At 37.4% G+C, this 144,179-nt stretch overlaps 8 protein-coding genes across 13 annotated transcripts in view; 3 read left to right on the top strand and 5 right to left on the bottom strand.

The window, feature by feature from the left end:
• Positions 1–3,304, top strand: part of tmem51a (transmembrane protein 51a) — a 5,902-nt gene extending 2,598 nt beyond the window's left edge. For both annotated transcript variants that reach the window (XM_043246833.1, XM_043246835.1), the window contains one exon: positions 1,561–3,304. In XM_043246833.1, coding sequence (XP_043102768.1) covers positions 1,561–1,963 — 403 coding nt within the window. In that variant the 3' untranslated portion in view covers positions 1,964–3,304. The remainder of the gene's footprint in view (positions 1–1,560) is intronic.
• Positions 3,305–26,602: 23,298 nt separating this feature from the next.
• Positions 26,603–55,520, top strand: sema3b (sema domain, immunoglobulin domain (Ig), short basic domain, secreted, (semaphorin) 3B). The gene is made up of 18 exons (XM_043246799.1): positions 26,603–27,071; positions 43,362–43,654; positions 43,739–43,896; positions 45,017–45,079; positions 49,055–49,174; positions 49,246–49,339; positions 49,428–49,547; positions 49,708–49,850; positions 49,964–50,078; positions 50,175–50,244; positions 50,683–50,827; positions 51,118–51,337; positions 51,426–51,514; positions 51,773–51,814; positions 51,929–52,086; positions 52,299–52,354; positions 53,135–53,274; positions 53,461–55,520. The coding sequence occupies exons 2-18, from the start codon at positions 43,534–43,536 to the stop codon at positions 53,944–53,946; spliced, it is 2,340 nt and encodes a 779-aa protein (XP_043102734.1). The 5' UTR covers positions 26,603–27,071; positions 43,362–43,533; the 3' UTR covers positions 53,947–55,520.
• Positions 55,521–60,493: 4,973 nt separating this feature from the next.
• On the bottom strand, positions 60,494–85,081 carry sema3bl (sema domain, immunoglobulin domain (Ig), short basic domain, secreted, (semaphorin) 3bl). The gene is made up of 15 exons (XM_043246800.1): positions 84,717–85,081; positions 75,736–75,893; positions 72,347–72,409; positions 70,351–70,470; positions 68,793–68,883; positions 67,939–68,055; positions 67,471–67,619; positions 66,412–66,526; positions 66,221–66,290; positions 65,162–65,538; positions 65,007–65,080; positions 64,112–64,153; positions 63,169–63,394; positions 62,472–62,605; positions 60,494–61,772 (listed from the first exon to the last, which is right to left on the bottom strand). The coding sequence occupies exons 1-15, from the start codon at positions 84,808–84,810 to the stop codon at positions 61,305–61,307; spliced, it is 2,298 nt and encodes a 765-aa protein (XP_043102735.1). The 5' UTR covers positions 84,811–85,081; the 3' UTR covers positions 60,494–61,304.
• Positions 85,082–112,993: 27,912 nt separating this feature from the next.
• Positions 112,994–123,960, bottom strand: zgc:136971 (S9 family peptidase). Of its 3 annotated transcripts, none has more exons than XM_043246788.1 (26): positions 123,888–123,960; positions 123,204–123,375; positions 122,691–123,010; positions 122,396–122,462; positions 121,787–122,178; positions 120,022–120,154; positions 119,803–119,929; positions 119,615–119,690; positions 119,453–119,528; positions 118,999–119,138; positions 118,779–118,913; positions 118,538–118,629; positions 118,358–118,395; positions 118,089–118,210; positions 117,639–117,699; positions 117,464–117,576; positions 117,251–117,320; positions 117,066–117,151; positions 116,835–116,973; positions 116,660–116,743; positions 116,506–116,586; positions 116,329–116,417; positions 116,062–116,255; positions 115,869–115,971; positions 115,409–115,515; positions 112,994–115,039 (listed from the first exon to the last, which is right to left on the bottom strand). In XM_043246788.1, the coding sequence occupies exons 1-26, from the start codon at positions 123,915–123,917 to the stop codon at positions 114,937–114,939; spliced, it is 3,150 nt and encodes a 1,049-aa protein (XP_043102723.1). In that variant the 5' UTR covers positions 123,918–123,960; the 3' UTR covers positions 112,994–114,936. The 3 variants fall into 3 exon arrangements, 2 of the variants coding, with proteins under 2 accessions (XP_043102723.1, XP_043102724.1); XM_043246789.1 differs by having other exon boundaries at positions 117,464–117,558; XR_006251598.1 differs by lacking the exons at positions 112,994–115,039; positions 115,409–115,515; positions 115,869–115,971 and having other exon boundaries at positions 116,204–116,255; positions 116,506–116,603.
• Positions 123,961–124,169: 209 nt separating this feature from the next.
• On the bottom strand, positions 124,170–133,725 carry ifrd2 (interferon-related developmental regulator 2). 2 transcript variants are annotated; one of them, XM_043246818.1, is made up of 13 exons: positions 133,297–133,725; positions 131,975–132,034; positions 129,682–129,795; positions 129,514–129,595; positions 129,298–129,422; positions 128,576–128,733; positions 128,441–128,494; positions 128,169–128,347; positions 126,342–126,450; positions 126,134–126,268; positions 125,856–125,984; positions 125,194–125,286; positions 124,170–125,036 (listed from the first exon to the last, which is right to left on the bottom strand). In XM_043246818.1, the coding sequence occupies exons 1-13, from the start codon at positions 133,343–133,345 to the stop codon at positions 124,956–124,958; spliced, it is 1,368 nt and encodes a 455-aa protein (XP_043102753.1). In that variant the 5' UTR covers positions 133,346–133,725; the 3' UTR covers positions 124,170–124,955. The 2 variants fall into 2 exon arrangements, with proteins under 2 accessions (XP_043102753.1, XP_043102754.1); XM_043246819.1 differs by lacking the exon at positions 131,975–132,034 and having other exon boundaries at positions 133,297–133,724.
• A 470-nt stretch (positions 133,726–134,195) lies between these two features.
• On the bottom strand, positions 134,196–138,825 carry amt (aminomethyltransferase). Its single transcript, XM_043246823.1, has 9 exons — positions 138,556–138,825; positions 137,522–137,689; positions 137,302–137,382; positions 137,073–137,204; positions 136,725–136,803; positions 136,450–136,595; positions 135,509–135,689; positions 135,282–135,437; positions 134,196–135,186 (listed from the first exon to the last, which is right to left on the bottom strand). The coding sequence occupies exons 1-9, from the start codon at positions 138,664–138,666 to the stop codon at positions 135,008–135,010; spliced, it is 1,233 nt and encodes a 410-aa protein (XP_043102758.1). The 5' UTR covers positions 138,667–138,825; the 3' UTR covers positions 134,196–135,007.
• Positions 138,826–139,391: 566 nt separating this feature from the next.
• Positions 139,392–142,067, top strand: si:dkey-20d21.12 (uncharacterized protein LOC556245 homolog). The gene is made up of 4 exons (XM_043246844.1): positions 139,392–139,826; positions 140,673–140,819; positions 140,891–141,103; positions 141,481–142,067. The coding sequence occupies exons 2-4, from the start codon at positions 140,687–140,689 to the stop codon at positions 141,603–141,605; spliced, it is 471 nt and encodes a 156-aa protein (XP_043102779.1). The 5' UTR covers positions 139,392–139,826; positions 140,673–140,686; the 3' UTR covers positions 141,606–142,067.
• hyal3 (hyaluronidase 3) overlaps positions 141,479–144,179 on the bottom strand; it is a 7,230-nt gene continuing 4,529 nt past the window's right edge. For both annotated transcript variants that reach the window (XM_043246822.1, XM_043246821.1), the window contains exons 2-4: positions 143,857–144,179; positions 142,931–143,020; positions 141,479–142,737 (exon numbers count right to left, since the gene is read on the bottom strand). The exon at positions 143,857–144,179 is cut by the window's right edge and continues 609 nt beyond it. In XM_043246822.1, the coding sequence (XP_043102757.1) occupies positions 142,477–142,737; positions 142,931–143,020; positions 143,857–144,179 (674 nt within the window). In that variant the 3' untranslated portion in view covers positions 141,479–142,476. The remainder of the gene's footprint in view (positions 142,738–142,930; positions 143,021–143,856) is intronic.

Below are 144,179 nucleotides of genomic sequence, written 5' to 3'. Positions count from 1 at the left end.
CAATGACGTGTGGTCTTTTTTTTTTATTTTATTTTGTTATTGTTCTATTAATGTACGCATAGAAATGTAATTCACACATACAGGGAATTGAATATACTTCATTATTTCTTTAATTTTTTTAGAAGATACTAAATTCTAGATTCTTTTTGATTTTATTATTTTATGATGTTATATAGACTAGTTTGGAGTAGATGTCACTTGCTGCTGCGCACACATAGTGGTGGCAGAAAAACACTGGTAACAGGTGGAGGGAAAATGGATCAAATTTATGGAATTATTTTTTTTTGTAGAATACTGTCATCAAAGATGCCATTTAAAAGCTAAATGTTTTAATGAACAGACTATGAATGGAAACTTACTTTTTAAGCATAACTTTGATTTAAACAAAAGGTCTACATAATATTCACATACACAGTTCATATAGTTTCGTGCTGTAACTATAAGGCTAATGGAATACGTCCTATTAGCCTTATAGTTACAGCATGAATATTATTTAAATTTATAGCTATTAATATTTGATGGAACATTTATTTTATATCATAATTCTGTCTTTTTTAGCAAATGCAAGTTTATATCTCCTAGTTCAAACATAGTCTATATGGCGTGTTGATGCAATCCTTCTAATATCATAATGACAAAAAAACATGGAAATAATTCAATTCTTTTTTTAAACATTATTAAGTAGTTTGGCATAATCTTGTATTGCAGTATTTTAGAAAAAGGATTTAACAGAACTGCTCGGCTGCTGATTAATATTTGAAAAAACTTTTTGTTAAATCCAACCAACATGCAGGAAAAAAAGAAACGGAACACTATATCATAAAAAGGACCCCGGCAGGACCTCATGACTTTCTCTGTGTCTCATTTGTTGGCTGTATATGTCATCAAGGATGTCTCGCTTTTAAAAAAGTAACCATCATAAAGTTGTCTGTTAGTCCTCTTGAGGCCTAAATTACTGTATTTTCTTTCTGTCTTTTGAATTTAATGGCTACTTTTCTAAAATGAGGCAACCTCGATGACACATACAGGACAGCTGGCAAATAGCCTCCAGAGGACGTAGACTCTGTAATCAGAGACAGAATGCGCGTCAAGGTCAAGAAGTCTTGTGAAAATATTTTAGAATTTGGCGTGGTTGGCTCAGGTTGTAAAATACTGTGTGCTGACTCCCAAAGAATTACTAGGATTTTGTGAATTTAATAGCGTTTTAATTGTTTACATAAATATGTTAATGATGTGTACATTATTTCAAGCACAAATAAAATACTCTTACACCACGTGGCATTTTAGTAAAAAAAGTCCCTTATGCTCCTCAATGCTGCATTTATTTGATCACAACCACAGGAAAGAGTAATATTAGTACAATTTAAAATATCTGTACTCTATATTTTAAAATGTAATTTATTCCTGCTGTGGCAAAGCTTCAGTTTTCAGCATTACTACTCTAGTCTTCACGTGATACTTCAGAAATCATTCTAATATTGTGGGGTTTTTTTTGTTTTTAATTGCTGAAATGAATATGCACTGGTATGGTTCTAAATGTGCATCTATTTTTGCTTCTAGGATGGAACACTTATCCCAGAGCTACACAGTTCCCACTTACGAGGAGGTGGTAATGAGTGGCCAGTATCCCATCAGTCAGTCCTCGGTGCGACACAACAGCATCACCCAGCTGCCAGCTTATGAGGAGCTGGAGGAAGATCGGCACCCTGTGGAAGATGGATTGAGCCCAGCACGCAGACCTTCATCCCAAATCGACCCCAGCACCGGAGCGGGCGGCCGAAGAAACAGCCGGCCCGGGAGAAAACTGATTCCCCTTAAAATTAGACGCATAAAATCGGACAACCTGAGAAGGAAAAGCTTAAGCGATATCCAGCATACCAACGTGTTCACTATCGAACCCCTCACACCGCCTCCACAGTATGACGACAAGCTCCCTCCACTTCCTTCAGACGCAGAACAGTGAGGTGTGCTCTAGGTTTACACTAACACTGCAGCGTGATAGAGTGTGTTTACCTACTTTACTGCAATGAACTTCACATTACTCCTCTAGAACTGACCGGCAGCACAGAGGAGGCAGTAGTATGGAAAGGAGAGAGCCTCATTATGTCTTCCTGTGTTGGCTGAATATGTCCTTGTAAAAAAAAAAAAAAAAAAAAAATCATAAAAAAGTTGCAGCTGACTGGATTAAAACTGAACTGGATTTTTTTTTTTTAAGATGTTTACTGAACCACTGCTGGTCTTTATATAGAATGGTCTTGTTTTTGCTGTCGAACTTGAAATTCAGCATCCCAGCTGTCTAGACCTTTATTTCATGGGACATCCACTAGAATTTCAGAAGAGATGTGAAACTGTAAACTGAGTCACATCAGCACTATTGCGTTTTTTTGCACTGATATGTGTTTGTGTCGGGTGTGAGTTCATGTGATGTTTTTTTTGTACATTTTCCAAGAACTTTAGCTTTGGTTCTTTTGTTGGCTTTAACTTTCTGTGTTTGTGTGTAATATGGTTGTTCTTGGTGACCTTGTTGCCGGAGTGAGAAACTGTGAGGTCATCAGTATGTGTGTCTCCTCATGGTTTACGACACAGAGAAGTTCTTTGACCCTGCAGCTGCCTTATATCACTCTCTCACCAGCACACATCACCAAACACAGAGAATTTCTTGTCTCCCCTTTTCACTAACTTGGATACACAAACACTCAGCCTTTTCATCCCTTTATTTTTAACTTTTAATGTTGATTTGTGTGAAGAAAACTGTTTTTCTCATAGGGCAGCTGTGGCATCTCTGCTGTGAGGTTCAAGCTCCCAGTCATGTCTACACATGCGTTACTGCTCTAAACACTCCAGGTTTTTCACAATAATAACCAGCTACAGGTGTGTCTTAATGAAATCAGTATTTCTCTTTCTGGAAATTTTGCTGACGCATCTGCAGTTTAAGATGGAAACGTAAATGAAAAATGTTTCTGAATCTCATGTGCTATTTAATGATGTATGTTTCTTCTGTTTTTTCCCCCTCTATTTCGTTATGTTCTGTTTATATTGTCAGTTAGTCTGGAAGGATAAATAAAAGCAGTTTGATGTTATATATTTAATCTAATATATTGTGTCATGAGGGATGCTAATTGTACTTAAAAATAAAGTGTGTTTGTAAAACAATATTCTCTTTACCCTCCAGAGCATGTATTTCAGAAAGATCAAAAGGAATAAAAAAAAAATAGTCTTTTTAGAAATTAAATTGATCTGTAATGAATCATCATGAAGTTTGTTACCACAAAAGGAAAAAAAATAAAGATGTGACACAAGGAAATATTTTACTTTTGGTTTTAAACTCTCTAAAAAGTTACATATTTCCATCCTGACCTGATGTATTCAATTCAATCTTAACCTTCATGTAGTGGATTGTGATTCATTCAGTAACAGAGCCAATTCATTCATTCATTTGTTCACTGATCGTTCCTGTAGAATGAGTGAGCCAATGAATCGTTCACTCAACCGACTCGGTCAGTGCAACCAATCACACTCTTTCAGAGCCGCTATTGGTCGAGCTTTGTCGTCGCAAAGGAGCATGTTTAGGCGTGAGATAATTCAGTGAACACAAAAAAATCTGACTATAAAGTAAATTATGGGTTTAATAACTTAAATGCTCAATTTGGAGGAAGATTGGTGTAAATCTATTGTTCAACCATAAAACCTGCTGCAATCATTTAAGACCTCTTGAGTAAGTGAACCAAACTTTCTGAACTCCCAGGAAACTACTATGCCAAAGACATGTATTTAACAAATTGTATTTGTTTTAATGTCAGCATTACTGCATATTCAATAACAGAATAATTTAAAGTAGTAATCTGGTTTTATTATTAAATGCTGAACAAACATGCTATTAGTAGATGTGAGAATAGAAGTAATTTTCTCTCCCGCACTACTTTTCATGCAGATCTTATGATAAATGTTTAATCTCTCTAATGTTTTGATGCTGGTAGTGCAGTAAGGGAGGAGTTACTTTACTCTAGACATGAAGCAACTATTGTAGTTGTCGTGGAATAAACATTTTTCTCACGTTTTCCATATGTTTTTAAAGACAAAGATCTGTCAGTCATAAAGTCACTCAAATAAGAGCTGGTCAGTTTGAGCACATCTGGAAGCACTGACTTCTTGACCTTTGACTGGGGTAAAGACAGACTTTGTTAGGAGGAAGGAAAGCCTAGTCTTGTCAAGATTAAAGTGATAGACATGCCTGTGGGGCATGCAGAGGTCCATTCGAGTTGAATGTCATCGCCGTAAGACCTATGGAAGCCTGTTTCCACCACAAAATAAAAAAAAAGAATAAAGAAAGGTATTTGTAACTTTTTATCTCATAATTATGAGATTTTTTTCAGCAGTTCTCATTTTGCGTCTTACAATTCAGACTTGTTTTCTTAGAATTAAACTCTAAGAAGAAGAAAGAAGAAGAAGAAACTCTAAATTCTAAGAAGCACAATCGTTAAGGAAAAAAATATTTTTTATTCTGTCAGAAACTAGAGAAAAGGTAAAAGTTTATACATTATCTCTCTATTCTGCTGTTTTTACAGAGTCACACAGTATATCACACACACACACACACAATTATATATATATATATATATATATATATATATATATATATATACACACACACTGTGCAAAACCCTTTCCCCCCCTTTTTTCCATTGCAAAAGATGGGCTTCTACATGAGCCCTTTCAACCAACTCCACTCGATATTTATAACTATAATGTGACAAATGTTTTGCCAATGAGCGATATATTAATTTTAATTATTTACTTTTGCTATGCAATTATGTAATCAAAAACTTGCTGAAAAGTCCAAGAGTAAAAATGAGTGTCTGAGTGAACTGAATGAACCAGACTAAATTCAGACCTTTTCACAAATCTGTTCACCTGATCATAAAAGTAATTAATTTGCAATCATTACTTCTGATTCTAAACAGCGTATAGAAAACACACACATCATGCTTGCTAAAATAACGTCAGGGGAAAATATTCTCAGATTGGTATACGGTAATCTTCCTTGCCGAGTATTTATAATATAATAATATTTTGCTGGAGTTCATTTCCGAGTAAAAAGGATCAAGGGACACCCCTAGAGTTGCATCTAAAGGCGCTCCGTTCAAGAAAGCTCCTGTCGTCTGTAATACGTCGTTCCTCCAGTAGGTGGCAGTGTATCGACACCAGAGCGTTACACTCAAATGAGTTCCAGGTTTAATCCGTTTTCCTGTGAGAGGAACAAACAGCCGCAGCAAAACCCAGTTAAATGAAAAAAGAACGAAAATGGAACGGGGGAGGAAACGCAAGACAGTACTGCATTGTGGCATATTCAACGCTGTGGGAAGAATGTTTTGTCCTCTTTACGTACTGTGTCCCATTCTCTAGCGTTAGCTCGCTTGTTTAAGTAGGGCTGTGTGAGGTCACGCTGTGAGATATGAGCGGCTGTGGGGAATTCAGACACACTGACCAGCTCTGTGGGCAGTGGAAGACACAATCTCGCTCTCTCTGCCTTTCTCCCCTTTTTCTGTAAGTTTCAGAGGAGCATAAAGAGCTGTTGTAAGTACTTTAATGTGCTCAGCATGATTACTAGTGAGGAAAACCACACACATGCTCAGACAGTAAGTTACAGCTTTGATTTAATCTGAGGAAACACAGACAAACTGGTTTTAGAATTAAATGTTCACACATTTTATGTTTATTGCTGTATTCGTAAACAATACACTATTAATATTACATTTATTTTATATATAAATACTATTATTTCATTTTATTAATTGATAATATTATGGTAATAAATTTATTTTACTTTATATTAAAACATTAAATGTATTTATTAAAGGTAAAATGTGTTTTGGGATGGATGATACATTCCGGGACCTTTGTTGAAATGTGTAGAAAAAATGTCGCAAAAATATGTGTTTCAAATAAATGCTTACAGTTTTATTTTTTGAATCAAATCATACTGAAAAGCAAACCAAAGAAGTGATTAGAAGCACAACTCTTGTCAACATACTTTATCTTTGTTTTATCGATTTTTTCTATATTAAAAATCGTTCACTCTTAAAAATACAGGTTCTTTATTGGCATGCGTGGAAGCTTTCTATTAATTTTTTAACGAAACTAGGTTCTTTACATTTTTAAAAAGTGCTTCACACTAAGAGAAAAGATTAACGTTTCACTGTAAGATTCTTTAAGGAACCCAAAATGAATTTGAATAAACCTTTTTGGAAGCTTTTTTTTTTTTTTTTTTTTTTGCTTGCTCCATCTCAGTACATTTATATTCATATTATTATATTTATACACAGTATATTTATTGTGTGCCCTTTTGTTCATTGTAACTTTTGGAACAACTTTGCAAATAAGACTCTTCAAACATACAGTCAGCGAACTCTGTTTTGACCGTCCCAATTCAGCCTTCATTCCACTCGTCTATGAGCTGCTCGAGGTCCTCTCTCTTTGTCTCCTGAGCTTGAGAACAGAAAGACCGAACATTCACACAGGCCTGAAGAGCAGTTTAGAGGGGAGGGCAGCTTTAAAAAGCTCTTTTCAGTTTGGACAACATCCTCTGCTTTATTTTGCTCATTTTGTGTGCACTCCACTTCTCCCGTTCCCTCCATCCCATTTCATCCTTTGATTTCGTTCTGCCTTTCTTCTCTCCATCCACAGGCCCTTTTTCCTTTCTCTTTTCCACCAGGTGACGCACTGCAAACACAATGCAGCTGAAGAGGAAGAAAGACGGATGACTTTTGACTGCCGCCTCCTCTCTCGTCCTCCCTCTGTTAAAGGGCAGACATTCAGTGAGTTGCGAAGTGAACAAACTGGTGGGTGTTACTGAAGAGTGTGTGTGTGTGTGTGTGTGTGTGTGTGTGTGTGTGTGTGTGTGTGTGTGTCGGTGGAGTTAGGGATTATGCGTGTTTGACTGTAGCTCTTCTGAAAAGAGCCAGTTGAAACAGGTGCACCTGTGTTCTTTCACTGAATAATGAAAGAATGCTTGAAAGAGAAACATGAAAAACTGAGAAAAGGGAGTTTTGTGAGGGCTTGGTGTGTGAATGTTGCATGATCTGCAAGAAATTTGTCAGATTTTTTATTTTTATTTTTAAGCAGTATTGTTTTCCCAATAAAAATATATTCAGACATAATTAAAATAAGTTACATTTGCCGGGAAAATGGCTAAATATCAGTAAAAAAAAAAAAATACAAGTATACAAATAAAAATAAATCCATTTCTCATGAAAACCAAAAACGAGGATTAAGGAAACTATTTTTGTGTTGTTTGTGTCTGTGTGTCTTTATCCTGATCACCGTGTGAACCTTGTCCTGTGTCCACTTTCTTTCTCTTCTTTCTCACGCTTGCCACATTCTACCAATTTGATATGGTGTTTTTATTCCTTTTCGTATGCTCATCTCTCTGGCTCTTTCTCTCTGAGAGTATGTGTCAGAGTGTGTATTTGGCAGTAAACAAAGATATGCTTGATTGTGCCTTCGGTTACCATGCCTGCTGTGTCATTGTTCTGGTTGGCACCAACACCGGGTTTTGTTTTCATACTGTTTATGGTTTATTGACTTTTCATAGCGTGACCTCTTTTGAGTTGATGCGATTAAGTTGATAAAATTAAATTTTAAATAATAATAATATTAAACTGAAAAGTTAAATACAGTAGGCAGGGTTCACCGTGAGAACACAAGATGAAATGTTTATAACATGTACTATAATGCAATAAATGTTTGCAAATGCATTACAAATGGAAAAAAAACACACCACTTTAGGTATTCCGTAATAGGTCTACAGTGTATTGCATAATAAAATTCTATATACCTTATCCAGATTAGATTTTTAGAATCTGAATTAACTTCTTTTCAGTCAGCTGGTTAACATTTTAAACACTGCATGTGTGCTTGTCAAAATTCACCCAATTGTCACACTGAAAATTGTATATTGCGTAAACAAAAAATTGACAGACAGGCTGAATGCAAATGCAAATTAACTCTCTGACAGTAGGTGGTGCTTACAGAGCAGCAGAAATACACAAGTTACCCTGGTTACTCCTCTACACAAGGCAGAGCTGTACCACTTTCTGGTTCTGACACCAGCTTGTCAAAGAGAAGAAAAGGAGGGGTTTTCGAACAGCCTGAGTTTTGCGTTCGCACTGATGTTTGTCAGACACTTTATTTTTAATCATTTGTTTATACTTAGAGTACATTTTTTACATTTTAATCTGGATTAAAACATTCCAGCCTACAAAGGATATACAGTAATAGTTTGTAACACTTTAATCTGTTTGAAACATTTGATTACTTTAATGCATTTTAAATATTATTACTCTTTTTGTTTTATGAAAAAATAGCTTTTTCTGAAAAAAAAAGAGAACAACATTCTCATTCAGTAAGGACTTTAACATTGTTAAAAAAAAAAAAAAAAAAAAAAAAAAATATATATATATATATATATATATATATATATATATATATATATATATATATATATCTAAAACGATGTACTTATATTCTCTGTTCATCAAAGAATCCACAAAACGTATCACAATTTTCACAAAAATATCAAACCGCACAACCGATTTGAACATTAATAATAATAATTTGAGTAAGTCAGGATATTAGAATGATTTCTGAAGGATCAACAGACACTGAAGGCTGGAGTGAGGGCTCCTGATGTTTGTCATCAAGGGAATAAAGTACACATTTTAAGCTTGAGAGGAAAAAATAAAAAAGTCAACCATTTTTGTATTCTAATGCAATTATAAAAAGGGGTTACACGGCAGCATGATAAAAGTGCCGTTCAAAGACTTTGTTTTGTATAATTGGGTGTGTTGCACTATGGCAGAATCTAGTTGTAGATTTCTAGAGTTGTGTTTTGCTGGAAGGCCAAAGGTCATTTCCATGGAGATGTTAATGTGTAAGTGTGCGGTGCGGTGATGTCTGGGGCATGTGACTTTACCCCACCCACCTCAGTGACCTCAGCATTCACCTGCCAACCTGGCCAGTCGCCATAGTTACTTACAACCCATAATAAAGTGTTAGATGACTGAGAAGCAGGTGGCGGGATGGGTGGGATTTCGGTATGTCACTGACGACAGCCTAGAGTGCTGTGCGTGTTTGTTTTGAACACAGACAGATACAGGATGAATTGTGAGAGGACCTGACACACTATTTTATGTCATTTTTCCAGTGTTTTGGATGGGTAAGATTACTTCGCTGTCCCATCAGCCTGAAGAATGGCCTATGGATTATACAAAATTCACACCACACCGAGTTTGCCAGTGTTCACTACGCTTGGTATTTGTGTAGGTGGGTACAGGTATTTGGTGTGTCCACATTGTATCTGTGAGTGAAGGCACATTTGGTAATTTGCTATGCACCATCTGCCTCTGTGTCTATTTTGGCAGCTTGAATGGATGAAGCTGAACTCAAAGTAAATGGTTTGACATGATCTGTTTGGCTATATGGTCCTAGTCTGTAACCCTGTTTAGTGTGACCTAGTGTGACCCATGCAGTAAAACCCAAGAACTAAATCTCAGGGCGAATTCCAAGCGGCTTTTTTGCTCCCTTGAAAAAAACCTTTTGTAGGCACGTTTCAAATAAAAATTAATCCAACACACAGTGAGGCAATATTTAAATAAATAATAATAATGATAATAATAATAATAATAATGAGAAGAAATATTTTTCCAGAAATGAATTAAAGACACTGTCAAAATATTCCATGTGACATCAGTTCAACCGTAATTTTATGTAGCTACAAGAAAACGAGAGCTACGAGAATAAGAAAACTAAAATATGGACTTTATTCAACTTTATTTATGTACAGTATACAGTAGGATACAATCAATCAATCATTTTTATTTATATAGTGCTTTTAACAACACAGGACGTAACAAAGCACTAAACAATATAAAATAGAAGAATACAATGATAGGGATGTATAATGACGAGATTGAACAATTTGATGGTCTCTGAAATCAATTTGTCAATAATCGCTAGAAATTAAGTGTATAGGTTAGTCTTAAGGTGTGCTCCAAAAACAGCGACAAAACCCAGCGGTCTGTGCGAATCTGTGAATGATATTAAGTGGACAGTTCCAAGATGGCGGACGTGTCTACTTGCTTGGAGTAGTTGAATAGGGTGTGGCTTTACTGAGCTCAATGGCTTTGGCCCGAGCAGATATAAACAAAATGCTATTGGCATTACATTGCTATCTATCCAGGGCCAGAAAGCTCTTGGATTTAATTTGTGTTACAAAGATGAATGAAGGTCTTACAGGTTTGGAAAGACATGAGGGTGAATAATTAATGACAGGATTAAAATTTTTGTGTCAACCCTCCCTTTAAGTATTATATTAACCTATCAGATCCATTCTGTGGCCATCATCCCATCAGCTTCCAATAGTCCTCCAGTAGCGTCTATGTACAGAACTAATGGCTGTACTAGTAACTGTAATATGCATATACATGTGAAATACAGAATTTTATTTTTGTCTTGTCTCTAGTTCCAGTTTTTTTAGAAGTTGAGGAAAAAAATAAGTTTGCTGATTTTACTTTTTGCTACAGCATTCATTCTTTCTGAATGTAGCATAAGCAATTATTATCTGATTTGTACTGTTACCGAAGATCAACTTTCACTGCCACAGAAAAAGACTATAATTTAACTTCCTTGCTGCTGAGGGTTTAGTAAGGATTTTAAAACATTCTTGAACATTCTTGAACATAACTTGAACATTCACTCTTCAGAATAAAGGTCATAGAAAGTTATCTTTTTTTTTGCAGTTTTGCAGATGCCAGTAAAGTACTTTCATTTTTAAGGTGTTGAGTGCTGGAGGTTTTAAGTTTTTAAAACCATAATTTTAACACATATTAGATCAAACCCATGCAAACTTTTCCAAAACAGGAACTTCTCGGATCACTGTCAGATCAGATCAGCCATCTTCATCTGCATTCATGAGTCTGATCAGGAGCACAGATTAGAAAGGTCTTCTAGCGTTTCCTTTACTGATGCAATTTTTTCTTAGGAAGTCGCTGGGTATCAGAGTCAGCTGCTCTCTTACCTGTTTCTCCGTGTCACCATCCATCTATTCTCTGGTCCATCAATCACAGCTCCCAGTCATCCTCAGGGTATGCGTAAAAACCTATTGCAAAAAAAGGTCAGGGTTATGCAAACACACATTTTTACAAACACACACACTCACACTGTGTTCTACTTCCTGTGACATAAGTCATTATAAAATATGAATATGCAGTAGTAGTAGCATGTTTTCTGATAATATAAAAGAAAACATATAATGCCATTATATTTGTTTGCATAGTTTTCTAACACGCTGACTTGATTGTCACAGGTGTGTTTTTGTGTTAAGCCTGTGGCTCTCGTATACACACAGTGTGCAGGTCAAAACGTGTTACCTAGGCCTAGGTTGGGCATTAGGTTGCTCAAGGTTTGGTTAACCCTGAGCTAAAAGGGTTGTGAGAAAGGTAAAGGAAGCAATGTACTTTCACTCCAGAGACATACATTATTACAAACCTGAAGTATTAAAAAATAACGGACTTTGATTTCTTATGGACTATATGTTTGATTGTTGTGTTACATTTTAAATCCTTTAGACAAGCTCTTAGCACATTCTTAAAACATCCATAAATCATAACATTGGCTTTCATACATTTTTTACTTTATTATTTGCCTATGAGAAAAATGATATACCCACACTCTAAATGAGCATGTTTGTGCGAAAGTGGAAAAAAAGTTGTCCATTGAATATATCTGATGTGTAGAGTGTGTACACACACACACACATAAATACACATACTGATTTATATCTCAGTGAACTACTGCAGGTCCTCTGGGCCTAAGATACAGCCTGCACATGTCTACCTGTGAGTGTAATGCGCCACGCTGGCTCTCTCTCTCTCTCTCTCTCTCTCTCTCTCTCTCTCCCTCTCTCTCTCTCTCACTCACTCACACACACACACACACACACACACACACACACACACTCACTCACACACATTGTCCCACATACTCCGTACAGCTCAGAGGCCACTGTCTTGGACTGAAAGAAAGTCAAGACTTTGACCCACTTAAACTCATCATTTTTGTTCTCTTACTCTTTCTCCTGATTTCTCTTCCTTTCGGTCATATTGAAGTAATTATTTTTTATTTCAAAGAGACCTATTATGTAGAAAAAACCCACTCATTTTGTTTATTATTCCAATAAATCATTAAACAAGAATTGTGTGTGTTCAATCAAAAAAAATTATTCTCATGTGCACATAACAAAAAGAAGAACGTAGATTTGGAGAAAAAACGCATTATATTTGCTTTCTCTGGAGCTGACATTCACAATTCACTCATGACAACACTTTTTTGTCACTTTTTCATGTGGAAAATAAAAAATTGTCCCGCCCATTCATGACAAACTCTTCCCTTTTAGCATGGACACAGTCCTGATTAAGAAGCAGCAACCCACCGTTACTGTTTTCTTGCTGTATCTGCTGGAGTCTCCATAGAGTCCCTCCATCTGAGCCGCTGAGGAACTGTCATTAAATTTAGTTTTCGAAGAAAATGTTCTTGGAAAAAATGGATAAAGACTCCATTATGTTCATGTTTCAGGTGCTATTAGCCTGTGGTAGTTAAAATTGCATATGAAAGCAATGTATCTAATAATAAGCTAATAATCAGAAGCATGTGAATGACATGTTGAGACCAACTACTACAAATTTTTATTGCTCTGTGCTCACCATATGTGCAGTGGTAATGCAATTCACAGATGTGTATTTATTATGCAAAGTACAATCAGATGACTACTGAGAGTATCTGATATTTTCAGCGCATGAGGTTGTCCTGTTTTGTTTTTGATGGCTCTTGAAGCTCCGCCCTCTTCTGAAAAGGGGCTAGAAGCACCAGCTCATTTGCATTTAAGGGGAAAAACACAAAAAGTGTGTGTTTTGGTTACTATACTTATCTGTTGGGTATTTTGAGCTAAAATGTAAGATTTTTATTGATGAAACAGATGTTCCACACTTTTTGTTAGATTATTTGTTATTTTTTGTTGGATTATAACTGTAAGCAAAAGGGAAAAAACACAGATGTGCACAAACTGCTTTTAAGATTCTTCCAGGAAAAAAAAACATTCAAGTGAGCAGATAATGGTTAATTTTCAAGCTCCTCCTTTCTCTTTTCTTTCTGTTTGCTATTTGTGGAATCTTAGATTTGGCCTCTCTGTGACACCCAAGAGATAAAACAGTAAACACACACACACACACAGGAAATATTGTTTGCAGGATATGCAACAGGTACTGAACATAAAGCAGACACATCAGCTATTAGCAAAGCCTTCAGGTGTTCACACAACAGGTGTGAACCCTGCATACAAAGACCACCTTTAGATTCACACCCATGAGTACACTTACAAACAAATACATCAGTATACAACATAAACACATCCGCACACAGACTTTGGCATATTGCATTTGTCATCGGCATTCAAACACTGAGAGAGGGACAAGACCAAACACAGCCTACCACACACTCGCTCCACGAGCACACACTTGGATACGTGTGCTCATGGTACATGCCAAGGGTGAATCACTTGAGTTATGAGGAAACTATAATGTCAGGGTGAATTTAGAATTGGATTTAATGGGTCCTTCTGCGTTAAAGTGCTATAGAGAGAAGGAGAGATGGAAACAGAGCAACCAAAATATCACAGAAACTTGGGGGACACTTTAGGAAACATCTAGCACCCTAGCAACTTCATAACAACCACACAGAACACCTTAGCAACGTAATGGCAGGCACCACAGCATTGAATTTTGCCAAGGCACATTGTAATTACAAACATAATGTGAGTGTTAACCTACAATACGGTTGTGAAATGCAGAAATATTCTTAAGGATAATCTCTCTAGAACTGCCAGCAAAACTGCAACATTTGTCCAACAACGGCTAAACTACCAGACATTTAATACATCCTAATTCTCTAATACTGCCTGAAACAAGCCGCTTATCCCATTATGTGATATAAACCTCACTCTCTTTTTCTCATTGGATCAGCTGATGTTAACACCTCCCCTTTGCCTCAGTTATTTGGGTAACCTTCTAATATAACAATCTGACTATATTCCAGAATTTAGCGAGCTGGATCTTTTTTCTTGCATAGGTAGCATACTTATTAGACAATGTAAGTGTCATGGAACCTCAAAAGTGAATCTGCTTGCCACACAAATTTATTTCATTAGACCCACTATTGATTTCATTAGACTGCGGTGCTGCGTAAAAGTAATGGCTCTAATAAGCAAACAATGCATCACACAGACAAATATTATGCTATTTTACTATTTTATCAATACTTTACTTTTTAAACTTGCTTCTTCTGCTGCTTTGGATTTGTCAGTAATTGCTTTCTAGAATTCTTCATAAACGTGGCCTTAGGAATAGAACAAAATGAGGATGTCTTATGAGATTAAATAATCAAGAAACCTGACCTATGGAACGAACCGGCTGTTTCCTAAGTACATTCTTTTAATTACTTCATAGACTTTTTTAATTACTTCACACAAAAAAAAAAAAATTGCAACAGTGCCATACAAGAACCATTTTTGATTTCCACCAAAAAAACTTCAGTATACAACTTCAAGCCATTCTAGGTGACTTTCTTCTTCCAGACAAATACAACTGAAGTTTAATAAAAAATGTCTTGGCTCTTCCAGACCTTATAATGATAGTAAATGCCTGTTGATATTCTACAGTTCAATAGAAGTACAAATAAAGTGCATCCATCCATCATTAAGAGGTCCATGCAGCACAGAGGGTTTAATGCAGGCCTCTTGAGGTGAATCGATGCGTTTATGCAAGGAAAAATATCTATATTTAAAGCTGTACAGACCGTAATAACTGATGCACGCATGTTCACAAGAGAGTTGTTCCAACAGAAAAAGAGATGCTAATAAAGAGCCTTTCCTTTTAAGAGAATAGTATGAATGTGTGTATATAATCTGGATGCTGTTGTTGACCTAAGAATTTCAGCTGAAGCTGCAGTTCATCTAGAAGGTTTTTGCCTACTATTTAATAAACGCTATGAATTCGGATATACTGCTATTTTCATATACTGTTTTTTTCTGCCTACTGTGTAATGTTTCAGATGCAGCCCTTGTGTTATTAGCTCACAAAGATTTGGAACAGAGCAACTATCTTTCTCTTTCTCTCCACCTCCTCCTCTTTGACACCCCATTATGGTGTGATTTGCACCATCAGTTTCATTTCGCCCTTCCCAGTCTACATTCTCTCTCACAAGAGGGAGGGAAGAAGGTGTTAAAAGCCTTACAGTATACAGTGTGTACAGTAATAATGCTTGCTTGAGGTATATAAGAGAGTTTACTGTATCTTAGGCCCCTGTATATGTCTGTGTGTGAGTTGGGGATGCAGGCCCAAACAACATGGCACCCTGAGGGTGCATTCTCTCCCATCCTCTTTCTGTATTTTTCTCTCTCTTTCTTGCACTGATGCTATTGAGTCATAGATTAGGAATGGAGAGGCAGAATAATAGCGAGAGAAAATTTGTGAGTGAGGTGGAAAGGAATGAATGAACGTGAAAGTTTGAGAATGTGTTTACCCGTTAAGATTACCACTTAATTACATGTTTACAGTTGTGTCCTTTATGCCTTTGGCTGTCTGTAGTACCGCTTAAAAAAACCAAGGATTCGGAAATAAATATTCGCAAATGCGGCGACAAAACTGGAAGAGAGTAAAAGCTGACCATTATAAAAGAAAAACAAAACAAAACATATTTCTTATTATTCGTCATGCTCTGACTTGCTATTTTAGTCAAATCTTTAACAGACTCATGGAAATAGCTGTGAACCAAAGGGCACTGTTCTGTTATGTGAGACCACGTAAACACCATTCCCAGCACTTGTCCTTCAGAACAAGCCCACACCTGTCCAGGTGAACAGAGAGTGATAGAGAGAGGGGCCGAGGGTTTATGCTGATATATGTGCTAATATATTGCACATCCGCATGTGCTGCAAATGTTCTCATCAATCTTTCCTCCCCTCGGAGCGCGCATTTTATCAATCTCCTTTTCTCTCCTGAGGATGGTTTATTGGTGACATGTTTTCCTCAGCATGTTCTGTGATAAGGACATGTGGGAACAGAGGTCAGGAGTGTGTGTGACTTCTGAATGATATTTTGATATTTTGATACATGCATTGTAAAAAAAAATGTTTAGTGACTGCTATATGTTTAGCGAGGTTATTCCAAATCCGTTTCACTGACTTTAAGGTTGGAGAAACGGCTTTTTTTCCCAAATGTAGGCACTATAGATGTCACTTTAGTTAAAAAAATAAACATTTTAAAAAATATCTTTATATTTTTGGAACCACAAGAGAGGGGTTTTATTTTTGGGTGAACAGTTTCTTGACCACTTGCTGTTTTGTAAATTTAGAAATGTGTGATTTTCCTGAGCTTTATAACCTTGTTAGGGATGAAATCATAAGAAATTCTAGTTATTTAATGTTTAATGTCTTTTGAATTTGAATTAGAATTTTTTAATTCATTTCTATTTCAATTGAATTAATTTGTTCAGGAATCAGACTTCACCAGCCATGCTGTATGGATTTTGATTCACTCAAAAGAACTGCCCTGTAGTCATCACTAACTCAAGAATCAGACTTTGCACTTTGTATGTTTTATGCAAAACAATGTAGGGAATATTTTTCCAGTATTTTAGTATAGTGTTCCATTTTCTTGTATTAATCTACAAAAAATGTAACTTGTTATGAAAAGAGCAGTTTCTTGATTCCCAACCCTGCTTATACTTGCACAATGATTGATAAAACCTATCCTCTCATTTTCCTATTTTTTATTATGTGTGCCTTATTTTACTGAACATTAATCTTTTACTGTCTGTCCTCCCTATTTCATTCTCCTTATTGCTTTCTCCCTCCTTCTGTAGAGACATCTGCCAAGTTACCTTCAACCAATCTCATGCCCACTGTGCTCTGTGGTCGTGTGTGTCTGTGTTACGTGCTATGAACTAAGAATTAATCACAAACCACATTTTAATTTCCTCCTTCCCCATTGAGCAGCGCTCACACTCACACACACATACACATACACACAGGGTTAAGCACATACCCGCACACATACTCTTCCTTCCGCATAAACACAATCTCAGAGCATGCTCTCGGAGATTTAGAATGGGTCGTTGACTCGGTTCGGGGCCATGTAGCATGAAGGATATTTTCCTTCTCTTTTTCTTGGTCTTTTTCACTGTTGCTGACAGGTGTGCTGTGGCGGTGAGATCTGGGTATGCCTGAGTGTGTGTGTGTGGTGTGTCTCTTTACTAATTTGGCACATTGTACGTTTTCTGTGGTTCACCGCTCAGCCAGGTAATGGTAGACAAGAGCAAGTATAAGCAACAGAGAGTGAAAATGGAGAAAAAAACAGCCTATGAATGACAGGATTGTGAGTTTGTGTGTAGTCTGGTTCAAGTCTGGTATCAGATGCTAATACTGTGGTACTTGTGAATTATGACTAAAAGATGATCATTTTCGTGTTCGTATTTGGAAAGTAAAATAATTATTTGTTGAAGCTGTAAACCAGACCCTGAAATCTGATTGGCTGATGGATAACAGGGCCAATAAGAATGTTAGGAATTAATATTAATAAGAATTCGTATGAAACAGACATTTCATATTAATTTGTAGATGACAAGTGTTTTTCTTTCTTTTTTAGTAGCACTATGTATAGATTAATACTTTTCAGATACTTTTATAGATTAATACTTTTCTTTCCAGGGCATTATGCCTATATATTAAATAAAAAATTACATAAACAAAAACATTTATTTAGGTAATATAAATACAAATGTTTAAATAGTATGTTTCTTTTTGATTTGATTATTAACTATAACTAGATTTCCATATATATTTTGATTGTATTATATTATAATTCAGTTTAAATCGGTACATTTTATCACAATGCAATTCAATTCAAGTAATTCAGCCTTTGTTAGAGTGAATCTGAGCTATGTCAAACGAATAGTGAATCAAATGATTCTGATTCAGAGTCCAGCAGTTCAAAGGCAGGTTAAATGGACAATCCATCATTGTGAACTCCCCCAGAGTCTCTCAACACTTCTTTTCTTCTTCTCCTTTTCTTTCAGTGGCTCTTTCTCTCCAGTGACTCAGTCTGTCCCTTTGTGTTAACTCTTAGAGACACAACATGAGCGTGTGTGGCCAAGGACAGTTCAGATGGAGCTCTTTGTTTTCGTCTGTGTGGCCACTTGGTCCTTGCACACCTCATTAGCTGTAACCACCGCTGGTTGCCACAGAAAATGTGTGTCAGTGTGTGAGTGTTGTTCCATTCTCTGATCCTTTGAAATGAGCAGTTTTTGAGGGACCAAGAAAGGGTGGTTAAAAAATAGAGGCCAAGAAACTCTTCAAGAGCTCTGTGCCATTCTCCTCAAGTTCAGACCACAAAATAACATTGTCATGCACACACAAGCACACTGTAGATATTTGGCAGTGCGTGTGTGTGTGTGTGTGTGTGTGTGTGTGTGTGTGCGAGAGCAGTTCCTTGAGGCCTTACCAATTCTTTAGCCACATGGCATTCACGGAAATTTAATATCCTGATGGTGCCTGATGCTGATGTGTCCTGAATTCTGCAATCTGTAGTTGCTTAAAACTTTATTAAAATATGAACTTGAGTGTGTGTAACTGTGTACTCATACAATATGAATCGCGTACCTTGCATTTACAATGTGAACGAAATATTGTAATACAAATAAATTTAGATGAATAAATTATTTATTCATTTGGTGATTAAAAACATAACTGATAAAACCATAAATTATATATTTTAAAAACATATAAAATTATATTAAAAATTCATATTTTTAATATAAAATTAAACGTTAAAAAAACAATGATGTTGCCGTGATATTAAACATGTTTTGTGTTTTCACTGTGTCTGTTTTTGGGGCCTTTTTGCAGGCTAAAGCTCTATTGGTGGATCAAGATGGTGCCTGGAGATGGTTATTAGTTTTTTCCAAAATATTTGTGCCTTGCAGAACTACCGTAGACCACTGAAGACCCCTGACCTAACAAAACCTCATACCTAATTACACAGATCTGTGAATAATCAACTTACAGTCACCTGCAGCTGGAATCTATGGCAGCACTCATTCCATTACCCCAAGTTCATTGCTGTCCCACATGTTCAATATTAAATGCTCAGTCATTTTTGTTTCCTCATTCACACACACACACACACACACACACACACACCCACACACACACACACACAGCAGCTCCTACTAATGGAAGAGACAGAAAACCATCTGTTTTAACAATGAACAGGAGGAAAGATAGAGGGAGAATAAAGAAAAAGGAAAGAAAGAGAATGAGGAAATAAAGGGAATTTGATGTCAGTGGGCAAAGGGTTTGCAAAAAAAATGTTTCATTGTTTAACAGGCAGTGAGGGATTTGTATCAATAAAAGAGGTGGGTGAAAATAAGGAAAAATGTTAACTAACTTACCTTCCATCTCGTGTGTGTGTGTGTGTGTGTATGCGAAGCACTACACCAAAGAGCAGCTGGCATCTGTCTAATGGGCATCTTTTGATAGCTCATATGAAAGTGTCTATTTGTGTGTGCAAACTTGAGAGTGTGTCTTCAAGAATGATGGTGTGCTTACACTTCATTTTTATAAATGATATGGCACAGCACATCAAAGGGGTTGGGAACAGATCAAACAAAAGTGAGAGAGAGTTCTTTCAGAGCGGATGAAAAATGAGATGAATGATGAAAGAGAACTTTTTTCTCTCGGTCACTTCATTTCTGCAAACTTTTAGAGGCTTTACCAAAACAAAGATTTGGACATTTTTGGACACGGTTCACCAAACCATCCTCGTAATTGTTAAATAGTGGTTTTCAACAGAGGTTTTGCTTCAAAACCCAGATTGGACATCAAGTGGCAATCCTGCGTAGGCCCGGCAATAAGCAAAAATGCACAACTTTGTAAACATGTAAAATGTTGGTTTGTCTCTTCAATTTCGACGGTTTCATGCTCCGAGCAGCCAACAAATTGTGGCCAGCTAGTGTATTTATCATACTTGCAACTAAAACCATATTTGATGTAATCTTGGTCATATTTACTTTTCTTTTTTGATAGTTTAGAAAATCAAATGTTGTCCGGCTAATTTAGCTGATTTGTACCAATTGTATTTGCACCAAAATATCTTTTTTGATCCGATACGTGACCTTTGATGTCAGCAACATATTAGAAATGTTTAATTGTCCTAGGTTAATTATACGGTTATATTGCTTATATATCACATTTTTGAGTGTTCATCCCTGTTGACTGCGATCTTATGCTGTTTACTGGTTTACTTTATGTCATGATGGTCTTTAATGGTAACGAAACGATTCACGAGTATTTCATAAAATGTAACTTGTCTTATTATAACTACGAATGTGGCAAGAGTCATCTTAGTGTTAAAATATACTGCTAGATAGTAACGGCCTCAAATCCTGCGCACCTAAAGTTTTATTATTTAACCACCATTTAAGAGCCACTGGTTTAGCAGATATGGCAAAAGTTCAGAAAAAGAGAAGGCACTTCGAGCTATAAAAATCCGAAAGGGTAAATTTGCAGATGGCAGGATGAAAGGAAGAAAAAACTGATTGAGAACAGATTGGGCTGAATGTATGCGACTCCTTTCAGAGCTGTGAATGAACTGTTTGTCTGTTGCATTATTGTAAGTGATCTGATACAGATGTGTGGTATGAGAACAATTAGCAATTCAGTAGATGACAATATGTATGATGATGTCACTGTGATGTAAAAGGTCACACACACTTGTTGTCACACTAATGAGTCATGCCAGTGAAATATCACACACAGATTTCACTTCCTCTACGCTGTCCTCAGTTAAACTGAATTCCCCTTTTTCCTCTTTCTTCGTTTTTTTTTTGTTACTCCAAGTCTTTTGTTCCTAAACCTTAATATGCACCTTAATATATGTTGAATGTATACTTACCGATTTATTACACAAATATACACTTACTGATTTATACACCTTTCTGTTTTATTATTTCAAATGTCCTCTGCCTGATTCAGTGAGTATCAGGGAAATGTGCTGATTTACCTTGACAATCAGTAACCGCTCTAACAGAGTTTAGCTGCAATTACCAAGGCCCTCACACATGGCTTAAGCGTGTGTGTGTGTGAGTCAGTGTGTGTGTGTGTGTCAGGGAAAAGCCCACTGCTTTTAAGTCTTTCAATTACAGTGTCTGAAAAACAGAGGGAAGTCCCGATCTTTAAGCAAACCTTTTTAAAACAGCAAATGTGTGTCTTTATAACTGCCATAAAATATGAGTAGAAATCACAGACAGACATCTGTACAATTATGTTGCATAAATATGAAATTATTTCCATTTCGTACTTACTGAGCTATCCTCTCTGTTCTCTCTTCCACGTCTCGCTACTTTCTCTTTAAATGACCTTTTTCTCTCGTGGATTTTCTGCTTTTTATATAGTTCCAAACGACCAGCACACATCTGTAACAGGAAATAGGTCTGTGGCTTAAAACAGACAATTAAGGGCATAAACCACTGGGTAGCGTTAATGTGGCTGGTAAATTAAGAAATGGGCTTCAGACCCACTGAAAACACATAAATTAGCAAACTTGGAACTGAATAATGTAACTCAGTTTGATTAAGTGTGTTTTAATAGCCTCTTCACATTCAACTAAAATACTCCAATAGTTTTTATTTAGTGAATGTTTTAGTTTTTACGTTTTTGTGCAAATGGCACAATTAATGTTTTAACATTTGTTAAAAATCCAAATTATAGGCATGTTTTGTATTGGTCTGTTCATGATGTAAGTATGTAATTTTAGGATTTGTTCTCTAAAGAAAAATATACACACACACAAAACATTTGTAAAAATAAAATGTATTAATCGAATTAAGAAAGACATAATACAGAACATGCAGTAATACTGTAAAATATTAAAATTAAAAATAACTCTTTTGTATTTTATTATATATTAGGATATAATTTATTGTGATGACAATGCTGAATTTTAACTCCAGTCTTTTTTTTTTCGGAATACAAAGTAAGATATTTTGAAGAAGATATTTTTGAAATCAGCTTGGTTAAACAATGACAGAATTTTCAGTTTTGTATCCATCAGAAATCATTCTAATATGCTTTTAAAGCTCAAGTAAATTATATCTATTGAAAACACAAATGCTACTTGACATTTTACTAGAAATCGTGATACTGAACATTTTTCAGGCTTTTTTCGGTCCATTTATTTGAAATCAAATCCTTGGAACATTATAAATTTAATGCAACCTTGCTGAATAAAAGTAATATCTGTCAAAAAAAAAAAAAAAAAACTCTTACTGACCCCAAACTTTTGAATGTTAGTGTACCTGACTGTTCTATTTTTTAAACATTGCAGTTTAATAGCTAACACATGTCTTTTGGAGTCTAATTCTTTCATTCTTTCAAGCTATTTGTTGTGGTGGCAGTGGTTATGGATGATGACTTTAAGGCCTGACCTCACGGCATGATAAATAACAACAGACTTATACGTTAAATCTGAGTGATGCACACACACGCGCATAGATACACTGTTTCCAAAACACACACACACACACTCCAGCATGCTACAGTGGAACCTGCTTTTGCCAGAAACCACTGTGTCCCTCTTCCACAGTTTTTTCTCATTCTGATCTCTTCCTCTTTTCTTCCATCACAATCTTCTATCTCTCTTTCTCTCGCTCATCCCAACCGAGCCAGTAGTGATTGATAAACTGTTTTCAAGGACTCTGCCACGCTGATAGCAAATGTACCAAAATGCTTGCAAAGACCTTGAGCTTGTGTATGTGTGTGTGAACACATTCATCAACCTGCTAATGCACTATGAACCATCCCGTTGTTGTACTTTGGTGGCAGGTAACAAGTCAAATTCTTGCTCCGCATCAGCACACACCCAACTTGTGCCCTGGCTGAAACTGTAAGGTCAAAACAGGCGGAGTTACATGTCAAAGGTCGTCCGGTGGGAACAACACTGACCAGACAGTCGGCAGTAAAGCAGTACACGCACAATATGATAATGCATTCGCTATCTGAAGTGAGAGGGGGCTCAGCTCCGCATTTTGAAACAACATCAGAATTCCACTGCGCTTTGTGTGTGCGGAAGACTTTGGCCGGAATGCCTGAATTCCACTCAGTCCATCAGGAATGCTGGCTGAAGCGAATAACAGAGAGAGACAGAGGGATCAAGCAGGGAACATTTTGATTCGATTCAGCTCTCTGACCGGAGGACAGGGTATTAAGTATCATTAATTATTATAACGATCAAGGGATCTGCAGAAATGACTAAATATACTACATCTTTGGTGTGTCATATGACCCCCTGTTCCCCACTTCAGCTACAGTTGAGTTGTTTACCTTTTAAATCATACGAGTGCGTAAGTGGAGGAAGTAGACGGCCTGTTCTTATGATTTAGTTGCAACAGTAAAAGCTATTACAACGATAAAAGCTCTTTAATACTTAATAATTAGAGTCTTGAAGTAATTTGTGATGCCGTTAAATGTATGTGATCTTGCTGTGATTCGTAAAAGAGCATGGCTTTTAGCCACATCTGTTTTCTTCAAATAATGTTCACAACTGAATAAATTACAGTAGCAAGGCTATGTAAACCTCTGTTGAACAAGAGATCAGTGACATAAAGGGCCGACTTTGAGACTGAGTCATTCTATTATAAGCTAGCCAAACTTACCCTTCCCTTTAGTTCAAAAACATCTGAGCGGAAAAGCCTTCACATGAGGCTGAACGTTTTTTCCAGCATTTACAAATGTTTATGAAATGATTAAATGGATTTCATAATCTATTTATTCCCATAATTGATTGTTGTGGAAACAAGAATGAGTGATCACAAGAAGCTCCAGATGACAACATGTGTGAGAATGATGTTCCATTTAATTAGGTTTACTAGCTGTGTATATTATTTATGAATTTGGGAGTTGTTTTAATTAAATTAAATCGGTTACCCACACATGGTTTAGTTGATAAAGACATAACATTATATATTAGGATTATTATTACATATTGTTATAGAAATGTATGTACTATATACGGTAGCTGTATTGTGTAATGTAATAAAAATATAATTTCTCGCTGGTTCAGCTATACACCTTAATATGTAGAAAAAACCCCCCAAAAAAACCCAAAACATAAAATATCATTCTATTTGGTTTATTCTAACCACAGTTTTAACTTAAATTAATAAACATAGCATAAAAGCATAACCTATTTATCAGTCATATAAAAAGAAATGAAGTTAGTAAGATTTATAATGCTAATGAAATGTAATGTTTTATATACATAATAACCTGGTTTATATATTTATTACCAATATTATACATTTAAGTTTTTGGAATTTTGTTTGTTAATTTCCATGTTTTACCATGTTCATACTGCATTTTGAAAAGAAAAATATATATTTTTTTGTGTAATTCACAAGAATAGGCAATGGAAAGCAATGCCTCTGCTATAAGACAATTGACTCTTAACTAAAAGAGGGGACTCCTGTTCATTACTTTAGCTGACATTTTCAACATTATGATTCCTCACATTCATTTTCCACCAATAGTATGTCTCCTCTTTACGCTGTCTGTGAGGTTAGATGAAGATGAGGAGTAATGGCTGTGTGGAGTAACAGCACTGATGTGGTAGCAGAGGTCACAGGTTTAATCTCCAGTTGGGGTAACCCATGAAATGAAAGGTTACCAAGATGCCCATCATGTTCCGTCACCGCAGTGCCCTTGAGCGAGCCTCTTAACTCATAGTTGTACAGGAATACTTGCGTAATTACAGGAACCTGTCCTTATTGTAGGCCTTCTGTAAGATAAAAGGAAGCAATCTTGACTTGGGGATTTAATGCAAGGTTATATCTCTCAGATATTAGTCAGTTTAAATGAGCATGCATTATTTTGTGATTGTGGAATTTTGTGTGTTTAGTTCATTTAGGGTGGTCCTGGCCTTTATGGCTCTCAAAGCACCAGTCCTATTTCTTGATTTGTTTCTCCACCTGGACCATTCAAGCCTACAGTACACACGCACACACAAATGAATCTAGCCTGGAGGAATCAATTCTCTCTGCTCTTTTTTTTTTTTTTTAATTCAGTTTCCTGTTTCATTGTGAAATATGTCAAACTAAACAGGTTGTGACTAGGTTTTCACAATTTCGGTTACTTTATTCATTATTTTTCTTGCTTAAGATATCCAGTTACATTTTAAATCTTTCTTACACCTGTGCATGCGTGCTATTGTCTGTTTCTGCGTGTGTGAAGCAGATGGAAAACAAAGCTTTACATTATATGCTGCTGACGACATCAGGTCTCCATGACAGCTTATGGTAAGTATCATATAACATGGACCAGATCTCTCTTTCTATCTCACTTTCTCTATCTCCCTCTCACAGTGAAACTTGCTACAAGATGTCTGATTATTGTGATTTTAGGTACCGAACACCTTGAAATAGATGGGCCGGTATGTTTGTTTATACAGAAGGATGGAAAGAGAATAAAAGCAACAAGATAAAAGAAAAATGTAAGTGGGTTTTAGAGCTTGATGAAATCATATTTGCTGGCTGTTGCCCTCTAGAGTGTCTCATCGGTGCCATAATGACGCCACTCAGTCGAAAGTGTGTAGTGCAGCTCACATGAGCTTGTAACGATTGTTAGACTGTTAGATTTATTTTATGGATACACTGCTTTAACTAAGAGATATTTCACCTAAAAATAAAACAAAAAAAACAGATTTTTGGAACATAAAATGAGAGACTCTGATAAAACTGTGATAGAATTGGAATTTCAAGTTTCGAAATAGGATGCAAATGCAATAAAAACATCACAAAAGTAATTCATATGTAGTGTACACTATACTTCACATCAACACTGTAGCTTTTCTTGACAAACCACAGTTTGAATGTTTATTTACTGACTTTTTCCACCAGTGAGCTATTAACTACTCTGACCAGATCATTGAATTTCAGAAAAACGTCTCAGTCCATTTGTGTGGACGAATAATTTAGGTTGGTTTTTGAACTGGACAATTGGACTCATTCGTGAATCACGCATTGCTAATGTTTTATGAATTCCGATAAAAGATGTTCAGTAAAAAATAACTTTTCAGGCAGTTCCTCAAACAAACCTTTCAGGATACTTAAAAAATGTCTTTGTTCCACAGACGAAAGAAAGTCATACGAGTTTGGAACAACTAAGCGCTCAACTAAGAGTTCATTTTTGGTTAAACTATTTCTTTAATAATTTACCTCATTACACGACTAAGGTGATTCTTTAGGAACTCATGCAAAACTAATTAAAACATTCCACAATGGCAAAATGCTCATCTGATAGTGTACAACCCAGTATTCACCAGAGAGAGAGAGACTTTTACCTCTGACCAGTCTCCACCCATAATAGCCTGCCATCCAGGAGGGAGTGGCTGACCGAGGGAGGGGAGAGAGAGAGAGAGAGAGAGAGAGAGAGAGAGAGAGAGAGAGAGAGAGAGAGAGAGAGGGAAAGCTGGAGAGCTCTGCGGTAGCAGTCAGCGCAAGAACCAAAGCAGAGAAAGACTGGAAAAAAGAAGGTAGATTGAGAAAGAAACAGTGAAATTAGGAGCTAAGATATAAAAAGAAGAAAAAGAGAGAAGTCTTGAAATTCAATTCAGAGCAGGACAGAAGAGGCTGAGAGAGAAAGGAAATAAAAGACAGACTCATGAATTAAAAGAAGTCTTGGACTTCACATTGGAGACACATGTCCATGCGTGGACTGTTGCTGCTGCTGTGATCTGTCATTCCTCCTCACAGCGTGTTTGTGTGTGCTCTAGAGAGACTGAGGAGGGTGTGTGTGTGAGCCTGTCGTTCCTCTGGAGTCTACGGGACCATGGCACCTGTCAGGAACGGATGAACTTGAGGCTTAAAGGACTCGTGGGGGAAAAAGAACGAGAAAAAAGCTGAAGGAGTGAAAGGTAAGTTAGTTTCCCTGTTAGCAGTTTCATGCTGTGTGAGTGAGTTTGAATGCTTCTGCCTTTTTAATTTGTGGTTAGTGTGAATTCAGTTGTTTTAACCAGCATTTAAATATTTTGATATTATATATTTTGAAAAATGGCCATACAAATAGTTTAAAAAGTGAGAGCGTGTACATGAGGCAGGGAGCCCTCCAATGCGACAAGCTGTTCAACCTCTTTGTGCTTGTGTGTATTTAACATAATGTGTGCAGTATGTGCATGAATGATACCCTGGTATTGTGTTTCTAGGACGAATAGTATAGTTAAGTCTGAGGTCTTGTGGCTAAATCATGGGTTGTTATGTTGGTACAGTTATGAACACTAATTTAGATTGCATGTCTCTCTGTATGTGTGTGGACCAACCTATCTGGACTGTGTTTTCTTAATATAGGATGATATTAAAAGATTAAATGGTCTGTGAATACGGGAGGGGAGAGAGTGACAGATAAAGAATGGAAGAGTGATAGGGAAAGACGTGTTCATTCTGTAAGTGTGTTTCTGCTGAAATATTTACCCTGGTGCAACTCTGACTATTCCTGTGTTGCTCATGGGATGATGTTCTTTGGTTCACACAAAGAGCAAAAGACTGTTATCATCACTCCATCATCAACATTTTATGATTTTTATATATTTTCAACCCCAAAAACATCACAGATTAATGAAAAGATGACAAGATTTATAATCACATACAGTTCTTTCTTAATGGAAATGTATGATTTTTTTTTTATTCCATAGACTTTTTAAAACAACTAAAACAAAATTATAAACAAATACATTGTTATCTCTATATTTTGCCTTAGGGTTGTAAATTAATTGTAAATGAACGCAAGCTTCTTTCTAACAAGACAGATACATTATTTGTCAATCAGGGAGTTTTCAAACTGAGAACATCCCAGATGTCCCAAAAGAGTGGGTTTGTCAGAATTTGGCCCCAAACTATAGCGAAGTATCTACACACACAAAAACACATAATCCATACCATGCACTACCCAAAATAGTAATTAGACAAACACTCACATACCTACCCTCACTCAAACACTCACGCTCTCAACACATGTGTTCACACAGAAACACATTGTGTTTTTGGTCAGCTGTGTTTTTGGTGAGGAGAAGAATGTTGTGTTGTTTTAGTGGCGACTCTGGGTGAGCATTGTATGTGTGTGTATGTGTGTGTGTGTGTGTTTGATGAAATTACACGCAACGACTCACGCACACACAACTAAAAGGTCCCAGACTCTCCTTTAATGTGCATCTCCAAGTGACTTTCTTTATTTCTTGCTGGCTCCTTGATTCCTGCTCTCAGGATTAGGGGGTGGGTAGAGAGACAGAGAGAGAGTAAGTAAGAGAGATTGGGAGTGAGATGGCTTTTAGCCCGGTGCCTCAGCCGGTGTGGATCGTTAATTGAGCTGCTCCCATAGGGGGGTATCAGACCCCAGATTAATTTGGCTCCCCCTCCTCACACACGCACACACACACTTGTGCTTTCACCCTCACACAAACTCACACTCTCTTTCAGGGCCCTTTATATCCATCTATTAGACCACAGTTGTCAGATGTCCTGTCACTGCTGGAGTTTCTATTCTGATAGGAGATTGCGGGTGGGTGTGGGCGGGTGTCTCTATGGTGGGGTTATTGATTGTTTTGTGGAGTGTAGTACTATGTCGTGGGACCTGTAGGCCGGGGCTCATTAGGTTGTCTTATAACAAAGAATACATTCTGTACATCACTGTGAATGTTTCTGGGTTCCCAAGTAAAGGAAAGCCATGGAAAACATATTGGGAATCTTACAAAAGTCTATGTAACTTAAAAATATTTTAGCAGTTAGGCATCGCTTTTGTTTAGAATTAAACTTGATAACAAGCCATTGTGATGTACAATTTGTAGACAATTTGCTTGAATCAGTTCAGTGAATGATTCATTAATGAATCAAACTGACTCAAAACGATTTTGATGTAATACCTCATGGCTGAAAAGGGTGTGGAAAAAACTGTTCAAAAAGTGCAGGAGCCCTAAAATATCACTTAAGTGTTGAACGTAAGGATATTCCTGATAGATGAAGTACCATACAGTCATATTAAACTTACTTTAAATGCTGTTGTTACGTAATCTGTTCTCCATTGTTGCAGTATTATGAAAGTTTCAGGCGGATGAAGACATCTGCTTTTCTTTTTTTGTGGTTGAGGAGACTGGGTTTGTGCCTGAAGCATTGTCTCTAGAACAGCAATGTGACTCAGTGACTCTTAATATATAATTTGGAGATGTTTAGTCCAAATGAAGATGTGAAGGTTGATTAGATCCTCACATCCTACCTCACGTGTTCAGATAATATATAAGGATGCTATTGAAAGGACGAACAACTGTGTCTTGCGGCCTAAAACCAGATAAAAAACTATCATGTAAAATGGCACATGGTGTAGTGGAGGAATAGAGCAGCGATTTAACTGCTTGTGTTTCTGAGATGTGCAGGATTACGTGAACTCTCTTCTCTTGAGCGTTTGCTAGAAACATCATGCAGATGACTGCAGCTGCTCTCCAGAACTACGTTCCAAACGCATAAATCTAACATGGTCACTCTTGTCTCCTTCTGGGCTTAAAGAGCAGTAGATTTCAGACATGTCGTTCTGGAATCTTTCAGAAAGTTATTACTCAACAACAAAGCTGACTGTTCTGAAGTGAAAGAATTGAGAATAATTATTAAATAATTATGGATTATAATAAGTTGGTCAATAGATCTATGAATATCCATTTTGCATACAGTGCTGTACTATAAGGTAGTAATTTCTAAATGTATTTTTAGAATTGAAAATAGTTGGTTTTACATTTTAAATTTTTTATTTTTTTTCTTCCAGAGTTTTAATATTTATACATGCAAATTATGCTACTAATACAACTGTAGTGACCATCTCATTTTCAAATAATTTTACACTTATATAGTAGTATTTGTAAAAAAAAAAATTGTAAAGAGAAAAATCCAGAGTGCACTTTTAATGTGTGTTGTTTACCGTAGACTATTCACACATACTGTAATAACTCTGCAGTTACGCTTAATAAGCGGTACTGTACATTTTTATTTTCTTTTCAAGTCTGAATTAATCTTTCACTGTAGCTTGATCAAGAACAAAGAGCTTTGGTATATATCTTGCAGATGTTAATAATTTAACAATAACAGCTATTTATAATACTTGTTATCGCTTTCTGTTTTGATTATTGAGTTATTGATTATGTTAATGTCGAGTGTCTGTGATTGTCTTGAGAATGTCTGCCGAGAGTTTTTAGAAGATATGAAGATGGCGAATGAAGAACAGGATCGAGTCAAAAGTGCAAAAATGTTGAACAGGTCAGTTTACCGAAGGTGGGACGGCATACTTACTCAGAAGGGAAGGGGGGAAGATGAACAGATAAGGACAGAATGATAGATCAGAAAGGATCAGAGAGCAGCGAAGGCTGATTTGTGTAATGATACTGTAGCAAATGATACTGTATGTGTATGTTTATGTGTTCGTGCAGACTTGTACAGGTGTATGTGTTTGTGTATGTGGGAGAGAGAGAGGGGTGTGTACGTTGTTTTCATGACGTAAGTGTGTGTGCATGTGCTGATTAAGGTCATTGTGATGGTCTTTTGTGCTGCTGTTGCCACATTTGACTTCTCACATACGCACACTTTCACTATAGACTACTTTTTTTTTAAAAAGTCTCTTATGCTCACAAAGGATGCATTCATTTGATCCAAAGTACAGTAAAAACAGCTGTGAAATATTATTACAATGTAAAATAACAATTTATTCCTGTGATGGCTAAGCTTAATTTTACCATTACTCCTGCTCAAGATACATTCCTTATTGTTATCAGTCTTGGTAAGTTCCTACGTTTTATTTAGGATTGTTTGACGAACAGAAAGTCCAAAGTCCAGCATTACTTTTGTAACAGTATAAAAGCCTTTACTGTCACTTTCGATTAATCTAGTGTGCCATTGCTAGTACTAGTTTCTTAAAAAAAAAAATATTGAGCTTTTTGATGGTAGTGTATCTCTCACGGATTGTTTATGGTTTCTGTATGGTGACGGTGATAATAAACCTCAAGTCTAATCAATCACAGTCATATAAGTATATTTAAAGTAAACCTTTCAAACGATGTCCTCAAATTTTGGCGATTCACTGTATTTGTATATTTCACTATATTTTCTAACTTTTCATTCACAAAAGTACGCTTACAGTCGAACCTGTGCACACACAAACTTACATAGATTATACAGATAAAGTGTTAAAGTGATAAAGTGTTTTCCATCACTATATTTATATTTTTAAGTAAGGGCTATAGAGGTATGATGTCATTAGACAGTGCCCGCAGAAGTGTGTCTGTGTTCATATGGGTCTGAAAGATGACAAAACATTGCTGCTTGATTAAAAAGAGGGAGGCATTCCTGAACACATGCTTTTAAAACGGGGAGTGTGTTTGTTTGAGTGTGTATGTCTGTTGTTACATGGCCATGATTAAAGAGTGAACGGATAAATCATGATGACCTGCAAGTTGTAGGTTGTGATGAGTTACGGCAGTGGTTTTTTTTTAAAAAATGAATGAAATATGTGACCGCTTTGTTTCATTTATTATTTAAAATAGCCCAGCATTTGCTAACGGAATTGTATTACTGTTATCCAAATAGTTCTTCCATAAATTCAAAAGAATTGTTAATAAAAGTGTTATGGAAGGGGAATTGTTAAGAGGCATCAAAAATTAAATAGGAAACATTCCTCAGTCTCCTTCTCTACTTACTTCCCAAACTGTTTGTCATTCACATTTGGCCACACTAGAGCTCTAGGAACTAATTGTAATAGGGGATGGAATATAGCGTGACACCTTTGTAAAGGTGTGAATGACTGTGTGACACTGATAGATTTCCCCTTTAATAGAACCGGACTGAGTGTAACTGGACACACAGACAGGTTCAAATCCATCGGCTCAAGATGCCACTATATATAGAGAAAGAGCGAGAGCGACAGTTAGAGAGAAAAGAAAGAACGATACATTAAAAAGGCATTAAGGATTATGGGTAATGGAGCAGGCCCGTCAGTGTGGATTAGCTAATGCTCATCAGAGAGTAGAAGTGAGTGTGTGTGTGTGTGTGTGGGTGTGTGTGTGTGTAGAAATGTGCGCACAAAAGGGGGGAGAATGTGTCCCTACATACACCCCTCAGTAGTATGCTGCTCATGTCTGTGTGTGTGTGGTTAGGTTGCATCCTCGCTCATTACCCCGTAGTGGTCGACTAAAGTGTGTGTTCAGCAGCAGCTTTTAAATAATGAAAGAAGATAGAAGATATCAGCCGTGCACGGATAGCAGTTTGTGTGTGCTTGAAAAATGGAGTCCCAGGATGAGGAGAGATGGGGGTGGGTTGCAGATTTGGAGCTGATGCCCACAAACCCCTAACTAGCTACCTGCTTGAGTGTGTGTGTGCGTGTATGTGTGTGTGTGTGTGTGTGTGTGTGCGTGTGTGAGAGAGAGAGAGTAAGAGAGAAAATAATCCTCTCTTAGCAAACTTATTTGATTTCATAAGTGGAACAGCACTCTTCTGCAGTGGCCATATTTACATACTGCAGAAGCACCACAGGAGAAACTACTGATCAAGTGAAATATAATGACTGTGTCTCTGTGTGTGTGTGTGTGTGTGTGTGTGTGTAGTGCTGAAGGTCCATTCCCTTTGAGATTCTACCCACTAGCACTCTCAGCCGTAGTAAATCAATACCTGTCAATCACATACACACACACACACACACACACACACACACACACACACACACACACACACACACACACACACACACACACCTGGCTGCTGTACACACCCTCAATGGTTATTTGCCCTAGGGCACCTCAGAGCAGATAGTGGGGCAGTTTTGTCTGTGTATGTGTGTGGAGATGAGAAATGTGGAGTTCTTTCTTTTCTTTATTGCTGTGTGGTTCATTAGCGGTCAGATTGTTTTTCTAATTAGTCAAATAGTGATTAGCACTAGCAATTCCCACACGTTTCCATTAACACGGACACCTTCTGGACTGGATGTCAGCTGTATTGACCTTTCTTGGACATGCAGCAAATTGTGTGTGTGTGTGTGTGTGTGTGTGTGTGTGTGTGTGTGTGTGTGTGTGTGTGTGTGTGTGTGGAATATGAGAGCTCAGTGGACACAATGACGAGAATTCCTGCTTGCATTCCTTTGGAAACTACACTCACATAATGTATTTCAGGCTTGAAAAGAGTAAAACGTTTATTTGTTTTGTTTTTATTTCATTTTATCTTATTTTATTTTGTTATTATAGCCTAGTTGAGTTTTTAGTAATAGTGGAGAATATAAGTAAGTGTTGATGAAAAGTTTCAGTGTCATTGTAATCACATTGTACAATAAATACTTTTATTTTGAACTAACTTAATAGTTAATAGTTTGTCATTTACACAACTTCCAGTCATTTCACTTCCAAATCCAATATGAAAGAGGAATTTGGACCAGTCATGGTCACCATTCACTTTCATTCTCTGGAAAAAAGTGATGTGGTCTGTGCAAGTAAAAAATTCATACACGTTTGGAACAACGTGAGGGTGAGTAAATGATGGTGAAGATATTAACTATACAGTCAAAATACATAAATATTTCTTACTGGCCTTATACTGAGTGAGCATTACTTCAACTAAAATATTTTTTATGTTTTTATGACAGTGGAAATTTTTTTTTTTTTTTTTTGTTTTGTCACTGAGTCTTGCAGCATCATAAATGAGATGAGCCAGTCTTTGTGTGAAACTGCACCTGTTACAAAAATGTGATTCTGGTTTTAATCATTTTTATTCTAGTGGTTTTACATCTGGAATATTTCACGTGTGTCACCACCTGTGCCTGGAAGGAAAAAATCTAAGAGTAACCCCTCATGGTACATTTTCCAAACGGGTAAAGTCTCTTTTTTCCATATGGCCAAGTACATCCCAAAGATTATTGGAAAAGAAAAAAATGTAGGGTGGGGACTTGGTTCTTTGATGGTTGTTAATAGGATGGAGGCATACACTATCTGAATGAGAGTGTGCAATAAAGTGCGGGATTAAGCAGAGATACCTGCATACATCACTAGACGTCTGTCATTTCACTGGAACATGCAGTTATGCCATTTTGATTGAAATTACAAAGTCACATGGATCAGTTGTTCACAATAAAAATATTAAGATGCGTTTAAAAATAGATCCCCATTTCCTGAGGTTGTTTGATAGATGCATTATTTCAGTTGGTGTCACACTGTTGTTCTTGTAATTTCCATTTTAATAACATATTAGGTTACGTCTTAGTAAAGAAATGCACTTTATTTATTCACTAAAGCCATTTCTTTCTTTCTTTATGGGCCATTTGTTTCGTGTGAAATCGCTTTTGTTCAGTTCTCCTGCAGCTGCACTCATTAATGAATTAAATCAACCAAACTAAACACAATGTCTTGAGTGTCACACACACGAGGCTGGAGTCTGTGCTGTCTACTCTGTGTAGATCTGCTTATCCACGTTTACAGCAGTTACTTGACATTTGTCTTGCCATATGTCTCTAAAACCTGCTGTTCAGTGTTTATGTTTGCATATGAGCTTCTTTGTGCGTGTTATTCAATTGTGTGTGGGTGTACAAGGTAAAGATGGAGTATATGAATGCATATTCCCTCTGGTTTGTGATACATGGTTCTTTATGAAGTTACTCTGTGGATTTTGCATCTGTAAATCTAATAAAGAGTTTCTTTAAAGAGCATTTTTTATTGTTTGCAGGCCATTAAATCATTTGTTCCACTATATATAACCATTTCAAGTTTCCTAGGCTTTGTTTAGAGGCGATTTGAAAAGTTTTATCTCTCTCAGTCTGTCTGTCTGACTTATAATAGATATTTTTTTTGGCTTCAGATGAGGAGAAATTGCCTTTTTGTTTGATCAAAAACAAAATTGCAGAGGAGTAGATGCTTTTTAACGCTGTGTGCGAGAGATTTTTCCCTTGACCTGTTAAGTACATCTTGCTGTTACTTTCTAAGGGTGATTTCCCAGATGGGTGGTTCTTTGAAAACCATAAATGGCCCACCTGCATGGTCCAATCGCAGTTTTAACTGACACCAGAGAAACAAGGTGTGTGTGTGTGTAAAACCCATCTATCATCTTTTACTGCGGTCCCTGCCTTTCAATTACACACTAATAGAGGGGATTTCTGCCTCTTTTGAGACAGCTCATCCAGAGGAAGTGTGTGTATGTGTGTGTTCGACAGAAAGAAGGACACATAGAGTGAGAGTCAGACTTTAAAATTTAGCAAAACTGCAGTAAAACTGACAAGGGATTAAATGTACAGTGATAAAGGTATTATACAGTGGTGAGAAGCTACTGTGTGTGTGTGCGTGTTCGTGTGTGATGGTCCCATTGGGTTAGTCTAAAAATGACACCCAGAGACTCGTGGGTCGAAGGCTCAAAACTCCAGCAGTGATCCGCCACTCTCATCCCGTCACATTCCCTGCAGAATCAGTCAAGCCGCTGATAATCTCTCACCATCCCCATGAATAATGTTACCGCTGTCTGTGTGTGTGTGTGATCATTAGTATCATACCAGAGGCCTTGACAGCTTCCTGACGGTGTGCTGCGACACACTCACACACACTGTCTCTTGATCCAGTCTCCAGAATCTCTTCTGACAGCTCTTACTGGGAACAGATCTTCAGCCGCTGCAGGGAATCAGGCTCTGTGTGTGAAGGCAGGGAGAGGAGCGGGAAGGAAAGCAGAAGACTTGTCAAAGTGTTTTCCAAATCCACTTCCACTTCCATCCAAATAAGTGTGACCTCCAGTTCTCCTAGACAATACAGGGAGAGGAAAAGAAATAGAACGGGGAACAAAAAGAAAAGGTTGAAGTCATATTAATCAGTGTCATTTTACTTATAAAGCACCTGTCAGTCGTCTATAAGCCCACCTGGGGGCGGGACCAGGAATCGACCCCCATCAGTGTGTGTGCATGCATGCGTGCTTGCGTGTGTGTGTGTGTGTGTGTTATGTTGGATTTCCCACAGGTTCTACTCTACTGCTGTTTTAGGTCACGGAAAATATCCAGACGGAAGTGGCCTAAATCGGTCTCATGAGAAAACGCTGTGTGTGTGTGGTGCAGAAGAGCTGGAACAGATATGTGTCCAACTTATGATGATGGATTGAGTTTTTTAGATGGTCTGTGTTCTAGAAGTAAGTGTGCGTATGTATTTATCTTTCATCAGGGGTCTTGAACTTTTTTTTCAGACCAGGTCCCCTCAGTTGATAGAGAAAGAAAGCAGAGACCTGTTCGGGTAACACCTTGGTAGAGGGACCAATTCTTACTATTAACTGGTTGCTTATAGCATGCATATTATAAACATATATAGGCTGTTTATTAGTACTTAGAAAGTATATATTCTGCATGATCATATTCTACGTCCCTAGTCCTTCCCATTACCTGAACGTATATTACAGATATATTATATTATAGAACGTATACCGTAACTATATTGAGGCAAAGTCATAATTAAGAGTTTGTTCATTTGCAAGAATTAGAACTTAAAATACAGTGTGGCCATTATTTTTTAATGCATATCTTTTATTCACAAAAAGACAACAGCTAACTAACCCTAACAGTTTTCCTGAAGATAACTTCAGAGCCTACTAAGGAAATGTTTAACAAAACAAATAAATAAATAAAACCTGCTTTTGGACGCATTCATGAATGTCCTTTTTTTGGAAAAATATAGAATTTTTTAATTCTAAAAATGCAAGTTCTGTGTGCTAGGAACTAGAGTTACTTAAAGTATTTAATGAGATTTAAATATATATATATATACGTTTATGATAAGTTGTAGATGGCTAAGTAACTGTTGGATGGGTATATGATTGTGTGTGTGAATTGTGTTACCTTGTTGCCCACTTCAAAGACACGGAGGATTATGGGTGAAAGGATTTAACTTCATGATGGTTTGACCCTGAGGGAGAGATAAAGGAAGAGGGAAAAAAGCGAGAGAGTGAAATAGAGAGACTATAGATAATATTCGGTTTGAGAAGCAAGTGGAATGTGTGCAGACCCAAATCACAGGTTCAGAGGGGAAGTTTTGTAAATGTCAGAGGAGAGTGTGTGAAGAAAGCAGAACCATGAGAAAGAAAACTTTTAAACCAAGGCTGCGATTAGGAGCGTGTAATTTTCACCTTCTGAATGTTGGTGTGCCTTTAGCCTAAATTAGCACATTTAACTGTCAGCTGGGTGAGTTATGACGTCCTCAGTCGCAAAACTTTAAGCCAGTTGCAGTGGTTTGTGCCTACTGGCCAATCAGATTTGAGTATTATGGTCGGAGCTGAGTAGGTGACACTGCGATGTCTCCGTGGTGATAATCACCCTCTTAGTTGTGGAATTTGTTTTATGTCATGTTGCTGTGTCGACCACGGTCATGGTGATTAGCTACGGGTCTTACAACTCAAGGAACACTGACCCAGAATTCAACACTGGCACAGGGACATCAGTCTATCTGAGCCCAACACGCAAATACACAGCGTCTTCTCGACCTCGCACACTTTCTGTCCACAGTCGGGACAGCTATCATTCAGATGCACTTTTTTAAGTTTATGGGTCTTTCTTTGAGTTTCGTCGCTTTTTTTCCATTTACATTTAGACATACAGCAACTCAAGCAACTCACAAATGAGAACAATCAAAGCAATCAAAAACAAAAGAGCAGTAATGAAATCTCTGTTAGACTAAAGCATTATATACCAAGATTTTATTTTTTTTGTATGACCCTGGACCATAAAACCAACCAGATTTTTTGCTTAAAAATTGTTTTTTAGCATTTTGACCCATATAATGTATTTTTGGCTATTGTTACAAATATACCCCATGGACTTAAGACTGGTTTTGTGGCCCAGGGCCACATATAGTAAATAAAAATAAAATAAGTAGAAGATATACACACACATATATATACATGCATATACACCATATTTATTTTTAATTTATACAATTTATTATTATTATTTATATGTTATTATTTGTAATTATATTATAATTATAATTATAATTGTTGTTGCAAAAATTAAATATATCATTTAAAAAAAGTGGTTTTCTCATGTGTCATTTCAACCATTTTGTCCCACTATTTATTTATTCATGTACTATACATATTTATTTAATTTGCCAAGGAGACAGTTAAATCTTGAGATATGAAGTTGTATTGCGTGAAAACAAATGATAAAGAAGTGAACATCACTAAATAAATCATTGGATTGTGTGCCATTATTTTTTACCTAAAAAGCTAGCTGTGAAAAAAATAAAAACCTTAAAAAAATGTCGATATTACTGTATTTGCATCATAAAATATGATGCGACGAAAAGGACACTGGTTGGCATTTCCGGAAAAAAGCATGACAGTATTCAGTGATGCAGAAGTTGAAGATGTTCAGTGGATAAATTAAATTAGTAAAAATGTGAAAAGTTTTTAAGAGATCTTATTTTATAGTCCACAGAAGCAAAAGTGCCTGTACGCTGGAGCTGAATTCAAGTCACTTTCTGCATTACATAAGAGAAAAGTGCTCACAGGAAGAACTAGTCCCTTAACAAGCAGTGAATGATGCATAAGTTGTTATTGACGTCAGCTACGTCATGCTGAGATAATGCTTATTTGTTGAAGTCGTGGGATGTTGCGGTAAGGGACACGAGTTTACAACTTTCTGAACTTTCTGTCCTCCGTTTAACATTTATTAGAGGAACGCCCCTCATTTATTGCCAAACTTATTGAAATGACATCTTCTGTTGTTTTACAGGGGTACTTTCTGATTAAACAGCAGTAAAAGCTCACCACTCTATTGGCTCTGATCCTGATCCTACAAACTCTACACAAGAAACAATACATTAACGGTACATTGTCTGTGTCCACACACACCTATTCTAACACACAAATCTGTAGTCTTTGAGTACGGTATCAGAGTACCTCTTGAACTCGAGGGGTGTAAAGTGTCTAATAGACTTTAAAGATTATACGGCAGCACACACATCAAAAACCCAGCGTTACCATGGTAATCAGAAAACCAGACTGGGGTTAAGGAGCACTATTATCTGGGACACAGAGAGAGACAGAGAGAGAAAAAGAGAGAATACCTCTTTTTGTCCTTTAAGTCCTCAACCCCTCAGAAGTGTTTGTACAGAGCCCCGCAACCATGGATCCTTGCCAAACACAAAAAGTGTGTGTGTGTGTGTGTGTGTGTGTGTGTGTGTGGCTATTATGGTATTGTACAAAACATTACAATTATTCTTTGAAGAGTGAGGCTCTATATATAAGGTGTACCTCTATATGAGGTGTTCTGCATGGGTGCACAAGCTTTTCTAGGGTGTTTCTATGGCAAAGTTGTGAGCCAAAGTGTCGTACTTATGGTTACTATTTTGTTCAAATCGAATCAATTCTAAGTGTGAACAATGCTAATAGCGGTGGTAGTCTGAGAGCTGGTTCAATACATTCCACCATCTAAATCCCTTCCTCTTCTAAACTCTCTTTCTGTATCCAGCTTTCCTCTTTTTTTCATCTAATTTAAAGTTCATTCTATCTATCATTCTGACAGAGTCTCTGTGTGAGAGAGCTTTGTACTTGTGTGTATTATTGTAAATGGACTGAGGGCTTGTGGCTGACCTGGGAGATCACTGCAGTCACACACACACACACACACACACACACACACACACACACACACACACACACACACACACACACTCATGCACACACATGCTGAAACTTGCTGTTTCACTTCTGACAGGGCTAAGAGCCGCCAAATTCATTCTCTGGACTCCATTTGAAAGGATTTGTGTCTGTCTTTGTTATGTGTATACAAAGTTTTATCTCAAAGAGTGTAGTAGATGATGTAAAGCAAGTGTTTGGAGCAGTTTTATGTTCACATCTATGTGCCTGAGAGAGGGAGAGAGACTACAGAGAGCAGAGGAACTCATGTTAGTGTGCCAGCGTGACCTTGTTGGACCTACAAAGCCTGAAAAAAACGACGAAAAGTCAGCAAGGTGGGTTGTCTTTTTTACAATGTACGAAGACTGAAAACGCTTAACAAAGAAGGACATTTCTCTTTGGTCTCTGCTATATAAAAATTACTTTTGGTTACCTTTAGTGTAAGGAATAGTTCATCTGAAAACGAAAAGTCTGTTATTGTTTAATCGTGCTGTCATTACAAAATACATGTATCGCATGACATCAAAACCCAGAAACTGAAATTTTGAGCAACGTTTTTTGTTTGTTTGTTTTGTTAGTTTTTTTTTTTCAAACTATTAATCTGCACTACCGGAGATTTTAAGCTAGGGACTTAGAATTGAGAAGCACCATGTAAGTGCCTTTTCCTGTTGACACTGTAAAGCTGCTGTGACACAATCAGTATTGTAAAAAGCACTACTGCATATAAATAAAGATGACTATTACCAATTATATATTATCAATATTGTATATCTGAGCCCATGCAATAATTTAAAGTGAGAGCAGATTCATTGTGATTCATTTACCTTTGTTCACAGATTTTTTGAATAATTCACATATTTAGATTGAACGTTGTAATTTTTTATGTTTTGTATGTAGAATCAACTGATTCAGTGAAAAGATCTGATTCAGAAGAACAGTAAATGAATCGGGCATCTTGACTTTTCTCATGAACTCTCATGAGGTTGTACAGGTTTTGAACAGCACGAGGGTGAAATATTGTTGGCAGAATTATTTTTGTTTTGTGAACTACCCCTTTATTTCCCCCTGCATGTGAGCAAAGGCCTTTCCTCACGCGTTTCAATCTTTCTTTTCTCTTTCGCTCCCTTACTGGAGGTTCTGACAGTTGGTCTCAGTCCAGAGGAGCCGCTCAGCAGAACAATCGACTCCTTTCTCCTCTTCTCTTTCACTCTCTCTCTCACTCTTTCTCTCTCTTCAGGATCTCGCTTGCACCAAGAGGCTCATGACACAGTTACCTCCTTCTCTCTTCTTTCTTTTTCTCTCTCATTTGGTTTGTTTTGTCTGGTGTTGTCATTGTGGCATTGAGGTCTTAAGGTTAATTATTGTTTGTTTATTTGGGACTCAGCAGCATTTAGTCTGGTTTTAAGGCCTGTGGAGGAGTCTTCCTCTGTGGGTGTGTGTATGTGTGTGTGTGAACGTGTCCTGCTCCAGCCTTGGCTGTAATGATGATGTACGATTTGCTGCGTTGGCACAGCCTCTTTGCTTAAAGAGATGTGAAGGGCGCTGGGATGCACTTTTCTGCTCTACTCTTGTATAAATCTCCCAGGATGGGGGGTGTGAACCTTGCTGGATGTACTTGAATGCGTGTCTCTCTCTCTCTCTCTCTCTCTCTCTCTCACACACACACACGGTCCTGCAGTAGCTCATATTAACTGTGTTTATAGTAAATTAGCACAGCTAATCAGTGTGACAGCGCTATAGACAGAGGGACTGTGTGTGTGCTGTGTGTTCGTGTGTTTTATTATAAGACTTGTGCTGTCTGCCAGTGTGAATAGTTCCATTATTCACAGCAGTAGAAACAGAAAGAGAGGAAGAAAGAACAAAGCACTTTTTATATTTGGTTTGGGATGCTGCTATGTTTGTTACTCTGTGTAAAATAAATACAAAAATCAAGACGCTGGAGGATAATCTAGTTTTTCAGGATTCTGTACATTTTAGCACTGCTGGAAAACTCTGTGTGTGTGTTTGTGTGTGTGTGTGTGTGTGTGTGTGTGGGTAAAATCTATATTCAGTGGAGTCAGTAGGTCTCCTCTCATCTTACTGGTGATGCTCACTAACACTTATTAAAATTCAACACTGCAGCAAATGGGTATGTAAAGTATTGGTGTGTGTTGCTAAAGGGCTTTTGAGATGTAACAAATGTTAAAAAATTGAAATGTATCCCCCTCTGTTTTATCTTCCTCCACTTATCATTCTCTTTCTTTTCTAACACACGCATTGTTTTTCATAATAGGACCAAGCTAATGATATTTTCGGTTGTCTAACTTTACATTTAAGCCTAACACAAAACTTTTAGCATGTTTCTATTTTCATAGACATGTTCTTTAGGAGGTTTTTAGGCCGTTTTCATTGTGAGGACTGTTGGCTTGCCCGCACAATGTAGGACAAAAAATACACATTTACTTATATATCTAACAAATTTAAAATTGGTTTTAAATTGGTTTTTAAAATAACCAATGTTTTGTCCGATAAAGATCTTCTGTGTTGTTAGTCGGGATATATAAAAAAACGATGTGTTACATGAAAACTTATTTAGGGAAGTACTGAGCTAAAACAAAATGCAATTTTTATGGTCCCTTTTATTTTTTAAACGTTTAATATTTCACAGATTCTGCGTGAGTTTGCAGAACAGCATGTACATAAATACCATCTGTCTGTTACAAGCACCTAAACATCAAAAGACATGAGGAAAGAAACAAAAAGTTGCTCTGTTTCATTTTGCCTGAAAGAGAGGTTGAATTGAAAAAGAGCAGCATAAAATAAATAAATATATAGATTCCCCTTAAATTGTCTGACATATTGAACTCACACACATAGTCTTATGTGTATATATTACACCCAAAATGTGAGATAAAGTAAGAAAATTGAAACCAAGAAGTGTGTAAATACATCAGTGTGTTCAGTGATTGTTTAACTAAGAGTTTCCTGTTTTAGCTTGAGAATCTCAGGAGTTTATCTCAATGGAAGTCTGAATGATATGGTTTAAAATTATACAGCATGTTCTCTCCTCTAATTTATCATTTCTTTACCCTCCAAATGGTGAATATGTCCTAGTGCAATAAGCAAGCACACACACACATCCTCACGCAGCAATTAGATGTTGTTGGTCTGAAATGAGAGCTGGACGGTGTTCTGACCGAGTGGATCTTGGCTTCCACTTTGGCCATTCAATGAACCTGCACCAGAACCATAAAAAGACCAAATGAGAGGCTCAACAAGAACGAATGCTTTGACATCCAGTTCTGAGTGAGCATATATATGTGTGTGTGTGTGTAATATGAGATCAGATTTCTCCCTTCTCATCTTAGACAGGACAGTAGCTTTAGACCATCTGCTGCTGAAATAAAGCGTGTGAGTGTGTGTGCGGGGCATATCTGAAATATCGTGGCTATTATCAGACTGTGCTGTAGGAGTGGGTGAGCAAGGGGTCAGTAAGGACTGAATAGTGGCTCTGAAAAGGATATGAAAAGTCTAACACTTTTTGTTGTTGTTCTGTTGTCCAGCTTTCAGCGTAGAGAGGAAAATCTACATCCACGGCATCACTGTAACAACACACAGAACGCCTGAGAGCCGTCACTGCAACAGCTGCCACGAAAACCAGCATCCCATTCAACCATCTGTGTGGCAGCTGTCTGCGGTTTATAGCTGATAAGAAATACCGGTCTTCCTCAGAAGATGATGACGATGGTGATGATGATGATGTACAGCTCGCTGGTCCTGCTCGGGCTGATTGGTATCAGTGCTTCATCCAGCGGAGGTTCATCTTCCTCACCCCGGATGAAGCTGTCTTATAAAGGTGATGAAACTAGCTTGCGTCACATGTACATCTGAATGCGTTCAGGTTTCGGTTTTTAACTCTGTGTTTTCATATTTCTTCCAGATCTCCAGCAGTTTAACGGCATTAAGCGGTTTGACTTGGAGCGTTCGTGTTGTTTCGGAGCTCTCTTATTGGACGAGGAGAGGGGCCGGCTGTTTGTTGGAGCTCGCAACTTTCTGTTATCTCTCAGTCTCGACAACATCAGCAAACAGGAACAGAAGGTACAGCACACTCCTTACTCCTTGCTTCATCCATAGTGGAAGTGTGAAAGGAAATATCTTTCCTTCTGTACTGTATGTCTGTCATCAGCTAATTACATTTTAAACAAAGGTGTAGCCATGTCAATCATAACTTGCTGATATACCTGCCGGCAGTTTCACAAAAATCTTCTTCAGGAAAAAAAACGAAAAAAAAAGTTTGTGAGAATTTTATTAAATGCTGTTGTTAGAAAGTTCTTTAGGTTTTCACAAATATTTTAAGAATAAAATGGCTGATTGTTTTGTAAGTACTTCACATTACCAGCACCCTACAATATAATTATTTAAATAATAAACATAATCATAAATATAATTTTATTAAAATATGCCAAAATTAATGACGATACAGTGCATTCATTAAAATATATTTACTGTGATTTTTTTTGGGCTTTGCTGGAATAAATTTTTTTTAGCTTTTATATTTATATTTTATATTCATATTTTAGTTACATAAACTAATACTTACAGTTACACAAAAAATACTAGTATTTTATTCTTAACAATATTTGCTTATTTAACTTGTTTTCTCATTTCTCTGTCATACATTTCTTTACCTTAAGGAAGTAATCCAGTGTTTATAGCTGATATTAACAAATGAAGTGATTACATGATTGGATTTTTTATAGCCCATACACACCTGTGTTTTGTGCCGCCCACACATGATTAGATCGTGTGCGTGTTTATGCTCGAGATCCAGTGAGGAAGCTTTAACATTAATTCTGTGTGAAGTTAATCAGCCTTTAAAGTCATGCCAGATGATTTATAGTGGTCCGAGCCAACATGCCGATGACAGAATGATGGATTTTTATTTCTTTAGGAAGGAAAAAGTAGGAATGATGAGTGAGAGTTGTCGGTCACTGTGTGCTGCTCTAGACTCACGCAAGCACACACAGGTGTGGTTATGTGTGGATGTGTGTGCATGTATGCATCGCCCCTGGACGTGTTTTAACTGTATCTCTGATGGGGTTCAGAGAGAATGTCCCTCAAGCTACTGAACACGTCTAACCCTGCAAAGGTCCTAACCTTTAGCCAGAAGTCTTCCTCACTTTAGGACTCTCTCTCTCTCTCTCTCTGTCTCTCTCAGATCTACTGGCCAGCGCCTGTTGATTGGAGAGAAGAGTGCAACTGGGCCGGGAAAGACATCAATGTAAGTGTCTGCCATAATCAGATCTTGTGGTCACAACACACCCGGTTTACACATCTATCGGTACCATCTCTCCTATGAGCTGTTTACACACAAACACACACACTCAGGCAATTAGCACTGCTATCACAAATCTCTTCCAAATGGCTCCAACAGATGTAAATCAGTGTAGAGACAAAGATTTCAAATGGGGGTCTGTGGGGTTAATAAAAAATACCACCATGATTACAAAACATATAGAATATTTTTTTGAAGTTTCATAATATTGGTGATCTGCTAATCTAATGAGCATTATATATTGTAATAATCGTTAGATTTTTTGATGAATGTTATAATAGTGTTATTAATTAATATGTTAATGTTTTTATATTGAGGGTGCAAGTTGGTTGAGACTCTATAACGGTACATATAGAACTAGAATTACGAATATCGTATTTTTTTATTAAGCATTGATGCTTTACATTGATCAAAAGTGACAGTAAAATGATATTTATAGTTTTCTATTTTTAAGTACATGGCTGAAGAACATGTATTAAAAAAAAAAAAAAAAAAAAAAAAAAAAATATATATATATATATATATATATATATATATATATATATATATATATATATATATATATATATATTAAGCAGCTGTTTTCAACATTAATAATATTATTGGAATGATTTCTCAAGGGTCATGTGACTGTGAAGACTGGAGTAACTGCTGCTGAATATTTAACTTTGCCACCGCAGGATTAAATTACATTTTAAAATAAATAAATTATTTTAAATTAAGAGACTGCTTTCAGAACTGATAATATGTCCAAAAACATGCTAACACCATTGTATGTTTGCCTTTAATACTGTATTGTGTTTTGTAACATGTTGAATATGTTTGTAAAAAGGTCATAGGTCATGTTTTTAGTGTGTATTATTTTATCTGGTGTATATGTGTATATGGAGGATATGTGTGGGATGTTTTTGGACACTGTTCCTGAATGTTCTCTTTATTGTAAATGGTAGTGTAAGGTTGTGTGATTTCAAAATGTGTGTGTGTTTGGGTTCATTCTGTGGTGGGTAACTGACTTAGGTCAGCTGACAAAGAGAACTGACACACACACAGACTTTGTTCAGTGCGCTGACCTGTGATTTGACCCTCATTACATGTAGGTGTGTACAGGACAGCAGGGACAGAGCCAGACCTCCATGAATAAAGACTTAAGATTTTCCCTGGGATTCTCCCCCTGACCTTTCACTTTCTCATGCTGTCTCTCTTTTGTTCAGTCTCTTAGTCTGAACTCCTAATTTCTCACCCAGTATTGCTTTCAATTTTCTCACTTCTCTGCGGCTCAGTCTCTGTCTTTCAGTGTCTTTATGTCCTACTTCTTTCGCACTCATTGTCTTTTAGTCTATGTCATACAGTCAAAGTTGACTGTACCTATATCTGCTCCAAAATGAGGGAAAACCAAGCAAGAAACCTCGTAAAAGTCTTCTCAAACTATATAACATCTTCATGTAATTGTGCCATAGTCAACATTTGAAGTACATCAACAGCTTTGATCAAAGGTTTTCAACCACTTCAATTGTTAGCTAGTATAATTTATGTGAACTCTATACAGTGAGATCAGTCTGAATCATGAACGAATCACTTGGTCAGATTTATGAATCAGATCACCTGGATCAACATGAATCATACAATTTGATTCAACTAACTCAATGATCCTCTGGCAGTTCTCGAGTCAACAGTTTACTGGAGGGGAGGATTATTTGTGAATAATTAAATTCCAATAAAATAATTTATTGGATAAAGACTAATTTATCGTTATACTAACTGGGATTTTAACAGAGTCTCACAAACAAAATGATAATGTGTATTTATTAATGGGATGCTAGATGTTGTCTGACTACATGTGGACAATCACACAGCGATCCAATGATCAGGCTAACAAAAGGTCAAAGTTGAGAGTTCACCGCACGCGTCTCAGCAGGAAATTCACAAACATACGGTTTATTCCTCCTGAGAAACATTGTTCATGTTAAAGCTCTTTTTCTTTTGTTGTGTGCTCTCTCTTTCTTTTCCTCTCAGTGTTTCTTTCTTTCTTCTTTTTTGTCTCGTGGGCTCACTTCAAAGAGCCTATAAGCACACACACACACACATGCTCACACACACCCCTAACACGTCCTTCCCTTATTGAGGGCTATAAAGCTCTCGAAACAGAAGCCCTAGTGTGTGTGTACGAGAGCTAGTGAGAAAGGGAGAGACCCCTTCCTGTATAAACACAGTTTGTCAGCAACTTAATTGGTCTTCGATGATTCTATTCCGCCACCCCCACCATATAACACACACACACACACACACACTCTTCACAGGGTGCGCTAAGCTCAAAGAGAGGCCTTTGTTCTCCACAAGCCATGTACGTGTGTGTATGTGTGTGTGCGTGCGTATGTGTGCAGGGTTTAAGCATGGCAGGAGGGCACATGTCAATCTTTCTGTAAAGGTAGTGGAGAGGTTACACAAAACACACACACACACACCTTTTAATCCAGCATGATTATGCTGGCTGCTAAAATACCTTGTTTTTGGCATACTCCAGCGTCCATGCATTACGGCAATTTGTAAAATCCAATTTGTTTGATAAAATTAGATTTTAAATATACTCCTTTAATAATAACAGTATAGACAGAAATGTAAGTAATACTGTCAATTTTCCATTTATTTCTGCCTGTACTGTTTGGTCGTATTTCAGATAAACTGAGTGAAGGTCTAATCGAATTATATGTTAACTGATTTGCTTTGGGACAGTCCTTCATTAGACAATGGGTCAGCTCCACACTTTGAATTTGAAGTTCAGTGTGTGTGTGTTTCTTGTGCACAGATGTTTAGTTCACAGTTCATTCTGCTGTTGAAGGCCCACTCAGAGAGAAGATGGAGTGAGGCATAATTACAGTCCCACCAACAGGAACATCTGCTACTGAAACTGAAGAGACCCTGAGAGGAGACCCTCTTCTCTCCTCTTCTCTTCTCTTCTCTTCTCTTCTCTTCTCTTCTCTTCTCTTCTCTTCTCTTCTCTTCTCTTCTCTTCTCTTCTCTTCTCTTCACTAGTTCTCTCATTTAATTTAGCTTTTGTTGCTCTCTTTCTTTGTCTCAAATCTTCTCTGGTCATGTGCTCTCTACTTGTCTCAAGTCGTCTCTTCTTGTCTTCCTTTAGTCTTCTTGTTTCTTCATTCACTCATTTAGACTTTTCTCTTGTTGTCTTTGGTCATCTTGTCTCTTATTGTCTCTTCTTGACTTTTCCGGTCTCCTCTTTCTTGTTTCATCATGTCTTTTCTCTAGTCCTCTCGTCTAGTCTTTTGGTTTTCTCTGATTGTTTGTTGCTGTCTCTTTTTGACTCATCTCCTCTCAAATCCTCTTTTCTCTGCTTATACCCTCTCATCTCACCCTTGTCTCATCTTGTCTTTTCACGTCTCATGTCATGTCATCTCTTCTCTACCATGTTCCTCTCTTTCGCTCTCTGTGCTTCATCCTTGCCTCCTCTCCCTCTACCCTGGAATCCGGATGTTCCTATTCCCTCATGTTGTCTCTGTGATTCCAGGCGCTCTGGGAAATGTGGCATGCTCCAGCGGCCACATTCACAAAGGAAAAAAGAAAGAGAGAGACTGTATGTGTCCATGTGTGTCAGTTCAACAGTCAACGTGTCTTTGTTTTCATGTGTGAAAGAGTGAGTGCAAGAGATTACAGAGAGTTCCGGGATCACAGCGAGCGGGGAAAGGTCAGACTGTAGTCAAGGATACGTAACACAATGACGTTTCGTTTCTGATCCGCCCCATATGCGGTCCCTTAAGAGACAAACTGAAAAATACGAGTGTATGTTTTTGTGTATGAGCTATTGATAGACAATCCAGATGTTGACAGTTTCCCTGCCTGACAGATGAACTGGTGAAAGTATGCAAAGTATGTTCTTCATAAAAACTGATTTGTGTGTGTGTGTTGCAGACGGACTGCGTTAACTATGTGAAAGTGCTACACCACTACAATCGGACTCACCTGTATGCCTGTGGGACAGGGGCTTTCCACCCCACCTGTGCTTATGTGGAAGTGGGACAGAAGATAGAGGTAAGCGTGTGATATACAAACACTTTCAAAGTCTGCCAAATGCACTGCTTTATTTTCTTTTTTCTCTTTAGGATCATGTGTTTAGAATCGACCCCTCCATGGTAGAAGATGGGAAAGGAAGGAGTCCATACGACCCACGCCACACATCAGCGTCTGTTCTCATTGGTTAGTTGCCACTGTGCAGACTTCTTTCTTCCATTTTAGTGCTGTTTCATTGTGTTTAAACAGTTACCTTTTCTACATCATCAAACAGGTGATGAGCTTTATGCAGGCGTAGCCACTGATTTGATGGGACGGGACTTTACAATCTTTCGCAGCATGGGACAAAGGCCCTCCATAAGAACAGAACAGCATGATTCTCGCTGGCTTAATGGTATGTGTTTGAGACAGTATCTTAGACAAAATTAAGCATTTTCTTCCTCCTTTTTTTCATTTTGCACTCTTATTTGTCTTTGAGCCATGTGTATAGAAGCATCTTTGTTTTTCTGTTTTTGTATAATGACACTGAGCCCTGTGATAATGCTGTGTTTCAGAGCCCAAGTTTATTGCGGCGTTTGGAGTTCCAGAGAGTGAGAATCCTGACGATGATAAAGTCTTCTTCTTCTTCAGAGAAACTGCTGTAGAAGCTCAGGGATTTGGGAAGGTTACATATTCCCGGATTGGTCAGCTCTGCAGGGTTAGGATCAGGATTTATCAGCCCTGTTTTCTGTTAATTAAGCCTAATGGGCGTTGGCTGCAGTTGACCATTTTATATTAGAATTTATGTGTTTCTTTGTTTGTTGTTTACAGAATGACATGGGAGGACAGCGCAGTCTAGTAAATAAGTGGACGACATTTCTAAAGGCTCGTCTTGTGTGTTCTGTACCAGGCAATGATGGCACTGAAACTCATTTTGATGAACTTAGTAAGAACTTTATCTCTCACAAACACAGATTACACACATGTTGTTATAGCTGGCAATTGCATTTCATTGCTGTCTGACCTTTGTCCGGACCTTTAGGGGATGTGTTCCTGCTGCAGACCCGTGACCGAAAGAACCCGCTGATCTACACTGTTTTTACCACCTCAAGGTCAGAGTTCATTAAAGGGTGTGGATTAAAGGCTTAGCTCACCCCAAAAAGTTAAATTCTGCATTAGTTTATTCACTAATCTTCATGTCATAACAAACCTTTAAGACAAACCTTTTATCTGTAGCACACAAAGGCAAACACAAGTATTTTAGCAAAAAAAAAAAAAAAAATCTTTTTCTGTTTTTCTTGTGAAAGTAATTGAATTTTCCCCAAATGTATTTTTTTTTTTAAATAAAAAAAAATCTAAATTATTTGAAATATGTCATTTTTGTTACAAGAAATGAAGTCATACGAACAATGGCATGATGACAGAATTTTTTTGTGTGAATTGTATTTTTAAATGATAAAAATTATGGAATGTATAGGAAATATTTACATTTACTGTATGTCATCACTTGTATGTGCCTGTACTGTAACGTGTGTGTTTGTGTCTTACAGTAGTGTATTTCAAGGTTCTGCCGTTTGTCTCTATACGATGAATGACATTCGCCGGGCATTTTTAGGACCTTTTGCCCATAAAGAAGGACCCAATTACCAGTGGGTTCCATTTCAGGGGAAAGTGCCTTACCCACGGCCAGGCATGGTGAGAACAGTTTCCTTACATCTCACACAATAAACCGTATTTCAAAAGTTTGGGGTCGGTAAATGATGTTTGTGAAAGATGTTCTGCTTAATTTTTTTGGAGGAATCCATGATATGCTTTATAAAGTTGAAGAATGAACGCCTTTTCGAAAGCAGTTTGTGTAAATCTAAATTTGTTTTTGTAAGTAGATTGGTCATAGGTTTAGACTTGTTGACCTGTGTAGGATAACGTGATAACGTGAACAGATTGTGTTTCTGGATTCTACTGATATCTCTTTCTCTCTTCCGCAGTGTCCCAGTAAAACATTTGGGAGTTTTGAGTCAACTAAAGGCTTCCCTGATAACGTAATCCAGTTTGCAAGGCACCATCCATTAATGTTTAATCCAGTCACTCCACTGGGAGGCCGGCCGTTGTTCCTGCGAACTGGAATACCATACACCTTCACTCAGATTACTGTAGACCGCGTCAATGCAGCTGATGGACACTACGATGTAATGTTCATCGGGACAGGTAAGCTATTTACTGATCACTGGTAGATCCCTCTAGACTAAACTGCCTTTACTGGTTGTGGTTAAAAACTCTTTGTGTCTCTCTGCAGATGTCGGCTCAGTCCTGAAGGTGATCTCTGTGCCCAAAGGAAGCTGGAGTAACACAGAGCTTCTGCTAGAAGAGCTTCAGGTCTTTAAGGTGAGAGGAGTGTGTGTGTGTGTGTGTTTGTGTGTATGTGTGTGTTTACTTTGGGGATAAATTTGTGATCAGAAGTAAGCTATGAACTCTATTTAGTGATGTCCTTATATGGCTAAAATAAATAATACATAATTAAATTGTTTGAGTAATTTTTTTTGTATTTACTTTTTTTTGATTCTTTACATTTAAAATAAATAATTATATACTAATAATTAAAATGTTATAATTAAAAAAAAAAAAATTGTTTTCTTTTTTCAGGATTCTTCATCTATAATCAGTATGCAGATTTCCTCTAAACGGGTAAGAATGAGTCTCGTTAAAAATAAAATCCAGCTATTTTTAAACAGCAATGCAGGAAGACATGAAAGCAGTGAGTTAGTAAATCATGTGCTGATTTTTTCTCTCTCTCCACAGCAACAGCTGTACGTTGGCGCAGACACAGGTGTTGTCCAGGTGCCTCTGCACCGCTGCAGTATGTACGGTAAAGCTTGTGCCGAGTGCTGCCTGGCTCGAGATCCGTACTGCGCCTGGGACGGACACACCTGCACACGCTACCTGCCAAACACAAAACGGTACAGCTTCAGTCATGCTGGTTATTACATAGCTTGGTTTATACACATCGTATAGTGAGTCTAAAATTCTGACCACATTCAAAATTCAAAACAGAGACATTTTTACTGCTCGTCTCTGACTTTTGGACACTGGATTGCACACTCAAACCGGAGGAATATGTTATGCTAAGGATTTTTAATATTCTTGTGTATATGTGCATTGATGTGTGCAGGAGGTTCCGGCGTCAGGATGTGAGGAATGGAGATCCTAATGCACTCTGCTCAGGAGGTAATACTGCAATACCTCTGTCAGCCTCAAGGAGGAGCCATTTCTCTGTTCTCGCTACTACACAGTTATTTAGTCACAATTTAAGTAAATTTAAGAAGTGATTCTTACCTGGTGGGAGATCAAATTCAGTCAGATAAAAAAAATAATAATAATTTTTTCAAAACATTTTGTTTATGAAAAATGTATCAAAAGAGACTTAATATAGTTTTACATATTCCTTTAAATTGAATTTTTTTTTCTATTCAAAATTATATCAGAAAATGCTGTGAAAAGTATGATTTCTATGAAAAGATTAAGCTGCACAACTTTTTTTATCATTCATAATAATTTTGTTTTAAATCAGCATATTAGAATTATTTCTGAAGGATCATGTGACACTGTGGACTGGAGTAATGGCTGCTGAAATGGCAGCTTTTGCAGCACAGGAACAAGTTTATATTATTATATGAAATATATTAAAATAGAAAACCGTTATAATATTTTGCAGTATTACTCTTTTACGTTGGTTAGATAAATGCAGTTTTAATATGCACAAGTTACTTTCTTCAAAAAAAAAAAAAAAGTCTTTCAAACTCCAAACTTCTGAGCAGTACTTCATGTAATAAAATATAAATTAATGAATGCAAAGGCATTACATTTAAATATAATGCTGTCATGGACAGTATAAATTTACTTGAAACATCTAAAACTATTGATTTTAGTTTTCATGGTGCATTCTATAGAAATAGTAACCAGATTGTCTAAAGCCTTGAATGTCTTTTACATCGTAATGTTTTGCAGACCATCAGAAGCAGCGTGTCCTGGAGAAGAGGCTGTATGCTGTGGATGGAAGCAGCTCCTTCCTGGAATGCATCCCGAAATCACTACAGGCCCAGATTACATGGACCTATCAGAGGCACCCGGAAAACCCACGGGAGGAGGTGAGAGAGAGCAGACGGCAGGCTGGGGCAGATATGTGGGGTTATTATGAGAAAGACGGATATAGACGGCATTGATAAGAGATGATAAATGTGTGCCTTTGTTGAAATTAATGACTTTCATTCTGTCTCTTATCAGTGTGGTTATAACTCATACTTGATGTATTTATTGTGTGTGTGTAATTACAGGTTCGTCTAGATGACCGTGTTTTGCAGACCGAGCGAGGCCTGTTGCTAAGGCGCGCCGTGCGTAGAGACGGCGGCGTGTATCAGTGTCACGCGATGGAACATGGATTCACCCAAACCCTCCTCGCGATCACGCTTGAGATTTTGCCTTCGGCCGGCTCCTCCCCTTCAGCACCTATCCCTCGCAGTCCCGCCCACTCCCACGCCAATCACGGGCAGTCCACCAATCAAAAACTGTGGTACAGGGACTTCATGCAGTTGGTGGACCACCCAAATTTAAACACGGTCGACCAGATCTGTGAGCAAGTTTGGTCACGCAAGCACAGCCTATCAGGGAAGGGCGCTCCGGATCCAGCTAATGAGGCGCCGGTTCATGACCCGCTGCACTCTAAAAAGTGGAAGCATATAAAAGAAGTCAGGAAAGGGCGAAATCGCAGAACGCATGATGGGAGACCCGCCCCCAGAGCGCCGAGGAGCGCGGGAGAGTAGCGAGGGATGAGAGACGGAGGAAAAAAAGAGACTGAGAGACAGAAAGAAAGAGCAAAAACCACTGGAGGTGGACAGATTCTCACACAGCATCTCATTCAGTGACTGTTTATCGCCTGTTCTGCTTCTTATTACCCCTGTGATGACACTTCACTGCCTGTTATCAGTCTCTATATACTCTATTGTCCTCATCTCCAGTCTGAAGACTCAATCTAGTGCCCCCACGACCCCAATCCCGCTCCCGCCAGCATCTATTACTCCTGATGCTTATCCAGAAACCCACACTCCATCCATCTGAATACTAACACAAACTCAAGAGGTCCTAAAGTTCAAAAAATCCTTATGAATTGTAACAGGAAAAGCTTTGATCGGAAATGAAAGACACAAAGACGTGCATGCGCTGAGTAAAACACAGGCTCTTGCGGACACACATTGAGTAAATCAGTGCATACTCTTTTTTTTTGTTTTCATCTGGGTGTTTGTGCAACATGTGTTCTTAGATTAGATTCTTCTCTAACTTTGGCCCTGAAACAGAGATCTCACAGACCCTTGACTCACCAGCACCATATGAACATCATCACTCTTCTTTCACTGCTAGAAGACTTAAAACAAAACATTTCGAGCAAACAAAAGATAAAAAAAGGAGAAAAACTGTACATTTGTGAAGGTTGAAGCTACTGTAAGTATTTTTTTTTTCATGTGACAGTGATTATATACCTTTGTAAATGTAAAGGGTCTGGTGAGCTTTACATTTCTGGCAGTTCTGTAAAGCAGCATAGGTGAATTATTTGGAGTTAGAGAGTTATGTTTCAGACGTTCTGATTATGTGTTGTATAAGACTGAGATGGACACAGCATCAATGTACAGGGGCATTATGGGTAGTAGTATGGTCTGAGACCAGGTGAGGAAAAACTATTTTAGACACTTTTAGGTCTAAATTTACAACTAACCTTTTGAAATAATAATAATAAAAAGTCAGAATAGTTATGTATATGTGTCTGTGTACGAAAGATTTAAATGCTTTTTATACAGCTCTAGCATATATATATTCACTTTTTTTTTAAGTGATCTGCAAGCATAATATACTGTAATAGCACAGCTATGTATTATGCATGCTAGATAATGGGTTAAATCAGGAAACACAGATCAGAGGCCTTCTCTAAAGACAAGAAACAAGAAAAGATACCCAAGAAAAATGCCTTTAGCTCTCGCTCTGACATTTCAGATGAATATTTAATTTAACACATTCAGTCTAGCCAATGGTCCATTTATTTTTCATTGACTCTTTCTGGCTTTTGAAAATAGCAGTGTTGAATTTGTCAGTAAATGCATGTTTACAAACGCTCGATGCCAACTTTTTCTTTCTTTCTTTTTTATTGCGTTGCAAAAGCGGTATGGGAGGGAGTCAGACATATTCTCTAAATTTACCTCGGTATTTTTTTTTCTGCACAAAATACCATAGTTAGGCTACTGTAGTCATAGTCGCTAATCGCGGTAGCATTATTTTCAATATCATTATACAAAAAAAAGAAGAAGAAGAAGAAGAAACCGGAAGTGTGCTGGTCAGCAGCAAGGTAAATGGAGAGTGTCTTGGTCCGAGCGCCCTCTTCTGGTGTCTGTGGGTGTTTGTGGTTTTCTGCTGTGTCGAGAATGAGAGAAACGTGGCATTGTAAAATAACCAATCCTGAATCATTTTTAAATGGATGGAAGAATGTTTTGAGAGGAGCTGGTGGGTTATCATGTGGTAGTATTTATATCCGTTTTCTAAAAGTTGTACTTATGGTTACTTTTGCATGACTTAAAACGTCTTGATGAGCGTTTTTTTATACAGTGGAAAGACCATGTTTTAAAACTGTCCTGCAAGATTCTCTGGTGTTTTCAGCATATATTTATGGCTCGATAAGCTAATGTGTTGTGGTGGTTTGTGATGAAACTTACCTACATGTGTAATGTCCATTATCATAGAAGAAAATGAGAAAAATGTGTGTATATTTTGAAATCCTTTCCCTGCTTTTGAACACATATTTAAAGACCTAACATAATCATTTGGATAATTTAAAAGGCAATTCAAGCATTTCAAACTCATTTTTCAAAACATTTTTGTTTGTGACGCTTCTCAGCTTTTGAGAGAGAGTGTAAGAAGAAAAAGCGAGTGTAAGGCTACGTGTGTGTCTCAATGTGAAAGAGGCTCTGTGTGTTTGTGCCATTAAATATTAGGATTTCTGTACATTTGGGGAAAAGTGTGAGTTGCATTTTGTGGACAAGTCAAAGGTCGAAGGCCAAAGTTGACGTGAACACTGTATTGTTCCCTGAGTATTTTCTCTGTGGATTGTTGCATCAGACTGTAAATGATTAACACAATAAAACATACGGTTACTTAAAAATCTTTGTTTCATTTTTCATAGAGTGGGAGTTTAAGAAAAAACAAATTGTGAAATGTATGCAGTAGTGCGATCTCACCAATAGAGTGCGCTGCCGTGCATGTCTCATTTTGAACAGAGCGTTGCATTGGATAAGTTTATTTTTATAGTAAAAAAGAATAATAAATGTTATATATATATATATATATATATATATATATATATATATATATATATATATATATATATATATATATATATATATATATATATACCATTAAAAAAAGAATAAACAAGTGAAGGAAACGTGTTTATATGTAAAGCCAATATAAAACATTACCACTTGCTACACATTTTCCATTCTGTCTTCTTACTGATAGTCTCTTTCTGTGACAGCTGTAATGATTAATGATGTCAATTAGTGCTAATTAACCCTTCATTAAACCCCTTAACCTCCCAGACTCTCATTAGAGGTGTTGACTTAAGAAAGCAGGGTCAACAGATCTTCTCATTGACTCAACTATAGATTCTTGCGCTCATATTAGTTTCTTTTCTGTTTTGTTCTGTCTCGCTCAGCATCAGAGCAGACAGAGCAGAGCAGAGCAAAGCGTGAGAGTTTAGAGAGAAAAACAAACCTTGACGTGGAAGAGAAGACACGAGATGAGAGGAAAAAGATGAGTTTTTACAAGTGGAGTGGAAAAACACAACCTCCTGAATGAAAATGAGTTAATTAAGACTTAACAGGGCTTCAGAAAATATTATAGGTGGATCTTTATTACAAGCGCTGTGGGAAAGAAAGAAAATGTGTTTGTGGATTTAAACCTGCACTAAACCGTGTAATGAAGCCCCTGGATAGTGATTGAGTGATCCTGCTCTCTCCGTCTCATACTTTGGAAGTGTGCATTAACTCAGTGTTTATTTACACACAGCTGTGCTGCTCACTGTAGTGCTATACAGGCGTGGAAACGCAGATATGTCCGATGGACCTTGATGGGGTTCGTCCACGTTTCTAAACAGGAAGTGGGTCATTAGTGCGTCAATGATGACTGTTCCTGCAGCTGCTGTGTTTCACTGTTTACAGGAGTTACTTATGCTCACTTCCGCTGTCTGAAACTCCGTTGGCTAAGCTTTTTCGAGTTGCACTTCAGATATGTGAGGCAGTAACGGAACAGGAGAACGTAACATGAAGATTATGCAAGTTTAATTAATTTATTGTAGTTCCTGCCTGTATCGCAGACGGTACAAGATGAGCCATGGTTTGACGTAGTTTAAGATCAAACTTCAATTAGTTTCCACTTTCACACGCTGAAAATAAAGCACAAGACTGTGGAGAAGAATGAAACAATGCATAAAAACACAGCATCAATCTATTTAGACGACGGATGCAGTTATTACTGTCCTGTAGTGTGCACTTTTTGATCTATCACGTCCAAAAGTGTTCTGTAGAAAGAGAAATAAAGAGGTAATTGTTTGACTCCCTTTCCTCCTAAAGTTGAAAACATCTTGAAAGGTTATTGTAACAATAAACTGGCTGCGATTCAAACACATGAAAGAAATAGATTTTATGTTTTTACTTTACGCTAATGCCAAAGTGAAACGGTTCCCATGCAGCCCAACATCAGTAGATGTACTCAAAACGAAGCAGAAAGTTTAAATATTTTTATAGACACAAGAAGTACATTTTTGTTTTTGGAAGGAAATGTGTTTGATGTGTCATTGCACAAAAAGGCTGTCGTGATCTATGGGCATTCCTACTTTTTATAAATTAAGGCAAGGCGCCAAAATAATAATTCAAATAATTTCAGAATTCCACGCAGAAGGTTTAAATGCAGAATGTTTTTCAGGCATCCCAGTGCATGTCTTTTCTGATAAGGATTACAAATAATGTGATTTCATATTTGTTACATTTCTAGTCAATAAAATATTATAGAACATATAATTAAAAAAAATAGACTTCCTCATACAGGTTTCAACATTTGAAGCGAATGATGAAAGTTCATCATAATTGTCCTAAAGCGAGAATGGGTACAACTTTGATGAAAGGTTTTGATCCATTTCAAATGTTGACTACTGCATATGCAGGTTTTCCAAGTTTGAGGGGGTAAATTAAAATCCAAGTAAGATTCTTCTCTTTAATGCTTTTTGTTCATTTTATTTATTTGAATTGAATTTCTTGGGCCACCTTGGAAGTTTGCTAAGGCCTAAGTTATTGTGGGTGTCTGCCAAAGCATTGTTAATCAATTGCTAATGTGTTTTGAGTAATTCATGTCTTCCACCAACGGCAAGGTGAGTTACGTGACAAAGTTTACTGCTTCAGGCCAGGGGTCTAGAACAAATAGCAGTAGAAACAGTGATGTTTAACTTAGCAATTAGCTTTTTAACACAGAGAGCAAAACCATGGCACACTTTGACAGTTATACGATGCAAACGTATCCACCTGCTAACTACATCACATATAAACGCACATTTGGGCCTCGTTTAGCTGGTGTTTCGGTTGTGGCTGGGTCTGGTTTATGAATGTCTTTACTGATTTTTATAGCCCTTTTACTGTGGTCTGTTCTCCAGCAGCGATATATATCACAGCACAGGCGCTTGTTCTTAATGTCGAGCCTCGCACTGACTAATGACACTAACGTATGACCTCACTTGAATGGAGTCATTTATAAATTGAGCACTGACAAAGACAATCTCAGGAGAAAAAGACCTTTTCAGTTCAGCGTGATAAACCGGCACACGTTGGAGAACATAAAAGGAACATCTGTAATGCTGAACGGTCACACCCAGCCCCCGGGTCCCACTAAGAGGGGGTCGCTCTGAGCTCACCTCATCGCTCTCCACGGACCCCATGTGAAACACAAACCCATAAAACACTCTGTGAAATGTTTTTATTTATGTATCATCACTGAACCAAACACAGGTCGGAGTTTTCTGCATGCAAGAATCACTTTTAAATAACATAAATATATCATACACACTAGTTAAAACACTGCATTTGTCCTTCGTGTATTTTGTCTAGAGGGACAACGTACTAAAATCAACACAGCTCATTTAAAGACACCGGAAATGGAGAAATTGTGTTGTTTGTGTTCTTGGAGGTACAGAACAGTTCCTTTCGGACTGTTGTTTGAATGTTGTGTTTTCGAAAACGAATGACACATGCTGTTTAAATCAGGGCAGTGCTGCTGTATCCATTCACAAAAAGCAGTTTCAGTGCAACTAGTCTATGCAGTCAGTCATGTCAGAGCATCGAACAGAAAACTATAAGTCAGCTTGTTACTTTTGCTTGATTTGCTCCAGCGATTTGATGATTTTCCCTCAAAGTTCTGAAAAGTCACTGGAGAAAGTTTGCAGCCAAACGGTTTCTCTTTTGTACAGCAATGTTTTTAAAGAAAGCAGTATTTTTTTTCCAGACCTTTCTAACTACAAATAAATAAATGGTTCAAGTGATACAGGAGTTTTTAGTTTAGAAGCACAAAGAAACAAGTAAACTAGAGAAAGCGAACAGTGAGAAAAGACAGATGTTCGTATCAGGGCTACTGCAGCTGCTGAACAATGAATAGTAAAACATCAGCTGTCTAGTTTTACACCTATTAAAGTTTGTTATATGATTAAAACTCGGAAATACTTTATAATAAGGTTCAGTTTGTGAGTGATGTATAGTCAGGCAGTCGTCGAGGCAAAACGGTTATTCACCAAAGAAATAAATATGTGCACATGACACGGTAATTATATTGCAGTAATACGTTCTCTGAGGTAATTTCACTACAGCTTAAACGGACACGCAGAAGCACTGGAAAAAAGAAAGCGCAAATCTGTGATGTGGCACACAGAGCTAGTTTTAGAATGCTGTGATTGACCAATCAGAGTCGCTTATTCCAAACGGCCACGTAATAACATTAACTAACAACAAACAATGGTCACGCGTTATTTTAAGGTCCAAATCTCGCTATTAACAAATCATTAAATATGACTTATGCCTCAATAAACTCCTAATTTGCTGCTTATTATTAATAGTAAGGTAGATGTGTTAATGTCGATATGCATATGCTATAAGCAACTAGTTAATAGTGAGATCTGGTCCCTATACTAAAGCATTAACCAAACTATTTTTACAGCATTTATAAGTGTAGTTTTGTGTTCATTTTTAAATGCATTAATAATATAATTCATGGTCATAATAAATTAATGTTAATTTATTCAATTATTTAAAAAAAACATAGTTATATAATTAGAATAAAAACGCACAAACACACCAAGATTGATAAATGCTGTAAAATTCATTGTTATTTTATGTTAGCTAATGCATTAACTAACAACTCAGAACTTACTATAAAGTGTTTCCAAAACATTACATCGCAAAAAAATGAAAAAGAACCCTGTGCAAAGTTCTAAAGCTCAAGACTGCGATGTTTTGTTTCAAGCTGATCAAGAACAATGTCGGTTCTGTTGAAGTCTCAACGGTCGTCAAGCTATGATTCAGTTAATAGAAAATAGTCTAATTAGTCCAAACTTTTATTTCTTGAGAGCTTAATGCACTGGCAGGCTGAGTTTTGTTGAACGCTGCCATAGTTCTCAGTTGGGGAAAAGTCTCTGAGCATTATGCCCAGTTGTATCACAGCCAGACATATCTTAAACGAATGTATGTTTTTTGGCACCTGTTATAGCAGGGGCAGCACTCCAGTCTACTAGTTCCATCCTGTCTACCCTCATTTGTTCCAGTAAAAAGGTTTTGCAGCTGCTGAGTTTTTAAGTGAGACATATAACATTAGCCACGGTCTACTGTGAGGCGATGAGGGCCGGCTGCCATGGTCACAGGAAGTTTTGGAGAGGACGCTCAAGAATGTCCTAATTAACACAGAGAGGACACAAACCTACAATATTTTACAACACCACAAACGAAAACACATTTATGTGTGTGTGTGTGTGTGTGTGTGTATGAGAGCTTCTAAAAATCACACCCACTTTCCATTAGAAGTCCATTTTGCTTCATGTGGGTCTGTTTTACTCTTTTGTGTGGAGGTCCCGTGGAGAGCGGATTCTGGATTCTCCCGTGCTCTTCTGGACTCGAGCTCTCCGCGCAGAGTCTTGAGCTTGCCGATATTTGTCCATCATGCTTTTGTGTTTGCGTCTCAGCTTCTCATTACACCAAACACGTTCGCAGTACTGCTCCACCTGAGGCAGGTTTGAAGGACCAATCAGCTGTATGACGTCCTTGAACCAAGCCCTGGCCGGGCCACGATTGACAGAGGCTGTGTTGGCAGCACACGGTGACCATACTTTATATTTGCTGTCACGTGACAGGAGGTCTGAAAGGGTGTCTGCGTGTAAGACGTCCAGCCAGAAGCGTGAGAGGGTTTGCGTGAATCCGTGTTCCCGGGATCGACAAACGTAGATGCCTTCGTCCTGACGGAGCACACGGCGGAACAACAAACCGTCATCTGTCTTAATGACACGTTCATCTAGCAACACCTAAAGAAAGAGGAAATGACAAATGAATAGAATTTAACAAAAAAATCTGTCTGAAATATGATGACTCCTAAATGACCACACTTAAAATTAATCAGTTTCATTCTGTTAGATAATCAAACCAAATAGGATCAACAAATACTGCTAACTTTACTTTTTTATTTATTTACTTTACACCAACTGGTCCCAAGATAATTTTTTCTGGATATCTGAAATTAATAACTATATATATATATATATATATATATATATATATATATATATATATATATATATATATATATATTTTTTTTTTTTTTTATCTATATATATATATATATCACTATTTTTTTTTTTTATATATATAAAATAGATTATAGGATATAATTTATAATATAGGTTAGTCTTGTAGCATGGATTGTAAAGCAATTTTTAATCTAACCGTACTTTGAAACAGTCTTTGGAGCAAAAAACCATACGACTGAATTTTAAACAAGAAAATTTATCTTATAAGATTTATCTTAATATTAAACAAAAACATTTGTGATTTTATAAACTCCTAATGACTTTTATAATAAATCTATAAAAGATTATAAAAGCCAATAATTTAATTCACAATTTTACTTTTTTTATTTATTCCACAGCATATAAAATCAAATGTAATGATATTTCACCATTTTTAAGTGTCTGAAGCAACATCCATATGTACTGTATGTATCTTACCTCCTCTAGGTAGTCATCTCTCTGAATATGCCATGTGACAGTGGCCTGTGGCGATCGAGGGATGCACTCCAGGAAGGTGCTGTTGTTTTCAGTGCCATAAACGACCCGTTCTTCAGTCAGATCCAGATCCTCTACTACAAATAGGAATGCATGACTGTTAATACAGACACTTTACACACAACACGGTTCAGTGTAAGGTCACTCCGGGATTTTCCACTGCATGTGTGTTTGTATAAGTGTGCACACACATATATAATCCCTTTTCGTCACCGACATCCTCACCTTTGGCATGCAAACACTAAAGCGCTCTTCACTCACACCTCTTTTGTTCTTTCCTCTCATTCTCTCTCTCCTCTGTGATGAGAGACAGAGAGTGATCTGTCTGTTCACCTCTCACTCTATCAGTTCCTGTCTTTAACACCGAACAGAGAGTTTGTCCCAGTGGAGTGAGATTGCCCTTCAAACCCTATTAATCTTCCTGTTAGACAAGCTCAAAGGTGTTCTGAAGTTTCTAACACAAATGATTAAACAATTTAACTTCAAATCTCTAAAGGAATTGCTCTTCTCTTGCACTTTCACATCATTAAGCTCTCTGACATGTAAATGCATTTGAAGTTCTCAGAGGAGGCCGCTGGTGTATTGACATTCACGGCGGCGCTAAGTTAGGGGGGCTGTCATTTCTTTTCTTCTTTCTTACCGCTGAGGTTTTGGTCCATGCACTGCACTGCTGGGTTTCCATGTTTGATGTCCTGTCTTCGGTAGCGCCGTTTTGTGTTTGGCAGGTAGCGTGTGCAGGTGTGTCCGTCCCAGGCGCAGTACGGATCTCGAGCCAGGCAGCACTCGGCACAAGCTTTGCCGTACATACTGCAGCGGTGCAGAGGCACCTGGACAACACCTGTCTGTGAACCTATGAACAGAGTTTGCTGGAAGAGAGAGAAATGATAGTTTTGATTGCATTTTTCCGATGTTCGCTTGAGCAAAGCGTGGATAAGCTCACTTAAAAAACGAAATTCGGTCATTAATTAGTCAAACATATTACTCTAAACAAGTATAATACCATAGGAGATGTTTAAGAGAATGTCCTGGACGCTCTTTTCTATATGAAAATGAATGAGGTCTGATGTTGTCAAATTCCAAAATAGAACTATAAAAGTGGTTCATGTGATCAAAACATGTTGTCATTTAATAATAACTTAGGAAAAATAAGCAACCAACACTTTTTGACCTCAAATCTGGTGCAATGAGTATTGAAACACTATGTAGAACATATGTCTTAGCATGAATATCATTTTTCCAATTCCAATCAAAAGCATATGTTTGGAATGTTTTAAAGGTAAGTAAATTATTACTTTTTTTATTTTTTGGGAGAAATTACGCTATGAAGTAAGTGAACTGTCTGCCGGTTCGGCTATAAAGCACCTGCTTCTTGATGAATAACAAAGAAACTGGTTGTTTTGCTTGAATGTTTTATTGCTTTGGGGCCAGAAAGCATATACACAGAAAGTGTCTCATTTCTCTACTCACAGTAAAAGCCTCTTTGGGAATTTTGTGGAAAATTAATTTACGTTGCTGCTTATGTTACTATGCTTACGTTAAATTGCTGGAACAATATAACGAGAGTGCATGATGCATGAACTTACCCTTTTCACAGATATGTCCATGGAGGTTATGGGAGTGGGTACCTGCATAGACAAATGTTGCATCATCAGTACAGAACTAAAGGTGCACGCGCGCACACACAAAGACCGTTCAAAGTATGGGGGTAAGTATGATAAAAAAAAAAAAAAAATTATACTGCATTAAATTGACACGCTTTTGTAATGTTGCATACATTTGCAATTAATGTTGTTAATTTTACACTATCATTTATCAAACAATACAAAAAAAGAATGAAAATTTTCACAATAGTATTAAGTAGTACAACCACTGTACATACATATTAATAATAATAGGAAATGTTTCTTGAGCACCAAATGAAAATTGTTTTTATCGTTTCTGAAGGAATCAAATGACGATGAAGGCTGTAATGGCTAGGCCTGTCATGAAGCGATATTATTGTGATTTTAAGATCAATATATACCACTAAATGTATAATAATAATATAACAGCATAATAAAGCAAGAAGACCTACACAAGTTCAAGTGACTACAAACATTTAATTTGATCAAATATTTAGATTATCAAAATATTAATAAATAGTAAAATAGACAATTTTCCTAAGTAGAAAAAAGACAGATTCACAAAGAACTTATGGAGATTTTTCCATCTAGAGATTTTTCCACTTTTTTCTCTGAAAAGTAAGGGTGCACACTATTATTGTAAAACGCAATCGCTATTTAGCAGTCAGATCTCTGTATGCACAAAAGCATGGGTCCTTAAACAAGGCCATATCTGCAGATTAAACTTTTTTGTAGAAGGATTTTTACAAATTTGAAGTAGCACCTCATGACTACATGTAATGTACGAGAAGCTGATGTTTTTTCCAATAAATATAATAATACATTGCATCAGCAAAAATTATTGAGACTCACAGACCTTGAACACCTGCATTTCCTCCAGTGTGATCTCCTCATTGGCAAGTACGATGACCTTTAGCACAGTCCCGATATCTGAAGAGGTCAAAGGCCACAGTTATTCATTCAGGGTTATAAACACACTCGGGTGTTAACTAAAGAGACGCTCTGTCTTACCCGTGCCGATAAACAAGACATCATAGTATCCGTCCTCTGCCTGTGTGCGGTCTACAGTGATTTGGGTGAGCCTGTACGGAGCGCCAGTGCGGAGCAGCAGTGGTTGCCGCTGTGATGGGTAAATGGGGCGCCACATCAGTGGGTGTGTTCGTGCAAATTGCAGAACAGTGTCTGGAAACTCCAGTGTGCTACGGAAGGCACGACCAGGCTGGGCCGTGATCTTACTGGGGCACACTCCTGGACGTGGGTAAGGAACACGTCTTTCGTAAGGTCCCCACTGGTAGTCTGGCCCTTCTTTATGAGCAAACGGACCATTAAATGCCTCACGGATATCAGCCATGTTGTACACACACACTGCATAGCCCTGAAACACATTACTAGAGAGAGAATATGTTCTGTTAAACTCACATACTACTGATTTATGCTCTTAAAGAAAAAGTCCACCCAAAAGTGAAAATGTGTTGAAAATGTACTCATCTACAGACTATAAGTCAACTAATATGTAAAAGAGTTTGTTGTTTCATTAAAAAAAGATTTGGAGAAATTTAACATTACATCAGTTGCCTACCAATGGATCATCTGCAGTGAGTGGGTGCCATCAGAATGATAGTTGAAATAGCTGCTTAAAGCATCGGAATAATCTGATGAACAAACATACTCATCTATATCTTAATAGCCAGAGTGTGAATACTTTTTAAACAAATTAGAATTTTTGTATGAACTATTCTTTTAGAAATGCAAGTATATTAATTGGGTTTTAAACCCAATGGGAATTCTAAACATTTTTAAACATGGCATAAGTAAGACATTGTTTAAAAATTAAAAGTTACAAAAATAAAACAACAAAAAGTAAATAAAAAATTGTAATGTTAAAATGAATAAGAATGCATACAATGCATAAGACAAATATTGTTTAATCTAAAATCATTAATACAAAAGAAAATGCATATATATATATATATACAAATACTTAAATTGGATGAAATAAAGTGTACTCATTATGAGTACAACACAGTGCTTTACAGAGGAAATGCACAGATAAACAGATTCGAGACAGACCTGATGGTGCTGAATATTGCGTAGATTTCAGGATTGGTTTCGTCTTTGGTCCTTAACAGAAACACATCCTCTGCGAGACAAACACATAGAGTCAAAGATCACCCAAGGGTCATAAGAGATCAAAATGATCTTAAGTTTATATAATATTGTAAATAAAAAGAAGCCAAGGGCGTGCATGTTTATTTTCTCACCCAGCTGGTGAAAGTGTGTTTGGATGCCGTGAGGTCCAGGAACAGAACACACCAGTCGGGCTTTAATAAATGTGCTCCACTTATGCACAAGAACCCTCTGCCCACCCACATCATTCTGAAACCACGTAAACAATAAATCATGAGGCGTTGAATTCACTTCTGGACAACAGATCAGCAGACCCCAGTATCATTTAGCCCCAGACCACACACAATGATCGCTGGATAAAACAAACTATCCCTTCATCTCAATTTGTTTACTATCCATCCTAAGTAGTAAGCAAAATCAGAATTAGTGCTTTCCAAATCGTAGTATATTCAAACTAGCATACCAAAAGTGCCACAGTAAATCCATACATGCTTTTCAGCAAATATTTCCCAGAATCCCTGGAGCAACAGAGTTTGTGACAGTTCTCATTGACTTTTTCATCTGAAGTAGTTTAATTAAGGGGGTCACACACCCCAAACCTCTGTAATCTGAACCCTGTTTATACGTAAACACACAGTTGTAACTTTTCCCGTGGGAACAAGAAGAGTTAAATATCAAAATATCTCAGAGAAGCTCCAGTTATGAAGATTATGACACCGTGAAGGATATACTGTTACAGATTCCCAAAAAGCAATGCAGCTGGGTTTACCATGTCCAAGACACATGGGTGGCATTAAGGATCTTAAATCTGTGTAATCGGTATATGTGGAGATAATCACCCTCTCTGCAGTGTAAGTGTGTGTGTGTGTGTGTGTGTGAGATTTGGGAATGTGCTAAAATGTGCTGAACAATGAATAGCAGTCAAAGTGACAGTAATGTGCGATTGACCGCGGCGCTTTGAACACTGACCTCTGAATGACAGAGGGAGATTTGTACTGCTCCTATTACTCTACAGAGCCGTGTGTGTTAGTGTGTATGTGTGTGTATGAGCACTGGGCTAAGGGGTGAGTGTGTGTGTGATACAGAGGCATGCAAACCATCCAACAGCTGTGCACATGTGTTTGAAAAAGGGTAGGAGCAATCCAGTATACTGGCCTGCTTGTGGCTGAATGTATGCATGTGGTTTGTCTCACCGCACACACTCGTCCAATGCGTGTGTGTATGGCTCCTTCATCATCTCGCTCTGTGCTCTCTGTCGCTCTCTCAGTGAAGAAGAAATAAATTTTATCATCATCTCTGTCTGCACTGTCAGGAATGAGGTGGGCCGCGATAAACCTGGGCTCTGTACATACACGAACACACACATAGACACTATTATAATACAGATCTGATTGTTTGAAATCAATGCAAATTCAGTTTGACTAATAAGAGAAATCATTACTGATGGAATGTCCCATCAATAATGAGCAGGTTTTTAAAATACACAGTAAATGTTGCAATTTCTAATATCTAAAATATAACATCTCTTTTTATTTTCACTTAGTTACAGAGGCACAGTTCTCATTTTCATGTATGTTGTATTGTATCAATTAAGTTTTAGTTTTAATAACACTGATTTTCACAACAGTTTTATAAAATGTTAAAAGTAAGTAATTTTGTACCATGTAGGATTTTCTGATCTGTCTCTGTTCTCATAGGCGAGCGAGCCCCTAAACCTCTAAAAATCAAAGAGTCTCTCCCCAAAAAATCTGCAGTCAGACCGGTATACAGCTCTCCACCTGAAAGAGAGAGAGAGAGAGAGAGAGAGAGAGAGATAGATAGATAGATAGATAGATAGATAGATAGATAGATAGATACAAATACATTGTAATTACTTTAATTAAATTATGTTATCAGCTTGAACGCCCACCCATACACACACACACACACACACACACACACATACCTACTGTATAAGGCAGTTTTTCAAAATCACACGCGCTTGGTCATATAAAATGACATCATACCATTTTACTGTTATTTTATTAATATTTAACCCCCAATTTTACAGTAAAAAAATACAATTGGACACAAGTTGCCTGTTGCCCATCAGTTGCCTGACAGGACTCATGTGTACAGTATGTCAGTGTGTTAAAGTATCTCCAAGGTCACTAACATGCAATCTTAAAAATCTGCCCCAAATGTATTGCATCTGGCAAAATGTCACATGAGGAAAGCCAAGATTGTGCAGTGTTATAAAGACACACACACTGGGAGATGTGTCTGTGCACAAGAAGACTGTAACACACCCACAAGACCCCCTCAACACTAAACCTGGACTGAAGAATACCTCAAATTTTTCCCATAAGAGCAGTCAATCTACAATAAGCCGTAATCTCAGTGACAGCTGACAAAAAGAAACCTCCACCCAACACTCAGGAGAGCCAAAACACACACACACACACACGTGCACTGACATACTTTTGAGCACACAACACAAAGCATGCCGTGGCATGATCCTTGACTGAAACTGTACCTGTGAAGGTGCTTGCGAAGGGTAGTTTGGGGTCATGGGGACATTTCCCCCTCCCATTCTGTACTGTCGTATTATCCAAACTGAACACGTGCTGCCAAAAAGAAGTCAGAAAATTCACATCAATTTTACAACTCAACAATAAACTTGAGCTCACAAATGTCGGAATTTCTCTTGCTTGTGAAGAAATTTATTATTTATTTTTACAATACCGTGATACATCAGTTTGGAGTATTAGAGACCCAAAGGCTCACTTAATATTTCCAAAGATATATTTATTATTGTAGTTCAGTTTAATACTTCCTGACTTTTCCTCACCTAATGAGAACTGATTATGAACAAAACTAATAGCTTAAAAATGTCACAAGGCATTAGTTTGAGATCTTAGAGACCACAAGTACAAAAAAGTGAAGTCTGACGCGCAAACATTTTCTGACGTACACTACTGTTTCCTCGTTGAAGTTTGTGTCAAACTAACTCCAAACAGGAATGGAATAACAGTGTTGGGGTTCAACTAACTAAATTCAGCAACACTACTAACTTTTACTTGCTACAATTATCAGTAGAATGACTTCAGTGTACTTTAGCTGTTTTCATAATACCGTAGCTCTTCAAGTAAGAAACTGAGTTTTCCAACAAGTACCAAAGCAGCATTACACAACACTACATCATTGTTTTTCTTGTCATGGTCTATTATACACATAGCTTTACAGCCAACAGAGCCAAGGCAATAACTGTGCTCTCATACACAATCCGTTTCTCCTTGTTATACTGTAACAAACATTCACAACATTTTTTAAAACTTTAAGTAGTTTGTTCTTTTTTACATTTAACCAAATCAGATAAATGATCTACTGATTACTGGTTATATTTATCATCAACGTTTTTGTTCACCCAAATGTATATTTTAGTGCGAGTTAAATACAAAATTGATTGAATATAAATGAAAATATGTTGAAGAATGTTTATATTCAACAGAAGAAAAAAGCCTGGAACAACATTAGGGTTATAACGAAAATTCTGAGTGAACCATCCTTTTAAATAGTATTGTCTAACTTTGAATTTCAAGGCTGTACTATATCAGAAATCTAAAATGTAATAATAGCAGTGAAGTCGTTTTTACTGTTATTGATGTTAGACACTGTATGGGTGTGTTCGGTGATGCCCAACGACAGCTTAAATCTCTGGCGCCAGTTCAGTTACACAATGTAGTATTGTCTGTCTGTTAGTCAGACGTCTCTGGTGCCTTGTGTGGTGCAGTTAACACACCTCAAAGGAAGTAAAGAGCACCTATATTCAGAATACACACACACATTATTTTTTTATCCTCTGCTCTGAATCCTTTAAGTTAATGTGTGTCTGTGTGTTTTTGCTTTGTATCTTCTCTCACAGCCTTGTCTTGATTCTAAGGACCCGCCTGTTGGTAGGTGACCTCTGACCTTAAAGAATTAAGCCTCTGATATACATAAGTCAATTAGATAGTCCTGATGTGCATACACAAACACATGAGGTGTGAAGCAGTGGGAGGGAGTGTTTGTGTATGTGTGTGTGTGTGTGTTACCTCTCCACGGTGTCCGACGTTCACATATGCACACATGGGCTGGAAAGCTCCGGTTCCACAGGCCAGTAGATGAGTGCGGTTAAATGGCTGCAGCAACCGCACAAAGTTTGCACACTCCATCTGGACCAAACACACACAGAAAGGGTTCATTTGTTGGGTGTTTTGGTGGCAAATGAGGATACAATCTTGATAATTAGAGCACAATTACTTACACAAACACACAAACACATATATTTCACACTGGACAACCAGGTTAAACTCATTCAGTGCAGCTGATAATCATGAGGAATTTTGGAATGTGTGCGTATGACCGATATTTCCCAGGAGGGTTTGAATGGACATTTACAAGAATTATCAGCGTTTTAAAGGATCAAAGAAAAATAGCTAGAAAATGATCCCTATTTAAAAGTCACTGAAGACCAATCAGAGATTTCAACATGGGAAAGAAGCTCTTACGGTCCAGTTAGAAAAGGGTTAAAAAAAAGAGGAAGACACACAGTCTCACACACACACACACACACACACACACACACACACACACACACAGACACTATCAACATGTACTCGCTCTAACTATGGCCACCTGTATACAGCCTCATTGACTGTGTAGGGTCAAAATCAGTGGAGCATAAATGAATGAAAGGTCAAGGGTCATAAAAGATGTAGGCAGATGCTCAAACTGCGACCAGATGTTAACCAGCAGGACTTCGAGAGAGATCCAGAACAGTGATGTACAAAGTAACTTAGAGTTAGCAGAATGTATAAGCATACTATATAAATAGTGAATATAGCCCTAAAATATCCCCATGCAAAGTGCCCCTAGTCATTTTTGTGTGATCTGTGTTATGTGGTACATAAAATTCAGTAGCACTTTGTTTTAAGGTGTCCTTGTTACATGTACTTACCATTATAATAACAATCAATTATGCATAATTACATGCGTAATTAACACCAAGTCAAACACCAAGTCAAACTCTAATCCTAACCCTACCCATAAGTACATGTAGTTAATTAATGTTACTGAGTACTTAAATGTATAATTACAATGTAACTAAGACATTTTAAAATAAAGTGTAACCTAAAACTCTTCTGAGTTCATATCTGTGTGTTGTTTCAGAGTTACAAGACTACATGAAAGAAAAATCCTTTTCAATTCCCTAACACATACTCACACACTGAATAGAGCCATTAAAACACTGCTGTGAAATCACACTCACCTGTCACATCAAACAATACTGTCGGGACAGTCACCAGAGCATGTAACCATGGCGACACCTCACATTTCCACTTTACGAGCGAAACATGCTAAACACTAACAGATGCAGAGTTTATCTCCATATAAATGTGTGTGTGTGTGTGTGTGTGTGTGTGTGTGTGTGTGTGGAAGGCCATTAGGGAGAGAGGACAGCAAAGATTAAACTTGGAACATAATTAACATATTCATTGTGCTGAAAGGAAAAGGGGAGAGGCCAAACAAGAAGAAACATAAATGTAAAAGAAAAAGAAAACAATGGGGATTTTGAAAAATGAAAGAATAACTGTGTTCTGTGTATTGAGGCAGCCTTCTACGGTCGTTAGGTTTAGGAGACTCATGAGTCACACACAAACTGGGTTGGAAGCAAGACAGCAGTAAGTGAGTGGATCAAATCTCATTTATGGGCGTTTGGCTTCTTCTCTCCAGTCATCACGCCAATTGCAGCACACTGAGTGTAGCTGAAGATGGACAGATGTTTTCATTTGAAACTCCAGATTGAACCACATGAAATAAGGTAGAGAATCACACTAACCAAACAATCCAAAACAAACTACATACGATGATTTCTGCTGTCATCGAGATCTGGGATATCATGAAAGAACCTGACATATTAAGTATGCCAGCTCCCCCCACAAAAAAAAAAAAAAAAAAAACACTTGGGAAGCTGTGACACGCTGACCCAACTTTTGAGTTTGTTGATGTTTTTAGTGAATTCAGAACCAGAACCAGTTTTTCACTCACCTCGGGATCTTTCCCTTTGAGAATACAGTCCTCAAGATTCCCAGGCAATGAAGGCCAGTGGATCTGGAGATAAAAAGAAAAAGCAGATGACATTTATCATCTCATAAATTAAACACACATTAAGCAAATTTCTGTCCAACTCACACCCAGACTCATTTACTTGTTAAGAGTAATTGAACTGCAAGATCCAAACATAACAAAATCAGATTTACGTGAACTGAAAATGGACAAATTTCCAATGATCTTTCCCAGTGGACAAATTAAGTCTTGCCCTACATTTTTCACTGATGTTCATTGCAAAATATTACTGCATTTACAGTTTCATACCAAATTTAAAGTTAATGTGAGTAGTTTCAGTAAACAATAGTTGTCTCCTGAACATGCTCCTGTCTGCCACTGGTCAGACAAACAGATAGTCTCACCCCATTGGTTGAGCTGATGTCTGTGCACTCAATTAAACAGTGCAATATTTTGAAAGCACTACAGTGCCAGAGTTTACGCTCTTTGGGGAAATCATCTACAAATGGCTTACAAATTGACTCAAGTCATTATGCGAGGTAAAATGAGTGTGTCTCTGAGGGTGGGTGTGCAACAAAAATGCTTTGCAGGTTTTTTCCCAATGAATGTCAACAATAAAGATAGATTTATGAAAACAATAACTCTGAGAGTGTGAAAGTCACAAAAACCTACCCTGATGTTATGAGCAATTGAGAAATAAACATAAACCTCTCTGCTAAGTCTTCAATCCAAATATATATACAGTGATTGCACATCCTGGCACATCAATTTCACACAACCGCTGTCACGTTCAGACCTCACAAAGACTTTTGGGTTTGTTTATACAGATCTGCAAACATATGCAAGCTTAATTTCATAAGTTATGTGGTCCTCTTCAGCAAAAAAAAAAAAAAAAACTAACAAAATATAGCACAATTATAATTATCAGTTAGATATAGGCTCAGTCACATATTAAGTTTATATTTACAACTGCAATTTTTATAATCGAAAATATCATGTAATGTTAAATAGTATTCCTGTAGCTTAAAGCAGGAGCAGGAGAAATTATGTACACTTTGAATGCAATTTAAATCATTGTATCAGTTTAAAACATAGATATTGTCTGGACTTGTTGATTAATCAACTTCTTTGCATCACATGACATTTACAAATCCTCGTACCACTTGTAAAATGCCTGATTTCATTGAATTGATTAAATGTTTGAATTTGTTCCAGCTCTCATATGATAAAATCATCAGTGAGTCACTTGTTTTTATTTACCCTTTCAAGCTCTTACACATTTCGACATTGTCTAAATCCGGAACCTGTAATCAGCCACGTTACCAAGCATCCTTCCTTCGAATGAAAGCATATCCTCTTTCCTTAATTAGTCATTACCTTTATGCTTCAGGACACTTGAACTAAAAATAGCCCGAATGTGGCTGTCGCTGAGTAGTAGCGACCTAAAATGGTCATTATTAATGACAAAACACTACAGAATACTATGAATCTATGGTGTGAAGAAAAGCTCACACATTCAGCTTTTTAATTTGCTCCTTATGCACCGCTGTTTAAGATGAACCAACCTCTATTAACCATGGGGAAAATGCTGCATGGTCAATACAGGACCTGACAGTCCTCAGAAAAGAATAAACGAACGATTCCTCAAACTGAACTGAGATCAGCTGAGATGAAGGCTGCAGGTTAGCAGTAAATACATGCCCAAAAGGGAAAAGGAAGTCTGATCAGGGCTGAGTAATTTTTCCCATTTAAAGAACAACATCATGAATCACTGCTTGATTTCTGTGGCACCTTCCCCTTCGGCTGGGAAGCTTTACTGATAGCATCTGTAAAACAATCTTGCACACGTAAATTCACACATTCAGACATCCTCATTTTGTTCTCTGGCTAAGAAAGGGGGGGGTACATTTTCTGCACCTTGTTCCTGTTAATTTTTGTAATTAATTTCTCAGTATATGGTAGTATCTTTAAAAATGCTGCAGCCAGTCATAGTACGGTGGCCTTACAGAATGCATAAGGGTCTAACAAGGCAGAAGACGCCTGTCCTTGAGCCAAAGGTCAAGGGTCATGACCTCAGATGTGGCAGCCACTCTCGTGCGTCTATCACCATGCCAGTGCACTTCCTCTTCCTGTTCATAACCTTTAACAAGGCCACACACAATGATAAGTTCTTTGGAGACTACATACAAAAGCAACCACATTTGTTGAGGCTCCAGTGGCTTGAGTCAAAACATATTCACATGAACAGAGGCTTTAATTAAGCTCAGACACACACACATATACAAAAGTTAATTGCACAGGGAAAAAAACTGCCAAACCCTGGAGACAAGTGGTACCAAAGCACTTCTGCTGTTACAGCCAATTTAATTCAGTGCCTATTTACACAATGTGGCTCCTCTTATAACTCACAATTTTATTTTATAAACTACACCACAAAACTGTGACGATAACATGAAAAAGGGCAGCAAATGCTAACTCGTAAAATCAAGCAAGACCATTTATGTGTTTATATGTCTAGGTGTGGTATAAACAAGATTTTGTCACAAGTGTGGTCAGTTTATATGAATTTAATGTGTTTTGTGGACAGCTGTTTTGTGTATTTTTTAGTAAACGTTTTACGGATGAGAAAAAAGATCAAAAACACTAAAGGGAAATTCTGTTTTAGTATGTATATCACAGTTAATATGTGTATCACAGATTACTGAATTATAGATTCATCAAACAAAACTTAATTATTTTATATTCATGAGAAAGTAAATCTTTTTTGTTTGGCCTGCTGTTTGTGACAGAAGACCTGAGGCCAAAAAGTTGCTTTGGAGTTTTGATAATATATACAATACTCTAATATTATATTGGTATACAGATATTTTCACAATTATGGTTTTATAATTAATTTTACACTATTTATGTTTATATACATAAGCAAATACATAAATGAATGAGTGAATGAATATTTATTTAAGGTAAACCAACGCTAGATGGATATCTGTGGCCTCGTCTGATTGTTTAAGGACACTTTGTCAAGTCAAAATTCAGCTTTTAAAATTGTATCTCAAGACTTCATTCTTTTTTGTGTAAGTGTCTGTCACTTTATCTATTTTTTTAAACACAAGAATGCATCACAAGTGAACAGGCCTTTACATGCACCTTACTAATCATGTGTAAAATGTTTCAGCACATGTAAGTGACTGTTGATTTTATCTCTGTCTGTAGATAGCAGTCTCTAGTAGAGCAGACTGAATAACATGACACGTCTCACTACCAGACCCTCTTTCACCTCATCTCTAGTACTTTTTTTCTGGGCTCTCACACCTGTGTTCTCTGTGGGCAGTTTATTATCTTAACCTTATCGCAATGACAACATGTGTTACCTCTTTAGCATCATGTTCATGATCCAGTCTCAGCGAGTAGAGAACATCTTTTCCTCCCAGGAAAAGCCTGTCATGATATTCATCCAAAAACACAGCAGACAAGTGCAGATCTCCATTGAAACCACTGAAAATGGAGGTACGGTTCGTGGCCAACAGATCTGTGAGAAAGGGAGAGGGAGAAAGTGATATGAATTATGAATGACACGACAATGAACACCACATTTCAACTGAAAAATGACAATAAATCTGTCTCTACTAGTCAAAGCAGATTTATGAGGAGAAAATGGAGAAAATGCAGAAACGAGGACACTCTTCCTAAATCCAGAACAGCAGGAGAAGCTTGTGGAATGTGACTGATGGGAGTTCTCTGAGAACTAAACCACTCTTTATCAGTGTCTATTGTTGTCAATTAACTTTAATTGTGCTTTATTGGCGTGACTATTTGTTCAGTGCTGCAAGTCAAAATATTACAGATTAGCAAGTTTACATCAGTTCTTTTTCCAACAGAGGCATTTTTTATCCAAACCTGGCAAGATTTGCTTTCTGTTGAAACTGTTAACATCTCAAAATCTTAAACACTGAGTACTAGCTGATACATTTCAGAGTAATGTCAAACGTATCAGCTAAGTACTTAAAGTAACTTGCCCACAATGAAAGCATTGCATTGCATGAAAGCAACAATGTAGTATCTTGTCGCTTTCAGGTTGGAAAAAAACTGAGAATTACATGGAAGAGTTTATGTTGTACCTGATTAGGTAAATGTGTTTAAGTAGGTTATATGAAATCATATAAAAGTATTTTCTGTGTGAGCTTACTGATAGTTAATGACAACTGACCTTATTGCCTGTGCAATTTTGCCAATATGACTGAATCTTAAGAGTATGACGGCACATAGCAAAAATAAAGAGTGGAAGAATATTAGAAATTAGACTTTGATCATCGGCCCTAAAATGAGCTCAGGGTCCTGTATTAGATCATTTTTGAATAAAAAGTATGTATATAACCCTCTTAGAACCAAATTTGTAAAAAGAAACCAAAGAAATCTAAACTAAATCTAAATGAAGACAAACCATTCTACGGTTGTTATAGAAACATATTACTTCAGATTAACCAAAAGCTTAGAAGAATTCAATAAAACATTTTTTTATTTTCTCAAATCATTTTTTCAGATGGGAATGCCTTCCAAATGCCCCCATTTTTGTCATATTTTGGCCACATAAAAATACAGATAAGAACTGAACATACACACCCACCCACAAACACATTCTCTTGTTATCTTTCTCTACTATCCTGAAGTTCAGTTCCACACCCCTTCACATTCCCCTCATATAATCTGCAGTTGGACAGAAAAGGGGAGTGGAGAAAGACCATCTGAAGGAGGAATGAGGTTTTGTTGAGAGGGTGGCACGCGTCTAAAGCCGCTAATGGGGCGCCGATGAAAAGAGCACAAACAGAAGCCAAACAGCGAAGCCAAATGTTAAACCACAATTATAAAAATGCACACACATGCAACAACAACATTCACAACCCCACTCCTTTATAGAAATCAATTAAAAGCCCTTTTCAGCCATTTAAGGAGTTTAACAAAAGACTTCTGGATTTTAACAATCATTGGCAATGAGGTCAAAATATATTCAAACACAGTTCTGGGGGTAGACATTGTGTGAGGTTTTTTGATATAAACCTCAAATAAACTCATGCTGAACAAAAGAAAAAGGGTTTTGTTTCTTTTTTTTTTTTTTAGAGTGATCTTGCGTGCAAGTTTCACAATGATATAAAAACTTTTAAAGGTTTGGTTTCCAGAAAACAGACTCCAAACAGTGAAATACTGACAAAGACAAAACAGCACACATATGCAGTCACAGATCACTGTTATTTGTCATTTAATCTATGCGTTTCATCCAGCGGCTACGTATAGTTACTGTAATTGTAATGAACCCCTGAGGTAACTTGCGGTTTAGTGCTCTACTCAACAGAAAAATGGTGGCAGATGATCTCAATAACTCATGAATCAACCCTGTGTCCTCCTAAACACACGCATATGAAGACAATTAAATAAAACAGACATATACATCTGAAGCAATTTAAAGTTACAACTTCACATTCTTTTACCTTTTGTTCAAATGCTTACCCCTTCATTAAAAACAATAAACTGAAAACTAGTAGTGAGCAACACAGCCTTTTTTATATTGGAAATACTACTGGCAAACTCATAGTGGGTATATGTTTAATTACATGATGCAGCATGAACACTATTTAGCTCATATGGTCAAGGCTTGTTTGATCCAGAAGAGGACATGCGAGAAATATCACTGGATTTTTACTTCAAATGCCACCTGCTCCTAGGTGAACGTGTCTGACATACATACACACACTTACAGAGTATCATGTAAATTACACAGGTAGTCTGGAATCCTTGCCGTAGCTGTGTAAATAATCTGCTCACTTAAAATAACACTTCACAATCACCAGTTTAATGACATGAAACGTGACAAAATGACAACTTGAGATTACACAGTGGTTTGAGTTGGCAAGCACTCTCACAGTAACACAAACACACACACACACACACAACATTGTGTGGTCATCCTCCAGTAGACACTTAGAGGCTGTATTTGTGCCAGGAGATGTGTAAAACTAAAAATGTAGCACTGGTGTCAGAATAAATGACGTAGTTACAAAAAAGTACTGGTTAGCCCAGGCCATTTATAAGATGTTGTAACTCCACCATCTGCTGACAAATCATTTTTCTGTAAGATGAATGGGAATACTTACGGATGCTTTCTTCGCCTATTATAGGCTTCATTGGTTATACTGCACAAAACACAGACACCTGATAAAGATAAAGTTCTGTTCATCTGATGCATGTTTCATACAGCTAATACAATCTTTAAATTATTTAGCTTATAATCACATCTGCTGTGAGATCAGTGAGTAAAAGAGAAGGATGAAGAGATGAGAATGACTAAATAAATGCAAACCAGAGTTTACAGGGTGTGTTGAGCTGCAGTGACATTATGTTGTAGATACAGAACAGAAAATTTATACCCTTACTCTCTTTCTTCTAAAACCTTTTTCTTACATCAGTAGGCTTTCTACACAGTGGCATCCCACCAACTTTCTAAACAACCATTAATAACACACACATGCTTGTTGGCATCTGGCCTACCTTTTAGGTTTTCGCTTAGTGGTAATGAAGTGAATGTAAATGGAAGAAGAGAGAGGTCTTGCGTTAGAGCCGACTGGGCTGTTTGCCTTAAGGATTGCGTTTATTCTCATTTTTTTGTCTAAAGGGTCGAGTGTCTGTATGTGATTAAGAGACAGAAAAAGAGAGATAAAAAGATAGAAAGTGAGAAAGGAAGTATGAATATGTAATATATGTATACATAATCCCCAGGAGAAAACACGTCCACATAGGAAGTTAATCATGTTCTCCATTTTGGTGTAGACAGATATGTTCATATATAACTTGTACTTTATCATGCATATGTGTGTGTGTGTGTGTGTGATTTCAGTATCAGGTTGATCTTTTGGGGCCTTCAGGCTAATTCTGTCATCAGTTGCGTGGTGAAACTAATTGATTACTGGCTGGTGCAGTGAGCAGCAGGAGAGAGCGTTCACTGAGTTGAACATCGACAGGAAGATCTCACGGTGTCTTCCCCAGGCAATGAGAATACACAACGTTCAAAACTACACACACACACACACACATGAACTGCCAGAAAATGCCCTTCTCAGATAACAAATCTAATTAGACTACGTCAACATTTTACAGCAGGTTAAGACTTAAACAATCCAAGACATCTAAACTTCGCTGAATACCTTCAGTAACATACACAAAACACTCTTAGACCATTCTGTTTTACGATTTATACACTACTGATAAAAAAATGTGGGGTTTGATTTAATAAACATCTCTTATACTAACAAAGGCTGCATTTATCTGGTAAAAAAATACTGTATAAATTTTAATAGTGTAAAATAATAGTACTATTTAAAATAACTATTTTTTTCTGTTTGAATAAAGTTCGGAAATGCAATTTATTCCAGTGAGCATAAGCTGGATTTTCAGCAGTAATAACTACAATCTTCGGTGTCAGTATATACTTTTTCCTTTTACTATATATATATATATATATATATATATATATATATATATATATATATATATATATATACACACATATATATTTTTTATATATATACACACATATATATTTATATATATATATATATATATATATATATATATATATATATATATATATATATATATATATATATATATATATATACACATACACATATATATATATATATATATATATATATATATATATATATACACATACACATATACATACGGTGAAAGGAAAAAAGTACCAGCATAAATAATCTTCAGGATCCCAAGATGCACCTCATGAAGTTGAAATGTTCCGATCTGTAATCTAGACAAAGCATTGCGACTTTTGCTTAAATTTAATCCCTCCCCAAACATCCATTTGTTTTATAGTTTTGTTGACTTCACTATTATTCAAAAATGTGGAAAACAGTAATAACTAAGAATGAGTACACGCATGCAAACATTTGACTGGTAGCATATACATGTTCATATAAGTAATTCTCCATAGTATCATAGTATCTGTTCTGTTTCCCCTAATTCTCTCACTCAAGACTCTCCCTGTCTGTCTTCATTTGTCACACACACTCACGTTACTTCAGGGCAAATCCGGCTACACCGGCACTTACTGGTAAACTCATAAAAGCCCATCTCCCCCTCCAAACCACTTTTGTAGTTTATTTTCTCAACGTTCCTTTTGTCAGTCTCATTCTTTCAGTCCCTCCGTCTTCTCCTGCTCCCTGGCCTCTCCTGCTCCCCTCTCTCCCCAAAGCAAGAATCAGAACGTGAGGGTTTAGATAAACCCCTCTGGACAACAGCCATGAGAGTCAGTGGCTTTCCCTCTGTACACACATACACAATGAGGCTCCAGCAGCTAGACAAAACGCCTTGTTATGGCTACACACAGATTTCGTTTACACATTTAGTGAGAAAGAAAGAGAAAAGATTCTTTCTCACACCAATAATCTATATGGCAGTGGGTGAAATTCATTCTGTCCATACCATTCCTCCTTTTATTTACCACCATTCATTCTTTGCTTTCTCTGACACCTCTCTTCTTTCTCCTTTATTACCCTGATCCCTTTTAGCAGCTACGTTTCCATATGTTAGCGTGTGTGTATAGAGGGCAGCTGTATTTGTGTAGTGTGCTTGAGACCACTACAGCTGCAATTAAGTGTGCGCATGTGTTCGTGTGACAGCTCCCAGGACGGTCATCAGCTCAGGGGTTAAAAAATCAAATCATAGTTTAAGTGACCAGCAGCTGTTGCGGTCGTTATCAGTGCGTGTGATCACGTCCAGGGCTTGTGACCTAATTGCGGTAAAAACTCTCTTCAACCCAGTAGGAAACCGCTACAATGCTGCATTGTTCTGCTATGCTACACTGCACACTCTTGACTGACGCCACAAGGATGGAGGGAATGTGTGTTTTCATTCAAATTCCACCTGCATCCATTTTGCACAGTAACAAAGTATTATTGTCTCCTTTTATATGTACTGTATCAATACTGTACCTGTATGAACTGTATTTGTGCTGAACCTTCGGCCTGAAATTAATTTCCTCAATAGGTCTCTGTTTTGCCTACCTATTTTCCCTCAATCACACACCATATATTCTCTGTACTTGGACCAGCACAAAATACATACATTCACATGCACCTTGAACCTGAAAAAAACACATGAAAATGAATAGAACTGGCCTCAGAATTGAAAGTTTACAAAAAATGTGTATTTAATGTTTCAAATATATTACACTTTAACAACTATGCAAAACCTACTGTAGTTCATTCACATCTCTGCATGTTAATGCACTTTATCTTTATACATCCAAATGTATGAACATGGATTAAAGGTGATGCGAGCATTTTATTTATCTCAAATGGTACCTAAAAGTACCATATATTTGGCAACTATAGATAAAAACCAAGACGTTATTTTACAAAAAAGGAATAAAATAGTGAGAATAATGTTTCAAAATGTTCTTATACTGAAGAAAACAAATGGGGCCTATAAAAACTGGGAAACTTTTTTTCTAAGGCATCACTGTGAAAACCCCCTTTTGGACAGATGTGACTGAAATGTCCTGAAAAATCTGTAAATGGGGAAAAAGTCATGCAGATATTTGTTTTGCCAACCACATCAACTTTTCACATTCATAGAGTAGCCCATATATGGGATGTAGGAAGCTGAGAAGCAGACAGTTCAAGCTCAATGCCATATTCAGCTTCATAAGCAGCTGTTATAAGCAGTTGTTGGTTTGTGGCGCAAGAATGATATTTTGCTGCATGCCACTGCTCTGCTGCATCGACTCTGATTACAATATTCTCAATGGCACAACTGTGTATTTGTAGGGTGGGATTTTGGTAAGAGAGAGCATGTCTAATTCAGTGGCTGTAGTTTGGCAGTTCGATTTTTAACATCACCTTTAAAATTTAGATCAGTTCTTAATCTAGAACTGCGATCTCATGGGAGAGTTTCACAACATCCATCTAACAGACATGAAACTCTGTGGCCTGCTCTCTCAAACAAACGCTTCCAGGGAGCTGGGAATATTTAGGGAGTGAGAGAATGTGAAAGAAACACAAGAATCATCAAACATTCTTTTAGTGACAGATTCTTTACCCAGACCTCACAATCTATGCGCAAACATCTGGGCAACGCTACAAAAATAAACTCATTAATTCATTCACGTAAACTAAAACAAACACAGATCCGCCCACCTCTGCGTCTCTGTGTATGTCCAACCATAAAATAGAAAAAGTGTGCCAGTGTGTGTATATGAATGCACGTGGGTGTGAAAGTGCTTGAGGGAGGAAAAACCGTGTGTCTCCTCCTAAATCAGCACACACATTTCAGAGCAGAGGTCAAAACTGACCCACCTAAGGACCCCACAAGATCCACGCACACACTTACTGCCCAGCTGCTGGCATATACAGGCCGTCCCTCATTTCCCACTCAAAACATAACATGCTCCCTCCAGACCAATCCATACAGCTCTGACAGCTTGATGAGTGTGTGCTCTGGCCTTTTCAGTAGGCTGAATGACAAACATGCGTTCTGAGACCCGGCAGTTTTAAAACTCTAAATATATGTAGTACTGAACGGGTCTCTAGGCTGATCATTATCAAGGTTAATAGCGCGTCCGCAGAGAAGAACGCAGGCCGATTACATGCAATCAGAGCTCCACGCGGGGACCGGGCGAGCATTAGATGACCGCATTAAACTCTGCACAGATGCGCTCCAGTCACGCACTCAGGGTGCTCGAGGGAAACCGGACACCCAACTATTAGCTCAGCTTATAATCATTAATGAAAAAGAGCTTATCAGAGGCACTGATTTGAATTCACACAAACTACTGGTTCACATTCCTGTCGCCACCTTAAGCCTTGTTCTTTGAACCCTGCAGATAAATTAGGGTTACACAAAGTTTCTCTTTAAGCGTATTAATAGCAGAAAAGGTGACTTGTGTATTGTCAATATTGTCGCGATGTATGAAGCACAACTACAACACACAAGTCACTTTCAAGCAGCTTTCTGAAGTGAATCCACGTGACCTAAATGTGTCACGAAAATGTTTGTCCTCACACAAATTCGAAAACGGATTCCTATTTAAAACACTGCATCTCATCTACAAACATTGTTACAACGGGTGAACAACGGTGAATGGGACAGCAGCTTAACGTATTAAATAAAGCGGATTTGTAACGTAATGGGGCGAGTTGATGACAGAAGTTTCATTTTTGGATGAACTATTCCTTTTACTATTTCATATTAATAATATGAAAGTAGCAGCGTGTAACAGCGATAAGACATCTTAAACTATCTCGAGCCACTGCAACATTCTCCTCGCACTCTATAAATCTGCTGATTAGAGAGGCATGGTGAGATAACTGTCTCGCGCACCGCGGAGAGTCCGGTCGCGCGCCAGGAGAGCTGGAGGCATGAGGATATCGGAGTTTGGGATAACAGCTGAAACAGTAGCCTGGAGCACTGACGTAGCTTTTCCCAGAGTTTAAAAAAAGACCAGCCACAACATCTCCAGAGAAGCTCGTTGCCACTCAAAGACGGAAACGGCACTGTAATCGTGTTGAGCAAGGCGCTCAGATTTGAATCCGATAAGGTCGCCGAGGGACTGAGGGCGCACAGCTTTAAAAAGACTGTGTGGAAAAAGCAGGATGTGTGGAAAGCAATAAACACGCGAAAAACGACAAAGGAAGTTTACTAGAAACATTATTCTGTGCATGAATACAAAAAAAGAAAGAAAAAAATCCAAAGTGACAAATCACAATTTTTTTTCGGGAAATACAGTGACGAAAAAGAAAATCTGGTGCTATAGTTTACACATTTAAGAAAATCAAGACATTGTGACAAAAACAATAAAATGAACAAAAAAAATTAATTAAAATTAAAAATTCTAAACAGCGATGGTGAAACATTTTACATACAGCATTTCCATTTATTCATTAGGCTGCTTGTAGTACTTCTCTGCCCAGTAGCTACATATCAGTGTGTTTTGTAAATGTCCTGGAAGCTTCTGTTAAAGCAAATAAATTATACAATGAGCATGTTTCTGTTTCTGATTGACGCTGCCTTCTCCCGCCACACGCACCTGTATAGTCTGTAGACTTATTCTCACACACACGACGAACCAAGGGATGGCGACATTAACCTCAACTCTCAAACAGTGAAAATAAAAAATGATTAATCTAGCTACTGAAAGCACTGGACCGTCTCTCCTCACAGTTGCCGGATAAAGCTTAACCAGATCGTTTACAGATTCATTAGATGGCGTTTGTGTTCCGTTTTAAAGATGAGCAAGGAATGAATTAAGTAAAGCTCATTTAGATAAAGGTGAGTAATTTACCTTTGTACAACAGGCGAAGGCGCGGCACGTTGAGTTTAGTGCTGGTGCCGAGCGACAGGAGCACCGCCACTAAAAGCAGAGCCGGTAATTCCATGTAGAAGGTGTAACGCTCCAATTCTAATCAAAAATTCTCTTTCAACGAACCCTTCTTTACTATAACGGAAATAAATACTTCTCTCAGGGCTGTGCCTCTTCTAAAAGTTTGAACTAAGTCCAGAAGCAAAAGATGTTGGACATCCACAGCTGGACCCGAGTGTTGAGATCCCAGGTCTCAGGTTAAGCTCGAGTCGCTCGATATTTTCCCACACGGCTCCAGCTCAAGTGCTCTCGTCTCTCTCTGTCTGTCCGTCTGTCGCTCCCTCGCTCTGTCTTCAGTCCCGAGAAACACCCTCCCCGCCCTCTCTGCGCCTCGCGAGCGAAACGGGCCCCCGGTACTCGCCTGTAACTCGCGTTCAGTTTCTCTCTCACCGCGCTCCTTAGCGCTAGCAAGGCTGCGCGATTTACTGCTTATCATAAATATTTGTATTTTTACATGTAAAAGATTTTCCCAAACAACGTTTCAGTAAAGTTAGTTAAAGCGCCAAACTGACTCCCGCGAACTTCGCTTGAGGATGTAACCATAGCAACTGCAGACGGCAAGAACGCTTTCCGTTCGAGACAAAACTCGAATTACTGGCAGGAATAGCTTTTATACCTCGACCCTAAACGCTATTAAATAATTCATTCACTATCCATGGCAGTTTTTAAACCATTTTAATCAAAATTACTACATCTGTAGACGAACACCACTGAGAGAGAGCGCAACAAAAACACTGAAATTTGAATTATAATGTAGCCTGCACTGGAAATAGTTTATATCCATTCATAAATCATACGAAAGTCTGGATGGATTTTAGGCTAATCATTAATCACCGTACATAAAGTATATTATTATTTATTTTATAGTTTATTTATTATAATTTATATGTCATATAACCTACTGAAATCATACTGTTACCCTGCAATGTAGCTGGTTTTAGATTGTGTTAAGAAGGACTATGCTGGTCATTTATGGCATATTTAATATGTTAAGTATTATTTCAACATATTTACTAAAAAACTCTAAAAATTTTCAAGTAAAATGCAGTGTCTATAATCATTTACAACATTGTCAGAAAAAAAAAATATATTAAATGGTGTTTCAATATTTTTACATTTAGGAAGAATTGCTGGACATTTTCATAATAAATAAAAAAATAATTTAACGTTCCTGCAGTACCACAGATTCGTTTATCTTTGCCTGTGCACTCGGTCTGCCCATATATGTTTGCGTTGGATGTTTTGCAAGACTATTCTCATTATTTTGACTTCAGAATATATAACCTAAGGACACATTCCATCTCTCCCTTGATCTGCCACTTGGCGCTATTGTTGCGGCTTGCTGATTTTAATTAACTCGAGGGTTGCAATGGGGAGGTGGTTTCAAAAAGTGTCTTTTGTAAAACACGTTTTTCTGCCAGGGGGGTCTAAAGAGGTCCTGATACTTTGGGAGCGTTTAGACGCTCTAGGATCTTTTGATCAGGACAATCAAACGGAGAAAAAAGCAGACGTCATTAGTGCATGATGTCAGCATACCACTTCCAAAGCTGTTCCTGTCATAGCAACGCGTGATTAGAAATGACCAGGGAAAGGGAGAGAGAGAGAGAAAGAATTTGTATTAAAGATTTCAGACATAGTATGACTGTTTGCCAAGCGCAAACTGTCTGGAGTACTAGAACCTGTTTTAACAGACTTTTAGTTTATTGTCTAGGACATTTTGTAGTTAAAGTCTGCAAAGAGTACTCAGTCATTCCATGTCCAAACACAGCAGCTCACGTCTAAATATACAGAAGGATTCAAGCAGTGATTTAGACTGACAGCCAGTATGTTGGTGGGCTGAGAGAACAAATTTGAGATGTTGTGTGTGTTTCAATGGGTTGTGCACCTCCAATGTTTTCTTAGCCTCATCTTCATGTTTTAGTACGTAGTGTAGGCCGTTAAAATACCGATGCCAATTATTAGAAAACAAGTAGACTAAAACTAGTATGTCTGGTGCAAACTTAAGAATATCAAAGGCTCTCACAAAAAACTTACTTATATGCATGTTCTTTTAAATTATTTTCTCTGCAAATCAGATTAAAAATGGCCGATACATATAACCATAAAATCGCCATTGACAGTCGGTTGACACGCATACACAGAATTTCCTTCTCAAAAAAAAAAAATTATTCAGTGATCATTCTGTACAGAGGTTTTCACTGTTTAGACTATTATATGGTGAAATGGAGTAAATCAATCATATGAATACCATTTAAATCACTCAAATTAATGCAAAAGTAATGCTAAATATTTCTGAACGTGAACATAATGAACAATGTTGCTTCCTTCCATTACCTTCTTACTCAATTAAACTCACTTCAGACCATAAAGACCAGAAAACTGAAACGAAAGCACTAGAAAAGCACCACGTTTCATCAAAGAGCGTGTGCGAACCACCTGCTAGACATATGAAATGTGAGGTAACCACAAATCCCTGCTGGGGTTTGACCTTCGACCCATGAAGAGGAAAGAGGTCAATTATAGAAAGTCCTGATTTTACTGTGACCTCTGACACAACACTCATTCTCCTCTCTTCCTTTGCTCTTTTTCTCATTAGTCTTATTTTCCTTTTGAGGATATTCCAGTGTATTTGTCATCCCACCCTTTCCTCTTTTCAAGCTATTCCTCTCATACAGATAAGTAACGACAATGAATACACATGGAAACCCACACATTTACACAAACAATTCACTGCCAGCTTGCTACAAGAAATAGAGAGATACTGTAATAGAATTGCATGTATTTATAGGAAGTGACTGGACATCTCAGAGGTCAGGGGCTTTGTGTGCATGTGTTTCTAAGTGTGGGACTTGATGACAGATAGATTATCAGAGGAAGTCTCCAGAATAGTGTGTATTTATGGCATATGGCCAGTTACAAAACAACTTCAACCTTCCCTGGCCAATAGGAAGATTAATGAACAGATTCAGTAGTGTTACAACGTGAATTGTTCACCCTGGCTTAATTTGTGATATATTCACATTCATGCCTCTATGTGGAATGTATTTGTGAAGTTGGGCTTGTTATGGGACTGTTTTAACTTCTCCAAGTTTGAAAGGGTAATTTGATAACCTGAAACTCTGATAAGGGATTTGTATAAATGTGATTACTCATGAAGCTCTGATAACATGCTCCAGTTTGCGGTCTGGAGAGGGCGTAATGCTTTGCAGCAATTGGTCAAGCATGTTAGGGTCATGACCCTGACAGAGATGATCATAATAACATTGTCAATGACCATGACTCGTGACATTTGACCTCCTGCACATTCGGAATGCATCTATTTGTTTACCCTCAAAACCCCAGTGCTCATAAATCATAACTGTCACAACAGTGTGTGTGCGTGTGTGTTTGTGTTTTGAGGTAATTGAGTGGCTTTGAGTGGCCTGTATGTTTGCAGGTGTGTGAATGTGTATTTCTGAGAAAAATGCTTTAGAGTAAATATTTAAGACTGAGCACATCAGTGCCCCTTGTGTTTAGTCTGCTGAAGCGTGAATGAATGCGTGGTTTTAAAATGTGTTTTTAATGTGATAACAGCTGAACATTACACAAATTGATGTTTACAGTGGTGCAAAAGGCCAATTACTCACCAACACACAATCATTATGGCTTGAATTGTTTTTGCACTAATTTGTTTGTCCACGAGGTGGCAACACTGACCTGGGCCGTTGTTTCAGAAGCGCACAAGAAAAGGAGTAGCGACAACAACACCAATCTACCCTGAGAGTGCAATATCAATAAATGGCAGCCCTGACAAGCTCTTGTGTGCAATGGTTATGACATATCCACAGCTCTAGTTTAAAGGAGTATAAAGGCAGTGTTGTCAGTCATAACTTCTGTTGTGAACTTAAGTTCACTTAAATAAAGGCCTTTTAATCAGATCGAAAGGCAATATCTATACTCTGAGTTAGGGTTTGGTAAAAAATATTTGCGCATACATTGAGATGCTTTATGCAAACCCAAAACCCAAAACCCTAATCCTAATCCTAATCCTAATCCTAACCTAACCTAACCTAACCTAACCTAACCTAACCTAACCCTAACCCTAACCCTAACCTTGTTCAAACACCCTTTCTATATTCTCCCACTTTTAAGAATCATAATAAACCTGGAACTGATCGATAGAATATTTCCATTGTGTAATGACAAGGGTCTTTCTACATTTAATGAACTGTGGCAGATGTAGTAAATATGGTCTTTCTCACTCTCGTTTTTAACTTGCAGACTCATCATAATGTTCAGCAAGGTTTTTCTGATTACAGGAAGAGCACCGGTTCTATAATCTTGTGTGACAGACACATATGGTTTCACAATTTGTTTCCCTCATCTCTTTACAGTTATCTTCAGTTAAGTAGCTTGGGAAAAGGATACCAGCTTCAATCCATCTGACGACCTCTGGAATGAAACACTGCAGAGAATTCATAGTTGTAGTAGTTTTTATTTTGTCTTGTTTTCCTCTCCTTTGTAACTATTTTAGGCACTAATGTCATTTGTAATGTAGTCTGCTTTTTTGATGTTTTTTTATGTTGTTTAATGTTATAAAACTAATTAAATAAATTATATGGAAAAAATTATTTAAAAAAATGGCTTTCAATTGTACTGTAACATTGAATTGCTATGTATAAATAATAATTTGTTTCAAAGACATGCACAAATGTTAAACTTTTATAGATGTTGGTATTGGTAATATTAGTTACTGTCAAACCCACCCCCTTGGCCCTGACGACCCACCCACCCCCTTGGCCCTGTTCAAAATGTAAATTTGACAATTCATATATATATATATATATATATATATATATATATATATATATATATATATATATATATATATGTGTGTGTGTGTGTGTGCTGGTTTTTGTGGTTTATGGGGACACAGATTTGTTTAATGACATGGGTTTGACAGAGGTATTACAAATTGAAGGTGGTTTATGAGGACAATCTCCCCATAATTCAAAAGGCTTAAAAAAATCATACTAAATTGTGTTGGGGTTTTTTAAGGAAAAGGGGTTGGTTAATTGCAATAGCACATACAGTTTTTACAGTATAAAAACCATTGCACCCTTGGTCCTCATAAACCACAAATACCAACATGTATGTGTGCTTATGCTTCTAAACCTGTGAGAGCTAAAACTTTGAACCTTTTTATCCCTAATTCTGTTTTTCTTTTATTCCTGTCCTCTGTTGTAACCATGCACAAAACAGAATCCAGAGCCAGCTGTTCAGTTTTAACAGAAATTAGTGAATGAAAGGATGAAAAGATTTCCTTTGCCTGCTCCCCAGCCTGTTTCCTCCCTCTATTTCCTTACATCTTTCCCCGGCTTTATTTAAGTGCTGTTTTGTGGTTGATCTGGTTGCAGTGTTTTGGCTTTTTGAGGGCCTCTGGAGTCTGTATCAGCATCAGCAGTTCTGCAGTCATAACTGTTAATAGTTTGCGCAAAAGTTTGCGTGGAAAAGGTTTAGTAGCCGTTTAACAGAATAGCTCCCTCATGTCAACCCTCTATACCGATATGACTTCCATCCAGAGAATACAAAAGAAGAAAATTTGAAGACTGTTTACCAAACAGTTACAATAAATGAGGACTGACGTTTTGGTCACAAAAGAGCCATGAAAGTGGTCCCTACCAGTCATGCAGTACATTCAAAGTCTTCTGAAGTCATATGATAGCTCTGTGAAACAAACAGACTGAAATACTCAATCAAGTGCTAGGTCAAGCAAACGTGAAACATGTTATCATCGATACAAACCTTTATAACTGTATATCTCTTCTGTGGAATTTAAAAGCAGATGATTTTAGAAACTGGAAATCAATGGTCACCAAAAGGTTAAGAATATTCTTCTAAATGTCTTGTTTTGTGTTTAAAAAAAGAAAGTGCATGTATGTGTGTGTGTGGGTGGTAAGTTAGTATGTGCATTTCATATGTGTTTAGGGTGCGTCCAATTCATTTACTCAATTAATCCCCCCCACGCACACATAAAGTTCAGCAACATAGCGAATTAATCACACTGATTTATAATACTACTAAAAGCCATTGCGGATATCCAACCCGAGGATTTTTGGGTGTGTTTGTGGGTGTACTCATGGGAATGCCACATAAAATGGTGATATATGCCTCGGTGTACGGATGTATACAGCACAAAAATTGAACAAAGCTGGGCTATGCTATTTTAATTTGAGCACACTGAATAAACATTTGGAGATCAAGAACAGAACGTTTATGTGTTTGTGTGCATCCATCAGCTTGTGAGGAAATGGGGGTGTTACAAAGGTTTTATAAGGCTTTGCTACTCTGTCTGAACCCAATGAAGACCAGACCTCACCTTAATCCTGCTTTTATTTTATACAAATACCTTTCTCTCAGCATTCCTCCATTTAAAACACTGAGATTTATTTTAGATAAGTGTTTGATTCCCAAACCTCCAGTGAAGGAGCCCTCTTACCCCAATGAACCTCTAAACCACCCCAAAACTCCACGAGACCCTTGATAATGATCCAGACTTTGAATCTTCCCCAGATACTGTATCAGCTGTCAAACTCAGTCACCAGAACCCCAGACCACCTCCCTTTTCATTTAAATTTAAATTTTATTCACTTTGTTTACTGTTGAATGTACATTATTTGAAGAGAGCAATACATTTCAGACTAGAACAGACTGATAGAAAAAGTTAAGACTATGAACAAGCTACACTACTGTCACACAAAAATGTCACAATCAAGTTTATAACAACTTTTTTAAAAATCTGCAAGTTGGAAAATTTGAGTTAGAATAGTTTAGTGTTATTCACAGATAATTTTTTTGGAAATATTTAAATGCCCAGAAAATCCATGTCTTTGGGACAATAGAGGTGCTGAAAGGATATCTCTGTAACTGTATTTTGGGGTTCTCCTTGCAGCTTTGTGAGTGAGTGATACTCTTTTTATTGGGTAAAATAGTTACAAAAAAAAATTATAACACTGTTTATAACACAAAGTATTATCATTTTTTCTATAAGTTAAACAATGGTTGCTTTGTCTAACATTTTGGATGTATTTTATGCTGAGCATGTCACAGTACGATACTGATAAACATAACATACATTTCATCACTTCATTCAAACCTGTAATACTTACTTTCTTCTATGGAACATATTTTTTATAGAATGTTTCAGGGACTACATTAAAAGTCAGCGGGTCCAAAAAGACATTGATCTGTACTGACATCTATTGTTTAAAAAAAGAACAAAGTAAGATTTATTGGTTTGGAATGACATGAAGGTGAGTTAATGATGACAGAATGTTTATTTTCGGGGGAACTAACTCTATTAACTGCTCAGTAGGTCTGGTAACGGAACATATATAACTTGCTTTAAATAACATAAGAACACCATTCCTCTCACTTCCCAATAAATATATACAATCACTCCCTAACCTACACGCACAGGTCCACTATAAGTCTGTTTCCTGTCAAAAATCTGGGCGCTTTGCCTTAACGTCTCAATGGAAATACCAGTGCACTTTCTACAAAGCCTTCTGGACACACAAACACAGCCTCGGGCTAATTTCCCATTTCCATATGGCGCCTGGTCCTAATCCTTCGGTGTGACTTTAAGGCAATAGGTCCCATAGGCAAACACACACATCCAGAACCATGCCATATACACAACCCAGTCATCCACCAACACAAAGAAGTAATTTATAAGTTGGACACACATAGTTAAAAGTATTGGCAGTTTTGTTTATAGATCATAGCTGAAATGGTCTTTGTGCCTCCTGGACATTTACTACCAATTACCACCAATTACCCTCTCAAACCAGCCACAGCAGGGACTTTATAGTCAGATGCATAAACACACACTGTGTCTATTAGATGCATTAGTCTATGGCTGACATCCAAAAAATACAGGCTTCTTAAAATCAGAAAGATATTATTATTAAAGGTATTAAGATTTCTAAGCCTATATGACCACATACAAATCTCAACAGTATGAACAAATGAACCACACACTTTCATTTCCATATACACATTCATAGCAGGCAAGAATGGACATACACACTCTCAACACAGTCAAGGGCCCAGACTCCCCAGAGATGAGCAGATTAGAGCCAAAGCAGTAATCCACACACACACACAAAATGCACCTAACACACACTTCTGCTGCTTGAAAAGCTAAAGACTCTGATTGTTTCGGTTGCTGAACCACAGAAATCTACAGAACCACAAACAGCCAATCGTTTCACAACTTACCGAGCACCCACTAACAAGGGTCACAGGGTCAAAGGTTAAAACGACATAACCTCCTCAAGAGGAATTGTGATACCTGCGGACAAAGAGTGAGTGAAAAGAGAGGTGAGGAAGAGAGAAAGACAAAACCTGTTCTAGAATATATTGAAGCAGATGGTTTGTGCGTTTTTCAAATGCAAAACTCATGACATTGCACTGTGCTGCCAACGATGGACAAGTTAATCTATTGCACTGTAAAAAAGCTGACAATTTACCATGGCGAGCAACATGCTGTACTGTATGTTTTAATAAAAAGCAATTTATTCTTCTATGTATAACACATATGGACCGTCCACATTCACTCACACTTTGACTTTTGGCATAGACTCAGTCAAAATCTGGAATTTTCATCAGCATCCATTGATCAAATCAGTCTTTTACATGGCAATGGCCCAGCAATCACGAAAGCTGCATGACGATGACCCAGCAACATTCCAGCAATCCTCTGGCAGCTGACCAGCTATCATCAGGAGGTTGGCAGAGCATCACTGGCGTTCACCTGGCAGCCAGTGACCTTTAGACTTGCAGATATTTTTCCTCATGCACCAATTCCCAGATTCATACTGAGCGAAGGAGTCAGGCAGACTGACACACTCACACACGTACAGTCTTCATCTTACACACTGTATTAATCTTCAAGTTTGTGTACTTTGACTTTTCCTCATGAAGTTCATTCTTCATAGGCACAGCTGTGTGGATATTAAAGTCTTATTGTTCACACACACAAGTCAGTGCGCATGAGGCCTCGGTCCTCTGTCTTTCCTCTGTTTAAATAGCTCACTCCTTCATGAAGACAAATCTATCTGCTAGCACAAAGACACAAACTTGAGAACATCGTTCACCTCAAGCCATTTCTTCAAGACTACCCTAGAGTCCAAGCAAAACCTGATTTAATGGCAGAATTAGCAGATAAGGTCACGTAAATCTCTAGAGAAAAACCGTAGCTTAACTCATACGATTATGAAGGCTGCTATCATAATCTATATGTTTACCTTTCTAGATTGTCTGATTGCTACGTTAATCTTCTAGTCAGATTTTGAAATATTTTCAAAGATATTTACCACTGACAGAAGATTTTCTTTGTCAAAAAGGATTTTACTTTATCTGGCTTAATTTATCTTCACGTAAGTTGGTGAAAATAACAAAATTCTTCAGAAATGTTCGTTCACAGGGGTTTTTTGTCTGATTTTTTGGCTCTGTATTCATTTTCTGCTAAGAAAGAGAAAGACAGAGAAATGGGGTTTGATAAATCATTTTACACAGCTGCACTAAAATAAATTAACCTTAAAAAATACATTTCTATTTTTGTCTTTTTTCCACTAATACATCTACACACCTTTAAAAAGATATTTACATAAGAAACAAAGCTGCAAAATTTTTTAGTATTTTTCTTACCTCACTATCAGAGATTATGCATAAACCTAATTTATTTACTTATTACTTATTTTGCTTCATGACCTTGTTTTAATGACTTTTCGATATTTTTACAGAACAACAAGACAAAAACATTTATGAAAAAAAAAAGTGTAGGCTGCTAGTATATAAGTGTTTATGGGTAAGGGCTGAATTAGTTCATGATGGATGACACAAACCACCCCCCTCCCCAATTTTAGTCGTTGTGTGTTGTTCTCAGCCCACAAAACAAGATAATCTGGGTAAAATGCTGTGGGAACATTCAAACAGCCTCACAGCACACACAGGTATGTCTGACGTTCTGGAACTAATTTTCTGCTGTTTTGCCAAGGGAGGTAATCTATTGAACGTGCTGTTTCCACATTCATAATCAGCACAAATCACCACCACCATAACCGCCTCATTCCCACAACAGAATGTGAGTGAGTGATTTAAGAAAGAGAGAACATGTGAACAGAGGGAAGGAGAAGTACTCTGTCTGATAAATTTAAGACAATCTAGACAATCCAAAACAGCAGCATCAAACCCATCAGCACTCAGCAACTCCCATCAGGAGGCAAGAAACAAGATGCTTTATGGAGGAACGTTTTCTTGACACATACATACCTTATAAATCACACTAGCATAGATATGAGGATAAAAAATATCTATAGTTAACACATAACTAAGAATAAAAAGTCTGTGGTGGAAATAAACTTCCATAGTAAAGAAAATTTTATAAAATGAATTAAAGTAAAATAAAGTAGGGTTTTTTTATAAGATGCAAAACCTGTCCTAATAATAAGATCACCAAGAATTTTATTTAAATAAATCATTTGTTTTAAGTAAACTGAAATGGTTGTTCTTGATTTAAATTTATAGCACATGTATGACATGCATTTATTATTATGTACATTATATTTGCAACATTGTATATATGATGACATTGTTTTAGATACTTTCTAACCTACAGTAATAGGTTGCTTTTAAAATTCAGTTGTCTGAAAAATCAGTTTGAGTGGTCATGACACTTCTGTGTAGAACAATAAATGATTGTGACAGTATGTCATATTAATATATTTTAGTACAAATGTGAGATTAAATACAGGTCACAAGTGACTGGGCAGTACATTGCTTCCTTCCTCTTTTATTCCACTGACTGTACAGAGGTCAAAGGTCAAGCTTGTATTGTCAATTGCCGATGTCAGTAGAGAGTGGAGATTTCCTGATCACGTAAACTTGTATTGTTCAGCTAAAGAGGGCCACACCTCTGCTGGTAAACACACACACACACACACACACACACACATATCATTGTAACTGATAGAGACATCAGGCAGAAAGCAGAAACAGAAAAAAAGAGCAAAAAGATACATTCCAGAGTTTCATAAGTTTCAAATTATAAGCGTCACATACTGACCACCTCAGAGACACAGACACAGGGAGGGAAACAGATTGGACAAAGGAAAGTTATTGAGGATCAAAATCATATCTTGCAGCTCTCAAAAACATACAACATTACACAGCAGCAAAGATGAGGATTAATCTGCCTTTACAGTATTGATGATCTGGGTCCTTGAGTGCACCACACACACACACACACACACACCGTAATTTCTCACAGGACCCAGCGTCCTTCACGCTGTCTTGCTCTGTCTCACCCCACAGACACTGATCCTTTATTACAGGCCAGAATAATTCAGTCTCTAGCCTGAAAAGACAGATAGAGGGAAGGAGGAGGAAAGAAAAGAGAGAGAAGTAGGACTGGTCCGTAAGGAAATGGTAGACGTAGATCCTATGGAGAGTTTACCTCAGGCAGACTAGCACAAATCACAGGAAATCACACATGATGTTGGGATTTGACATCCCTTTAGCCCTTAGAGACTGACGCTCAGAACTCACTGCAGTTTCTGTCAGTCTATCTTGTGAGGTTTGGTCAGGTTTACGATTTGTCTCCTGACTGAAAATAAAGAAATTATCTATATAACTAACTATATTAAAAGTTAAAGAAATGAAACACAATTTTGTGAAATAATATTTAAATTTAAAATACCAGTTTTCTATATTAATATATTTTAAAATGTTATTTATTCCTGTGATGACAAAGTTGAATTTTAAGCAGCTATTATTCCAGTCTTCATTGTCTCATTTTTTTCAGCAATCATTCTTATCTGTTGATTTGGTGATTTGACATTTAGGAAAAAGAAAAAAAAAAAATGAGAGAGAGAGAAATTTATGGATGAATCATCTAAATCTTTGTGTTTGTGCTGTTACTGGGTTTGTACTGTAATTACGAACATCATGTGCAATGTTTGCACAGTTTGGCAGGCAGATGTGTGGGTTTACACAACCGCACAGCAGGAGAGGGAGAGAGAGAGAGAGAGAGATGGGGTGGAAGATGCAGAAAAGGTCTATGTGCGTGTGTACTTTGCGATTGTGTTTCTGTTTTTGTTAATGGTCAAGTTCCGGATGAGTATGCATACTCACATACACACTATTCCCTAACTGAACCCCTGCAGGAGTCGCTGCATGTACTTAAACATCACACACACACACACACACTCCTACTCACCAGTCTCAGTGTGTCAGTCAGCCAAATGCTCTCTCTTGAAGGAAGACGGAGCCTCCATCATAGAGGGAGGGATTTACACAAGAAAAGGAGGAGGAGAAGATTACTGAGGATGGAGGGATGAGGGAGAGAAGGACAGGCTGTAATTAAACAAATCTTGATGACAAACGAGCACTCTCACTCACTCAGCACTCCCATCTCAAAGCCGACAAACACACACACACACACACAAAACCATCCTCACACGTCCTCCCTTCAACAATCACATCTGAAAGAATGTAGAACCCACATTCTTATAGAAAGCCCATAGTTCATAAAAACTTAAGTACTGTAACCCATAATATCTTACAGCCTCATAATTCTGTCTCTTTTGTGTTTGAGGAACATCTCATCTCACCCTGGGCCTGTACTTCTGCTCCCCAGCTTTATTTAGGATAGGAAAGAACTGTTCATTTCATGGCTATTTGAATGACATGTGCAGTTTACTTAGGGGCCGATGTCCTTTTTTCCACACTAAATTTCGACATCTCTGATTAATACAGTGTTGGAATTAGACGCCTCATTTCTGGGTTATTTCACTACTTTGGAATATGATGAAATTCCTATGAAACATTATTGTTAAACTCTAAATCCAGTTTTAAATGACAAAACAACTGTTTATCTTTCTAAGGCAAATTTATTTTAATCTATGATTAATAAACATACTTTTCTAACACTTTTTGCATTCTTTTGTACTGTTTAGTTAATGTAGTAAATCTGATTTCTTTGTGTCATTCCCAGTAAAAAAAACTAAAAGTAATATATTTAAAAAATATATTTATTAAAAAGTATATCAGTAAATATCGATGATTTTTAAATGAGAGATATTTAAGTATACCTGAAGTATACCTGCAATAGTTATACAATCAAATATACTTCATACTTCAGCTCTTTTTTAAGGAATAGTTCACCCAAAAAATACCCACAGGTATTTTCCATAGGGATCTCCATCGCAACAAAGCACTATTACAAAACTTGTATGTACAGCTGAAAGACACAAATGTTGGACAGTTGCAATTAAATTAATAAAAGAATATGAGCATGTTATTCATCTAGCTGTAATGGATGGATGGACTGCCTGATGAACGGACAGATCTTATTGCAAAACAGGCTATTGGAACAGTTTAAAGAGAAGAGAAATATGCTGATTGTATATCATTAGTGTGGTTTGGGTTATAGAGCTCATGTATCTTATGATTTAAGCTCTGGCTGCTGTGAGGACTTCCATCTGCACAACTCCGTCCAAACACAGCCAGATCACATCAGACTGGAACAAACACGCACAATACGAATTGTGAACATCAACAAGCTGTCAGCTCAAACCTCTCCACCTGAAGATGGAGAAAGCATTTCCATTATACTGCTCGCTTAGCCCTGCGTTCTACTGCTTTTCCATCTGCTGACCCATATTCACACATATCTGATTATAATCAAAATCCTTTGACCACACACACGTACACACACATAGCCAGACAAGAACGTAAGACATTCGTGGAGGAGAGAAAAAAAAGAACAACATAAACACTTCCATGAACTCGCAACTTGGAATTGTGGTGTAAACAACTACATACTCCAACCTATCAAAATCCAAGCCAGCAGACCTTACTTATACAGATAAATCATGCTCGGCCCATATAAAAAAACTAAAATGGTTTCTCTTTCTTTATATGTTTATGTCATCCTCACCGTATTGGGGTTGTAGAGCTATGATTATTATTCTTATTATGTACGAATATAGAATTGAGGTGACAAGAGAGAGTCGATGCAGGTGAAGTGAGGTCTCTGAGGTGTAAAGGGTCTGGCCTCTCTCAGGACCTTCCAAAAACTCCCACAGGCCTGTCAGAAGCCTGGGGCTGTAGTAGAAGATGCCCCAGGGAGAGAGTCTGACCCTAGGCTGCCCTCTGGGCTTGAGCGAGGAGGGGAAGCAAAGTGCTTTTGTGTCTACTGGCTCAACCCACTGTGTGCCCTATGCACCTTTGCTTTAGCACTCCCAAAACTTCCTTTATTACGTTCCTTTACTCATTGCACTCCCTCTTGAGTATTTAATTTCATCCCTCTGATACTCCATTCATTTCTGCCCAGTTTGCAAATTCATTGTGGTTCTCCCTCCTTCAAACTTTCCTTTCCATTCAAAATTATCATAAGCATTCCACATTATTAAACTCTATAGAAATATCATGGTAATGCCATACAGTACAGTGTTGTTGCTAACTAATTCATTGGTAATAAAAAAAAAGATAAAATAAAAAAAATATTAAAAGGAAACCATTATTTAAAACAAAAAAAAAAAGCAACGTTGCTTTGCATCTAAATTTAAGTAATACAACGAAAAAAGGTGAATTAAAGATAAAGCCATATAAATATATAAAAAATAAATCACTAAATGAAAAACTTTAAATATAAATCTAAAATGCGTAGTCAAAATATACAATTGTAATGGCATAAATAACAAAAAACCCCAAAAAACAAAACAAAACACTGATATTGACATAGCTTTACATTTGAAATGAACTGGAGTATCATACAAATCATTACGAATCAGTATACCACATGCTTATTGCCAAAACCAGTTGGGAACTTCTGCCAGATACTTCCACAATACTTTCTGTCCTTATCATTGTCTAAGTTTTTTCACTTGCTCATATCCCTTTCTCTCCCTCTCTTGTGATCTCATCTAAACAAACAAACCAGTAAAGGATATATGACCATGTCAGAGAGACAGAGAAATCCATTCAGCAAAATATGAAACCATTTTGGAAAACAGGAAACTTATTGTTTTATATTTTGCACATACCAAGCCAGCAGCAGGATACTGTATATGTGCCCTATTTAGAGCTAGCGCAGTATCGTGTTCTCAAAGACATAAAGAGCTCAATCAAACCACTGACCATCTAACAGAGCGCACACAAAATCAGAGCCAGACTGCACCCAGGACTGTATGTGGTGGATAAGAGTTGGTAATTATAGGCAATTTAAGACCTTCATTATATTATAACAAAATAATGCATGCATAATTGCACACTGGGAGGGTGAGAGAAAATGTGCTAAGAAGGTAATTTCACTTTTCCTTAAAAATTCTATGTGGCGTGAAATGTCTGCCAACACCCACACACACACTTCACATAACACATTCCACAACACTATATCAAATTATGGTGCAATAACACTATACTCAAACCCATGAAATTCAAACCCCTTCAAAAACTCACGTCAATGTTTCAGCACATTAACTCAAACCCAGCGAGCTTCCTATAGAAGCAAAGTTTTAAGGCACCATACACACATCGATGATATGTTTAGACAAGTTCTTGCCTCCCTGTATTCACATGTTGTTGTGCTGAATTCAGTGAAAAAGAATCCAAAATGGCAATTGAAAGAAATTCTTAGAAATAAACTCAAAACTTCAAGATACGGGTGATACATACATTAAAAAATAGTTAATTGTGTAATTAAAATTGTTTAACATAATGCATGTGCTACGTATTTCTATGCTTATCAAAAGTTTTTTTTAGCATGGCAAAACACTAATAATAAAGTTTAAATGAAGAGGAAGTAACAGCAGATCTTTTCATCTGTTCTGTGATGTAACAAAGTGTAACAAATTATCCCCCCAAAAAATTGTAGCAAAAGAACTTGGTTCAAGGCACCAGTTGTTGATTTAATTTTGAAATGGTGCTCAAAACTGAAGACAGACTTTAACCCCAATTGCAAACTGAAGAGTGTTTTAAATCATTTAAGAGGTTTTATGAAGGTTAAGATGCTGCCTCAGAAGGCAGCAGTCTATGAGAATAGTAGGCAGTGAAGCAGCACACTTGGTTTTGAAACAGAGCTTTTGTGTAATCGCTGGAGCCTTTGTGGTTAAGTGTAGATTTATGTCGATTTGGTTTGGCTTGGCAGCTCGCTTTCACCACAGTCAATCAGTCACACACACACTCACACTGGGACAGGAACACATGGTGGGCACATGCACTTGAAAGAATTGCATTTCAGCTCAATTCATCCTGATGATGGGGAAACAAAGAGAATGAAAGAGAGAGCGGAAGAGGGCAAAGGGACAGATGACATTGTTAAATGAAAGGTTTCATTTCCATGTAATTATTACTCGTCCTGTGTGACGGCACTGGAGTCTTGCTGAGGCTGAACTGTGAATTATAGAGTGAGTGTGTGTATGCATGTGTTGTAATTCAGCCTGGCATGAGTTTATCTCTGTGCTTTCCTTACATGGGGTGGCCTATTAGTCTGACCCCTCCAATCGCAATCTAGCCCGGGATAATTATTGGGGTCTGGGGGGTGGGGTCAACAGCACAGCCATTGTCACGGTGACAGGAGGACTGATGTTATCGTGAGACATCACACAAAGAACAGAAGTGCATTCTGGGAGAGGCACCTGCAATGACAGTGCAGCACATTCCACAGCCATCCTGTCTCCAGTCTCGTTCACACACATCACTCACTCGACTATAACCAACCTGAAAAATGAACAGAGTTTCATATAAACACATTAGGGAGCATTCCATCATACCATACCCCTTTACAGCTTCACATCTCTCTCTCTCTCTCTCTCTCTCTCTCACACACACACACACACACACACACCAGGTTTCAGTGATTAACTACTCTTACAGATTTGTTCTTTTACTCTCATCGCATTTGAAAAGCATTGTTATGGACTGTTAAATAAATTCATCTACAGAAAGGCGATTAAAAATAAATGTATATAACAGTGCCAGTGCTTAGTTACATGTTAACATCAAAGTTAGGATGAAACACAGGAAGCGACAGATCTTTTCTGCTGCACTGTGATGTAAGAAATTGTAACAGATTATCGAAAAAGAGAAATGTAGGGAAAGGACTTGGTTCTTCACATCGGTTGTTGATTTGATTTTGAATGGTACTCAAAAGAGAAAGCAGATGAACACAAGCTTGCCAGGGTGGGTTTAAGTGGAAAGTCCCTGCATATTGCACTTGAAAGAAAGTTCACATTGGACAAATATAACAAAAGATGTAATATACATAAAAATAACAATAACAACAAATTAAACAGAAGAAGAAAAAAAAAATTTTTTTTTTTTTTCTTAATTATTAAATGCATGTTAACATTAACTTTGGAAGCTTTTTATAAATATTATTTATCACATTATTATAAGTGTTTTTAATAAGATCAATTATTCAGCTCATCGTGGTCAGTCTGTTCTTACTTTTGGGAAAGAGAACAGACTACGGAGTAAAGAAGTTGATAAATGACGTTGATGAATATAACACATTTGAATGAAGAAATAATGTTATAACAAAAAAAATAGCTATTGCTTGAAGGGAAATGAAATGATATTTACAAGCTATTTAATTCCTGTAATGTGACATAATTCAGTGTAAACCAGGATGTACAGAACATAAAGCGTCCATAATAACTGGGGTCAACTTCATACTTCATGTTGATAAAGTTAATTTATAATTCAACCCCAAACGAAAATTTGCTGTAATTATATGTACTCTCAGGCACCTAAGAGCCTGTTTCTTCATTTGAACAGATTTGGAAAAATTTTGCATTACATCATTTGCTCACCATGTGTTTAACTTTAAACAATCACTTCTGGCCAACCTATCAGTCCATAATAATGCTTCTTACATCAAAAAATACTCTCACATTAAAATCCACCAACAGTTTTGAAATGTTCTTGTAAACAGTGCTTGCTCTGTGCATATTCATCTTTCAAACGTGATTTTTGCTTCACAAGACGTTAATTAATTAAAGGCACGTGAATTTTTGTAATGTTGTTTTCTTTTTATCGACTCTCATTCTGACAGCACCCTATCACTCCATTGGTGAGCAAATGATTTAAAGCTAAATTTCTCCAATTTTGTTTTGATCTTGGATGGCCTGAAATTAAGTACATTTTCAGGAACGTGAACTATCCCATTAAACACAGAAAACACTTCTTTCGTCTAAAGACTTTCTCCTGTTTTTCCTCACACATGGCAAACATATGAGTGACCCCCAAGCATCCCTTTCTCTTCTCCTTGTCAACCTTTAGTCCTCTTTTTTTCCTCTTGGGCTCTAAATGAACTAGCTCTCACTCCCTGAGCGTTTCGCTGTTTCCACAGCAGGTTGCCTATCAGACAGTGTGTGTTCAATGGCCTGTCAGTTTTGACCACAGTCACCCGCTCTCTGTAAGCCCAAACCACCAATCACAGCTTTCTTGTTACATCTCTGTGAATCTGTCATCCTGTTCTCTATTCTCCCCATTGTCCCGAAGATGACACCTTCAACTGAGGTGTGGTGACCTCGGCAGACCTGAACTTTACTGCAGCTACCAATGAGGAGCTTCTATCTCTCTCTCTCTCTCTCGCTCTCACGCAAAACACACGCACACAGGTTTCCATGTTTTATAGACAATGATTTTATACTGTACAAAGTGTATTTTCTATCTCCTTAACTAACCCTACCTCTCACACAAGATGTTTGTTATTATGCTACTATATGTTTATATATATTTTCAAAAAAACACATTATTTGACAGTAGTGTAGTTTCACAGCATTTTTAGTCAAATAAATGCAGCTTTTGTCAGATTTAATGACCCCAAATGTTAGAAATTTTTGAAAACAGCAAACTAAAAAGGAGCAAAGAAGAGCATTTAGGTCTGGGTTGCAATGAATTGTAAGTATGAGAAAAACACGCAATTTTTGGCATACCACCCACAAAATGGCATGACTATTTAAATTCACCTTCAGTAATGTTAGAAACAATCGTATTAGTGATAGAAAGAAAAGACCTGTGTTATGGCATATTTTGTCTGTCTCTTGGAAATGTTTGACCTTCAGTTAAACACAATGAAACAATGTGGGAAAAACCTCTGTAAAGCACAGAAAAACATCAAAAGAGAAAAAGCAACCTAGACCTACACAGAACCAGGACTGTTTGTGTTTCAAGGAAAAACTTATTTGATAAGAGTAGGAAAAACAATGTGCTCATTTTAAACAGAACCGACAAATAGAATCTTTTTATCAGCATTCAAAACACTTTCACGCATGTTATTTGTGGCCGACTATTTTCAAATAAAGGCCAAATCTCTTCCCCCTTAAGCAACTCTATTGTATGAACGGATATTGACTTTACACAATCATCTAACGCACAAAGCTGGTCTCAATACAGAGTAAAAGAAAGATAGAGAGACAAAATACAAACCAGAGAAAGACAAATTAGATAAAACAGACAACAGGCCAAATCCAAACTATTAAATCTACAATAAGCCCAAACCCCTGTCGCAAGATGTAAATATTAGAGCACATGCTATTACAAACAGGTGTGTGTGTGTGTGTGTGTGTGTGTGTGTGTGTGTGTGTGTGTGTGGGGTGGGTCTTCATGCTAGAATGGGGCTCTCTAGAAAGCTCAGTGGACCCTGAAACACTCAGTGGCCCCAAAGCAATCATAGAGAAAAAGACCCACCACAATACAAACTCCTGAGTCCAGTAACCCTGAGGAGAGCCACGGGCTGCAGGACCTCCATGAAGGAACTGGGCGGCTCCTTCCAGCTCGCCTGAACAGAAAGCAGAGAGAGGGAGAGTGAAGAAAAGTCAAGGAAAAACAGAATGGATCCAAAAATAATGGTGAGGGAAAGGAGGAGATGAGAGATGAAGAGATGAAAGGAAAGACAGAAGGTGTGCTGAGTGAAGCTGTGAACCATTGGATGTGGTTTCAAACGTCTGAATCAGAGAAAGTAAAAGAAAGCAATATTAACCAAGCAAGAATTAATGACATCTCTAGAAAGCAGTAATACAGTCCAGCTTTCTTAACACCTTCCATCTGGCCATATTTCAACTCTCAGTGTAACTGGTTTCATTATGACAGTATACCGTCACAGAATATGTTCTTAAAGTGAAAGTTCACCTAAAAATGAAACTTCTGTCATCATACCCTCACCCTCATGTTATTCCAAAACCAGTACGACTTACTTTTTTCTCTGTGAAACTAAAGGAGAAAAGATATTCACCGTAGAAGCAGCAGCAATGACTAACTAACAAGTGACTTATTGGTTGAAATCAATTTTTTTATGATCTTTTTTAATGAATCAGTTAGTCCAGTTTATAAAAATGGCCTTAATGATTCATTCACACTGCACTGACCCAGCTGACTCATGGATTCGTTCACAGCAGTTACTTTTCTTTAGTCTGTCTCTCACACACGGCTATCATATATCTTCAGAAAATTTTAAATACAGTATACTAGTCGAGTAGATCACTTACTTTTATAGTGTTTTGCCTCTTTTTTGAAGCTTAAACACTTCAGTCCCCATTCTTTGTAATTGCATGGAAAAGCGGAACCAGCTAAGTCTGGAAGAAAGAAGTGAGATTTGCAGCAACCCGACGGAGAGTAAATCATGACAATGATTACATCATTGACATTCGGGAGTTAAATATCCCTTTTTATAAAAGTAACGCTCCGTTTCTCTCTTTGACTTTGACTAGCACTAGAATTTGCCGTCAAGATCAGATGGCATGCATGGACTGTAGTGCAGCAGGACTGTGGAGCGCTGCCAAGCGGTAAGTCTGTGATGTGGTCATGCACCGCTTATCCGAAAGCCCTAACAATAACAAGCCCTTAACTCATATTTCTCCGAAACGGGTGCTACGGTAACCCTTCTAATTAGCAGCATTCGTGGCTAATCTATAGAAATGCTTTAAAACTAACAAGCATAAAATAGAGAACTGCGCAAATTCACCCATGAATTCCTTTCCAGCATAAACACATTTCCAAATATGCTATCTGTTATTTTCCATTACAAACTGCACAATCAGTCCAGCATTATCGTCAGGTGTTTCACCTCAAGACTGTACATTTGAAAAGTTAATATGAGAGCTTGAATTACGTACTTAAACAGGATATTGTGTGACATTAAACAAGAAAAAACATCCTGAAAGAGAGCAAGATCTTGGTTTTATAAGTGACAAAACCATTATAAAGTTTAAAGTAGGCCCCGTCATGGCTACTTATTTGTAATGTCTGTATACACAAGGTACAAAAGCTGTCACTAGGGAAGTAGCGCTACCCTTTCAAATGATACAGAATCTACCCTTTAAGCATTAATATGTAGACTTTGTACTAATGTACACTCTCAGATATCTCAAATGTGTACACGTTAAATACTAAAATGTACCATTAAGGTTCCAAAATAGATCCTTTAGGTACAAACAGGTACTTTTTGAGAAGGTACTGCCTCAGTGGCAGCTTTTGTACAAATAGGAAAGCTATTTTTGTTTTCTTTGCAGACAAAAAGTATTCTCATACATTCCTAAAATTAAGGTTAAACCACTAATATCACTTAGGCTTTTTTAGCGATGTCCTTTATACCTTTCTGGGCCTTCATAGTATCAAAGCAGTTGCATTGCTGTCTATGCAGTGTCAGAAAGCTCTTAGATTTCATCAGAATATCTCGAGTTGTGTTCTGAAGATAAAGAGAATAAAGATCTTATGGGTTTGGAATGACATGAGGGTCATTAATTAAATGACAGAATTTCATTTCGAGGTGAACAGTCCCTTTAATATCTGCTGTCTGTTAGAATATCTGCAAGGTTGCAGTGTTGAGAGAGAGTTTCTCTTTTTGTACAAGGCTGGTTTGTGCTCTGCTTTTTGTGTCTGGGGAGGAGACGACAACTTGGATAACTCCAAGGTCAAGGATCGTGACCCCCATCCTGAGTCAATGCATGAAGTGCCGCCTGATTTTAAAGACTCCCTGGCCCTCGCATTCTGTGTGTGACAGTAGAGCACGGAACAAGTGTCTCTCTCACACACACATAATTAACCTGAACCTGACACCCACATTTTAACTGCTGACAGAAAGACAAACCAGAGATGCATGAATTATGAGGATGTCAGCATGGGCGATGCACGAGTGTGTACTGGAATGTATGTGTGCATCTGCAATGGAATGATTGAGAAATGCTGTGATATCTAAAACTGATTTCACAATTCATACATGCTCAAACTAAAATGTTATCATTATGGAATGACTAATGTGCAGTCATTAGATTCTGTAAAACTCAGGATTGAAGGGATAATTCACTCAAAGATGAACATTGTTATCATTTACTCACCCTTGTGCTGTTCCAAACTTGACTTCCTTTTTTCTGTGAAACACAAAAAGAGATTTACTGAATATTTAGTTAAGAGAATGCAATACATCAAGACTCACTTTAATGCTTAATAAAGCACCCCAGAGTCTCTCACTTAATTTTCCAAATGCTTTAAACGATTCTGGTGTAAAAACTCTTGCTATATTTCATCACTTTTACCTGAAATATCCTGTGCACACTCAATGTTTCATACTCTAGTTAAGCAGATGAACTAGAAATGTATCTTTCCTTAGTTTTTTTATGCTTGTTGACAAACCAATGATAAGGAAAAAATTTTCAAGTCAACAATATTATTCATTTAGAATTGGAATTTTAAAAAATCCCAAGCAAATCACACTATTGTTCAAACATTTTGGGGTTGGTAATATATTTTGATGTTTTTGAAATAATGTATGCTCAAAACAATGCTTATATTTTAATATAAAGTATTCCTGTGATTGCCTAGCTGAATTTTCAGTGTCACATGATCCTTTGGAAATCATTCTAATAGACTAATCTGATGCATAAGAAACATTTGTTATCAAAATAATTTTCTGGAAATAATTAGTTTTTTCAAAACTTTAAAATATGTGCATGTTCCAAAGTCTTTCTTTCAATCCCACAGCCCCCAGTGAATCTCTGCTATAGGTTAAAGACCACAAATAGCTGCCTAAGTAATGTTTGCCCTCAGTTTTTATAAAAGACAGAGAACACACACAAACACAAAAGAATCTCACTCCCTTTGAGCCAAACAAACCGAACGTTGATGTGAGAGCCGAGGCATTTCTTTCAAAGCAGAATCCCATAGAGGTGTGCAGTGTGTGTCCTTGGGGCCAGCCATGATCCCTATGGCTTCTGGGGCCTGCTATGATGTGTTTGGGTGAATGTATTCACAAGCATGCAGCTTCTGTTTGTGCTGGCACATGTGTTAATGAGAACGCAGTGTGTGTGTCTGTGTGTCCATGACCGTGCAGTGTGGGATTTCGGTTTGAATGGGGCGATGAATAGTGGCTTATGCTGAAAGAAGAGAATTGAGAAAGAGAAAGAGGCAAGACAGCGGGTGAGAGCGTCAGACAATATAGCCACCGGCCCACTTCCTGTTTTTAACTGATCAACCAAGCAGACAATTGCACAGCGGGATGCAGAAAGAGAGAGAGATCAGCTTGTCAGATATCCCGTCTCGCTTTTCTCTAGCTGGGATGAGCATTTAGTTCCAGACGCTCTTTGTTAAGCTTCAAAAGCAGATAATTAAACCATTAACCATAAACCATCTGGGGCAAAGCATCACCTCTACATCCCCTCGTTCCGCCTCTCTCTTTTCAGGGCGTCCCCTTTCGCACCCATCACCATTTTCCTTCCCTCTCTCTTGCTCCTCAGGAGGTGGCTAATTGAGAACACATTGGTTTGTCTTTGCTGCGGTTGTTCTTTCTGCCTACTGATTTATTAGAGCGAGGGTCGCTTGACAGGGCAGTAAGTGAATCGACGGGTGTTAGCGGGTGAAAGAAGGGGTGCATCTTTTTATGATTGACCTTTTTTATGTTCCGTTCTGTTTTAATCCTCCCTGGCTTTCTCTCTCTCTGGCTTGTTTGGGTATCTGAACTGCTGAAAGAAATGTGTTTTTGTGGGACAGCAGTGAGACATGATTGAGAGAGATGGGACCTCGCTAAACAGGCAACAAGCCAAATCCAGATCTCTGTATTTTCTTATAGTTTTATCATAGCTGACGCTGCAGGCTTTAACTTCACCCAGACACCCTGGAAGAGATTTTCCTTTTATTTGTACTCTTAGTCAAGTTTTTTGCTACTAAAGCAGTAGTAACTTACTTCATAATCATATTCCAACCTCACTCTGAACCTTAGAATTAAACTCTATTTGCACGTCAACTGAATATAATTTGTGCTGCTGAATATAACTGCAATAACTCTTATTGCAAAGCCTGACAAAACCACTAACAATTCAAGCAAATTGATATTTTGCTATTTTTTTCAGTCTAATTTCAATGGTCTTGATAGACTCAGAAGTTATATAATACATTTATAGTACAATAAATATATATTTTCTGAAATTAAAATGTATTTAGTTAATTAATGTTAGGACTGATAGCTGCTAAATGGCAGATATTACGATTCTTTATTATTTGGTCTAAATAAATATCAGCATCACAGCTTTGTAATGCACTGTATTGGAATGAATATTTATTTTTGAGATTTGCAACAGTATTTAACAGTGTTTTAAGATTAAAGTAAGCTAAAGCAAGACACTACACTATTTTTCATGCATTAGTCAATTTTGATAGTATATGTTTTTTTAAACTAGTAGAAGAAAAACACCCAAAGTAGGCTATATCTCTACTATAGACAATTAAATGTCCAGTATTGATAAATGGTAATACATTTTTAAAAATGAATATAAACACAGTATATAATTTATATACTGATAAACAATATCATGCATCCCTACAAGGAGAACATTTTAATTTTACATATATTCTAGATGATCAAAGAAAGAAAAAAAAACCCTAAATGCATTATGATATTATATGATATTCTCAGTAGAGGTAGACCTGAGATTAGAAAGACACTTCTCAGACAGTAATATTCCAGAACCCACTTCAAGATTTCAGTTTCAAGAAACTAGTAGTTTAAATGACACAACACCTCATCACAGAGAGAAAGAGAGAGATGGAGAGATAGAGAGAGAGTGAGAGTATTGAACAACTGGTAGATGAGGAGAGATGGAGTGAATAAGAAAGAAAGGATATGAATTAAGTTGGGAACCTCTTGACTAATGATGAAGTGTGTACATTAATGGGTAGTTGTGTAGAATCAGGCTATAGAAACATACAGCACATGTGCAGTCTGACACTGACCGATAGCATTTAGAGAAAAAACAACTTTAAAAAGCCTCCGAGACCCTCAAACGCAGCCTTATGGTGAGAGCACTTCTGAATCTTGCAAACATTCCAGCTCATATTTATACTCGTCCTCCTAAAACAACAGAACTGCTACTGTTAAGCTTTACAAAACTGTTACAACAACCAATCACCAATTTCAAGCCAAACTCCCACCTTACTTTATCAGAGCTGTCCTACAGAGAGAGAGAGCAACAGTGAAATCTGGGAAATTTGATCCTAATAGACACTGGGATACATGTTTGCAATACATAGAGCATTACATGCATTTAAACAAACTAAGTTAACAGTACTTCAGCATTCATTCAGAGAGCCGTGGTCACTTAAACTGAGATTATAGTGTAATTCCTGCAGATCTGTGATCAGAAACATGTGGCAAACATTACAGCCAGTCCGTCTCTGTTTGTTACTGTGATTGTAGTCAGGCCTCTGACTGAAGGGAGATTACATTTACACTCATTAGGAATGTTTATCAGCCTAAAAACTTTTCAAATTGTACAAGGGTCTTGAACTTGAACAGTCTTTATATATATGCAGAGAACTGTGGGATAGAATAAGCCGTAACACATGCTGTGGATGTCAGGAGCTGAGACAATTCTGGTATGGCAACTATTGGTGCTGCCATATCATCCCTTATTTTTCGTGGAGGACAATAAGGGGGAAAACACAATAGACGCAAACAAACTGCATCATGGTTTATTAGATTCAGGGAGTTTGCTAAATGCTAAACAGTGTCTCAGTTCTGTCTTCGCTGCAGTCAAAATATTTAACTCCTAAACAACACACACAAATACGGATACAACAGGGTTGGTGCCAGGGTGAGGATTAAAAATCTGAGCTGGCAACTAAAGTATTTAGTTTGAACCCTAAACTATAGAGTTGCTGAATTCCCTCTCCCTCAAGCACTCATTTCATTACTAGAAATGGACACAGAAAGACATTTCCTACCTTCCGGCTGTGTAAATATAAAAGGAATCCCTGTCATGTATAGCCAAAAACCATCTAGTATTGGATAAGCAGCATCCTCTGGACTGAGAAAGATAGGGTGGAAGAAAACATCCCATCACAATAACCGCTCGGCCTGCGGGAGCTCACCATGAAGCCAAGGGCAGAAAAATACTGATCTACTGGCTCAATTAAAACAAACAGAACAAAAGAGCCGCTATTAATGCAATCATAATTACACACACATACACAGAAAATTCTTTTTGTATATCAAGGCAGAGTTTTAATAGCCTGGGATGAGGCTGGTCATAAAGTGCATTAATTACTGAACTAAACATCAAAGCCTCTCTTTCATTCAGAGACCTGATAGCAACCTGTGTGCGAGTAATTTAGAGCAATTAAGTCTGAATGTGAGCAAATGTTATCAAGCAAGTGATTACGTATTCATCTCTCTCTCGTGCGCATTTTTCATAACAGCCAGGATTCAGTGTGCTTTAATAGCACACTTCAATAGTATTACATTCTGAACACAGTTCAAATGAGACTATACAAAATCAGACTGTTTTGGATTTTTTTTTCCTTTGCTCACTGGATTTGTTGTTGCTTGCAGGACACACACACTGTTTCAGCGCCCCGTCTCACCCTAAAGTCCAGTCATAACACTCAAACGCTGACAGGAAATGTCAGTTCTTTACAAGCGACCAAATATTCTCCAGCTCCATCACTTCCAAGAAACAACAGTTCATGGCAAAACGGAGCAAAGGGATGGAAATGACAGAAGACGAGAGGAGAGTCACTGGAATATATAGGCGCGTTGGCCATGTGCGTTTATCCGAGGAACGGACGGAGAAAAGCAAAGGATTAGAGAGCGTGTTAAATACATTTCATCAAGTAAAGTGGCGAAGCTATTAGCTTAAGTTGTTTGGTGACAGTTTTGCCCTTTTTACCCAGTTTACTCTCTGACCGATCACCTCCCCTGCCAGGGGGAGCTAATGGACTCATCCATTACAGTGACAACTGAGCAGAGCGCTGTGGACCAGCCCACGAATGGAAGCATGGGGGAGGAAAGGTGAGATGAATTAATAGTTTTCAGCAGCATGCTAATTACCTCGAAAGTCTTTTGGCCTCAGGCCCCTTGAACACATAAACACAAACACACTCTTCACACCACACCCTATGAGAATGTAGTAATGTTTTCAGGCCTGCACAAACTCACACAACGTATCACTCACATCCCTCACACTAAGTAGTATCGCATTTCCTATCCAACACACTAAATCACAAGCAGGTGGAAATGCTCTTGTTTAATGTCCTCTCCTCAGTCTAATCCAATTCCAGGGCCTTCTGTCTAAACACACTGATAACCACACACAAGCAGCCCCAGAACTTGTATACTCTTTCATCTATGGGGATGACTGGTCAGTTCTGGCCCTTCTCATTCACCCTGACCACTGTCTATTAAACAATCTCTTTCTCTGGATGCGACTCTTTTTACCCTTTTGCTCAATTTTCCACATTATGTCAACAAAGACCTGGTCCACTTCATGTGAGGCTGCAGGACATTTTGTGAGATATTTTTTAAAATATAGTACAGATAATCCAAACTATTACTATTACAAATTGTTTCTGTTAACTGAAATGAAATATAAATATGGAATATTGTATTTTTATAAACTACATACTTTAATTGTATGAAATAAAATAAATTAAAAAAAACTCAAAGTATAACCTGAAAGACTAAAACCAGAAAATCATATTTAAATATTTAGGTTTTTTTTAAAGAAATATTTAAAATAACAAAAATAATAGCAAAACATAAAATTATTAAAATTCTAATTGAAAATGTAAAATCAAAGTTAACTCAAAACACAACAAATACTATAATAATATATAAATAATTCTACAATAACAGTGCTTTTATACAGCTCATTGTTTAATATTTTAGATGTCAGAAAAAAGTATTTTGGCACTGGTGGCATTGAAATGGTCTAGAAACTAGCTTATATGTGATGGACAATGACATCCTACTGAAACAATGCAGAAGCAATCTCATATTATACATAATTTAATAGCCAATAAATAAATAATAAGATGACATTTGTTTTGTTTTTTGGGGTGGGCACCCATTTGGATGGACACTGAACACCCTGCTCAGCACACATTAGTGAGACATTTTGTGTCATTTCTAATTAATAGGGGAAAACAAAACAGAGCAGAGCTGTTTATCAAATTCAAGACCTACTTTAATATCAAAGTAACCAACTTATAAAAGACTTGTAATGTCCAAAAGCAACATGAACCAAAGTATAACAAAGATGTCTGAAAGTTTTAATTTATGTTGTATTACTTTGCCAACTCAAACAGATTCACTGCTTCAAGCTGTGTCATATTTATGGCCGTTGATTCAACGTACCCCAGGCCTGCTGGATCTTACCCAACTCCCAGCATTCTGGCACAAAAAAAGCTTGAGCCATCAGATAACTTTCGTGTTTTCGTTTAGTTGTCACATCACAGCTCATGAGAGCTCCGACTTAAGCCGTGGCTCATTTTACCCCAGTGTGACCTTAAACCTACTCAGATTTTTCTCCCTACTTCCTCTAATCTGCTTCTGTTTTTCATCTGCATTTCACCCCCTGGCAATGATTTTCTGCGTTTTGGGTGTTTGTGTTTATTCTCAAATTCTGCCTTGCTCTTTAATCTTCCTTTATGAGAATGTCGTCCGGCATCTAGGCAGACTGAGACAGAGAGCAAAGACTGTTAATGATATTTGACCCGCCTAAGACCCAGACACCTACACCAAACCGATCAAAGGGGGAGTAATACAGACCTTTCTTTCTTTCTCTCTCTCACACACACACACACACACACACACACACAGTGGCAATGGTCTCAGGTGACCTCTTGTGTTCTACTTCTTTCTCTGTGGGTCATTAGCAATGCAATCTTAACAGGGTATAAAGCAATCTGCCCCCTGAGACCGCCAGAATATTGAAAACCCACATGCTACAATTGGCCATAAAATAATGTAACATAAAACTGACTGGAACTCAGTGTGCCACAAATGGAGCCACAAAACAGGATACCTAATAACAATATAGAAAACATTGAACAACAAAGTTCATGATAGAAACATGAGAGCTGAATGAATCTGTCAAAGAGGATTTGGAGATTAAGTGAGCAAAGTACAAAAATGTTGCAAAACTATAAAACAAAGAAATGTTTGAGGGAAGTACCTTTCTTAAGCGGCTGCAAGTGAAATGGACACAAAAGTCTTAGATATGCGAGCTGGTCCTGGATCTATGTGTAGAAGCATTGGCCAAAATAAATCACACATTTCTGTCTCGTATCACGTTTATAAATATGGAATGTTGAAGATCTCTATAGATACATTTTAGAAACTACAAAATAGTTTTTGTTCTTCTCTACTACTTTCCATCCTAAGCGTACTTTTCTTTTCATAATCAAACCAATTTAAACCTACAATGTAATCACGGTTTGATCTAAAAATATTGGCAAAATCGTAACTGTCCATTAAAAACATAGTGAAGAGCAAACATCTCACAATAGAGGGTGAATGTTCAGATATCGACTCAAGTTCAAAAACAAGACAAGTTCAGTATCACAGTACATGAGCTCTGATTTCTAAACAATGATTTCATCCTTTGGCATTTGACCCCTTATTTTAGCAGTGCTAATTTAACATGGACTGGTCTGTCCCCTAGTGGACAGTGACCTGTATAACCTTTAACTTGAGCTTCAGTGCAACATTCATGGACATCTACAGTTTTGGCAAGAATGTCAAACACAATATGTGCAGACAAAAAAAAAAAAAAAAAGCATTCGAATAATGTTTTCATATGCGTTTCTGGGAAACGCTGTATCAGTTTAAGTGCTCTTTAAACCACAGAATGATGTTGAGGAAGCAGTCGGACTGAGTGTTGATTTTAGACAGCGAATGACCCTCATCACTGTACCACAATAACCTGGGGGACAGACAAAGAAAGAGAAAGTGTGTGATAAAGACAGGGAAAAAGAAATAGAAGGCTTCAAAATAGTGATTAGTGGTTGACTGCAGTGGGTTTTTGCAAACATTGCTACATGTAACCAGTATTTATTTAAGGGTTACTTAAATCGTACTAAATATACATTTGTGTAGATTTTTATTAAAGTAATACCTTAATTTTTCAAGGATGCATTAAATAAAAAAAAATGTTACAAAAGATTTCTATTTCAGAAAAATGCTTTCTTTCTAGTTATCAATACGAACATTTCAAAATGGACAAACTTAATCAGCCTAGTCTATCACCAGTTAATAATATCAGTGTAATATGTGTCTGTTTGTGAATGCGTACCTGACAGGTGTATTTCTGCTCTTGAGCGCTCTGTAGAGCTCCAGACCCTGGTGAGGTGATACTCTCCTGTCTCTCCCACCCAACATCAATAACACAGGAGCACGGATCTAAACACACATTTACAAACCATATTAAGATCTTTTATTTCAAAATGAAGCTTTTGTTACCTAACAAATACTATATACGCTAATCATTGCCGTCTTGTGTGTAAGCATGAGTGAGTGTGCACTTGTCTGACCATACTATGTGGATAAATTTATTCCCAAAAGTCAGTTTAAACACCTTTTGGGGATGTCTTAATTTATTTTAAAAACAACAACAACAAAAAGGTAAAGATACAATAAAAAAATGTACAAGGTTTTTTTTCAAAGATGAGAGTTCAGTTTTTATAACTGGCTGTATACAAAAGTCTATGTAATGTACACATTTAGATTAAGCTAGTAAATGTGTGTGTGTTTACCTGTGCAGCATGTATTATGGGGGACTTCTCCAGCATTGAAACGAGGGACTGTGATGTGGGCAGCCGGTCAAAAGCATACTGAATCCCCACAGAGGAATATCTCCTGTAGGGACAGCATAACCACATAACATCGTCACAATCAATTCGGCCACTGCAAACAAATCATTAATGAATGTAAATGTGAGTGTGTTACCAGTCTACAATATCACTGGTTCCAAGCAGAGTGGCTGCATTGATCACAGGGTTTCTTGCTGCACAAGCTCTGTAGAAATCTGGATACTGACCAACCAGATGGCAAGCCAGAAAACCACCATGAGAGCCACCCATCACCGCCACCCTATCAGGATCAAGGGTGGTCTCATTCTGCAAAGTGCACAACACTGCCCTCTGGACACACAAAAAAAGAAATGAGCTAATTTTTCCTTAATATGCACACATTATTTGAATGTTATTTGATTACATGAACGTCTTTGACGTCCTGACTGCCAACGTTTCCAAGCAGAGATTCTATGCCATCTTGACCGAAACCAGTGGAGCCCCTGTAATTCACTGTAACACACAAAGTCATACTTTAAATCAGTGCTTATTCTCTATTTTTTGCTGTGACAAGAACTAGAATGCCACATATACACCCTACCCATTAGAACAGCAAATCCCAGTTTGGTTAAAGCAGCAGCCGTGGCGTTCCAGTCAGCAGCAAAATGAGCATGAGGGCCACCTGAAAAGACAAATACACTGATCACTTGCGTGTGAGAAATAATGTCATGAACCAAAATAATTGTCAGTCTTACCATGTATATTTATGACTAGAGAACTTTTTCTTCTCTCTGGAAGATTGTACGGCTTCAATAAAATTGCTCCAAAATTCAGTCCAGCTATATAAAGTAGAGAAGAGGAAACGAGAAAAATCAAAAAGAAATATTGCTGGAAGCAGCTGTAAATCTGACGATACATCATATTACTTACAGAACTGATGGTTCTCCTCCTGAGAAGGGGGTGTGATCAACATGGGCTGCCAATCAAATCCCTCATACACGTCTGCTCCACCCACATTACAAAGATGCATGTCCTCAGCCTGATCCACTGACGAAAGGAAGCCAACTTTCTACAGAAAATACACATTGTTACATGTAACACCGTTTCTTATGTGAAAGATGATTCTAAAAGAAAAATGCGTGCATGTGTGTATGGTTGTACCAGGCAGGGAGGTTGATTTGGAGATGAGCAGCTCATCAACATCAGGTCTTTTTGTATTGTCAACAGCTGCACACTCCCGAAATCATCTATCAAACACACACGTACAATTAATCACTGTCACACTCGGCAAGAAACATAGTAATGACACTGAGATTAAACTGTAAATTCTTAAGAGTCCACATTACCTAGTCTTAGCGGATCCAGGCCGCATACTTGTGTGACTCTTCCAGTGGTTCTGTCAACTGAGAATACCGCCTAGAAAAACAAATTTTGACATTCAGAAACTACAAAGTGCAGAAATGAGAGACATATAGGTTTTCTATGAAAGATAGTAAAGAAAAAAAACTGACAAATATTTTGGTCAAGCACTGGTGTATGTGTATTTATGTTGTTCCTACCTTACTGTTTTCACAGGCACTGGTGAAGAAGATTCTCTCACTATCTGCAGACCAGCATTGAGACGGCAACGACTCGTATATACCAGCAAACTGACCTGTGAAGGGATGTGACACTACACAAACTGACTTCACTTTACTCTTCATTGTGCATGCATGTGTGTTTTCATCCAAGTACCTTTTTCTGCTCTCCTGACCACATCTACTAAGACCAAAGAGCTTCTGTTCTTCATGTCATACTACAAGACATGAAAAAAGAGGGAAAAAAAGTCTCTATAAACATATAATAATCTCTATAATCTCTATAAAAATTCTAATAAAAGTCTAATTTGGGGTCAGTAAGATTAACCTTAATCAAATAGGTCTCATATGCTCACCAAGGCTGCAATTGTTTTATTGAAAATACATTAAAAACAGTAAGACTGTGAAATATTATTAATACTTTTTTTCTGTGCTGGAAAAGCTAAACTTTCAGTAGCTATCTGCAGTGTTATACTATCCATCAGAAAATCATTCTAACTTGCTGATTTGGTGCTCAAAAACATTTCTTATTACTATCCATTTTAATAAAAAATATTATTTATTATAAAACAATTCATGTATGATATTTTTAACTGTATGTTCTCACCAGCATCATTCTCAGGCACTGGTGATGTGGTCCAAACACCTGTCCCTGCAAGTATACGATCCAGCATGAGTCTGGACTCATTCGAGGGCTTGACACAGACACACCTTCGGCTGACAAGCACTCTGGCAAACACAGGTCATATGGGACAAAGAGGTTACAGGACCAGCAGTTTCTAGTTTCACAAAACTGTACACAAGTCAAAACCCAAGGAGTGAAGAAAAGGTACTTAAAATATGCACACACAAAAACCCTCCCATAAAGATACTAACCACAGTTTCCTTTCATATCCAGGTAATAGAGAGCTGATCTGGAGAAAATTGAGAAAATATAAGAATTAATTCTCTCACAGAAGCATCTTATTAAATACTTGCATTTAAGTTATTGTGGCATTAGTACTGGATCAATATTTCTAAGGAAAAATTTTAGCTGCTGAAGCCATCTTTAACTGCCTACGATTAGAGCAGAATTTCAGGCCCAGTCTGAACGGCTCGTTCCACTGGCCCACAAACACTACGCCCCTTCCATTAGGTGCCCACAGAGCCTTAAAATAGAACAAGGAGTATTTTATCATTCAGTTCACATTTACAACAGATGAATTTGAGATTGCTGATGTAACATTTCCCATGCATAAAATATATAAAACAGATTATCAATAAGGCAAGTGAGAATTATAATATAAATCTGACTCACCTGTCCTGGTGATAAATGCGGAGGGATGCCAGCATATACGATAACCGCCCCTTTGTTGAGATCAGCCACACACAAGACAGGACAGCTCTTACCCACCAGGCCTTCACCCCAATCTTCAACATATACGTTCTTATCCTGAGAAATGCACATATGACTTCTTTAAAACCCTTGAACGCATATCTTCACTGTATTAAACTATATATGGGAGAAGACATATCACCTGCTCCTCAAGCAACACTAGCCCACCGTCCTCAGTGACAGATGCAACTGATGAGTGCGCTGATGGCTCCACCCTCTTTTTTTCAGCCACATAGAGCAACTTTTTTTCACATGGTGACCAGGCCAAACATGCAAATTGAGCTAATGATACACAAAGAAACAAAGTACACTCAATCAGACAGGTATTCTTAAACAATCTGGGTTCCAGATAGGAACAGTAACATTTGTAAATATATATATTTGTAATTAATTCTCTCATGTTTAACATGCATTTATTTAATCAAATATACAATAAACAGTATTATTGCAAAAAAATGATTACCATTTAAAATAACCATTTGAAAACAATTGCTTTGCTTAATACATTTTCTCAGAATTGTTGGATGAATATGAAGTTCTAAAGAACAGAATTTATTTGAATATAACATGGACAGCAAAAAAAAAGTATTTCTTACCATCGTCATACACTTTTCCATGTTTATTTAGAGCTGTAAGGTCCAAACTTTTTTCCAGACCATTCTGGCCCCAAACCTACCAATCGAAAAAAAAGAGTATTAAGAACCATACTTTAATAATTGAATATTTTAATATCACAGATATTTTAATATGACCATTACCTCCAAGTACTGATGTCCTGCTTCCTCCCGAATGAGAGCCTGAATAGACCCAAAAGGTGAATGGCAGCTGAGCAACCTGAAAATGAAAGATGTATTTTGATGACAGATGTGTTGCATACTTGCAGTCTTTCTTTTTATCTCCTGCGATACATGAATATCATATTATGCATATTACGCATATCTCTTACTCCTTCTCTATGTGCGAGCTTGTTCCAGACGGCAGCACATGCTCGATTTTGTCACGTTTACACAGTAGAGTCCATCTCTGAGAGAAACACAGTTTCATCCCCCTCTCCAAATCACACTGGCTCCAACCTGCAAAATAAACCAGCAAGCATCATAAAGGTACGTCTAATTACAGAGAGTACACCGTAAAACCACACGACAGAACTTTCCAATATACTTACGAGCCAAAACGGTGATACAACGCTTTTCATTGGCAGTGTCCACCAGCTCATCAGCGACCACAGAGGCAGAAACGGGCACTGGAAACCTGACACAGTGTCTGAACACATCTCTGATTTCACTCTCCATTGCAATCTGAGACCACAAACATATACAATACGAGTCAACATAAAAAGAAAACAAACATGAACCTGCCTTTCTTGTGGGCACACACTTTGAAACAGCCCATTCTTGACACTTTAGAGTCTACTGACTCACATGAACTCGTACATGAATCATATAAACTGCTGAAGTACATACTGTCTCACGTACTATAGTGCTCAGCAGAATACAAACTTTCCATTTTTAGTATTTAACGCACCTAATTAACAAATAGCTACAGTTACACATTCAGTCAACATTTTGCTGTATAAAACAACCCATTTTATCTCGCTTGTATTTATAACGCTTTGTTAACGATATCACGCTTCCAGTGAGCTCATTAAAAACATGCATGCTGTCAATAATAAAGCAACACGTAAAAAAAATAGTGACCAGACGTTAAAAAAGTAGCACCGTTTACGTTTGCACCTTAAAATAGATATGGGTCAGCTGGGCGCAAGTAAAATCTGGTTAAAACAACAGCCCAGACGCCACGGCAATGCATGTCACCAACAACAACCCACACCGGTCCAGTGAATCGAAGAGGACCGTCGTGACAGAAGAGCGAGATCGGAAAAAATCGCTGGAGTGTCGGTAAGAGCCGATGTTTCACCCGCGGACAAAGCACTTTCGGTGCGGACGCATCCATTCTGCGGCTTTCTGAGGGGGGTTCAGTTTATCCATCACACTTTCGACACTATAATCTTCATGTACCTGCGCCAGTATTGAAGGACTCGTGTTTACGCATAAAATTATAACCTACAGTGTCATGTACAAAGTATTGGGTTTTGCTGTACGTAATCACGTAATAATACTGTATTTTCGTTTCCCGTCACTTTTAAAATATCGCGATTTCCTTTTTGGATGTTTAAATGATATCTGTTAATATTTATTTTATGATTAAAAATATTTAAGATGTTTACGTTATTATTTATCTTTAAATTCAAACAATTTAGGATTATTATTTATATTTATTAAAAAAAAAAAAAAAAAAATTATACTATTTAAATATGATTAGTGTGAATTTCTGAGACACGTCAACAATGTTAATGGAAGAGTCCCCTCATAAATATAACATCAACACACCGTCACTGGAAACCTGTCATGTAATTTCTTTACAGAAACTCAGAGGAAATGTTTAACAATGGCCAAGATTGTCTTTTCTTCAAAATATCAGCTTTTGTGTTCTCCAGAATAAAACAGTCATGCAGTTTGGAATAACGAGAATAAAAAATAAAAAAATAAAAAAAATAAATAAATAAGGTAGGTCTCTTTAAGGCTGTATTTTAAAAGCACAAATTTCCTAAACTTTTTGGCCAACCATACCCATTTGACATAAAATATTTACCCTTGGCATTTTTAATATATTATTTCATATTTAGTTATTATTTTGATATGTTAATAACAGATGTGCACATTCACAGTCCTCTGATATCAGTAATTTGTCACATGACATGCAGGTAAATAAATGATTTTTAATTGTTTTATTTAGTTTTAATCTACATGTATTTATTTTTAAAAATAACAGCTTTCATCAACTCACAAACTCATTGCAGTTCCCTCATAAACCCTGCTCTAAAGAGTAAAAAAATCAGTGAAACCTCCCAAAGGATGAACCTCTCTCACCTTCTGTTGTTGTCGCAAGAGGAGTCTCTGTGGTTTTGGGTTTTTCACCTGAGCAGAGGCAGGTTTCTCCTGGTTTGACACTTGATCTGGGTGCTTCCTTCTTAGATGCACCTGCAGATTCTTCCTGTGCAGCATTAAACCACAGAACGGACACAGATCTTGTGCATCGTATCTGGATCTTTGTGGGAGGGTGCTTTCAACAGATGTGCGTCCAGAGAACATCTCATTTACCAAAGTCTGTATAGCTACATCGGCCTCTATAGGATGAGGATTGGCAGCAGAATCTGAGACATTATGATCCGCTACAGAGAGATCTACCACTGAAGGATCTCCTTCGTCAACTGGGGATGTAGCTGGGTCATCGCTTCTCACCCGCGCTTCCATAATCCCTCCTTCACACGAGATTAAAGAGACTATCAAACACTTATCAGAGGACATGGAGACATATTCTAGTCTGGTTGTCAACCAGCTGGACTGACAGAAAGGCATAGAATAACTAGACATTGTAAAATGAATGGCTGCCACTATAAATGACTGTTACTATGATCAAATAATGGCCAATGGAAATGAAAGGTCAAGTCAAATAGTTTTCTGTTTGATGAAACTGACCTGTGGAGTTTTGGTCTGGAGTCTCTGAATCGCTGGGCCCCTGGCTCTCTGCTTCCTCGCTTACAGCCTGCAGCAGCACAGGGTGAATAGAGGTTTCTATATTCATTTCTACAGTTTGTCACATATTTTCATACAAGGCCCCAAACATTCTTCCAGTGTTATATGTTCTTTCAGAAATCATTCAAATATGTTGATCTGATGCTCAAGAAATATATGTCAATGTAAAAAAAAACAATGTGTCATCTATGCTGAAAAACATAAGAAAAAAAAAGAAAAAAGAAAAAAAGAAACTTACCCTTTTAGGGCACACGTGTTGCTCAAAGTTTTCTTTTCTTCTCCTGATTTTCTGAGCATCCTCAGAGATCAGACTCCTGTGTCCTCCACTAACGGGCATCTCCTCGGTGCTGCAAGCCTCAGATGTAGTCAGATGAAGATCCGGTCGAGGTAAGCCCTTGTCTGATTTTAACTCCACAACTGTTACCTTTGATTTTTTGCTGTCGCACGTGGCCAGGTGTTTTAGGAAACCATCTTTCCTCATAAAAGTGGATGTGCAGCTGACGCAGTGAAAGTGTGGAGCAGTTCGGCACTTTAAATGACATTTAAAAATGAAGAACTCTAGTGGAAAAAATAGGTAAAAAGGAAAAGTCCTCTGTTAGATATCCATGTAATACTAAGATTTACTTATGCTTCTATAAATTCCTATCCTTTAGTGCTTTTAATACTTGAAGGGAACAAGTAAAATGCATTTCAAGTAAAATATATACGTTTAAATGGCTGTAATTTCTCGCACACATTATTTAATACTTGCCCTTGTGCCGTATCGCTCTTCTTCTGTGACCTTGTAAATGTTTTAAACATTTGCTTTTGATGGTGGGCTTGAACATTTCAGGCCCACAGAAAGGACAGTGGTAGAAGGAACAGCAGTCCTCACATCTCTGGAGAGTTGGCTGCTCCTCTCCTCGCAAAATACTTTTGTGTAGCTATTAAATGAAAAGTCAAATTAAATAAATAAAAACTGTAAAACAGCGGCATCTGTGTCCAGACAAGTGCTTCGTACGTGAAAATCTTACTTCTCGCCTCAATATGCGATTTAAAAAAATATATAAAAGTAGGACGAAATTACATTTGTCTACACCAAATCTATCTGAATCTGCATTCTAAAAAGGAAATGTAGATGTCAACATCATATAGTTTGAATTAAAGCGAAAGTAACGCCATTATGTGGTCAGGCCCAAAATATAATTAGGGGGTAGACAATCAATACTTCACAACACAAACGGTGGGTAATAACAGCGGATCCTTTGACGGACTCCTCCAGCCACGGGCCGATTAGCAGGTCTGCAGCTGGTCACGTCTCGACGCTGCATCAAACCGTCACCCACCTGTAGCGTTATATGCTATGTATTTTGGTAACCTTGCCTATTCGTTCGTGATACCACGAGAGTTGATCGAGCTGCCCTTTTTTTAAGTAAGCAGAAATGTTGTAATTTACCTCTGTATGTTGACTTGTATGGCTGAACATTTTAGCCAAACTTGTTACATCTCGCGAGAGTTACCCTTAAAACGCGGCGTGTAGAAAGCTTTTCAAAATAAGAGTTAGAAAACACGCGCATGTTCCTAGTAATTAGTTTCAAACAACACGTTTTAATGATATGTAATCAAATAACAAGGCTGAGATTTGGAACGCAGTTCTAGCCATCAGTTTCCTCATAATTTGTGTTTAATGAAAGCCATGTCTTACTAGAAATTAAACCGAAAAAGACTTCAGACTCTGTAAAGGATAATTATATAATTTATTTTGTGTTATTTCTTTCAAAATCCTGCTGCTGCATACAGTACATTTGCTTCAAAAAACCTTAGGACATGGTGGTTTTTGATATTTAGAAAGAAATTCAAAATAAATGTTGAAAGCATGATGGAAATAGGCAGGCATGAGTTTGGGGTGAAGGTACAATAACGTAAGAACCTTAGTTGACTGCATCAGACCAAGTCAGAAGATGATGAGTAGAACTAAGATGTGAAACATGGCTGATTTAGTGGCAGTGAGAGAGGTTTAACAAAACGGTCTACACTAACTCTGGCAACCTGCAGTCACAGATGTATTTTCATTTGTTTGCATTATCAGATCGGAGGTGCAACAGCATAGTCCATTTATAAAATGCATATAGAAAATCTACAAAGAATGAGTTTTTCTTGGCCTCTTTGCTGTAGATCTGTAAAAAGTTGATGTTTCGATCATAAAAATTATTTTTTCTCTCCAAAAGACAGGTAAAACAGGTTTCAACAGAAAGCTGAATTCAGCCTTATAATAATAGGTTGTTATATTTCATGTTGGTTTAACTGTAGGATCCCTAGCTTTTACACTGTGATGTTAAATAAAAACAACACCGCATACACACGTGCGCACACACCCAGCCTTTCACGCTCTCACACACACACTCAGACAGACAAACACGCATGTCCATTGTCAAGTCTCTGGCTTGGCAGTATGTCAAACTATAAATTCAAGTGAGCCGTGGGGGATTTTAAGGATGTAGTGTTGTCTTTGTCGCCTTCATCCTCACATCACATCGGCACGTTTGTCCCTCACTTTGTTCCTTAATTTAGTCCTGGCCTTGAATGCAGCAGAATTAAACAGATGCTGTGAAGAGACAAACCAAAGTTATACAGATAAGCACACAAAACGTGTATGGAATTGTGCTGATTTCACTGGAAGACCATTTATAAAACTAACTTGTCAAGTTAGTGTCACTGTGCGTTATTTATTATATTTCATAAGCAAAAGGTTCAAAAATTACCCTCTCTGTGCGGGAGATCCTGCTGGCTTTGACAGACGCATCCAGGATAAGAGGAGGTCCAAGTCCAAAAATATCCCTCAACAAAGGATTAAACTACAAAAAAAAGAGGCACGAAACTCATTACAAACACTGCAGAATAGTGGTTCTCAAACATAAGATAACTTGATACAAAACAAGAAAAGCATTAAAATAATGAATAACAAACAAAAAAAAAAACACCTCAATATATGAGGTAGCCTTGGGTAATTTACAAAGAATATACATTTTTGAAGTAATGACAAGCTCTAAAATAGTAGAAACAGAAGAAATTGAGAGCGATTGAGAGACGTCAAACCATAAAAAACTATTAACAACATATAAAGTTGTTGGTAAAAACAAGAGGGATACCCGGACATTCAGCACTTTAATATTCTAAAATTATTATACACAGAAACGTCTACAAAAAACCCCCAATGATTTTCTGATTTGTTTTAATTAGAACCAGAAGGTTGAAATTTCTATAATAGGTATCTTTGAAAACATTTAACATTTAAATTTAACCAAGCCAGATTCAATAGTCATACAGTGCATGACTCGAATATAGATTCAAATATAAATGAATTTAAATTAAGTTTTTCCTACTACTAGAGTTATTTATGTGAGGTGCAATGGGTCCTCCTCACCTGTAAATGGTGTCTGACTCCAGACTCGAGCACTTCCTTAAAGGCATCATAAATCCTGCGGCGCATCCAGCCATCAATGTAGATGGCCTCAATTCCAAACTGGATCTTCTCCTCTGTGAAATCTTCATTCTGAAAATAAAAGAAAATGTCTGATTTCAGTAAATCTAAGACAGTCCTGGACTTACCAATGCATGCAAAGTTGTTATAAAATATTAGGCTGCAAGTAACTGACACGCTATTTAAAAACAAGAAGGCATGAGTTGTGGTTTTCCTTTCACCTCGATGTAGTGCAGCACCTCTCTGAAGATGGAGCGCTGTTTCCTGCGGTCATTTTTAGCACGATGTTTGTTTCCATCAGTCGCCAGGTTCTTTAGACTGTCACACAATACATCGCAGTCCTCATACTCAAACTCCTGAAACACAACACACATTACGTACTGCCATCGTCCTGACACTGAAACCTATTCAGCACTACATAACACACACCTGATCGATGTCCCGTCCCAGTTCATACAGCAGAGCGATGGTCTCTCCCACAGCAATCCTGAAGTTCACCTCACTGCTTTCTAAACACGCGTGTAGACGTGGCAAGTGGCTAAAAGACAGACAAAGAGACAGATCATATTACAGATAAATAAGTCTATCTATCTATTCAATCTGGGTGTTGTCATGTTTTTCCTGATGAAAGTATAACAAAATAATATGTCTTTTGTATTCACTGTGGTTTAGATACCAAAATGATTTTGGCTTGTAGCTTTGTCACAATGAAAGGGCCCATATGGTATGAAGAAAAAAAAGAAAATGTGAAATAATAAAATCACAGCTTCACAGATGAACGGCAAACATTTTGTTCATAACAAGACCACCTTCATTGCCTAGTTACTAAAGGGCAGGTCATTTTTATATTTAATCATTTAACAGACATTCATCCAAAGGGATGAATTACAAACGAGGACAAAAAAAGCGATTGATCTTAAGGAAGCAATAGCATGACAGGGGCTAGCAATACAAAGTTACAGTATAATAGTACAAGCTAGAAGAAAAAGGGATATAATTGAGAGCACTTCTTTTTAAGTTCAGTGAGGAAATATGGGAAGATCCATCTAAACATTAATCCAAATAAATATTGTAGGTTAAACATTTGTTGCTCAGTAAATTTTTGTTTATCTTGGACTTGGTTTTTCGTTCCTTTATCAATTTTATAGCACTTCTTTTTTTGCAATCTTTTGCCTATTTAGACTATGAACTATTTGTGCAAAGATGTGTTTTTTGGCGATTGATTAAAAAAAAAAGAATTAAAAATCACATTTTTCTGAAATTAATCCCACCTTACAATTTAAGTTTTTAAACATACTTTTATATGGCAATACTTTCACGTCTCAATTTTTAAATTAATGTACAAACAACATTTTTAATGGCATCTTTTTTTATGACTGAAGGCCATTATCACCTACACCAAGTAATACTGATTTCACTATAAAAAATCCCTTTATTTAACCATTGACTATAGCCATTAAACATTACATTATAATTAACTATCAATTTTAAAATTAGACTTCTATAACTTCTAATTTATGTGAACTTAAAACAATCTTCAAATAAACATACTGTAATAAATGTTATATTTAGCTAGGTTACCTGTGCCCCTCAGCAGAAATCTACAGAAATTAAAGTTATCAAACACTAAATTCTAAACTAAATGCAGGTCAAAAAGTACAGCTATATAACAGTTATTGATTTCCTCAGACATCACAACAACTGGTTATTGGGTTGTTTTTGGCTGCTATTTCTTTAAGAGCTGAATGTGACTCATCCTGACTCATTGAATCATCCTTTCTGACCCATTTCATTCTCTACTAATGAACTGATGTGTTGTATCGGGTGTGTTAGATGAGGGAGACACTGCTAGGAAGCTCCAGAACCGTTTTGAAAATCACTTCTGAAAAAGGCGTTGTTTAATCTTTTTGGTAACTTTATGCTGTAACTGACCATAACATTGCATGTATGTAGTTTCTATGGCGATTTCATACGAAATTATACAGAATACAGCGTGCGTCGGCACTGTGAGCACAGTAGTTTTTTTCGAGCTTGTTGGACTAGCGAAGTGAAGTTGCAGCGCACGTCACATTCTGCGACTGATTAAAAGCAATTCTTGTCCAAAAAAAAATAAAAGAAATTATGAGTGAGGTGGCCAACCCTAAGCTCCGCCACTGCATTAACAGAAGTAAATAATAAACTATTTAAAAAAAAATTTTAATTGCCTGCATAAACTAGTTTTGACCGCACAATTTTTTTTTTGCAAATCACACTCACTGGTTCAGAATGGTGTTGATGCGTGATGCAGGGCAAAGGGTGCAAAGCAGCGCCCAAGACTGAAGGGCAGTGCTGTGGAGCGCAGGGATCCCAGCTTTGACCGAGGGCAGAGTGCCATCACCCAGGGGATATGCACCCGCAAACACACTCTCCAAGTGACCAAGTGATTTTACCAGGTCCTGAAAAAAGACAGGAGGAAAGAGATAGATGATACTATTCTAAACGTGCAGATCTATAAATACTGATATGTATTTGACACAATCTGATCATACCTCTGCATCATCTGAGGCAGACACGTAGCAGCACATACCCAGAGCTCGAGCGCACTGACAAAAGGTGAGATATAACAACACTTAAAATGTGATCTAGGCATAAAGGTATCTAGGCATATTGAAGCACCAACTCACACTCTGTCGAGCTGACAGGCTGGCACAGCTGTCAATCAAAATGGAGCTGAGGATGGGGCGGAGCATCTTAAAGCCCTCCTCACCTTCAACTCCACCCCCGAGCTGCACACACAAGAGAGCACCCACTGTAGCAGCAGCAGCCTGCTCCTCTCCTCCACCTAAAGCAAAAGATACTTTATAAAGTCAGTCAACCCAAAACAACTAAGAGAAAAAGAATAGTAATTGAAATATAAAGTAATTTGATATACTGCAACATTTACTCTGTATATTATGTATAAATAAATGCACACACAGTTTATATTTTGAAAACATTTACATGTCTTTATATAATTGACATTATAAGTATATTTAATACATAATTTTCAGAAATATATACATGCATGTGTGTTTACATATACAAAATATACACAGCGCACACACATTATGCAAAAAAATTAATAAATTAAAAAATAATAATTATATATATATATAAATAATTTTATTTAATTTATTTTTTGAATGCGATTTATCAGGATTAATTGTTTTACAGAATAATTTTAACCCTTTATAAGTGATAGATTGCTTTTAAACGAAGAGCCAGAAGACTCACTTTAGTGCTCAGAGAAAACAAACACATGTACGACTGCAAGACTGCTCTCATTTGTAATAATATAAAGAGTGTCCCATTGACATTAACTGGAACATTCACATGCATGAACAGACAAATATGTCCTAATTCCCACCTTTCTTCAAGCTCCTTTCCAGACAGTCACTGATGGTGAAACGTCTCTCTAACAAAAACTCATACAGGACTCTAGAAGAAAATGCCAAGCGCAGACTTTCTAGTGCAGCCAGACGGTTCCTAGCACTGAAAAACATATACAAGAGTGAAACAGCTGCATAGTTTCCGGTAACTTTTTGTGTGCTTGCATTACTGTTGCGTGTCAATGTATTAATACCTTTTGTCCATCAGATTGTCGATGCATTGCTTTAGTTTGTCTTCCGTTTCTTCCTGAGCAGTTTGTTCATCTACCACCTCACCTGCACAGCAGAGTGTCAGTATGTGCATGTGTTTTTGTAGTTATATACACACACAGCAAACAGGTTTGTGCATGTCATCTGTGTACCTGCGCCCTCATCTATGACTGATGCACTCTCACTGGCGCTGCTGTAGTGACTGAGAACATCTGATGCCAACTCGTCATCACTTACACCAGACTCGCCTCTCACCCCATTTCTCCCTAAAACAGAGAGAGACAGAAACATTATGAAGATATACACATTTAAGATAACATTGGTTTAATGGTTTAATTAAAGCTGCAGTCTGTAACTTGTGGCGCTCTAGCAGTTAATAAACAGAAGAACATTGTAACCAGAGCTATTTCTCTGTTTATGTATATGGCAAATCACAGATACGGGCTACTCCAGAATGGTACTTATCCGAACCAGTGTAAATATTACGAAAATAAACACTTATTATAGGTATAGTGACAAGCCAAAAACATGGTTTAGAAAATGGATTCATGACGTACTCGCTTACATAAATTAACACAAAAATGTTATAGACTGCATCTTCAAATAAAGGATGGAAATGAGCATATATTAGTCAGATGGATGTGCCACAATGTTTATGTACCTGAACCCTTTGCTTTTACAAACCAGAAGCTTCACTTCAGTGCTCAAAGAAAACACAAGTAGGACTGCAAAACCAGTCTGTGCCCTTAGTTTTAGTAATCTGAAGTGTCTCACATTGACTTCAACTTCAGCTTAAAGTGTGATTAAGAAACCCAACTGAAAACCTCTTTCAAACTCACTTATTCACTTCTAAACAAACCAACAACCCAGAGCTCTAAACTGGGTCAAAGTTCACTGTGGCCTTTCTCAAACACACATATGTATATAAAGACTACAAAGGCCCACCTGTTTGCCTTAAGGTAATAGCAGACCTTTAGTTTAACATGAAAGCGTAATAGAAACATGAGGATTTGTGAATGGCATGCTTAAAAATTAAAACTTATAATTTATAATTAAATCCAGGAAGACAGATTAAGGTGGAGAAAATCTAAGACTCTATCCTCTCTGGATCATGAAACTAATGAATCAGATCTCTTCAGTGATCAGGTTAATCAGTGAAAGAGCTCATTCAGCTCATACATTTGAAAAGATTCAATCAAACCTTTTAAAACCACTATGCTATATTTATTTGTATTTCAAACAACCTTAGTCTAAAATGGTATAAGTTTGATTCAAGTCTAAAATTAGGGATGCTCCAGTCTGATATTTGTAGATCGGGTATCTGTGACAGTTTGACAGATCTGACTTTTAATTACTTTTTATAATCTATTTTAAATAATTGTCTTTACTATCACGTTCGATCAGATCAAAGCACCCTTGATTAAATAAATTAATTTAATTAAATACCGACCCCAAAGCAGTACGAGTAAATAGACAAAAAAAAAAAAAAAAAAAAAAAAAGACTAAAATTTTTCAAAACCTCTACGCAAAGCTTCAATCAACTGGTTCACTGATTTGCTGATTTTAGCAAAAACTAATTTAGAATAATGTCATAAAACCATTATAGAACTGAAAGGGCTCAAACTAAGAGTTCATCAATATGAATGCGCCATCCCAACAGACTTTAAAATTGAGGTACCAATGCATGCATCAGCATAACAAGACATATCAGCTGGAATGAGATGAGAAGCAGCAGTGCATTTAGCACACGAAGAATATCAGGGGGGAGGGGGCTGGAATGGTCAGGAATTTATATTAAAAAAATAAAAAATAAAATCTGAGACAATTCACAGTAGTATCAGACTGTGCAAAGTCAAAATGTGGAGAGAAACAGTTAGTCCAAATATTTAAACTTAAGTTCCAGTACTTTCCAGAAGCCTTTTCACTCAGTAGAGCTGGAAACAGACTGGACGCATGCAATTCCCAAGCAGCAGGGGGGACTTTAGCATTTAAATTTTACCATGAAAAGGTCAAATGATTACTTTTGTTAAACATTCCAGTTTATCTCTATGATTGCTCAAAGAACAATGAATTGGCTGCCTCAGTGAAAAAAGCTACTTGGTGAGACAATAACAGCAATCACGTGATTTCCAACATAAAAGAAGTTAAAAAGATCTCATTTCTGGTTTAGTTTCAATGAAGAGGTAATTGTCCCTTTCTGACGGGGCTGTGGATGAACTTTTGACAAAAAAAAAAATGTTAGGAAACACTCGTCTAGGAGTCTGCTTTCACACGAAAGCATAAGTGATAGATGCTTCTGGGGCATTTTGGTTCTCAAGTCATTAAAGGCATTGGAAAATGAGAGAAGATGTAAACATATACACATGAATGGATATTTACATGCAGTTCATTAAACGTTAATGGGGTGAGAAGCATGAGGTCACAATCTAGATCAGGTCACGCTACCTGTACGTGACAGGGCAGTCTTTGACAACTGCAGCTGAAGCACTTCCTGTCGAAGTGAGCCTGCTCACAGTCAACAGGAGAGGAAGAGACAGATTAAATCAGATCATATAACTGTAGTACAGGGTTGGCTGAAAAGAAATGATACTCATGCATTCTGAAGTTGAAGAAGAAAAAGATTTGGATCTCCTAATCTGGTCACAGTGATTGAATTTTAGCGGTCCATTTTTCAACTGGTCAGAGCGGAATTTGCTTTCTTTCTCTTTATTTTGTTTTCTACATGACATTCACTCGTAAGATTTGACCGTCATTCAGACAAATAACTCTACAGTCACTCGCCGCAGTCAGGTCTGTCACAAAAGAGATCAGCTTTTTGCCATATCACCGATCCCTGGCTCCGGTTTGACCGGCGGTACACACGCACGCACGAGGAATGCGTGCCGACGCGGCGCGTGACGCGACTCTGCGCGTGCACTTAAAGAAAAAAACTTCATTTAATTTCTTTAAAAGGAAAATAAAGTCTTCGTATTCAGACAACTAGCCGAAAGTTTAATAAATCACTTATCTAATCTTAAAGGTCGTGTGAGTTGTCAGGTGTCGCGCCTATTTTCGACCCCCTGTCAAATGATCATTCCCCTCATTGAAAGAGCTGCCCGATTGACTAATCCTAACCCACCCCTAATCCTACCAATACTAGAGTAGTGATGATCTGGCGGGGGTCAGAATTCGTCACTAAACAGGAAAGGCCCGGTTTTTCGCCACTCGGTGACACTTGGGCTAAATATACACACGAGCAGACACGAGCTTCACCTGTCATGCTGTAGACCGAATAACCCTGACAGTCAATCACTCCGCTTCTATCCGTACTGCTGATGTAAAGGGCAAACAGTTTCTAAAATAAAATCATTGTTAAATATGTTCGCTTATTATGCATTCAAATGTTTAAGAGCGGCGCATGAAATTAGGCAAATTGTAAATGGTGCTAAAATGGTTGCAGCCACAGCAGCAAGACAAAATCTAAACTGTAATGAACAATTTATGTTTTTAGTTTGAAATCGTAAAGTAAATTTAAAAAAAATTGTAAAATCAAGAACTCATTTTCCAGCTGGTCAGGAAAATGTCACCCAAACAGCATGGCATGTAGTCTTATTTATAAATGTTACTTTATTTAACTGTTTAAGCATAAACATGCATTAATATAGCGACGTTTACGCGTACAATAAAACTATTATTACCATTACTATACTATAAAACTATCTTTTCGCTATATTTTGTCGTGTTACCATGTTTATATAGCCTGTGACAGCAGGAGGTGTTAAACTTACCCTTACTCGAACTGTTTCCACCGCGTTTCCCCTTTTTGCTTCGTGGCATTCTGACAGCCGCTCCAAAATACCGAGGTCCAAACAAGAGAGATAATACAGAAAAAAAAGCTGTAGACAGTCAACAGTCTATCAACAATCCCAGCCGAGAAATCCTTGCCAGAGTATCAAAATACTGTTATCTGTGCAGTTTGGCCCCACGCTTTAGGCACTAGCGTACCAATGTAAGGTGCGCCTCGCACCGAAATCAAAATACTTAGAATTCAGAATTGGTTTTAGTATTTATTATCTATGGTTGTCCCCAGGTAACCGATATCTAATGCCAGGTAGTGATGATAAATGTTTTTGGAAATGTTTGAGACGGAGTATCGTGCACGTTGCTGCTCCAGATTCCACCATCTTCCCATCGGTAACAGCTCGCACACCCGGCACGCTCCTCCTCTACGGCTCACGCAGCAGCAGAGAAGTATGGGTAATGTAGTTTACTTTATGAGCCAGACCGAGGGCCTCTGCGTGAGACGTACATTTTAGAACTACAATTCCCACAATGATCAGCAAATCTGAAATGTTTGGATTGCACAGTCTGCAAAAAAGTTACAGCTTCATAAACTTTTCTGTATGACAACAATAAGGACGCTAAACAGAACTATCATTATACCGCGACTTTTATGGTTTTATGTTGCTAGTATTTCTCATTGAATGAGACGGTGATACACGTGGTCGCCAGGTTTATCAACAAGTCATCAAAACCCATTCACGCTCTAACAAGTTAATTATTCACTATAACAATACTTATTTTACAATTTATTGACTAACAATTACTACCATAAAACATTACACACAAACCTAAACGTTGAATAATAATAATAGCAAAATTCACAAATACAGTAAAAATCTCAAAATGTTATAATTAAGTTAAAGACTTTATTTAAAATCACAGCCCACAGTACAAACATAAACCATACCAAATTGTTTACTGCTAATGTAAAAGTGTATATACTTTAAACGTCTTATTTTGGGCAACAACCAAACAAGTACAAATTTATAAAATTATATAGAATATATTTAATCACATCCCAAAAAGAAACATAAATGGAAATGTTCTTTTGGAGAGAAAAACTTCACAGTGATGTGGTCTAAAGTTAATGAAATTAACAATACTATAGTATGACAATCACCTACTAGAAAATTAGGCACTTTTCTAATACAGGGTATTTCATTCAGCTTAGCTTTGTTAATTATTTTATATCTGAACATCATAAATTATGACACTAAAACAGTGCACTGGCATAAAATAAACCAGATGTGGCAAAAAAAAAAAGAATCCTCATCAGTAGTTTTAAAACAGATGTCAACTTCCCACACTCAAACTAACATTTTAAGTGCTCTATGTTACACACACATACACACAGCAAGTGGTCCTTTCCCATATCGTAAAATTCCATTTGATTTGAATTTCTAGTCAAGTGGCCAAAATGTCGTACAATTAGTGTACCCTGGAATGTAATTATAAATGGAAGTAAATCATGTTTGTGTTTAAAGTTGGCATTTGTGTTTGCATTATGGAATGTTCAATGTTGACATGTCTCATAATCTGTAATGTTGGTCTTCATTTCAGCAGAAATCCAGGACAGTGACCTCCACTGCTAAATCCTACCAGACTGATCTACAACAGACCCCCTCACCAACACAGATGCTTTTATTATTAGTAGGTCTACTGGCCCATGTAGTACTTGGTGGGCACAAATGGCATCTTGCTGATCACTGCGGGCACTGCTTTCTTTCTCACTTCCACCTGGATCGATGTGCCCACTTTACTGAAGCCAGCTTCCACGTATCCCATGGCAACATTTTGTTTAAGGCAGGGAGAAGGGCATCCACTGGTGACTTCACCTTAAATAAAGTTGGCCAGACAGAGTTTGGAATGACATAGGGGTGAACAAACAATGATTTTGAGCTATTCCGTTAAACACAAATGTGTTTGTTACCTATAACCCTGCCATCAGATGACAGGATTGGTGTGTGCTGTCTAACAGGTGGCCCAGTAGAGATCAGGCCCACTCTCTTTCTTTGAGTCTTTGCCTTTATTTGTGAAACAATGATGTCAGCACCAGGGAAATCCCGCGCCTGTCGACGACGCTTACCTTGAAATGCGGTGAGATACATTAGCTGTCATATATGCATAGGAAGTGATAATAAAAAAGTCTGCATGTACCTATAGTCCAAACAAGACTTGCTTCCACCGGTGTAGTGGTCTCATCAATGTCATTGCCATAGAGACAAAGTCCTGCCTCCAGCCTCAGACTGTCTCTGGCACCGAGTCCAGCGAGTTTCACCTCACCATCAGCTAACAACTTTTCAGTCAGGGAGACGACATCTCTGCTTGGTACTGAGATCTGAATAAATCACATTTAAACAACAGTATAGAGGTTACAAACACACCAAAACAAAAAACTCACACACACAAAACAACGTCCCAAAAAGAAAGCTTTTAAAACTAGTCTCTTATAATCACAAAGGCTTCATTTAGTTGATCAAAATACAGTAAAACGGTTATATTGTGAACTATTATTGCAACTTTAACTTTTCTAATTATTGCAGTGATTGCAGAGCTGTATTATTTTCGTGTTCAAGGTCACATTTTTCTTCTGCTTCATATTTTTGTAGAAACCATGATATATTATTTTCTTAGATGAATACAAAACTTTATACAAATAGCTTAAAAACATCTCTTACATCTTTATTTGACCTCTAATTCTTTTGCTATCTTTATCCTAATTCTGTTCTTTCAGTTACAAACCGCTTGTATATAAAAACAAACAAACACTAGCTTCTCTATTTTTTTTCTATTCTATTTCTTCTCTTTTTATTTCTTATATAAATTTAAAAATTCCTTGCTACGTGTACTACGTTACGCTAACTGAGACTTGTTATAGCACTTGCGTATCATTGCTCTATTGTTGATTTTGATTGCTTGCATTGTCCTCATTTGTAAGTCGCTTTGGATAAAGGCGTCTGCAAAATGTCTACATGTAAATGTAGAGTAACGTAAACAGTATCAATACAAAAATGTATATTAAGTATTAATATAAAAACCTCAAACTTTTGAACAATAGTAAATAGTTTCAGATAGTCGGATGGAGATCACACACACACCTCAACTCCATCCTCCCCTGTATATCCGCAGCGTGTGACTCTGCAGCCCTTGATGCCAAACACCGGGGTCAAAACACTGGTCATAAAGGTCAGCTTTCTGAGGTCATCGCCCACACCTTTCTGCAGAACCCGGGCCATTGATGGGCCTGCGTACACATTATTAAACATGTAATCATTGCAGGAACTAATGCCCCAAAAATTAACATAGTGCATTTAAATAACAATGTATTCTAAAAATATAAAGCAGACATGTTTAGCACAGACCCATGACTTACCCTGCAGAGCAATGAGACTTTCTTCCATGAACTCCAAATCTACATCATGACCTGCTGCCTTGAACTCCTGCAGTCTGGCCTACAGACAAACACGCATACATCTGAACAAACACACGTGTAAGCAAATAAATATATACAAATAACATTTATTAACAGACCGACCGCATTAAAGAAACAAACAAACAGTAATTATTTTAAACGGTATTACACTGGAAGTGAGAAACGTTAAGGAATTTTGACGCCCCCTTGCGGCGTTTAACGGAATTCATATTTTCAGTCTTTATACAAAAATATTTGAACGCCTGATCAGTCGGAATCAAGTAAATGAATATGTTTAATGTTACTGGCCTGCATGTGAGCAGAGTCTTTGTCTGCACATCCAGCATTAGAAACAACATACAGGTAACCCTGATCTGTCTTCGTCACAATCAGATCATCCATGATCCCTCCTTTAATGTTTGTGAAGAGGGAGAGAGTGCCCTAGAAAAAGAAATATCATCTTTAGTGGCTAAAGCATGCTTTTTTTTTAACTGAAGTCGACAGTTATTACAACTGTCTCTGTGTGGGTTTGTCTAACCTGGTTGTCTTTTAGTTCAGCGATGTCTCCAACAATCAGAGACTCTATGAACTTCACTCTGTCTCTACCGTAGACTTTAGTCTATGAGGAGAAAACAGCAAATATTCGTTAGACGCACTTAACTCAAATAATGAACAGCCAATGCTGTACATCAAATGTGCCATTTAAAGCAGATGTTTCATGTACTGTGTCAAAACAAACCGTATGTCTGCACACTGACCTGTAGCATGTGGCTGACATCGAAGACGGAGCAGTGCTGGCGTGTGTGCATGTGTGAGTTAATGTGACTGTCTTTGTACTGCACAGGCATACTCCATCCTGCAAACTCCACCATCTTACCACCCTCAGCCCTGTGGAAGTCATACAGCGGGGTCTTCCTGAGCACCACCTAGATATAGAGGAAAATCCATTCAAATTAAGCCTGATGGATAAAGTTCGTATTTATATAGTACTGTCAATAACTTAGTTGATAATAATAACAAACGTTCAAAAGCTTGATTTTTTCTGGTACCTTAAGGGGTTATGGGGGGTAAATAAATTTATCTGCGATAAATAGGATACTGTGTGTTATTAAATCAGCTTAAGTTGCTGTGACCTTTGACTGGCTCCTAACTATGAGTCCGCCCACTTTTACCTCACGTTAGGCCACATTAGCTATTTGCGGGTTACAAAACCAGTCCAAAGTCAACTAAGTAGTCTGAACGAGAGGCTAAAACACTCTCCTAGCCACCGAGAAAGTGCGTGTTTGACGCTATATCTTTATTACATCAAGTTTCACACACTCATGTCTGCGTTTGATTGCGTTACAGGGTGTTGCGAACGAACGACGTTTTGCTAGTTGAAGTTCACTTTTACTGACAGGTTTCAGGAAGCAGTGAACACTGCGTATGAATAGCGTGCATCAGACCCCGACTTGTGTGTTTTAGTGACCCACGCAGCGTCGAAGCCGCGAGGACTCCGCACGGATGGACGCTCTCGTGCTCTTAATTAGCGCAGCAGCTCGAGCGCACAGCGCAGCAGATGCCCGTGTTTCTCCTGTATGCACGACACCCTGAGCCATAGCACCACACACAAAATCATCCCAGCAGCCGAGGCTTTAAACTGAAACGCACCAAGTGAAAACTTCAATCTAACGAATTTAGCATTAAATGATCTCTAGCTTTTTTTGGCACGGTTTTGCATAGACTTCGATTTATTTTAACGCTGTTTAACGCTTGCACATGATGTTTTGATGATCCCAGTTTCCCCGCATACCTCTGTGGAAGCGTGCCGATCCTGCCGCGCCGTCGCTCCCGGACCGACAGCCCGAGCGGCTTCCCTTGGAAGATGGTTACAGAATGCGTTTGCAAAAACCCGAGCAAGCATTTCGCCTTTCGTTCAGTTTCACGCCAGTAGTTCAAAAGCTTGACAGTTCGCTTAGACTCGGCTCTCACTCTCGTAATTCTGCTTTCCCTGCAAAACAAGGAGCGTGAATTCAGGGGATTCTGGGAGATGTAGTTAAAATTCCTAACGCACACGTGCTGTTGAGCAACCGCTTCAAATGACTCTTTCGATAAACTAAGGCACGTAATACTTTTTCCTTTTAGACACGCAGCACAAAAAAATAGGGATGCGTTTTTATAGGAAGATAACAATTATTTTAGTACTTTCGAGGAACAAATATTTGGACAGGCTAGAAATTATTTTCCATTTATAAATTGGGCAAATGCTTTATCCTAATAATGGACTTACAATACATTAAGATTTGATCTTTTTAAGCATTTAGATGAACTGATAAAATGTGTATTTTGAATGCAGTGCAATTAATAAAAGCTATAAAAATCCAACTTTATCACTGCCTTAGTTTGTTTACAAATAATATGATAAATAAATAAAACAAAATTAAATACTAATTTAATTTTCATGAACATACTATTTGTTAACTTTTCGTTGTGATTCGTCGTAATTTTCGCGTTCATTGTGAAAGGCTTCATTCACTCGAGAATCAGATTACGCTGGTCGTGCTGCAGATTCACAAAAAGGAACCGACTCATACGAGTCATTCGTTCAGGAATCGATCACACACACGACCCGAAAAAGAATCCGTACTCAGTCGCCAAGGCTAGCTAGCGTACAAAACATTTTCGCGTAGTTTGTAAGAAAAAGTTAACTATTCATGTCGTAGTTTTTATATTACCCAAAGACCAGTTAAGAAATAATGGATGTAACAACACATTCATTTAGCATATAATGCCATTTTTTTCGATATCGTACTTTTAATGCCTGCAATCACAGTACACACAAAATGTGCATGTAACGTTAACTGAATAATTGTTTGGCCCCAAATCTATAAATAACCGTTCTTCTGGTCCATGAGGCAGTAGCTATTTTGGGTCTGGGGATTTTGAGCTGTGTTTAGGGGCAGAGGTGCCAGGCGGACGAGACGGACCCTACGAGAAGACCGTTCACAGTGGTTTAACTGCGTTTGTCTACAACACAAAGACGCACAGACGTCTACCAGCGTTTTATAAAAACACAATCCGAGGGTAAGTAAATATACTCGGGCACTGGCATCAAGAGGTAGCGACTAAGGAACGATTTTCCGTTGTTAGTGTGTATTTGAGCCATAGTAGAGACATCCTACAGTTGATATGAGATTACCTGCTTTTGCTTTTACTTCAGTCTATTTCGCCAAAATTCATCTAATCACCTGCTTTCTGTTTTTCTTTAAAAATATGATTAATGCCCTGTTTACCTGTTTATCTAATATATGTAGGGGGCTGAAAAGAGTTTGTTTGTTTTTTGTGGTGAATAGTACCAAATAAATTTGTATTATTATTTGCGTGGATATTTAATAATGCTACTGTTACCAGACTTGTAGTCATGCATCAAAGTTGGAAAAACGTATGAGATAATTTTAGCCTCACACTTATGCAAATGCGATGCATTTAACATCAGTAAAGCCATTTTGCCATTAATTTGGCATCCAATCACGTGATGGGAAAAGTTAATCACATAAATGTCTTTACTGGCATAATTTCTTCACACCTATTTTATCTAAAAAAACGTAGCCCTGACTTTCTTAAGGGAAACACAAAAAGGGTAAATCTGAAGACTGGTTTCCTTGCTCTGTCCCATTTAATTAGTTACTGGATGACTTAAATTCTGACAAAAGTCTTTCGTTTGGATCATTTTCATGGTGCTTTTTATACTTTTTGAAGTCTCCATTCTCCATTCATTGCAATAGCATGGAAAAATTAGCGCAACATTTCTTCTTTTGTATTTCACAGAAGACAGAGATTCATAAGGGTTTAAATCCACTTGAAGAGTGGTTTCAATATATAGTTTTGAATCTTTCACTCAGGTTTGTGTTCTGTCTGTGTGTTTATCAGTGGTAGGAGTGATCATGAAGTCCACTCCTCCTCCTCCTCCTCCAGCTTTTGTTCGTGTCAGCGAGCGTGACCTGACAGAGATCGAGCTCCATTCCGTCGACTCCATCAATGACCTGCACCGCACACACTCTGAACAGCACAGCAAAGGTATTTATTCACGTCAGAGACCGTGCGACTTTAAAATCGTCACTGGTTTCTAACCCACTTTTCGCTGGCAGGTGTTCAGCCGCCTCGTCCACCACCTCCTACTTCCAACGGGAATCTTCAGATTCAAGATCGGGGAGTTGTCTATCAAACAGGTCAACCAGCGAGAAGGCCCTGCGTGCGCAGACTGAATGACATATGCACTTCCACTGGGCGGCGCTATATTTTAGCATGTGCAGCCATTATTGCGTTCCTGCTTACTCTCATTCTTATCTTCAGTTTTTTAGGTGAGACGGTCTGCTTGTTAAATCTGAAATTAACGTTTTAAGGCTCAAATGAAAGCAGTGTTTTGGCTTTGACTTGTAGTCAAGGTCCAGTGACAGCTTTTGTGGCCTAATCTTGATTTCAATACGTTTGCGTTCTCTTGCCGAACTATAACATTCCCAGATGTCCTCTAAATTGTCTAAAGTGTTGTTTTTGAAGCTGGAATACATTTCTGGTCCTTAGTTTAACTGCAGTGTTTATCATTTTCGTTTCCACATACTGTAATTATCATTATTCCACTAATGTTGTCGACTGAGCTTTTTTGACATATTGATCCCAAAACAATAATCTGCCTAATCGTTTTCATCAAATAATGTGTTTTCTGTTATTAACCCTCCAGTCCAGCAGAGCAGTGCTCTCCACGCACTTTTGGAGATGGTGAAACAGAAAAAGGAAACGGCTGAAGAAATCTCCCAACTTTTACAAGAGCTGCAAAAGCTGCACATTAATCTCACAGAGCAGTGACCATAACAAAAATATCTGAACACTAAGTCACAGGAGAAACATTACTGCACTGTGAGAAGAGCACGATTACTTCACAGCAACACGTGTGATTCTTGGTCTTAAGGACTTCTATTGCTCCACTGGAATCCAATATCTTGCTCAAAAACATTCACTTAACCTCCTGATTTTTGTGCAGTGTACCTGGAAAACAGTGTATTAATTAATTGACTTTTCACCAGCACTGATTTGTACAGTTGCAACTTGCTATATTAGTTTCACTAAAGCAAACATAAGCATAAAACACTATGAAATATGAAAAAATGTAAATAATCATACCCGTTATTATATTTTACTTAATTATCACTCCAAAAATGGAGTGAATGAGCAAGAACATTACTTATGGTAAGCTTTTTGAGCGACTGCTGAATGATTGTAAATAATTATATAGACCATGACATTCTATTTAATGAGGAAAAATAGGAATTTTAAAATAAGAATAAATATGAATGAAAGTGTTACTACATTTCTGGTCCTGGTTTTATTTTGAAAGATTTACATGTGGACATTTTTCCAAATGGAAAAAAAAAATCAAATCGTTCATCAAAAATACAACAAGTAGCTTTTCCTCTGTGGGGTTATATTTCAACAGTATATTTCAAAAATCCTATTCATCTTCTCAAAAGGGAATTTTTATACATTACTCATGATTCTGCAAAGAATCAAAGCCAATCATCATAAAAGACTTCTTTAGTGCTCATACCCTCAGTCCACTTATCAAATGATTATTTAATTCAAATAAAAATGTGTTATGTAGCTGGTTGGTTTGATTTAACTGCTTATAAATTATTTAAAAAATCCTGACTGAATGCAAATCAGAAAACCACATTTGTTCTTAAAAAACTGTTTGCTCACAGTGTTCTCCACTCCATCCTTTATAACAGACACACTTGAACTTTGACCTCATGTCACTGAGCGGAAGATCTTCACGGGTACCGTGTAGAGGGATCATGTAACCTGAGTGAGGGTCTCGTCGAGCGCAGCGGCCCTGGTTGTTACACACTTTCTTGCTGCAGTTCCTCACACCGGCCTGCAGGGCGGCGACATACTCTCCCAATACTGAGCTAATGTAATCGTGCAGGACAGTGCACTGCCGCTGAAGAAAGGCAAACATATATATTATAGCTGCAGCAATGAGTAAAAAGATACGTGCTACGTCTAATATTGAATATTATGCACTTTCAGTTTGCGTACTGACAGTGTTTAGACTTATAGAGAGGATTAGGTTATCACACAAAGGTAAATCAGGATTCTAAAAAATACAGTTAGGTTTACTTAGGCCTACTGACCTCAGACTTTGCAAAACTCAGCTCGCCCCATAACACGACTCCAGCAGCCCCTAAAGCAGCACTCTCACCTAGTGTGTGCTCCAAATCCGTCTGGAAAGACAAAACACAAACACAGAAGAATGTACTTTAAAAAGATTAGCTTGAATTAGGACACTGTAAGCTTGAAACATACATTCTGTTTCCGTTATTATAAGATTTAATTAAAACATTTCTGTTAATTGAATATTTCTATTTGATTTTTGCTCAAATCAAATACATAAACATTAGAAGAAAAACTAAAAGAAAATGTGTTTTTTTTTGTTTTTCGTAAGTGCAGCAAAATTTTTGCAACCATTAAAAAATATTCTTTTTTCAGTTGCCTGGCCAACTGAAAGAAATTTTAATTTGAAGTACAAAAAGTATTCAAACTGAAATAAAAATATAAATTAAATAATAAAATAACTAAATATTAAAAGAAAAAGAATCTAATTTAAATATGTTAATATAAACCAGCATTACTAATATAAATTTACATAACATTACACAGGTTGGAATAGGGATTTTGGTCATACTGATAACTTTTGACATTTTAACGTTATATTTTAAATAAATTACACAGACTTTGTCAAATTAATAATTTTATGATGCTGTTGAGTTTATGTATTACATTATAATTTACATTATAAATTTTTTAAATGTAGAGTTTTTTTTAAATAGAAAAAAAAGGTTTTTTATAGATGAATAGTTTTTAATTCACTCTATCACTCCTTGAGTGAGGAGGTTAGTAACCGCAACAATAGGTGGCTGTGTTGGGCACAAGCTCAGAATTTAAACCCCTCCTCTTTCTAGATCTATTCTGGGTAGAGGTGAAGAGCCCACTAATGCAGAACAAGCTCAGAACAAGCACGATGTAAAAAAAACACCATGTGGAAATTGTCAAGAGGTACCTGATTCAGAAAGACCAATGTGTGTGTGAACGCCAGCCTGGCATAGGGAAAAACAGGAAGTGCTTCAGTGCCAGATGAATGCTGGGATGCCACTCGGAGAGCCTCAAGTACACGGTGTCTCACCATGAGTTGAGCGTCTGCGTGTCCGGCCAGCTTACGCCACAAATAAATGCTGGGATACAAGGCGGTAGACTGTTGCCATAGAAACGCCAGCCGGTCATTCAGAATCTCTGTTCCATTGTGGCACTGCCCCGTGTACCCGCTCTGTCCTTGGCCGTGATTGTTATAGCAACTGGGAAACCCATAAAATCCCCATAATCCCT

The sequence above is a fragment of the Puntigrus tetrazona genome, chromosome 8 (genome assembly GCF_018831695.1).
Source record: "Puntigrus tetrazona isolate hp1 chromosome 8, ASM1883169v1, whole genome shotgun sequence".
Classification (NCBI taxonomy): domain Eukaryota; kingdom Metazoa; phylum Chordata; class Actinopteri; order Cypriniformes; family Cyprinidae; genus Puntigrus; species Puntigrus tetrazona.
This window is presented reverse-complemented; position numbering and strand designations above follow the sequence as displayed.

What these genes read in the sequence shown, in the direction of transcription:
- ifrd2 (XM_043246818.1), bottom strand. Translation starts at nt 133,345, where the DNA reads ATGCCACGAAGCAAAAAGGGGAAACGCGGTGGAAACAGTTCGAGTAAG. An exon ending in TGGAAACAGTTCGAGTAAGG is followed by an intron (nt 132,035 to 133,296) that starts GTAAGTTTAACA and finishes GACTGTGAGCAG; the next exon opens with GCTCACTTCGACAGGAAGTG. An exon ending in GAGTCAGACACCATTTACAG is followed by an intron (nt 125,287 to 125,855) that starts GTGAGGAGGACC and finishes TTTTTTTTGTAG; the next exon opens with TTTAATCCTTTGTTGAGGGA.
- si:dkey-20d21.12 (XM_043246844.1), top strand. Translation starts at nt 140,687, where the DNA reads ATGAAGTCCACTCCTCCTCCTCCTCCTCCAGCTTTTGTTCGTGTCAGC. An exon ending in CTCTGAACAGCACAGCAAAG is followed by an intron (nt 140,820 to 140,890) that starts GTATTTATTCAC and finishes TTTCGCTGGCAG; the next exon opens with GTGTTCAGCCGCCTCGTCCA. An exon ending in TCTTATCTTCAGTTTTTTAG is followed by an intron (nt 141,104 to 141,480) that starts GTGAGACGGTCT and finishes TTAACCCTCCAG; the next exon opens with TCCAGCAGAGCAGTGCTCTC.
- sema3bl (XM_043246800.1), bottom strand. Translation starts at nt 84,810, where the DNA reads ATGGAATTACCGGCTCTGCTTTTAGTGGCGGTGCTCCTGTCGCTCGGC. An exon ending in ATGAACATGATGCTAAAGAG is followed by an intron (nt 72,410 to 75,735) that starts GTAACACATGTT and finishes TTTTATCTCCAG; the next exon opens with ATCCACTGGCCTTCATTGCC. An exon ending in AGGAAATGCAGGTGTTCAAG is followed by an intron (nt 64,154 to 65,006) that starts GTCTGTGAGTCT and finishes TTGTCTATGCAG; the next exon opens with GTACCCACTCCCATAACCTC.
- amt (XM_043246823.1), bottom strand. Translation starts at nt 138,666, where the DNA reads ATGCTTGCTCGGGTTTTTGCAAACGCATTCTGTAACCATCTTCCAAGG. An exon ending in ATCGGCACGCTTCCACAGAG is followed by an intron (nt 137,690 to 138,555) that starts GTATGCGGGGAA and finishes CTCTATATCTAG; the next exon opens with GTGGTGCTCAGGAAGACCCC. An exon ending in AAGTCTTGTTTGGACTATAG is followed by an intron (nt 135,438 to 135,508) that starts GTACATGCAGAC and finishes CCGCATTTCAAG; the next exon opens with GTAAGCGTCGTCGACAGGCG.
- zgc:136971 (XM_043246788.1), bottom strand. Translation starts at nt 123,917, where the DNA reads ATGTTCAGCCATACAAGTCAACATACAGAG. An exon ending in GGATATGAAAGGAAACTGTG is followed by an intron (nt 118,211 to 118,357) that starts GTTAGTATCTTT and finishes TGTGTTTGCCAG; the next exon opens with AGTGCTTGTCAGCCGAAGGT. An exon ending in AGGACGTCAAAGACGTTCAT is followed by an intron (nt 116,256 to 116,328) that starts GTAATCAAATAA and finishes TTGTGTGTCCAG; the next exon opens with AGGGCAGTGTTGTGCACTTT.
- sema3b (XM_043246799.1), top strand. Translation starts at nt 43,534, where the DNA reads ATGATGACGATGGTGATGATGATGATGTACAGCTCGCTGGTCCTGCTC. An exon ending in GATGAAGCTGTCTTATAAAG is followed by an intron (nt 43,655 to 43,738) that starts GTGATGAAACTA and finishes TATTTCTTCCAG; the next exon opens with ATCTCCAGCAGTTTAACGGC. An exon ending in TAATGCACTCTGCTCAGGAG is followed by an intron (nt 52,355 to 53,134) that starts GTAATACTGCAA and finishes AATGTTTTGCAG; the next exon opens with ACCATCAGAAGCAGCGTGTC.